Source organism: Rhinopithecus roxellana, chromosome 8 (assembly GCF_007565055.1).
Source record: "Rhinopithecus roxellana isolate Shanxi Qingling chromosome 8, ASM756505v1, whole genome shotgun sequence".
NCBI lineage: Eukaryota > Metazoa > Chordata > Mammalia > Primates > Cercopithecidae > Rhinopithecus > Rhinopithecus roxellana.
The window spans coordinates 37777763-37921941 of NC_044556.1; positions in this window are offsets into that span (position 1 = coordinate 37777763).

Here is a 144179-nt window from a genome sequence, read left to right on the forward strand (position 1 = left end):
ATCACATTGTGGTTTTGATTTGCATTTCGCTGCTCATTAGTGATGTTGAGGATTTTTTCATATACTTGTTAACCACTTGTATATCTTCTTTTGAGAACTGTCTATTCATATCCTTAGCCCGTTTTTGATGGGGTTGTTTGTTTCCTGATCATTTGTTTGAGTTCCTTGTAGATTCTGGATATTAGTCCTTTGTTTAAGACAATACTTTCTAGACTTTACTTTTTTAAGTATCAGTATGTCCATTGAAATAATATGTTATAAGCTTTAAAAAAATGAACTCTTGGGAAGAGTAGGGGAAAATTTAGTAACATTGCAGTGCCATGAGGAAGCATTCTAAGAGGGTATACAATGCTGTGGATGCAGAGGAGCACCCCACTTCAAGAGAGATCCCCACTTTGAGGGAAGAACTTCTCAGCCACATGATGTAGTCATCAGGCAGTCTCTAGGTGTCAGCAACTCAGGGCTGCCTCAGCAGCAGAGTTTCCCTGCTAAAGGTCATGCCCTTCCTAGGACAACCCTCAGCTGCTCATTAAGTGAGGTGGGAATATGAAAGCTCTGTTATTTCAGTCACTCTGGTCTGGTGTGCTTTGCTGAGCCATATTTGCTCCAGAGTTCTTCATTGGGTTGACCAAGATTTGTTGGGTCTACAGTGTGGCTTGAGTTCTCCCTCTGCCCAATTCTGCTTTCTCTCCCTTCCTTTCATAGGTGTTAGCTCCCCAAATACTGCCTCAGTAGCTGCTTTCAGAAAGTACAACCTATTACACATAGGAAGACCTGAATTGTCTTTTCCTGGTTAGCCAAGGGAGAATTAAGTCAGGGAGTCTCAATTTAGGCTTAAATGTTCTGACTATTTGTGTCTGGGGTCATACTCACACAAGCTTATATTCCAAAGGATCAGAATATTAGTAATGTATCATTGTGTAGCACAGTCAAATAGAAATAAGTGTTAGGGCAGCATTTCTTTTTTCTTAGTAGGAAAGCATTCAATATTTTTCTGTTTTCATTGTTAGGTGTATTATAGGCTGCAGGCTTTTCCTATATGCCTTTTATCAGATTGAGGACAATCCCTTTTATTCCTATGCTGCTAAAAACTTTTATCATGAAGGGGTGTGGAATTTTATCAAATGCTTTTTCTGCATCTATTGAGATAATGATAGAGTTTTTTCTATTTTGGTCTGTTAATATGATGAGAGTTACACTAATGATTTCTGAATGCTAAGTCAAGCTGACATTGCTGGGATAGAACTAACTTGGTCTTAATTTCTTATCTATTTTATACATTGCTGGATTAGATTTGCTAAAATTTTTGTTAAGAAATTTGACATCTATATTCAAGCAATCTATTGATCTATATAGTTTTATTCTTTTGTAATGTCTTTGTCTCCTTTTAGTATCAGAGTAATGCTAGCCTCAGAAAGTGAGTTAGAAATTCTTTCTCTTTTTTGTGGGATCATTTCTGTAGAAGTGGTTTTAATGCTTTTTTTTTTTTAGATGGAGTTTTACTCTTGTTGCCCAAGCTGGAGTGCAATGGTGTAATCTCGGCTCACTGCAACCTCTGCCTCCCAGGTTCAAGCAACTCTCTTGTCTCAGCCTCCCGAGTAGCTGGGATACAGGCACCCGCCACCACGCCCAGCTAATTTTTGTATTTTTAGTAGAGATGGGTTTTCACCGTGTTGGCCATGCTGGTCTCAAACTCCTGACCTGAGGTGATCAGTCCGCCTCGGCCTCCCGAAGTGCTGGGATGACAGTTGTGAGCCACTGCTCCTGGCCAGTTTTAATACTTTTAAAAATGTTTGGCAGACTTTATCAGTGAAATCATCTGGACCTAGAAACTTCTTTGTGAAAAAGCTTAGAACTATAAATTTATTTTTAAAATTTTTGTTACTATTTTTATATAATGAGCTATTCAAATTATCTGTCTTCTTGAGTAAGCTTTGGTATTGTGTTTTTTCTTTCAATAAATTTTTACAGTCCATCTAAGTTGTCAAATTTATTGGTATCAAGTTATTTGTAATATTCTTTTATAATCTTTTCAAAGTCTTTAGGATATATATTGATGTCTCTCTTTCAGATATATATTGATATCTCTCTTTCATTCTTGAAATTAGTAATTTGTGTTTTCTTTTTCTCTTTTCTGATAAATCTGGCTACAGTAAAGTGACCAATGCTCCCAGTTTACCCAGGACTGAAAGGCTTCCTGAAATGTGAAATGTTTGGTATTAACACTGAGAAAGTCTCAGGCAAGTCATAATGAATTTGTTAACTTAAACTACAGGCTTATCAATTTTACTGATGTGTTCAAATAACCAACTTTTGGTTTCATAGCTTTTTCTGTTATTACTTGTCCATTTTTTATTTTATTGGTTTCTGCATTTACATTATCAGTGTCCTTCAATTTACTTCAAATTTAATTTAATTTTATTTTTCTTGCTTTTTAAGGTAGAAGTTTAGATAATTGATTTAAGACCCTTTCCCCACTCATATAATCATGTAATGTTGTAAATTACCCTCTAAGCATTGATTTAGCTGAATCCCAGAAATTTTGATATGTTGAGTTTTCATTTTCACTCAGTTCAAAATATTTTCTAATTTCGCCTGTGATTTCTCATTTGGCCCATGGTTTATTTTTACTTCTATGGTTTAATTTCCCAATGTTTGGGGATTTCCCATCTAACTTTCTGTTATTAATTTCTGGTTTGATTCTGCTGCAGTAAAGAATGTACTTTGTATAATTCCAGTTCTCTTGAATTTATTAAGACCTATTTAAGTGTACAGCATATAATCTAGCTGAATATTCTATGCGTACTTGAATATAATGTCTATTCTGCTCTAGTTGGGTGATGTGTTCTATAAATGTTGATTAGGTTGGTTGACCAATAATATTGGTCAAGTCTTCTGTATCCTTAGTGATTCTTTTGTCTACTTGTTCTAGAAATAACTGAGAGAAGAATATTGAAATTTCCAATTAAGATTATGGATGTCTATTTCGACTTTCAGTTTTATCAGTTCTTACTTTAAAAAATTGTTATCAGGTGCATATATATTTAAGATTGCATGTTTGCTTGATCAGTTAATCGCTTTATCATTATGAAATGTTCCTCTTTATACCTGAAACAATTCCTTTTTCTGATATTCTTATATTCACTTCACACTCTTTATTTTTTATTGTTTGTATGGTATACTTTTTCTCATTCTTTTACTTTTAATTTATAAGTGTGTTTATACTACAGTAAGTATTTCATGGATGATGGATAGTTGAATTTTTCTTTTTTAAAGTCAAATCTGACAATCTCTCCATTTTAATTGGAGTGCTTAGATCAGTTACATTTAAAATAATTAGTGATATAGTAATAACCTAACATCTTGTAATTCATTTTCTATTTTCCCCACCAGCCCTTTATTTTAAAACTTGATTAAGTTTTTGTTTATGATTTATGTTTTTTCCACTATTGGAAAGGTAAAGGTTTTAGCTATACCTATTGGTTTCATTACTTTACTGGTTGCTCTAGGGTTTACCATACACATTTGTGGCTTATTTTCGTCAAACAGTATTATACCCTTCATGTACATTATTTAATAGTGTTATAACAGTCATGTATATTACCATCATTTACTTCCCTTTTACCTCTTTTCTTTATGCTATTGTTGTCCTACTTTTTATTTTTACATACTTTACAAACATTACAATACATTATTGACATTTTTATTATACTTTAAGTTTTAGGAAACATGTGTGCAATGTGCAGGCTCGTTACATAGGTATACATGTGCCATGTTGGTTTGTTGCACCCATCAACTCGTCATTTTCATTAGGTATTTCTCCTAATGCTATCCCTCCTCCAGCTTCCCACCCCTGACAGGCCCTGGTGTATGATGTTACCTGCCCTGTATCCAAGTGTTCTTACTGTTCAATTCCCACCTGTGAGTGAGAATATGAGGTGTTTGGTTTCCTGTCCTTGTGATAGTTTGCTGAGAATGATGGTTTCCAGTTTCATCTATGTCCCTGCAAAGGACATGAGCTCATCCTTTTTATGGCTGCATAGTATTCCATGGTGTATATGTGCCACATTTTCTTAATCCAGTCTATCATTGATGGACATTTGAGTTGGTTCCAATTGTTTGCTATTGTGAATAGTGCCACAATAGACATATGTGTGCATGTGTCTTTACAGTAGCATGATTTATAATCCTTTGGGTATATACACAGTAACAAGATCTCTGGGTCAAATGGTAGAAATACCATTGACCAAAAATGGTTCTAGATGCTTGAGGAATTGCCACACTGTCTTCCACAATGGTTGAACTAATTTACACTCCTACAAACAGTGTAAAAGCGTTCCTATTTCTCCACATCTGCTCCAGCGTCTGTTATTTCCTGACTCTTTAATGATTGCCATTCTAACTGGCGTGAGATGATAGCTCATTGTGGTTTCGATTTGCATTTCTCTGATGACCAGTGATGATGAGCATTTTTTCATGTGTCTGTTGGCTGTATAAATGTCTTCTTTTGAGAAATGTCTGTTCAGATCCTTTGCCCACTTTTTTATGGGATTGTTTGTTTTCTTCTTGTAAATTTGTTTAGGTTCTTTGTAGATTCTGCATATTAGCTCTTTGTCAGATGGGTAGATTGCAAACATTTTCTCCCATTCTATAGGTTGCCTGTTCACTCTGATGGTAGTTTCTTTTGCCATGCAGAAGCTCTTTAGTTTAATTAGATCCCATTTATCTATTTTGGCTTTTGTTGCCATTGCTTTTGGTGTTTTGGTCATTAAGTCCTTGCCTATGCCTATGTCCTGAATGGTATTGTCTAGATTTTCTTCTAGGGTTTTTATGGTTTTAGGACGAACAGTTAAGTCTTTAATCCATCTTGAATCAATTTTTGTATAAGGTGTAAGGAAGGGATCCAGGTTTAGCTTTCTACATATGGATAGCCAGTTTTCCCAGCACCATTTCTTAAATAGGGAATCCTTTCCCCATTTCATGTTTTTGTCAGAGTTGTCAAAGATTAGATGGTTGTAGATGTGTGGTATTATTTCTGAGGCCTCTGTTATGTTCTATTAGTCTATATATCTGTTTGGGTACCAGTACTGTCCTGTTTTGGTTACTGTGGCCTTGTAGAATAGTTTGAAGTCAGGTAATGGGATTTGTTCTTTTTGCTTAGGATTGTCTTGGCAATGCAGGCTCTTGTTTGGTTCCATATGAACTTTAAAGTAATTTTTCCAATTCTGTGAAGAAAGTCATTGGTAGCTTGATGGGGATGGCATTGAATCTATAAATTACCTGGGCAGTATGGCCATTTTCATGATATTAATTATTCCTATCCATGAGCATGGAAAATTCTTCCATTTGTTTGTGTCCTCTTTCATTTCATTGAGCAGTGGTTTGCAGTTCTTGTTGAAGAGGTCCTTCACATCCCTTGTAAGTTGGAGTCCTAGGTATGTTAATCTCCTTTGTAGCAATTGTGAATGGGAGTTCACTCATGATTTGGTTCTCTGTTTGTCTGTTATTGGTGTATAGGAATGCTTGTGAATTTTGCACATTGATTTTATATCCTCAGACTTTGCTGAAGTTGCTTATCAGCTTAAGGAGATTTTGGACTGAGACGATGGGGTTTTCTAAATAGACAATCATGTCATCTGCAAACAGGGACAATTTGACTTCCTCTTTTCCTAATTGAATACCCTTTATTTCTTTCTCTTGCCTGATTGCCCTGACCAGAACTTCCAACACTATGTTGAATAGGAATAGTGAGAGAAGTCATCCTTGTGTTGTGCCAGTTTTCAAAGGGAATGCTTCCAGTTTTTGCACATTCAGTATGATATTGGCTGTGGGTTTGTCATAAATCATTCTTATTATTTTGAGGTGTGTTCCATCAATACCTAGTTTATTGAGAGTTTTTAGCATGAAGGGTTGTTGAATTTGTCGAAGGCCTTTTCTGCATCTATTGAGATAATCATGTGGTTTTTGTCATTGGTTCTGTCTATGTGATGGATTACTTTTATTGATTTGCAAATGTTGAAACAGCCTTGCATCCCAGGGAAGAAGCTGACTTGAACATGGTGGATAACCTTTTTGATATGCTGCTGGATTTGGTTTGCCAGTATTTTTTGAGGATTTTCACATCAATGTTCTTTGGGGATATTGGTTTAAAATTCTCTTTTTTTGTTGTGTCTTTGCCAGACTTTGGTATCAGGATAATGTTGGCCTCATAAAATGAGTTAGGGAAGATTCCCTCTTTTTCTATTGATTGGAATAGTTTCAGAAGGAAGGGTACCAGCTCTCTTTGTACCTCTGGCAGAATTTGGCTGTGAATCAATCTGGTCCTGGACCTTTTTTGGTTGGTAGGTTATTAATTATTGCCTCGATTGCAGAGCCTGTTATTGGTCCCTTCACAGATTCAACTTCTTCCTGGTTTAGTCTTGGAAGTGTGTATGTGTCCAGGAATGTATCCATTTTGTTCTTATAGTATTCCCTGATGGTAGTTTGTATTTCTGTGGGATCAGTGGTGATATCCCCTTTATCATTTTTTATTGTGACTATTTGATTCTTCTGTTTTCTTCTTTATGAGTCTTGCTAGCAGTCTATCAGTTTTGTTCATTTTTTCAAAAGACCAGCTCCTGGATTCATTGATTTTTTGAAGGGTTTTTTGTGTCTCTATCTCCTTCAGTTCTGCTCTGATCTTAGTTATTTCTTGCCTTCTGCTAGCTTTTGAATTTCTTTGCTCTTGCATCTCTAGTTCTTTTAATTGTGATATTAGGGTTCAACTTTAGATCTTTACTGCTTCCTCTTGTGGGCATTTAGCGCTATAAATTTCCCTCTACCCACTGTTTTAAATGTGTTCCAGAGATTCTGGTACGTTATGTCTTTGTTTTCATTGGTTTCAAAGAACATCTTTATTTCTGCCTTAATTTCATTATTTACCCAGTAGTCAATCAGGAGCAGGTGTTCGGTTTCTGTGTAGTTGCGCAGTTTTGAGTGAGTTTCTTAATCCTGAGTTCTAATTTGATTGCTATGTGGTCTGAGAGACAGTTTGTCGTAATTTCTGTTCTTTTACATTTGCTGAGGAGTGGCTTTACTTCCAATTATGTGGTCAATTTTAGAATATGTGTTATATAGTGCTGAGAAGAATGTATATTCTGTTGATTTGGGATAGAGAGTTCTGTAGATGTCTATTAGGTCTGCTTGGTCCAGAGCTGAGTTCAAGTCCTGGATATCCTTGTTAACCTTCTGTCTCTTTGATCTAATATTGACAGTGGGGTGTTAAAACCTCCCATTATTATTGTGTGGGAGTCTAAGTCTTTTTGTAGGTCTCTCAGGACTTGCTTTATGAACATGGGTGCTCCTGTATTGAGTGGATATATATTTAGGATAGTTAACTCTTCTTGTTGAATTGATCCCTTTACCATTATGTAATGGCCCTCTTTGTCTCTTTTGATCTTTGTTGGTTTAAAAACCTGTTTTATCAGAAACTAAGATTACAATCCCTATTTTTTTTTTTTCCACTTGCTTGGTAGATCTTCCCTTTATTTTGAGCCTATGTGTGTCTCTGCATGTTGGATGGGTCTCCTGAATACAGCACACTGATGGGTCTTGACCCTTTACCCAATTTGCCAGTCCATGTCTTTTAATTGGGGCTTTTAGCCCATTTACATTTAAGGTTAATATTGTTATGTGTGAATTTGTTCCAGTCATTATGATGTTAGCTGGTTATTTTGTCCATTAATTGATACAGTTTCTTTATAGTGTTGATGGTCTTTACAATTTGGCATGTTTGTGCTGTGGCTGGTACCAGTTGTTCCTTTCCATGTTTAGTGCTTCCTTCCTGAGCTCTTGTAAGGCAGTTCTGGTGGTGACAAAATTTCTCAACACTTGCCTGTCTGCAAAGGATTTTATTTCTTCTTCACTTATGAAACTTAGTTTGGCTGTATATGAAATTCTTGGTTGAAAATTCTTTTCTTTAAGAATGTTGAATATTGGTCCCCACTCTCTTCTGGCTTGTAGGGTTTCTGCAGAGAGATCCACTGTTAGTCTGATTGGCTTCCCTTTGTGGGTAACCCAACCTTTCTCTCTGGCTGCCCTTAATATTTTTTCCTTCATTTCAACTTTGGTGAATCTGACAATAATGTGTCTTGCTTGAGGTTGCTCTTCTCGAGGAGTATCTTTATGGTGTTCTCTGTATTTCCTGAATTTGAATGTTGGACTGCATGGATAGGTTGGGGATGTTCTCCTGGATAACATCCTGAAAAGTGTTTTCCAACTTGGTTCCATTCTCCCTGTCACTTTCAGGTACACCAATCAAACATAGATTTGGTCTTTTCACATAGTCCTATATTCTTGGAGGCTTTGTTCATTTCTTTTTACTCTTTTTTCTCTAAACTTGTCTTCTTGCTTTATTTCATTAATTTGATCTTCAATCACCGATATCCTTTCTTCCACTTGATCGAGTCAGCTATTGAAGCTTGTGTATGCATCACGACGTTCTCATGCCATGGTTTTCAGCTTCATCAGATCTTTTAAGGTCTTCTCTACATTGTTTTTTCAGTTAGCCATTTGTCTACCCTTTTTTCAAGGTTTTTAGCTTCCTTGCAATGGGTTAGAACATGCTCCTTTAGCTCGGAGAATTTTGTTATTACCGGTCTTCTGAAGCCTACTTCTGTCAACTCTTCAAAGTCATTCTCCATCCAGCATTGTTCCTTTGCTGGTGAGGAGCTGTGATCCTTTGGAGGAGAAAAGGCGTGCTCTGGTTTTTAGAATTTTCAGCTTTTCTGCTCTGGTTTCTCCCCATCTTTGTGATTTTATCTACTTTGGTCTTTGATGTTGGTGACCTACAGATGGGGTTTTGGTGTGGATGTCCTTTTTGTTGATATCGATGGGATTCCTTTCTGTTTGTTAGTTTTCCTTCTAACAGTCAGGTCCCTCAGCTCCTTGTCTGTTGGCATTTGCTGGAGGTTCACTCTAGACCCTGTTTGCCTGGGTATCACCAGTGGAGGCGGCAGAACAGCAAATATTGCTGCCTGATCCTTCCTCTGGAAGCTTTGTCCCAGAGGGGCACCCACCTATATGAGGTGTCTGTTGGCCCCTACTGTGAGGTGTCTCCCAGTTAGGCTACATGGGGTTCAGGAACTCACTTGAGGAGGCAGTCTGTCCGTTTTCAGAGCTCAAATGTCATGCTGGGAGAACCACTGCTCTCTTCAGAGCTGTCAGACAGGGAAGTTTAAGTCTGCAGAAGTTTCTGCTGCCTTCTGTTCAGCTATGCTCCAACCACAGAGGTGGAGTCTGTAGAGGCAGTAGGTTTTGTTGAGCTGCAGTGGGCTCTGTCCAGTTCAAGCTTCTCAGTCGCTTTGTTTACCTACTTAAACCTCAGCAATGGCAGACGCCTGTCTCTCCTCCCAGTTGCAGCCTCACAGATCGATCTCAGACTGCTAGGCTAGCAGTGAGCAAGGCTCCATGGGCATGGGACCCACCCAGCCAGGCATGGGAGAGAATCTGCTGGTCTACCAGTTGCTAAGACCATAGGCAAAGCACAGTACTTGGGCGGAGTGTCCAGTTTTCCCAGGTACAGTCTGTCACGGTTTCCCTTGACTAGGAAAGGGAAATCCCCCTATCCCTTGCACTTCCCAGGTGAGGCGACATCCCACCCTGCTTTGGCTTGCCCTCTGTGGGATGCACTCACTGTCCCAGCAGCCCCAGTGAGATGGATCAGGTGCCTCAATTGGAAATGCAGAAGTCACCTGTCTTCTGCATCAGTCACGCTGGGAACTGCAGACTGGGGCTGTTCCCATTCTGCCATCTTGGAACAGAAGCTCCAGGACCAATACATTATTGATTTTGTTTTAAATCATCCATTGTCTCTTAAATGGATTTTAAAAATCAGAAAATTGTCTGCATATTAAACAGGTGAAATATTTATTCCTTCAGTCCATAGCAAAATGCATGTTTATAATGGTTGTTTTAGTGTCTTTCCTGTTAATTTCATCAACACTGTTTTTTCTAATTCTGTGTCTACTAGTTGATTTTTGACCTGGTCGTGGGTCATTTTATTTCATTTTTTTTGTATTTTAGCAACATTAGAGTAGATGCTAGATACAGTGAATTTTATATTTTTGAGTGCTGGATTTTGTCGTATTTTAAACAGTGTTGAATTTTTGTTGGCAGACAATTCAAAGATTGGTTGATTACTTTGGACTGTTTCTATCATGGAAGGGGTAGTGTTTTGTCTTTACTGCAATAGACACTTAAAATGAATATAGATTTGTCTTCCCCGATTGCAATGATTCTGCCAAAACTATCATCCATGGACTTACAGAATGCCTCATCCACCGTCATGTTATTCTACACAGCATTGCTTTTGATCAAGAAGCTCACTTCACAGCTAAAGAAGTGCAGCAGTGGGCACATGCTCATGGAATTTACTGGTGTTACTATGTTCCCAGAATCCTGAAGCAACTGGCTTGATATAATAAAGAAATGGCCTTTTGAAGACTCAGTTACAGTGCCAGTGAGGCGGCAATATTTTGCAGGGCTGGAGCAAGGTTCTCCAGAAGCTGTATATGATCTGAATCAACATCCAATATATGGTACTATTTCTCTGATAGCCGGAACTCACAGATTCATGATCAAGGGATGGAAGTGGGAGTGGCACCACTTACTATTACCACTAGTGAACCACTAGCAAAACTTTTACTTCCTGTTCCTACAACCTTATGCTCTTCTGTCCCAGAAGTCATAGCTTCAGAGCGAGGAATGCTTCCACCAGTAGACAGAACAATGATTCCATTAAACTGGAAGTTAAGACTGCCACCTGGCCACTTTGGGTTCTTCATTCCTCTGAGTAAACAACCCAAGAGGGAAGTTATGGTTTTGGCTGGGGTTATTACTCCGGACTACCCAGGGGAAACTGGACTACTATTCCACAATGGAGTTAAGGAGGAGTATTCTAGAATAGAGGAGAACCTTTAGGGTATCTCTTAGTATTACTATGCCCTGTGATTAAGGTCAATGGAAAACTATGACAGCCTAATCCAGGCAGAACTGTGAATAGCTCAGACTCTCAGTAATTGAAGGTTTATGTTACCCCACCAGGTGAAGAATCATACCCAACTGAGGTGCTTGCTGGAGGTAAAGAAAATACAAAATGGGTAGTAGAAGAAGGTAGTTACAAATACCAGCTACAACCACTTGACCAGTTACAGAAATGAGGATTACAATTGTCATGAATATTTCCACTTAATTTTGTTAGAAATACATTTTGTGTGTATATATACATATGTTAGGCAAATATCTTTCTTTTCTTTACTGTCTTATTTCCATATGATGTAACATAAGACATATTGACTTTGTATCAGTATTTAAGCATTGTTAATTTTATATTTTAGCATTTAAGCTACAGGATATCAGGAGAAGACTAAACACCACTCAAGGACGACTTCCTCTTCTAGGTAAGGAATTAGTGCATTTTTGGCTGTATGAAAAATAGTTGTAACATGTTAGGTGAAGTGATTAATGTTATGTTATTATCTTATCTGGAGATTGAATATGCTTTAAGTAGATGTGGGTGCCATGTTGACAAGGGGCTGCCTTGTGATGATTTATTTTGTGTCAACTTGACTGGGTTAAGGGATACCTAGATAGCTGGTAAAACATTGCTTCTGGGTATATCTGTGAGGTTATTAACAGAACAGATTAGCATTTCAATCAATGGACTGAATAAAGAAGATCTGAGCTCCCAATGTGGGCAGGCATTATTCAATATTTTGAGGTCATAGATAGAAAAAATTACAGAAGAGGGGAAAATTCACTCTCTCTTTTACAGCTGGAATAACCATCTTCTGCCCTGAGATGTGAGAGAGGTTTAGGTTCTTGGGCCTTCAGATTGTGGGGCTTACACCAGCATCCCCACTACTCTCTGGTCCTCAGGCCTTTGGCCTCGAATGGAGTTACATAATTATCTTACCTGGTTCTTAGGCCTTTGGATTCAGAATGAATTACACCACTGACTTTTCTGGTTCTACAGCTTGAAGATGCCATATCATAGGAATTCTTGGCCTCCACAATCACATGGGCCAATTCCCATAACGAATTTCCTCTTATATATTTATATCCTCTGAATCCTGTGTTCTGGAGATCCCTGACTCATACCTTTAAGTTTTGTTACAATAATACCCATTTTTAGTACCAATGCGTATATAAATTAATGTTTGATCAGAGAAATAATAGCACTTGATTGATATAGAATATGTCATTTATTACAGAGATTTGACCTAATGCAAATTGATCCAGCTAAAGAGGTTTGCTCCCTTCATTTTTGCAAGTTACCCACAACTACTGAATAATAAACCCAAGAACAACTTCAGTGTTTGGTGGCCTGTGGCTAGGCTAGGCAGCCATCTCTCTGCTTTGATATGAGCATTCTGCTTCTGGCTTATCTGTCTGAAACTGCATAGTGCTCTTTGAGAGCACCTTACTGCCAGAGGTGTCACTTGGAGACAGAGTTTGTTTTAAATATAGAAGAGTCATTTCTGACATTGATGTTAGCTACGTTTTAAGCCCTTGACTATTTAATATTACATTAGAGGTTGTAATCAATGTAAATAAGAGAAAGCAATTAGAGGCATAAGAATTGGAAAGAAATAAGTAAAAGTAGCTTTAATTTTAGGTAACATGATTATATATTTGGAAAATATAAAAGAATCAATGGAAAGCTATTAAAATAATAAAATAATTTAGTAAGAAGAAAGTTAAAAAACTAACATGAAATCAAAAGCAAATATATATATATATATATATATATATATATATATATATATACAAAAAACAAAGGCATAATGAAAGAGGAGAATGCATTTATGATAACAAATAAGAATATAAAATACTTTGGCATAAAAGCAACAAGAAATGCCCAAAACCTATAAGAGAAAAACTATAAACTTCTCCTGAATGATATAAAAGTAGACCTGAACAGTAAAGACATACCATGTTCTTGCTAGAGAGACTCAAATTTGTAAAGATATCAGTTCTAAGTTCATGTATACATACAATGCAATCCTAATAAAATGCAACCAGATTGTGTTCTGAACATAGACAATTTGATTATAAAGTTCAGTGGGAAAATAAGTAAGCATGGAAAAGAAGAGTATTGAGTTGGTCTTGCCATACTTGACATTAAAATGTAATGGAAAGCCTTTATAATTAAAATAGTTTGATGTTAGTGTGTGAATAGACAGGCAAACTAATAGAACAAATGAAAAAAATCTCAAAATAGATTCAATTGCATATGGATATTTATAATACAATCAGGGCAGCATCTCAAATAAGTAGGAGAAAAGGTCAACTTTTTAAAAAGTGGTGTTATAATAATTAGATAGCCACATGGAAAAAATAAAATTGAATGGAATCCCTCACATTGTACACCAAGATAAATTCCAAATGCATCATACAAATAAAAGGACCAAAAGAACACATAGCTGGATTCCTCTATAATCTAAAAGCAGTGAAAACTTAATCTAAATCTGATTAAGGAAAAAGATGGAAATTGTGATATTTTAAAAATTTAAATTTTATATGGAAAATACATCATAAGTAAAAAAAAGATAAGGTAAAATAGGAAAAATATTTGCAACTTATATTTATAATAATATAAAGAGTTTATACAAATGCAGAAGAAAAAAATCCAACAATCATATAGAACAATGAGCTAGAAATCTAGACCACTGACCAAAATAGTACAAATAGCTCTTAAATTATGAGGAGATGCTCAACCCTAAACATAATAAGAAAATTTAAATTTAACCATGCTATCAGATTGGCAAAAATTCAAGTTTAATAACAAATTCTGTTGGCAATTCTATGGGGAAGTGGGCACTCATAAATTTCTAGTGTATCTACAAAAGGTTGAACCCCTATGGAGGATAGCTTGACATCATCAAGTAAAATTATTTATGCATTTACCCTTTGTCTTTACAATCTGCTTGTAGCTATCTGTCCCAAAGATACCACTACAAAACTATGAAAAGATATATCCACAAAGCAATTCATTATAACACTATTAGTAATAGCAAAGACTGAAAACAACCCGAATATCCATTGCTAAAGAACTGGTTGAATAAACCATGCTATGACCATAAGTGGAACCCTAGGCACCTGTATAAAGGAATGAGGACTCTCCATATACTACCATACTACTTTGGAGTGATCGCCAGAATATATTGTTAAGTAAAGAAAGGCATAGTGAAGAAAAGTTTGTATAATATTTCACCTTTCACGAAGGTGAAATACATATACACACACATACATATATGTTTATATTTAATGCTTTGAAGTATAAACCATAACATTTTTTAAATTTTGGTTACTGGATGGAAATAAGGAATGGATAGAGAAGTTAGACTTTTTTGAAGTTATGTTCTGTGTAAACTTAAGTTTGAAACCTTGTAAATATTTAAAATATTATAAACATGAATTAAATTTTCAAAAGCAATGTCTAATGATGTGCCTCTATTTGGGCACATAAATACACAGAAAGAAACCATATTCCAGGTGACGTTAAAGCACAGTCATGTGCCTATACCCCAAAGCAAAAACGAAACTAATAAAAAACTTTAAAAATTAGATTATTTTCAGTAAGCTATGATGGTAATATTGTTATACTATGTTCATAATGAGGGATAAAGCAAATTAACAATCATGTGGTATCATTGAGAAAAAGATTTTTGCTGTGGGAGAAATGCAAGAGGAGAGAGCAATAAGAATGAGTAGAAACCTTGTAGTCTCGAAGTTGAACTGGAAGTATGTATTAGCCCGTTTTCATGCTGTTGATAAAGGCATATCTGAGACTGGGAAGAAAAAAAGGTTTTATTGGACTTACAGTTCCACAGGGCTGGGGAGGCCTCAGAATCATGGTGGAGGGGAAAGGTACTTCTTATATGGTGGTGGAAAGAGAAAATGAGAAATATGTAAAAGTGGAAACCCCTGATAAACCCATCAGATCTCATGAGACTTATTCACTATCATGAGAATAGCACAGGAAAGACCGGCCCCCATGATTCAATTACCTCCTACTGGGTCCCTTCCACAACATGTGGGAATTCTGGAAGATACAATTCAAGTTGAGATTTTGGTGGGGGCAAAACCAAACCATATCATTCTGCCCTGGCCCCTCACAAATCTCATGTCCTCACATTTCAAAACTAGTCATGCCTTCCCGACAGTCCCCACAAAGTCTTAACTCATTTCAGCATTAACTCAGAAGTTCACAGTCCAACGTCTCATCTGAGACAAAACAAGTCCCTTCTGCCTATGAGCCTGTAAAATCAATAGCAAGTTAGTTACTTCTTAGATACAATGGGGTACAGGCATTGGGTAAAAACAGCCATTCAAAATGGGAGAAATTAGCCAAAACAAAGGGGCTACAGGCCCCATGCAAGTCCGAAATCCAGCAGGGCAGTCAAATCTTAAAGTTCCAAAATGATCTGTTTGACTCCATGTCTTGCATCTGGGTCACGCTGAGCCAAGAGGTGGGTTCCCATGGTCTTGGGCAGCTCTGCCCCTGTGGGTTTGCAGGGTACAGCCTCCCTCCTGGCTGCCATCATGGGCTGGCATTGAGTGTATATGGGTTTTCCCGGTGCATGGTGCAAGCTGTCAGTGGACCTGCTATTCTGGGATCTGGAGGATGGTGGCCCTCTTTTCACAGCTCCACTAGGCAGTACCCCAGTAGGAACTCTGTGTGGGGGCTCTGACCTCACGTTTCCCTTCCACACTGCCCTAGCAGAGGTTCTTCATGAGCACCCTGCCCCTACAGCAAACTTCCGCCTGGTTATCCAGGTGTTTCCATATATCTTCTGAAATCTAGGTAGAGGTTCCCAAACCTCAATTCTTGATTTCTGTGCACCTGCAGGCTCAACACCACATGGAAGCTGCCAAGGCTTGGGGTTTGCACCCTCTAAAGCCACAGCCTGAGCTGTATCTTGGCCCCTATTAGTCACAGCTGGAGCAGCTGGGATGCAGGAACAAAGTCCCTAGGCTGCACACAGCATGGGAACCCTGGGCTCCACCCATAAAGCCATTTTTTCCTCCTATGCCTCCAGGCCTGTGATGAGAAGGGCTGCCACAAAGACCTCTGACATGCCCTGGAAACATTTTCCCCATTGTCTTGGGGATTAACATTCAGCTCCTTTTTACTTATGCAAATTTCTGCAGCAGGGTTAAATTTCTTCTCAGAAAATGGGGTTTTCTTTTCTATTACATTGTCAGGCTGCAAATTTTTCAAACTTTTATGCTCTACTTCCCTTATAAAATGAAATGCCTTTAACAGCACCCAAGTCACCTCTTGAATGCTTTGCTTTTTATAAATTTCTTCTGCCAGATACCTGAAATCCTCTCTCTCAAGTTCAAAGTTCCACAAATCTCTAGGGCAGGGAAAAATGCCACCAGTCTCTGCTGAAACATAACAAGAGTCACCGTTGCTCCAGTTCCCACAAGTTTCTCATCTCCATCTGAGACCACCTCAGCCTGGATCTTATTGTTCATATCACTATCAGCATTTTTGTCAAAGCCATTCAACAAGTCTCTAGGAAGTTCCAAACTTTCTCTCATTTTCCTGTCTTCTTCTGGGCCCTCCAGACTGTTCCAACCTCTGCCTGTTACCCAGTTCCAAAGTCGTTTCCACATTTTCAGGTATCTTTTTAGCAACACCCAACTCCCAGTACCCATTTACTGTATTAGTCTGTTTCCACACTGCTGAGAAAGGCATAACAAAGACTGGGAAGAAAAAGGGGTTTAATTGAACTCACAGTTCCATATTGCTGGGGAGGCCTCAGAATCATGGCAGGAGGCAAAAAGTGCTTCTTACATGGCAGTGGCAAGAGAAAATGGGAAAGAAGCAAAAGTGGAAACACCTGATAAACCCATCAGATCTCATGAGACTTATTCACTAGCACAATAACAGCACTGGAACGACCAGCCCCCTGATTCAATTACCTCCTACTGAGTCCCTCCCACAGCAGTTGGGAATTCTGGAAAATACAGTTCAAGTTGAAATTTTGGTGAAGGCACAGCCAAAGCACATCAAGGTGTCTGGGTAAATTCATTTTTGCTAGCTCACCAAAAAGACCTAGAGGCAATGAGCAGCTCAATAACAATGAGCTCCCCTAGGGCCAAAATGATTATCTCTAAATACTGTTTCCAACCAAAAGAAACCAGGGCTTCTTGGATAAATAAATGGCTGATTCAAGTGTGGGGTAAGAAATGTACAAAATGAGTCTGAAAAATCTTGTCATACCGAAACCCAAAAGTACCCATCAACAACTACTAGTAGAAATGGCTTGGAGCCAATTAAATAGTCTCCCTTTGGGTGAAGGGGAACAATCAAAGCCTCAATGCAGATCATAACCACAATAGAATAAAATACATCAAATGTGTCAAATCCATGCATATGTAATAATAGGTAAAATTATTTTTCATTGATTCCCTCTAAAGGATATTGGAGGACCTACTTAATATTTTTAAAACTGGGAAGTAAAAGAAAACAATAAAGTATTTATTCTGCCATTCCTAAACAAAACTGTAGCTTAAGGTAAATAAATAATAGATGAGGAAAAGTTTGCCTTTTACAAGTATTTCTGTTAATACTTGAAGAAGAAATGATGGAATTAGAATTTCATCAATTTGCAAAACCTAATGAAATAATGCATCTAGGCAACAATCATCAATGATCAAAAACAGGAGACAGCCAGACATCTTGAACCTCCTGGTGGAAACACAGCACCTTCTATACAGTACTTTTTTAAAAATATTAATCTAATCAAGCTTCCAGATCTAACTACCATTTGAAGAATACACAGAGAACAAAGTAACATGTTAACAAAAACCATGAAGATGCAATAGACTATGGGAAACTGTAAGTTAAACAATGTGCTTTTACAACAATAACAAAGTGCAATTAAAAAAAAAAAGGAATGGGAAAGGAGCATTTTTTAACATATATTAAAAGAAATTCAAGAGATATATTAATTGACAGTGCTGACTTTATTTAGATGCCATTTCAAACTTCCAACTTAGAAAAAGTTTAAAAAATAAAAAGAAACATGTATAGAACATTAAAGGACATTTGATAATATTAAGGAATTATGTTGGGTGTGTTTGTGATGATGGTATTGTGATTGTGTTTAATAAGGAATCCTTGTCTTTAGGAAGTATATACTAAATTATACAGAGGAAATTTTTAAAACATACAATAAAATCAGAGCATAAAGTAAAAATATTTTATAGATAAAAATTATCCTAGAAAAATCCTTTAAATTGTCCAAAAAGTACAGAAAAAGTCTATCATCTTTAAATAAATCCAATGGTTTTACCTGTACTCTTGGAACAAATGAGTGTTTCTATGTTCCAAACGAAATAGATGGCATATATTTAGGAGCCAAATTGCATAGAAATGTGTATTGTTAAATTCTGAAATCATAAGCAGTGAGGGCATATAGTTGAATTTATAAAAGTTAAATGTGCATCTGATAGGACCCTATCGTAGCAAATGCTAAACAAGGCATTCTACCTTGGCACCGTAGCACATAACTCACGACATACGACAAAGCACTTGTGGCAGGAGGGTGGTAAGTGGGAGGGAGAGGGAGTGGTTAAGGACACTTGACCTGCAAGCTCCAGGCCAGGCAATTAGAGGATCTACTTAATATTTTTAAAACTAGGAAGTAGAAGAAAACAATCAAGGGTGAGAGGCAACATTTGACATCCAGGGCAGAGAGCACGAACAAGTCTCAGCTCGGGCCATCCTGATGAGTAAAGACGTTCATTCATTCACTCATGCACTCATTTTTAAAACTTTTATGGAACACTGTGTGCTAGACACTATTGTACATGATAAGGATACAAAGATGAACACATGATCCCTTTTCTCTCCTTGCTCACAGTCAAGTGTGGAGAAGAGAGAAGTGGATTCGTGATTGCAGTGCAACTTAATGAGTACAGATATGCACACATTATACGATGGCGTACTATACATTATACACATCCACACCTGGGTAGGCTTCCAAGAGGAGGTGATGGTCAAGGTAAGCTTTGGAGCATGAATAGAAACCAATACAGAGGAGAGTTGGGGACAGAGGGAAAAATGAGCATGTATTTGAGAGACTGCACACAGAGAGGCCAAAGGTAATCTGGGAAAAGCAACATCTGAGAAATGCAAACAACTTGCCATCCAGGAAAAAGATAATAGATTTGGGTCCTAAGGGAAATTTCAGTCCTGGGTATTCAAGAGAAAGTAGGAATCCCAGTCCTGATAGTAGATTCTCAAATCAGAGCAATGTCAAAGTCCAGTTATCTAAACTAGGGTTTAGGGCAGGGGAACACTGGCAGAGGCCTGACCTGCACTGCATTATGGAACCAGAGCTGTTCTCCTCCTTCATTCAACAAGTATTTTCTGGGTAGCTACTCTGTGTCAGGCACTGTGCTAAGTGCTGGGAATATAAAAGCGAATGTCATCCCTGCCTTCGGCTTGAATACCTCTTGCTGCCTGCCATCGGTCATAAAAGCAGATGTCAGGATGAGCTTACTGAGTCTTACTATAGGTCTGATTCTGTTGCCCATGCTAAAAGTATTAAGCACTTGGTATTAAGAGCTTGTGGTTATGGATCAAGTGGATCAGCTTGGGGAAAAGTCAGGGTTAAGACTGGAAGCCCAAAGCTGGCAGGGCCCACCAGAAAGGGATGGGAAAAACTAGAACCTATTGAATTCCCATTTTCACACTGACTTTTGTGCCCAACTTGTGACTGACACAAGTAGGTTCTGGTTCATTTATTGTTAACCATGGATACAAGCAGTACTGGTGATCTGGGCTTTCTGTCAACCTGCTACATAGATGAACAAGTCACTGGTGGAAGAGGCTGGTGCCCAAAGGCATTGAGGTTGTGTTTAGAACCAAAAGCTTCCCTTCTCCTTTCTCTCACTTCTTTTTGGATTCTAGTCTGTCCAGTGGTGGGAGTCTCTACCACCAAGGTTAAAATTGTGGCATTGCTCAGGGCTAAGGGTTGGCCTTGGGTATGTGAATGCTTGCTATATCTTGGTGATTTCCCAGTTTCCCAGCCCTGCAGAATGTCCTGAGGAACATGAAGACAGGAACTTTTTCTGATCTGCCCTCTCTCTTCTCCTCTACAGTGGCCTGAAAGTTTGTGTTCCCCCAAAATTCCTGTGTTGAAATCCTAACCCCCAAGGTGATAGTGTTAGGGGGTAGGGCCTTTGGAGCGTGATTGATTAGATCATGAAGGTGGAGTCCTCATGATTGGGATTTGTGACCTTGTAAGAGACCCCAGAGAGCTAGCTAACCCCTTCCACTATGTAAGGACATAGCAAGAAGGTGCCATCTCTGAACCAGGAAATGGGCCCTCACCAGACATTGAATATGCTGCTGTCTTGATCTTGGACTTCTCAGCCTCCCAAACTGTGAGCAACAAATTTCTGTTGTTTATAAGCTACTCAGTCAGTGGTGGTTTGTTATAGAAGTCCAAATGAACTAGGACATCATCTATAATATCAAAAGTCTAATGAATTTTCAAAATCACCTCCTCCATGGAACATTTCATAAAAATCATCTGTTTATCATTTAATCATCCTTCCATCTATCCATCCATCCACTCACTTATTCAACAAATATTTATTAAGTATCCACTATGTGGTAAACCTTGATCCCTACTGCAAGGAGCTTAACCCCTCCAGCCTACAGGGGTCTCTTTTTCTGACCTGCTATAGTTCTTTTTGGATAGTTAGTCCCCCATTACCTCCTACTGTGACTCAACTTTTCATAGATTTATGACTTGTCTCCCAGTACAATTATAAGCACAGCCTACGACTGTGTCTGATATTGTTCTGATGTCTATCACAGGGCAAGGGCAGCATCCTGGACTTGATTGAATGCACAGACAGTGTTCAATCCATGCTTTTGAATGAAAGCATGCAGGCACAAATATCTGCCCAGGTAGGAGTGGAAGGTTCCGTTGGTGATTGTACTGGGACTTTGAGACACTGACTCACCCCCTTCCCTAGCAGGTCTGCACTGGCCTGTGGATGGGGACTGAGAAATGAGGTGCTTTGCACAACAATAAGAACTGAGAACAAGGAACACAGAGTTATAATAAAACTTTAAAAAAAGAAAAAAAAGTGAAACCTGGCACAGTAGCTCATGCCTGAAATCCCAGAACTTTGGGAGGCAGAGGTGAGAGGATTGTTTGCATCCAGGAATTTAAGACCAGCCTGGGCAACATAATGAGACTCCTGTCTCTACAAAAAATAAACATAAAATATTAGCTGGTCATGGTGGTGCATACCTGTAGTCCTAGGTATTCAGGAAGCTGAGCTGGGAGGATCACTTGAGCCTGAGAGGCTGAGGCTGCAGTGAGCTGTGATCATGCCACTGCACTCAGCCTGGGCAACAGAGAGAGACCCTCTCTAGAAAAAGGTGAAATCTGACTCTGAACATCTTTACTGAGGATCAGTGACTGTAGCTGTTTTGTCAGAGTGCCATAGGGGCAGGTGACATCCTGCCATGTCATCAGGCTCTTACTGCAATCTGATTGGTTCTAAACCAGAAACTCTCATATGACTACAAGCTGAGGCAGGGGAAAAAGGGTGGGGTGTCTTAGTCTTGGTTATCAAAACCATCAAACTTGTCTGTCTTGCAGTGCTATAGAATCTCACATCTTGGGCACCATTTCTCACTTGTGAATTTCTGTGCCTCTAAACTGTGATAAAGGCTGGTCTTTAGCAAATTCCAAGTAGAATAAGTTGGGATGCCTCAGCCTTTAATTCACTCTTCCGCCCCTCTTTTCACCTTAGCAGCAACCCCTTTTTTAGCCATGGTGCCAGCAGTCTGACAAAAGAATCTGATAAATTTATTTGTACTGCGGTATAAAAGACACCTGCAGGGATGGCTATATTTAGGATGAAACTTTATAATAGAGAAATGAGAATCTACCACTAGAAGCTCAGGTATCATCACTTGGTAGTAGACATGTAAGAAACATTTAGGGAAAACATAAAGTGCCTCTAAAATTACACTAATTGTCAATGAATGGGTATGTCTGATCTTCCATCCCTCCTTACCCTTGATATCAGGCAGCTCATCCTAACCTCAAATCTTTTTAAAAATCAACCCCTTAATTTTTACTATGGAGAAGAGGTGAGTAATATATAAAGGGCACAATTTCAGATACTTCTTTTTCCCAAATGCTTCTGTTTCTAGAGTGTGACCACATGGGTCTTTAACAGAATTGGCTAGAAATGCTGAGGTTGTCAAATTTCAAAACAGAGTTACTTTTGCTGACTTAAAAGATGAACACATGTCATAAAATCAGGAGCTGTTCAGTTATCTAGTGGATTTAGGGTCATTCTAACTGTCTACATTGATAATCAAGGCAGCAAAGTTGTCACAGTATGATTTATACTCATTGGCTGCCAGGATAATTCTGAGCTTACGAGGGGAGTGGTCAATTCTATGAGGACTGGAAATCAGAAAATACTTCTTGATTTGAACTTCTGACCCTGGAAAAGGGCCACTTTTCCCATGAAGTGTTTCCTGACTTCCAATTGACAACTCCCCTCATTGGGACTCTCAACAAGGCCCCTTCCGCTAGCCTGTGAATAATCCCTTAGGCAGCGATTGGGTCATGTATATTTGTGTCCCTCATGCTCACAAAATATTGGCACAAACGGAATACAGCAAAATGTTTGTGAATGAATAAATTCAGCCTCGTTCATTCTGGTAGGTGATCACATCCTTTGTGAATTGAATATAAGTCACAGAAACTTTGACTAAAATCACTGTTATATCTTCACTGGTCTCACCCACTTAAGGTGCTGGATTACAGGTATGTGTAGAGCAAGCTTAAGGGTAGGGACAAGAGTATGCTATCAATTTCAGTTTCCCAGATTACAGGTCAGACAAAGGATCCAGTGTATTTTGACATGCTTGGTTTGCCCAAGAGTTGATCAGAGCTCCAGGAACCTGTAGGGGAACACTCCAGATGCATTTATTTTAGTATTTATCAAGGTAGATAACTCAAATTTAAAGTTGAAGTATACTGTGCTGTGATTATGCAGAAACCTGGGGCTATACTTTATCTTATTCAAAATAATAGAATTCACTAGCATTGAGATAGTTCCAGTCAAGCAAGGATATTAAAACACCTTCTCCTGCCAAACACAACACACAGCATGAACTCAGAGCCAATATGCTAAGACACTGAAAACAAACATGGGCAGGCAGACAGACAGCAATGTACACTGTATATAGCATAGATCAGCTTGGATAACTTGAGTAATCCAAGCCCTCTACATCTCAGCCAAGTGGGAGAATGTTACAGGATGCTTTTGCCACTTAATCAAATAGGTGGGGCTGCCCATCCTCTCAAGCCATGGACCTGGCCTTTCTTTACTGAGCAGAGCTCAAATCCACTGAAAGCTGCTCCTGTCACACCAAGTGACCTTTGGCCTCAGAGTAGCCAGCTCCTCTGGAATAATCTGAAAGTTGCTCTGGCTCGCCCCCATCTATGGGAAATTCCTTTCCATCAGTCTCAAACTCAGTTTATAGTTGGACTGCCTGTGGTGATGCTGGGGGAGGCAGTGATGGCCACTCCTTTCTCTTCTTCAGTGAAGGAGGAAAGTTGCTGAGAGGGAAGAAGGAGACTCCACTCTGAATAAAAAGGATCTGAGGCTGCTTTGAGTTGCGACCGGAACCACCATTAATGGGTTCTTCTCTGTGCCAGGCGCTTTACATCCCTATTTCACTTTATGCTTTAAATAACTGTGTAAGCTAAGTATTATTATTTCCATTCTGCAGATGAGGAGACAGATTCAGAGGCACTAAACAGCCCACCCTACTTACTCAGCTGCTAAGAGGCTAACTTCTGACATCACCGCTTAGCCCACTGCATGGTGCTGTCCCATCTCACTGAGTGCTGTGTTCCAGAGGAAATCTCCCTCCAGACTCAGCTCCTCCATGCCCTCAGGACAACTGAGAATAGAAGAGATACTCCCTGGGCCACCGCTGGCATGGGAAAAAGCCCAGCTCCCGAGCTTGGAGTTCTAGAGGATGACTTCATTCTCCATCTTCATTCCTCTGTTGCACAGCGGGACTTGGCTTAAGATGATGGGAACAAATGATAAGGCTGACCTACCAGCCCTCAGAGCCTGCGATCCTGATAGGGGCTGCCTTCTACACACTCAGAACTCCACTGGAACCAATCTTGTTAAAACATAAAATTTGTTTACCTAACATAAATTGTTATAATAGGGTTTTTCTTTACAGCAACATATCCTTCACTGTGCTAGGGAAGAAAGGGCTCATAGTGGCCATCCTTGGCTCTTAGATATTTTCTGAGGAACTACTTAGTAACTGAAGGAACAAAAGCATCATAAAATTAGTCTGTTAACAGTAGCAGCAGTAGTAAATTAACCTTAATCTCATATTTATCCTGGTACAACATCATTTAAACAATATAGAAAGAACCATGCTAGCCACCAGGGCCAGACAAGGACTTAGATAATAAACTATTTCCAAATTCTTGTTTCTGCCTTTCGCTGGAACTTTTCTATCCTAATTATCTATGTACTTTAGCTGATATTTGATGGTATGAGTGGGTTTTTATTTCAATATCCTCAATGTATTCCCACTAGGAAACTATTTTTACTATTTTCTGTAATTGGACTGTTAAAATTTCCTATGCAAGAAAATTAGCATTTTTCCCATAGTTTTAAAAAAAGGCAAACCCTGTTTTTAATAGGAGACCTCGAAGGAGACACTTAACTTGTGCTTCTGATTTATTATGACTTTTTCTGGCTCATTTTAAAAATACCCATTACCGAAAGGCCTCTAGTGTATGTCCACGTTAAAAAAGTGGTTAAATTGGTTGTAGTTATTTTTATTCTTATATCTCATTCCAGTTAAATTACATATCTAAATAGAATTAAATTATGTAAGAAATTATTAAAATTGTTAATTCAAAAGCTAAATTTCAAAAGCTAAAATAAAATCATCATGAAAGAGAAAGCCAAATAAATAGTATCAGAGAATCCTTAAGCCCCAGAGCCTGCCCTGTAGGTCAAGAAGCAAGAGGGGAAATGAGCTGATGAGAATCCTCTAAAGACGTCCCTTTGCCTTCCTGAAAAAACCAGCGGGAGCAGGTGACCCGTGGACCTTTAGAGCTCTGGGATGCTTGTGCCCAAAGTAAGGATCAACTTGATATCATGGTCTGAGATGCTCAATAAATATTTGTTTATTTTATTTAGAGAGCTGAGTCCTACAACGCTCAGATTCTGAATAATAAACGTCTTGCCTTAGAGCAACAGTTTGAATTGCCCTTGTATTTAACAAAGGAAATACAGTCTTTAGAGGGCAAGCTAATGTGATGGAGACAGTTGGTAATTAGACCACTTTGAAATAGTTCTTGTTACACAGAGCTCTTGTTTTGACGCAAATCAATGCATCACTCTTACCCTTTAAACTCTCCCCATTTCCTATCAGACAAAATCACAGCATGACCTTTAACAGATTCTCAGTCTGAAATTCCCTCTTCCTTGCTTGGCTGTTCTCTGTTGTGTGGCCACTCTCAGTTACAATAATGTATTGATGTTGGCTCCCAGAATAGTGACTATTTCACAGACCATTGTAACCAAAGAATTACGGACATCCCTTGAAGATACTGCAAGTTCAGTTCCAGACCATCATAATAAAGTAAATATCACAATAAAGTGAGCCACACATTTTTTTTGTTTCTCAGTGCATTTAAAAGTTATGTTTACACTGTACTGTAGTCTATTAAGTGTACAATAGCATCATGTCTAAGAGGAGTCATAATTTTTTGCTGGTTGAGGGTCTTGCCTCTATGTTAATAGCTGTTGACTAATCAGGGTGGTGGGTGCTGAAGGTTAGAATGGCTGTGGCAATTTCTTAAAAGAAGACAACAATAAAGTTTGCACCATCTATTGACTCTTCCTTTCATGAAAGATGCCTCTGTACTATGCAATGTTATTTGATGACATTTTACCCACCGTAGAACTTCTTTCAAAATTGGACTTAGACCTCTTAAACCCTGCCACTGCCTCATCAACTAGGTTTATGTAAAATTATAAATCCTTTTGATGTCACTGAAGATGTTCACAGCATCTTCACCAGGAGTAGATTCCATCTCAAAAAACCACTTTCTTTGCTAATCCATAACAAGCAATTGCTCATCTGTTCAAGTTTGATCATGAGATTGCAGCAATTCAGTCTCATTTTCAGGTTCTACTTTCATTCTAATTCTCTTACTATTTGTACCACATCTGCAGTTACTTCCTCCACCGAAGTCTTGAATTCCTCAAAGTCAACCATGAAGGTTGGAATCAACTTCTTCCAAAATCCTGTTAACGTTGATACTTTCACCTCCTCTTATGAATCACAAATGTACGTTGTTATGTGCGTCCATGTGAAAAGACCACCAAACAGGCTTTGTGTGAGCAATAAAGCTTTTTTAATCACCTGGGTGCAGGCGGGCTGAGTCCGAAAACAGAGTCAGTGAAGGGAGATAAGAGTGGGGCCGTTTTATAGGATTTGGGTAGGTAAAGGAAAATTACGGTCAAAGGGGGTTTGTTCTCTAGTGGGCAGGAGTGGGAGTCACAAAGTGCTCAGTGGGGGAGCTTTTTGAGCCAGGATGAGCTAGGAAAAGGAATTTCACAAGATAATGTCATCCCTTAAGGCAAAGACCCGCCATTTTCACTTCTTTTGTGGTGGAATGTCATCAATTAAGGCGGGGCAGGGCATTTTCACTTCTTTTGTGGTTCTTCAGTTACTTCAGGCTATCTGCGCTTATAGGTGCAAGTCACAGGGGATGCGATGGCTTGACTTGGGCTCAGAGGTCTGATATACTTCATGGCATCTATAATGGTGAATCCTTTCCATAAGGTTTTGAATTGAGTTTGCTCATCTCCATCAGAGCAATTACTATCTATGGCAGCTATAGCCTTACAAAATGTATTTATTAAATAATAAGTCTTGAAGGCCATCTTTATTTTTTGATCCGTGGGCTACAGAATGAATTCTGTGTTAACAGGCGTGAAAACAACATGAATTGGCTTGTACATCTCCATCAGAGCTCTTGGGTAACCAGGTGCATTGACAATGAGCAGTAATATTTTGAAAAGATCCTTTTTTCTGAGCAGTAGGTCTCAACAGTGGGATGAAAATATTCAGTAAACCATGCTGTAAACAGATGTGCTGTCATCCAGGCTTTGTTCCTCCATTTCTAGAGCACAGGTAGAGCATATTTAGCATAATTCTTAAGGGACCCAGGACTTTTGGAATGGTAAATAAGCATTGGCTTCAACTTGAAGTCACCGTTGCTGCCCCTAACAAGACAGTGATCCTGTCCTTTGAAGCTAGGAGTTGACCTCCTCTCTAGCTATGAAAGCCCTAGATGGCATCTTCTTCCAGTATAAGGCTATTTCATCTACACTGAAAATCTGTAGTTTAGTGTAGGCAACTTCACTAATTGTCTTAGCTAGACCTTCTGGATCACTTGCTGTAGCCTTTAGATAAGCCCTTGCTCCTAAATCATTTTACACTTTCATGTTATAGCAGCAGCGTCTTTCCTTAAACCTCATGAATCAACCTCTTCTACTTCTGACTTTTCTTATACAACTTCCTCACCTCTCTCAGTCTTTACAGAATTGAAGAAAGTTACAGCTTGCTCTGGATTTGGCTTTGGCTTAAGGGAATGTTGTTGCTGGTTTAGTCTTCTATCCAGACCACTAACACTTTCTCCATATCAGAAATGAGGCTGTTTTGCTTTCTTAATCATGTGTTCACTGAAGTGGCACTTTTAATTTCCTTCAAGAACTTTCCCTTTGCATTCACAACTTGATTGTTTGGTGGAAGAGGTCTAGTTTTCCGCCTATTTTGACTTTCAACATATTTCCTCACTAAGCTTAATCACTTTTAGTTTTTGACTTAAAATGAGAGACATATGACTCTTTCACTTGAACACTTAGAAGCCATTGTAAGGTTATTAACTGGCCTAATTTTAATATTATTCCGTCTCAGAGAACAGGGGGGTCCACTGAGAAATGGGAGAATGACTGGTTGGTAGAACAGTCAGAACACACACATTTATCAATTAAGTTTTCTGGCTTATATGGGCACCTCAAAGCAATTACAAAAGTAACGTCAAAGGTCACTGATCACAGATCATTATAAAAGATATTATAATAATTAAAAAGCTTGAAATATTGCAAGAATTACCAAAGTGTGTCACAGATACATAATTGAGCATGTGCTGTTAGAAAAATGGCTCCAATAGACTTGTTTGATGCAGGGTTGCCACAAACCTTCAACTTGTAAAAATGCAGTATCTAAAGCAAAGCATAATAAAATGAGGTATGTTTCTATTTGAAACAACTCTTTCTTGAAAGGAGTTCAGTTGGAAAACCTTCATCCTGATTTGGAACAAGTAGTCCTGAAAGGAGACTATTATATTGAGTCCTGGGAATCATGTAGGCCATTAAGACTCATTGCTATGGCCCCAGATGACCTGTTTGAGGGAGTATTTTTCCCAGTCCACTCCACTACCATGCATGCCACACACAAGTGTGTGCATACACATTGCACACATATGTGCTTAGAATGCAGCCAAAGTTGTTCACCCTTTGCCAAAAATACTTGCCTCTTGCCTTCTTTTGCTGCCTTTCTGTCCAGTCAACCAACACCTATTCATCTTTCTACATTCAAACTCAAGAAATTTTTGCTCTATAAACTCTTCCATGGCCTCCACCATCCCCATGCTGGACCTGGCTAGTACTGGCTGTCAAAAGCTGCTTGTGTGCATCTCTTCCCATGTCCTTGTTAGTAATTTCACTTTGGCATCTTGAAATTGACCATGAAAGGAGCATTTATTCCAAGAAAATCAGCAAATGCTACAAATCAGTGCTTTATCTTTCCCCGAAGAGCTAGTTTTCACACATTTACCAGCATCCTACTGGATGCAACCCAGTGTTTGACTTTACAGAGAGAGAAAACCCTCTATGGTAGTGGAACAAGAATTCTAACATGAACTGGAATTCACTGCTAGGATCACTGTGTGCTTCCTTCAAGTCTCAAATAGCTCAGATAAGGACTTTCTCTCCTTTTCTCTCTTCTCTGGTCTTTTCTACTAATTCCAGTCCTCTATTTCTATATTCAGCTGTGGGGTCTTTAAGTTTGAGGGCAACAGCTTCTGTTTGGACAACACTGAGGAGAGGAAATGCATCCTAGAAAAGATGCATTTTGAGGGAGCAAATGGGACAAGCAGATGGTGAAGAAAGACAAAATGGTAGGCTGGGAGGAGTGGCTAAGAGAAAGGGTTGGAGTAGATTGTTGGAAGCCCTGCAGAGCCAAGGTAAGAAAATGCAAATATCTGATGCTTTTACCTCTCTGTAGCTAACAGTCCTAACCCACACAAAGACTATCTCATCTTTCAAGATGGAGGGTTCCTAGTCTGTATTCTGTTATTAGCTTTGCTTCCTTAGCTAAGGGAAGGATTGGGACCAGGACTGAGTCTTGTGTGTTGTGGGGAGCGGCAGGCAGCTGTCAAAGAGGTGCCAGCTAAGCTGTCTGGGAGCTAAGCCATAATTAAGTGATAGGACAAATGTCAAATTTCAACAAGTGAAGCTCAGGAGAATTATCCGGATATGTTTATATCCCACATGAAAACACAGTACTAATCCCTACACAGGGAGTTGATAACAGATACCAGGAACTTACTGAGATTCTCTAACTAAGAAGTTTAAAGCCAAGCTAACACCATTTGAAAGGTGTCGAAAGTTGGGACTTTTATGAAAATTACTTTATTTAAGATGCACAAATTATTGCCAAGTGAACTCTGAGATTTCTCTGAAACCACTAGGTAAAAAAAAAAAAAAAGGAAAGAGGGACAAAAAACAAGTGAAATTTTGAATATAGTTGAAGATTTATCATTTACAATGCTAGATCTCAAATGAACTCGACATTAGGGTGGGACAGTGATAGTCACTGGGGTTGGTATTTCTAATAAAAGTGAAATTATGTGAGCAATCCATGGCCCCTAGTAGTATTTATTTTTCAAAGCTCAGATAGTTGTTTATATATTTTCCTTTATTCCATGTTCCTAAAGCCAATTAGTCATGAAGTGGTGTCTCCCCACTGTCTTGTTTTGCAGCATGTTTGCCTTCAGTCTGATAGTTGGTGTTCTGGCCCTGGGGAGGAGGTCAGGGGGCAATCTACTTCCCAGAATTAGGTTTAAAAATGTTTTTCTTCCCCCTTGGTTTGTGGCTATCATTAGCAGGGCCAAAGACATGATTATATTTTTGAGAAATGCATTCCTTTCTACCCAAACCGGTGCTACCTATTAAATGTTATTCTCAGCCTGGAAGGAGAGGCCCAAGACATTAAGAGTTCTTGACTGGGGCTCTCAGGAAAAGAGATAAGTCCCAGTGGCTGGCCTTGAGAAGCAGAACTGGAGAATTTCAGCCAGTCCTTTGGGTGCCCGAGCCTCCCCATCTCCTCACCCGGTGAAAGCAGCCCTCCAAAAACAGCTCATGGAGTCAGCAGCCAGCTCCCTCTGCTTGCAATTAGATGATCCCAGGCTACTGGCCCTCAGTGTGTCTAAGGCCTTTATCTCTATGAGCTATTTCTAAAACGTTCTTTCTGCACTCAGCCTGCAACCACAAATGGGTATTATTAAAAACAGAGAAGAGAAGCAGATAAGAAACTTAATATGCCAATTAAAATACCAAGCAGAAACCAGAAGAACCCATTCTCAGACTCACAATTCCCCAGATACAGATAGGCCCAAAGGAACTCAGGCTAAGAGAGCAAAGGAACATCTTGTAGTAATCTCAAGGCCAGGCGCTTACTTGGAGCTGAGATATTTACTTCCTGGTTTGGGAGACGTTTTGCACTAGGTTATTTGGGATTCTCAACTCCCACTTATTGCTAGCTCTATAAATGCTTGTGAATATTCGTAAATAAAAATAGCTACCAGTTACTAAGTCCTTATTTGGACCACAAACTATTAGTGCTTTATATATATTATTTTATTTTATTTTCATAAGAATGTTATAAGACAATTATTAATATTCCCATTATACAGATGAAGAAATTAAAGGTTAAACCATTGAGAATAATGTATTAATTTATTTATGCCGGGTATTCTGGTAACAGCTTTACACAAATGGCTTCATTTTTCTTTATTGACAATGCTTACTGAGTGCCAAGTACTGTTCTAAGTGCTTTGCACATACTAACTTAATTAATCCTCCCAATAGACCTGTGAGGTAGGTGCCATAATTATCTCCATTTTTCAGATGGGGAAGCTGAGGCAGAAAAGTTAAGAACTGGCCCGTGGTAAGTAGCAGAGCCAGGAATTGAACTCAAGCATCTGGTGCCAGAATTCATGCATCTGAACCACTTGGCTATGCTGTCTTTCATCATTTTTGCCCTATCAGGTGCCCTATACCTATTTTCAGACAAGAATATTTACCCAAAAATCCACAGCCAGTAGAGCAGACTTTTGAAGCCAGGTCTCTGGGATCCCCAAGGCCTTGTTCAAGCACTCTGCTATCTATCCATATCATGTTTTCCATTAGGCTCAATGAGGTTCATATAATTCAGCCTCATCAATTGAGTTACAATGCTTTGGAGTTACTAAAAGTTTTATTTACTATCTTTTCACTAAAGGACTCTGCTCCTAGTATGTGGTAAGTAAATGTTCTTGGCTAATTGTGGACATTAATAAGATGCTCTTAGTGAGGGGACAGATGTGCACGCATGGTCAAGTGGCCATTGAGATACTTCTTTTGGGTCTTATCCAAATCATAACATTATAGAAATCTTTGCAAAATAAGACTTGTGTAAGTGCAAAGAACATTGTGCCAGATTCTACTTATCCATATTATTTTATTACTGTATGTTATACATTGCAGCTTATATGTTGTTTTTTAATATTGTATATATAGACTTATATATATATAATATATTGATAGACACACACACCAAAACAATATTTTATATATAATATGTATAACATTATATAATATGTAATATATAGTGTATAATGGGAAATATATGCACAACTACATCTTTCAAACTTACTTTGAACTGTCTGGTTCAAAGTGCATGTGAACTTCTCTGAAATTCTTTCCTGAAAATTTTAGTAAAGCAATGTTCATGTGAGGAGCTAAACACGAGTAGAATGCTTAGTTTTACCTAAGGGATGGTGTAAATATACACAGTTTTTGTAAGGCAGAGAATATGTTAGAACATAAAAATGAGTTCAGAAAGATAATTTCTACAAGGCGATTCCCACCTCCTAGTATTCATGCCTTTGTGTGCTCCCCTCCCCTTGAGTGTGGGCTAGACTTACTGACTCACTTCTAAGGAACAGAATATAACAGAAGTGACAGATGTCACTTTCAATTTCAGGTTATAAAAAGACTGTGGCTTCCATCTTAGGTGCCTTCTCCCCCTCTCTTAATTACTCACTCTGGGGGGAGCCAGCCGCCATGTTGTGAGGTGCTCTATGAAGAGGTTCACATGTCAAAAAATTTATGTCTTCAGCACACAGCCAATGAGAAGCTGAGGCCTGCCAACAGCACATGCATGAGCTTGGAAGAGGATCCTCCCTGAGTTGAGCCTTGAGATAGATGAGGCAGCATCAGCTAACACTTTGTTTGAAGACTTGTGGGAAACCCTGAGTTCAAAGCACCCAGCTAAGTCACACCCAATTCCTGACTCATAGAAATTGTGCAACAATAAATGTTTGTTGTTTTAAGCAGCTAAGTCTTGGTAGTAATTTGTTTAGCAGTCATAGATAATCAATAAAGCAAAGGAAAAGAAAGCACAGGCTTTGGAGTCAAGCAGACCTTGGCTAAAGCCTAACTTGACTAAATCAACTGTGCAACAATAGATAGTTTATTTAACCTCTCTAAGCCTCCATTTCCTCAGCTATAAAATCGGGATAACAGTAATCCTTGCAGAATTATTATTGTTATTAAATCAAATAGCATATAGTAAGTGACTAGTGAAAGGCTTGAAATATATTGGGTCTAATCTGTGATTTATCTTTCCTCTTCCTTCATATTCCCATTAACCCCTTCTTACATTTGTCACCCTTTCTTGGGGACAGGTATTTGAAATGATAGTGAGGGTGGAAGATTTCAAAAATCAGTGGTGCTCAAGGAGACAGGATATAACAGAAGTTTAAAAATAGAGGAGAAATTACTTGATCTAGAGGTGGGGAGAGAAGGAAGAGGTACAGTAAAGGAAGAGAAGTCAACCCTAAAGATCCACTTCTTGCCAATATGTTTGTTTTTCTAATTTCATTGCAGAGAGTGAATGTGTATGTGTGTGTGTGTGTGTGTGTGTGTTTGTGTTAGTTACTTTTCCCCCACAAAAATGGATATTCCCAGAATGATGAATGAAAGATGATCTTAATTTGATATGATTTTCCTCATAGTAATAAACACATTGTCTTCTACCAACAGTTTCTAAAGCTAACTAATTTTACTTCTTTTTCAAGGAGAAATAAAACCAAAGGAAAGGGCCCCAAGAAGGCTCAGCAATCTTGGGCAGTTTGTGCGAGATGTGCAGAAGCCCCAGGCTCCCAGCTGAGAGCAGGATCTAGCATTGGAAATAAAACAAAAGCACTTACGAAAGCCAAGAAACTTAGGGCTAGGTAGTGAGGTGCCCTTATTTTACAGATTAGAAAACTGAGAGCTGTTAAATCTCTCAAGGCTGAGAAGGCAGTTGAAGAATGGGTGAACCTCCCCTGAGGGAAGGGCACTTGGATTCTTTTCTTTCTGTGGATGTGAAGAATGTTTACCTAGCCCAGGAAGGATTTACTGGAAGAGACTGGTTTGAGTTGTGAATTGAAAAACTGATGTGAAGAGATAAGATGAGGAACACCCCAGGACAGCAGAGCCCAAATGGGACCATTCAAGGGCCATTTGTAGCCAATGAAAAATGGAAGGCAGATGAAGGAAGAAGAAGAGGAGGAGGGGGAGGTAGGAAAAGAAGAAAGAGGAGGAGAATGAGGAGAAAAAGGAGGAGGAGAAGGAGAAGGAAGACATGAGAGAATAAAGTTTAAACTCCAAGTGGACAATGGTAAGAAAGTCAGTGGAAATGTTTCATGTGAAAAATCAAAGAAAAGAAGGGTAAGACCAAGAAAAGAGCTAAGTTTGCCCGTAATGAGGAAGGTAAGGGGTTTACAGCAGAAGAAAAAGGAGGCTGCAGAGGATTATAAGGGCAGCTAACATTTGCTGGCACTTACCACAAGCCAGGCACTCTTATAAGGCATAGTGTTTACATTTGTATTTATTTGTTTGATTCTCATGACAGATCTATGAGGCTAACAGCAGTCAGATAGTTTCAGGTTCCAAGAATTGGTGAAAATCATGGTTATGAGAAATACAGAATCAATATGTCAATTAAAGAAGAAAAATGTTGTGTTCAAAGCCAGATAGAGTTAAGTTCAAATCCTGGCTCCAACACATCTGCCCAGATATGCCTAGTAGGGTTCATTCAGGAAAACAGCTTAAACTTCCTAAGACCCAATTTCCTTATGTGGAAATAGGGTTAATGATAATGTCTACTCCACAGAGTCACTGTGAAACCAAGGTGACACAGAACATGCATGATGCCTGGCATGGTGACCGACATGTGTGAGTATTAAACAGCAGCCACAAATATGGCTGTTTTTGTTTATGGTAACAAGGTCTTAATGTCTATTGTTGGTGAGTTGCTGGCGTCTTAAGAAAATGCAAATGCAGAGTCATATATTCATCTTAATTGCAAGTTAGTTTACAGTGTGGCATACTCTGAAGAGCATGGGAAAGGGAATGAGGAGAATCACGTTTTAGTCCCCCTCTGACGTCCACTTGCATGTGACCTTGAACTTAGGTATCAATATCTCTGAGATTACAGGAGAGGGAGAAAAGATCTCTGAAATTACTTCTAGTTTAAAAAATGTGGCCAGGCATGATGACTCATGCCTGTAATCCCAGTACTTTGGGAGGCCGAGGCGGGTGGTTTGCCTGAGGTCAGGAGTTAGAGACCAGTCTGGCCAACATGGTGAAACCCCGTCTCTACTAAAAATACAAAACAATTAGCCAGGCGTGGTGGCATGTGCCTGTAACCCCAGCCACTCGGGAGGCTGAGGCAGGGGATTTGTTTGAACCAGGGGGGCAGAGCTTGCAGTGAGCAGAGATGGCACCACTGCACTCCAGCCTGGGCAACAGAGTGAGACTCCATTTAAAAAAAAAAAAAAAAAAAAAAAAAAAAGCCTATTCTGTAAGTTGTCTGTCCACTCTGTCAGTAGTTCCCTTTGTTGTGCAGAAGCTGTTTAGTTTAATTAGATCCCATTTGTCAACTTTTGCTTTTGTTGCAATTGTTTTTGGTGTCTTTGTTATGAAATCTTTGCTGGTTCCTATGTCCAGAATGGTATTACCTAGACTGTCTTCCATGGGTTTTTACAGTTTCAGGTTTTACATTTAAGTGTTTAATCCATCTTGAGTTGATATTTCAACATGGTGTAAGAAAGTGGTCCAGTGCATATGGCTAACTAGTTTTTCTAGCACTATTTTTCATAATAAGACTATTAAAAATATCAACTCCTTGAACTACATGCCGTCACAACTTTGAAAAAAAATTGAAATCAAAATTAAATAAATACATCTCCTCAAAAAACCAAAAACATGAAAACCTAATGGGTGAAAAAGTTGAACCTTTAGTTGACTGTGCAGGCAGAACTTAGATGAGGCTGAAAGCGGATATAGAAGTAAGACCGTGTAAACTTCATAAACCATCATAAGAATTTTAATCTTTATTCTGAGACCTGTGGCAAATCTGTGACATAATTTAGGCAAAAATGTGACACAATTAGATTTGTATTTTGTTTATTTTTATTTTTATTTGAGACAGTCTCGCTCTGTCACCCAAGCTGGAGTGCAGTGGCAGTGATCTCGGCTTACTGCAAGCTGTGCTTCCTGGGTTCATGCCATTCTCCTGCCTCAGCCTCCTGAGTAGCTGGGGCTACAGGCACTAACCACCACGGACAGCTAATTTTTTTGTATTTTTAGTAGAGACAGGGTTTCACCGTATTAGCCAGGATGTTCTCAATCTCCTGACCTCGTGATCTGCCCGCCTCGGCCTCCCAAAGTGCTGGGATTAAAGGCGTGAGCCACCGCGCCCAGCCCAGATTTGTATTTTGAAAATAACAATGTGACTCCCTATGAGACCAGGAACTCCATGAGAAGAAGGAGCAGAACAGTTACTGTAACCCTAGCATCTAGAGGCTAGGCATAATAGAAAACAACTTTCATAAGTAACTGATGAGTGAAAGAATTGATGATGGATGGAAGACCATGTCCTTCCCCCATCTCAGTTTCCTCATCTGTATAATGGGGAGAATAAAACTGCTTATTTCCTTGTCTGTCCTCTTTTTGATCTACTGTCAGGAATGTTGAGTAGACAAATGATGTAATAAATATAAAATAACTTGGGCACTTCAGGAAGTACCACTCTTTAAAAGGGTGGCAGCAAACATATTCTAGTAAATTAAGAAGTAGCACATCTGTAAACTAAATTAAATATGACTATCTGCTATAGTTTCTGTTGATAGAAGTATCCTGAATGAAATAGGAAGGGATGGGAAGCCCACCTCAAAACACGAAAGTCTTTGAAGACTTGATTGCTGAAATTCTGTTTCCATTTGCGATTAGAGATGTTTAGAGTGAAATCAGTATCTTCTTTTGAGAAGCACATTATGAATGCAGCCTAGTCGATAAGTCAGGGTGTGTGTGTGTGTGTGTGTGTGCATGTGAGATATATATATATATATTGCATTTTTATAATGTTAGTTTAGTTTGTAAAAAAAATTATATGAGCAGCAGGAGTTTGTCATGAGCAATAAAATTTTTCATGTGGATTCTTTCCCATTCTTTTCAGGGGAATTTCTCAGAATTTTTCCACAACTGTTTCAGACTCTAGAGAATCCTGAGTGTTGGTTTTTTCCCAGCCATTGCTGTTTTCTTCCCCTTTGCCACAGCACTGGGAGAGATAGACAGGCCATTCCTGGATTACTGTTTGTTGATTAAATGAGAACTTTTGGCATCAGTGGTCTTTTGCAGCTTGGCAGGTCTGGAATAATTGGGAAAAACATTCCTATCCCATATTACTAGTGACTCTGAATTCAGATGATTACAGAACAGAAAAGTTCACAGAAATATTGGCATTCCTCTGGGAGATTACTGTGGAAAGGACCAGTCTCTTACCTGGGAGGCCAGGGATTTATCATGAGGTGCAGTTTGAGGTATGTCAGAGGCCTTCTTTGCCTTACTCCATCTCACTGTGGAAGATGGACCGTTTTCATCAAGTGAGTTAGCACTCTGTCTTTGTGGCCCCCAAATATTCTCACTTTGCTTTGACGCTGCAAGACACTCAAGAATTGAGCAGTTGATTGACTGCAATAGCTCTAGCCTCTCTCTCAGTCTGTCTCATTCTGCCTCACAAATATGAGAAAAATTTTCTCATGCATCAAGTAGAAACAAAATTTCATCAGTGTTTTTACCTAATTAGCAAAGAAACAGAAGAAGTGCAAGACTCATACACTGAAAACTATAAAACATAATTGAAAGAAATTAGAGAAGCCTTAAATAAATGGAAAGCCATCCCATGCTCATGGTCAGAAATTTTAATATTGTTGATATGACAATACTCCCCACACTGATGTACAGATTCAACATAATCCCTATTGAAATCCTAGCTGCCTTTTTTGGTTTGCAAGAATTACCAAGCTGATCCTAAAATTTATAGGGATATCAAGGAACCTAGAATAACCAAAACAATCTTGAAAAAGAACAAAGTTGGAGGACTCACACTTCCCAATCTCAAAACTTACTACAGTGCGGTAATAATTAAGACAGAGTGATCTGGTATAAGAATGGATAAATAGATTAGTGTAACAGAATTGATAGTCTAGAAATAAATCCTATGCTCATGGTCAACTGATTTTCAGCAAAGACACAATTCAATGTGGAAAGAATCATCTTCAACTAATGAAGCTCTGACAACTGGATATTCACATGCAAATGGATGAAGTTGGATCCCTACTTCAAACCATATGTAAAAACTGACTAGAAATGGATCACAGACCTAAATGTAAGAGTGAAAACTAAAACTCTTGGAAAAAAAAAAATAGGCATATCTTTGTGACTTTGGATTATACAATGGTCTTAGACATGACATCCAAAACACAAGCATACACACACAAAAAATTATATTGGGTTTCATCAAAAATTAAAAACTTTTGTGCTTCAAAGGACACCATCAAGAAAGTAAAAGACACCCAAGGAATAGAAAAATATATATATTTACAAATCATATATCTAGTAAGGGACCTGTTCTAGAATATGTGAAAAACATTTATGATTCAACAAATAATCTAATTAAGGAAATGAACTTGAATAGAAGTTTATCCAAAGAAGGTATGCAAATGGTCAATAAACTCATAAAAAGATACCCAACATTATCAGTCATTAAAATAATATAAATTAAAACCACAATGTCATACCACTTCACATCCACTACAATGGTACAACAAAAAAGACAGACAATCCAAATATTGACTAGCATGAAGAGAAAGTGGAACTCCCATACATTGCTTGTGGGTATCTAATCCAGCAATTCCACATCTAGGCAAATACCCATGAAAACGGAAAACATGTCAACACAAAAACTTGTACACAAATGTTTATATCAACATTATTCATTATACCCAAACAGTGGAAACAGCTCAAATGTCTATTATTTGATGAAGGGTTGAACAAAATTGTATATCCATTCAATGAATATATAATGCAGTAAATCCATACAATAGAATATTATTCAGCCATAAAAAGGAATGAAGCACTAATACATAGATAGACCTTAAAAACATTATACTAAATGAAAAAAAGTCAGAAACAAGAGGCCACACAATCCTGATTTTATTTACATTAAATGTCCTGAATGGCAAATCCATTGAAACAGAAAGTAGGTTAGTGGTTGCCAGGGCCTAGAGAGAGGAGGAAATGAAAAGTGACCACTAAAGGGTATGGAGTTTCTTTCGAGGAGAATAAATTGTTCTGGAATTAGGTAGTAGTGATGATTACAAAATTTTGTGAATATACTAAAAACCACTAAACTGTACACACTGATATTTTACGGTGTCTAATTATATCTTAAATTTGTAAAGAACACCGTTTCAAAGACAGCTTGCTAGTAACAGCTAACATTTATTAAGTCCTTACTATGTCTGAGGCTAAAACTGATGTTGGCTAAACTCTGTGGAGCAGAATTTGTTACTGGGAAAAACTAAGGGAAAAATTGCATCTGTCAGACAAATTTACATCTGCAAATTTGACATAAGGAAGAAATCATGAAAAAATAAAAATGACAGAAGCTATAATCAGAAAAAATAAACCAAAACTAATTAGCAAATCAAATGTTTATAAAGTATTTAAATAGAAATACTTAATTTTAATAAAAATACTTTCAAAATACAAAATGAATTATGAAATGTTTATAATAGCTTAAGAAACTGTCTTAATAGAGTTTTTAATGGAAAATACTTTTCTTATAAAAATTCATCAATGCTGCTATAATGCTTACTTTGTATTGAAATCACCCTTGGAGCTAAAACAGCAAAGTCAAACTTACTGTGCCCACTAACTGGACCTGGCATGAGGGTCTTAAATTCCCACTGTTTTCATGCTCCAGGTTAAAGAATAGCATGACACTTACTATTATGGGTTGTTAAAAAGAGACAGACTCACATATTGTCATTTATTAGATAATCGCATTTCAATTCAAACTGTTTCTGTCAAAGAATTGGGACCTGAAAAAGTGAAGGCCAGACAGTTCAACGTCTAATAATGGGGATAGGAAAGATGCAATTTGGGGCATTATTTGGCTGAAGCATCTTAGTAGGAAATTTTGTATAGCCATAGGAAAGCTCCAAAACTAGAAAACTTATTTGTGCATAGGAGCTGGGCATGAATGTGAAAATGCTTAAGAAGAAAAATGGAGCAAATTAAAAGGAATCAAAAGACCCCAGAGAGAATCTTTGCCTGCTTTACATTTTACCTTTGCAATCAGTTCAATTTGACATGTCTAAATTCTTCCTGCTCTGACGAGCATTTTCCAGGGCCTAAGGAGTGTAGTAGCAGTTACCGTCTCCATTGTATTCAATCTCCTCTTTGTTTGTTCTTAGATGTCTTCCAGAAGCCAGCACACAAGTCAGTCTCAGACAGAAATCTGCCACCTGGTGCTGCCATGTAGGCATTCATTAACTTGCCCATGCAACACAACATTTGTTGAGCACCTACTATGTGCCAGACCCAATGTCCACAAACAAATGAATACATACTAAGTATAAGATGATTGAGACACAGTCCATGCACTTAAAAAAGACAGGGCTCAGTGGAGGAAACAGACATGTAAACTGCTAATTGTAGGAAAATAAGATCAAAGCAGGGATACAGCTAAGCACAGGGTATCATGGGTGTATCAAGAAGAGGCACCAGACATGGCCTCATATAGAAAATCTAAAAGCCACTGCTGTCTTTCAGATACTTCCCAGATAGAGGTGTTTAAATTCTGAGATTGCAAGTTTATTTTAGCTAAACTTTTTATTTTGAGTTCATTTTCAACTAGTAGCAAATAATGTAGACAGTTATAGACTTATAATAATGTAAGATATAATATAGACAGAGCCCATGTACCCTTTACCCAGTTTTCCCCAATGGTGACATCCTGGAAATGACAGTACAATATCACAACCAAGATATTGACATTGATATACTCAAGATACAGAATATTTCCATCACCACAGGGTTCCCTCAGGTTGCCCTTTTATAGCCACATTCACTTCTTTCCCACCCTACCCACTCCTTCACCCCTGAAACAACCCCATCTTTTCTCCATTACTGTAATTTTGTCATTTCAAGAATGTTATATAAATGAAATCATGTGGTATGTAACCTGTTTGGGCACTTTTTACTCAGCAAAGTTCTCTGGAGAGTCATCCAGTTTGTTGCATGTCTTAATAATTCATTTCTTTTTTTATTATTGAGTGGTAGTCTGTGGTACGGACATACCACAATTTGTTTAACCATTAACCTGTTGAAAGGTATCTGGGCTGTTTCCAGATTTTTACTATTATGAATGAAGCTTCTATGAAGATTTGTATACATGCTTTTGTGTGACAGTAAGTTTTCTTCTCTCTGAAGTAAATGCCCAGATTGCAATTGCTGGGCTGTATGGTGGCTCATATTTAGTTTTCTAAGAAACTTCCAAACTGTTTTCCAGAGCAACTGTGCCATTTTACACATTCACCAGTAATGTTTAAGCCACCCAGTTTCTCTATATCCTCATCATCATTTGATGTTGTCATTATTTTTTATTTTAGCCATTTTCATAGGTGTATGGTGGTATCTCATTGTGGTTTTAATTTTCATTTCTCTAATAACTGATGATATTGAACAACTTTTCATGTACTTATTTGTCATCTGTATATCCTTTTCAGTGAAATATCTGTTCGTGTATCTTGCTTATTTTCTAATTGCATTTTTTGTTTTTTACTATTAAATTTTGAGAATTCTTTATATATTCTAAGTTTTGAGAATTCCTTATATATTCTAAGACACTAGTATTTTGTTGGATATGGGGTTTGCAAATATTTTTTCCCAGTCTGCAGCTCATCACTAATTCCCTCTACAGAGTAATTTGCAAAGAAAAGTTTTCTAATATTGATAAAACCCATTTAATCAATTTTCTTGTATGGTTGATGTTTTTAGTGTCAAGTTTAAGAACTTGGCCCAGTCCCAAATCCCAAAGATTTTCTCTTTTTAAAAATAAAAGTTTCATAGTTTTGTGTTTTACATTTAAGAACTTGATACATTTTGAACTTACGTTTGTATAAGTTGTGAGACTTAGGTCAGAGTTCATTATTTTGCCCGTGGATGACCAATTGCCCTGGCATTGTTTAAAAGGCTATCTTTTCTTTATTGGATTGCTTTTGCAACTTTGTCAAAAATCAGTTGGACATGTTAGTGTGGGTCTATTTCTGGGTTTTATTTTCTCATCTGTCGATCTATGTGTCTAATCTCCTACCGACACTTCACAGCCTTGATTAGGCTAGCTATATAATAAGTCATAAAATTGCATAGATGGATTCCTTATATTTTATCCTTTTTGAAAATGGTTTTAGCTATCCCAGTTCCTTTGAATTTCAATATAAATTTTAGAATAATACTCTACATATCTACAAAATTTCTGGCAGATAATTTGATATAAATTATATTAAATGTGTACATCAATTTTGGAAGAACCGACGTCTTTGCTAAGTTGAGTCATTCAGTATGAACACTGTATGTCTCTCCATTTATTTAAATCTTCTTTGCTTTCTTTCATCAGTGTTTTGTAGTTTTTAGCACACAAGTCCTGTACAGGTTTTGGTAGACTTACACCTAAGTATTCCATTTCCTTGAGTGGTTGTACACGATAATGTATTTTTAATTCCAGTATCTACATGTTCACTGTGAGTATACAGAAATGCAGTTAATTTTTTAATGTTTATCTTGTAACCCGTGACCTTGCTGATCACATTTACTGGCTCCAGGAGGTTTGCTTTGTTGATTCCCTAAGACTTTCCACATAGATAATCATGTTATCTGCAAGAGGGACAGTTTTCTTTCTTTTTTCTGATCTGCATGTCTTTTATTTCTTTTTCTTGCCTTTCATTGGCTAGAACTTCCAACAATACGTTGCATAAAAACGATGAGAGAGGACAACCATGACTTGCTCTGGATCATAGAGGGCAAACATTCATTCTTTCTTCATTAAGATTAATGTTAACTATCGATTTTTTTGGAAGTGCTCCTTATCAAAATACAGAAGTTCCTCTCTAGCCTAGTTTTCTTAGAGTTTTTATCATTAATAAGTGTTGAGTATTGTTGAATGCTTTTTCTCTGTCAATTAAGATGCTCATGTGATTCTTCTTCGTTAGCTTATTAAGGTGAATTATGTTGATAGAGTTTCAGATAATGAACCAGCCTTGAATCCCTTAGACAAACCTTACTTGGTCATGGAGGATAATTTTTTATATATATATTGCTGAATTCTATTTGCTAACGTTTTTTAAAGTTTTAGAGGTTAAAGATTTTTGCCTCTAAAATTCATGTGGTATATTGATCTGTTTTTTTTTTTTTTTTTTTTTTTTTTGCAGTGTCTGATTTTAGTATCATAGTAATACTATATAAAACACATTAAGAGGTATTTCCTCCTCTTCTATTTTCTGGAAGCCATTTTGTAAAAGTGATTTGATTCTTTTTTAAACAGTTGGTAGAACTCTCTGGTAAAACCATCCGGTTCTGCAGATTCTTTTTTTGTAAAATTTCAAATTATGAATTGGCTTCCTTAGTAGTTATATATTTAATGTTGAGTGAGTTTTGGTGGTTTGTGCTTTTTGAGGAATTGGTCCATTTCACCTCAGTTGTGAGTACATCTGTAGAGATAGAGTTGTTTGTGATATTCCTTTATCATCCTGTGTGCAAGGTTTATAGTGATGCCCCTTGTTTGACTCCTAATATTAGAAGTCTGTGTCTTCTCTTTTTCTTTGTCAGTCCTGCTAGAGGTTTGCCAATTTTATTCCTCTTTTCAAAGAACTAGGTCTTTATTTTGTTGACTACCTCTATTGATTTTCTGTTTTCAGTTTCATTAATATCTCTTCTCATCTTTATTATTTCCTGCCTTCACCTCACTTCCTTTGGGTTGTTTTGCTTTTATTTTTCTAGATTCTTGATGCAGGAACTTAAACTATTTAGTTGAGACTTTTCCTCTTTTTAAATGTAATAGGTGGAGATGAAAGTGCCAGCTCCCTATTTAGCCCTCTCAGGCACACCCCAACAGCAGGTGGGGGAAGCTGGGGTACCTCATTACATCCTAGAGAGGGTGGAAGCCTAGGCTCACCACTTCATCTTTGCTGGTGTTGGTGGGGTTGAGAACCAGTTTTTCCTCTGCTATTTGATTGGAACAGAGCAGTTTCTGACTATAAGCTTTATTGTACCTTTCTAGGTTGCTCTTTTCCTGGTACTTTGGCTACAGAGAGCAGGCTTTTGTTGGGGTTTTTTATGTCTGCACCATTGGTGTTTCTCTGTTGCTGGCTTCTCCAGCATGCAGTCTGGGGTATGTGAGGCGGAAAGAAAGCCCAGGCAACTCACCTCTGTGTCATTTTTCGGATCACAAGGTCCTTAGTCTGTCTGCCTCTTCTCTCACCCTTTTAGGGTCTTTTTTGTTGTTGTTTTACACATAATATCCAGGGTTTTTAGTTGGACCAAGCAAGAGGGATGGAGGAAAATACATTTATTCTCTTCCCAGAATCAGAAGTCTGATTCCAAAATTGTAATGTGTCCAGCTTACTGAAGAGGTTGAATCAGAAAGCAAACTTTACATTCCTTTCACTGCTACCCATCAAATAGACTGTCATATCCCCCTGCAGTGGATGACGTCATCAGCAGATCCTTGTGCTTTGCAGATCAGTTTCATGTGTGAACATTCTTCATTTTCAGGGATTAAATCCGAAGTAAACCAAAACTTCAACGTACCCACTTCAAACGATTATTTTTTCTTTCTGCCCCATCAGGCTTGACCTCAGTTTGGCAACCCGCATAGAGGAGGACTTCACTTTCCTTTCTGTTTTTCTCTGTCTGCCCTCTAGCTCTCTGTCTATCGCTTCTTTTCCCTCCATGGTTGGGATCAAAAGAGGGGAAAATTAAAGGAAATGGGCAAAGTGTTTTGTTATGGACTGGAGCTGCTGGAATTAGACGTGAGTGCACTCTGCCTGGAAGGTGCCCAGATGCTGGCTCTTGCTCTCAATTGTGGGTCCTTCTGAGACCGTGCTCTGGTGGGGACCACAGATGCTGCAATTGTTATTCTGACATGGGTCATGCAGTCTCTGGCTGGCAAACTCTGTCTCCTGGCAAGCCACTGCCAGCACCAAGTGGTTTGTGCTGGGGTTAATTTGCCCCAGCTGGGCAGACATATGGGCGGGATCCTCTCAAGACAATTCAAGACCAATCATCTTCTGCAGTATCTGTGCTAGCCCCAGGAGAAAGCAACCTTGCTCAGTCACTGTTGAAAGAGTAGCTTGCCTAACCTCAGTGCCTTGTCCACTTTTGACTCTAATAAACGGCACTAGTGGCCTTCTCTCCTTTAGAATTTTCTGGAGGCAATTCAGGCACTGGTGTATTTGCTCTACAAATTCTAAGGGACTCTTCCATCCTGCTCTGCTGTGGTCTTCCAGCAGCACCGGGGCAACAGAATCTCTGTACTGGTTTGAAAAAGGGGAAAGAAAGCACTTTCCCTGAACCCCCATGAAAAGCAAAACTCAGGACACTGATAAGTCACTTCAAGGAAATCTTTACTCCTTAGTATCATTGATCAAACTCCAGCCTTCTTCTATGTATAGGCTAGAGGTGGTTGGTGGGACAAGAACCATAGAACTATGGTTGAACCACCTCTTAGCAACATGGATGGCCTGGCAGTTTCTTTAGAAAGTGGAGTTGTCACCTCAGGAGCTCAGGTGTAACTCAGAAAACACAGGTAAAGTTCCATTTAAAACTCTGTCAGAGTAAGAATGAAACGTCACAGTCCAAAACATGCCCAAGTCTATGGCGTAGTGGTTTTGAGACACATGTCTATCTCCTAAATCACATTTATCTTCATGTGTAGTTTGAGTTTTAGGTTGACACACAGCCCACCCAGTGACTAAGTCATGGCCTTGTTATAACACAACTTCATACGCCCTGTGGAGAAGTGCATTTAGCACAGGCTAAATGCAACTGGATAGAGGAAGCAGGACATTAAAGGGCAAGCCATGTGACAGGACAACTGGAAAGTGACTGCAGCAGAAATGTGAATTGGCGAGAGCCTTCTTCAGCCACAGAAGTTTTGTAAGTCTGTGGGGCAAAAAGATAGAACCTCACATAGCACTGGGTTCTACAACCTAAAGCCTTTGTCCCATGCCTACAGCCGTCTTCCTAAGAGTGCCCACGACAGGCCCATGTTCCTGTATGTATTGCTTCAGCCCTGCTGGTGTTCTTGCTACACATTTCATGGCATCATCCTCAAAATAAAGAATGAGGTATTTGCTTAACATTCCATGTTCTATCGCAGCTGTTCACCATGCTGGTTACTAGAGTCTCCATAAGTGACGCACAGGGATCACCAGGTTTTAACAAGTGTGAATAAATAAAACGCATGCAGCCCTAAGATTATAGGGTGCTCACATGTGTCTTAGGGTCTTGTAGTATTGAAGGATCACTGTTGTGAACATCAATTGCTCTTGGATTGGTAGATGCAAGGAAGGTCAGCTAATAAATTGTCCAATTAAGAGAATAAACTTTTGAGGAAGCCGAGCACCCCGAGAAATCAGGTGGTTTGCCTAATGTCAAGCACCGGGTATGCAAACCTGCAGCTGCCGTGACAGCTTCTGGGTTCCCATTCATTTGCGCTTCCCTCTAGCTGAGGAAAAATAACCACTAACACTGAGGAGACAGCCTCTGAGGTTTAGCTCATGACTGACATGTGGGTCAAGTGTGGGAAACTGAATAGACTCCAACACCATAGCCTGACATTGCTATTCACCCCCTCTACTAAGAACAAACTTCCATCTAGTATGTGACATCTGAAAGGAGGTATCTCAGCCTGCCTGCATGGAGGGCAATTCATTTGGCAATCTCTCGGGGAAAGCGCAGAGCAGAGCTGATTGATGGCACCACCACAAGGTATCACCGCAAGCATCAGGACTAAGTGGAGGAAGCGCCATAGCCCAGCCCAGAGGCCAGCATTCCAGCCTGTGAACAAATCCTGTAGATTGGAATGCTGCTGCTAACCCAATGTGCAGGGACTGCTGGCCCATGCCTCTGACAACACTTTCCTGTGAGAGACCTGGGCTCTGGGGAGGCTGCTTCCTGCTGTGTCACGGTGATGTGACCACGAGGGTGGGAACTGAGCCCAGGAAAACTTCCTTCTGGACGAGGTCGACCCTGGCTTATGCTGAGTGCTTTTCCCTGAGATATCAGGGCCTCTGTCACCCTGTTCAAACCAGCCCCTCTGACCACTGCCCTGCCAGGATCTATCTTATGGCACTCTTGGGACTCTAGGGCTAAGGACCGACCAGATTTAGAAATTTTGATGACTCAGGTACATGGGAATTTGAAGGTCTCTCAAGCTATCAACAAAGCAAACAAATAAAAAAATGAACAAAATTTCTCTTAGAAGACAAAAATGTCAATGGGATTTTTTAGGCAGTAAAATTATGTTGATTTTCCTCTTTTTATTTTGCTGTATTTTCCAAGCTTTATATTACTTTTATGCTGGAAAAATAAACTTTATTAAGAAAAAAGATCACAATAACATCTAATTGATTTAATTTAATTATCCAAGGGACTCCTATAAATATTATTAGAAAAGCTTTATAACTTAGCAGGCCAGGAGGTCTACTGTTGGGTGGGCAGTTTCCTGGGCCAGGTTCCTCAGATATTGCCTGTTCACCAAACCTTTAGTTGTTACCATGTCACAAAACCCCTACGTTTTCTAACAAGGAAATCTTTGCATAGCTTTCTCATCATCACACAAAATGCAAGACAGACCACCCATGTGATCTTATAAGAAAATCACATGACTTGCATCTGTTCAGAAGGAACAATGATGTAAAGATAGTAGCTGTTTCTTGTGCTTGGCTTCAGTTGCTCTACATAGATCTTTAACCTTTACAACAAGGATTAAGGGGAGGTGATCTAAGGTAAAGGTAACCTACCTTGATCCTTATTGTAAGAATTAAGCTGCTGGGCTCGGATCTTGGCTTGATTATTTTTAAACTCTGTTATTCAGGTGGGTACTTAATTCCTTTAGTCTCAGTTTCATCATCTATAAAATGATGAAAATAGTACTACCTATCTAATAAAGTTTTATGAGGATTAAATGAGGAACTCTGGTAAAACATATAGCATGGTACCTGGTTTAAAGTAAGAATTCCATCTCTGGTGATTATTATGACTACTTTTAAATATATAGTATGGCAGAGTGAGAGAGTACAATTAAATGTATATAATATGGTCTCTGCCCTGGTGGAATTTATTTGAATTATAAATAGATAGGGCTCCAGCAAACTAGTGCCTACATCCCTAAGTTTTCAGACCAACCCACAGTTGAGTGTTCTCTTCCTCCTTAGCTCCTGTGATTGGGAGCTTTGAAGGGAGGGTGTTGGAGAACATCGTTGGCCAGTCAGGTGGAGGACATCTGACGTCTACCCATGACTGTATACACTACAAATCATGAGGCTCACAAGGTGTGTCAACTCAAATCGTGGGGTCATCTGTATTACCCCTTAGAATGGCTTAAGTTGTCAGGAAAAACCACAGTCTAATGGAGATGCCCTTTCAAGAAAATTCAAATCTCAAGGTAGATTCTGGTGGAAGAAAGTTCCAGCAAATGCCTTTATTGTTGCTTCTATTGTGGCTTTATATAGTTAAACCCAGAAAAGTCAGAGTTTCTGTTGCGGGAAGTCAGGGACCCCGAAAGGAGGGACTGGCTGAAGCCATGGCAGAAGAACATAAATTGTGAAAATTTCATGGACATGTACCCTTCCCCAATCAATACTCTTGTGATTTCCTATGCCTGTCTTTACTTTAATCTCTTAATCCCATCATCTTCGTAAGCTGAGGATGTATGTCACCTCAGGACCTTGTGATGATTGGGTTAAACGCCTCAGGACCCTGTGATGATTGTGTTAGGTGCATAAATTGTTTGTAGGGTATGTGTGTTTGGACAATATGAAATCTGGGCACCTTAAGAACAGGATAACAACGATTTTCAGGGAACAAGGGAGATAACCTTAAAGTCTGGCTGTCTGTGGGCTGGGCAGAACAGAGCCTTTTTTTCTTATTACCAAAAATGGGTAAGATAAATGTCACTGAATTATTTCCCCAGTAAAGAATATTAATAATTAACAGCTCTGGGAAAAGAATGCTTTCCCAGAGGAGGCCTCTGAAATGGTTGCTCTGGGAGTATCTGCCTTATGCAGATGTAAATAGGGGTGGAACACGTCCTAGTCTCCTGCAGTGCCCCCAGGCTTGCTAGGATTAGGAAATTCCAACCTGGCAAACTCTAATCAGACAGGTTCTCCGCTCTTGAACCTTGTTTATCAATGACAATGCGTGCACAGCTGGACATGGAAGTTCATTAGTGATTCTAGTTTTGCCCTGACCTTGTGATCTCGCCATGACCTCCTGCCTTGTGATCTTTTGTCACCCTTGAAACATGTGATCTCTGTGACCCACACCTATTCATGCACTCCCTCCCCTTTGAAAATTGCTAATAAAAACTTGCTGGTTTTACAGCTCGGGGGCATCACGGAACCTGCTGACATGTGATGTCTCCCCTGGACACCCAGCTTTAAAATTTCTCTCTTTCATACTCTTTCGCTTTATTTCTCAGACCAGCTGACACTTAGGGAAAACAGAAAAGGACCCACGTGAAATGTTGGGGGCCAAATTTCCCTGAATAAATTTCCAAATATGAAGCTATAGGAGAGAGGATAAGCAAGAGGAAAGAACAGAACAACCCCTGGAGCATTTGCCACATTATTTCAGGATCCGGGTTGCTAGGTGTCCACATATAATATCTTCACTAGGAAAGGAAGGAAGTTGAACGCACTACACGCTCAAGACTTCTTTCAGCTATTTGTCAAAGTTAGTATCTTAAAGAATGAAAACAGAGGCAAATATAGCACTGTTTGTATTTTATATTCAGAATCCACATAAAACAGAAATATTTGGGCAACCATGGTCTATAGAGTTACTCTTACATTTGAGTCATGAGACTACTCAACCCAAGGGAGGTCCCTGTAGGCCACTGAGATGTCTGAATTGTTCTTTTCACTAGCAATAAGGAGGAATGATTCTGCACTGGATGGGTCAGTGAACACTTCAAAGGGCTCTATCTCTGTATCTCTTCTCACTCTCTACATTCTTCCTAAGTGAAGTCATCCACTCCCTTGGCTTTACCTATCACATATGATATGTTTTGAAAAATGTAGATACCATAGTCAAAGAAAAATTCTGGATAACCCACCAAAATGCCTCTCCTATCTCCAGACCCATTAGATCAGTGAGAAATTCTTTCAGCTGCAAATAAGAAAAATAAAACTTAATTTACAGTTGTGTGACAGAGACTGCTAGTTGTTCACCAAAATACATCCTTTCGTAGAAGCTGGAACATGGTTTCCTGGTTACCATACATTCCCCAGCTTGCCTTGCAGTTAGATGTGGCCAGTTCTCTCCAATGGAATGTGAGTGGGAGTCATATGTTTGGCCCATAAAACCTCCCAAAAGAGTAGCTCTATCGTCATCTCCCCCTCTGACTAACTGTGACTCTAGGCCCAAGACAACTTTGGGAGCCATGTGTTATGAAGAGCAGGGCCTCCGTTGGCTGTGTCCCTGAGCTTTCCACCACCTGTGACCTGTAACATCCAGCCTCAGTCACTCGAGAACAAGAGATGTGTCTATTGTGTCTGAGCCATTACTTTTGGAGCTATTTATTACCCTCATATTTCCCATCCTTTAAAAAGCAAATGCCTAACCTAACAGACCATTTTTATCTTACTTAACAGGAAGTTCTGAGGCAGTAGATGGTAGCATTTATTCAGGTGCTCAAAGATGCCATCAGGGACCTCGTTCTCCCTTTGTGCTCCACCATCCTAGTGTACTGACTTCGTTCTCTCACTCTTGGCTCATGGTCACAAGTAGGCTGTTGCAAGGAGATATGTTGGATATGAAGGTTATGTCTCCCTTCCATGCAAGTAGAAGGGGAAATGGGCAAAAGTCCCTCTTTATGCTTCATTAGCTGAAACAGATGAGTCACTTGCCCACAATTTGACTAAGTGGCCAAAAGGAATGAGATTAGCACAGCTCATTTAGACCAGTCATAATTCATCCGTTGGAGTTGGGTATATACCCTTCTAATATAAAGTGATCTCTGCTTTTAATGGAATACTTTGGGGTTCAAGCAGAAGGAAAGTGTCATATGGGAGATGATTGTTGTCTTGGTCCATGCAGGTTGCTATAACAAAATACCGCCGACTGGGTAGCTTACAAGCAACAGAAATTCATTGCTCATAGTGCCTGCAGATTTGGTGTCTGGTGAGGGCCTACTTCCTTCATAGATGGACATCTTCTCACTGTGCCCTCACATGATGGAAGGGGCTAGCTGATTCTCTGCACTATCTTTGTAAGGGGACTCATTCCATTAGTGAAGCCTCTGCCCTCAGGATCACCCCCAAAGGCCCCACCTCTAATATCATTACCTTGGGGATAACACATCAACATATAATTTTGGGGGAGGGGCACAAACATTCAGAATATAACAGTTGTTGTGGAAGCAAAGATCAGAATCTGCCACACTCACACAGTCAGCTGCTTGCTGGGCCTCTCTATACACCAAGAATCATCCTGAACACTTTACTTTCTCTTACCTCCATATCCAACGATCACTGAGGCTGATTCATTTTTATCTTGTGAATATCCCTCTGTTCTGCTCTGTTTCTCCCCTCCCATTCTCTTTCTCCATTCTCTGCTATAGCTGTCTCGAGTCCACTCTCCATTTCTCACACAGTCCCTGGAAGGATCCTGCAAAAACTCAAATTTCACCCCACAACTCCCCTGGCTTAAATTTTTCAGTAGTCACTCACTGGCTACAGACTAAACTCCCGCGTGTGAAATCTAAACCCTTTTATGATGTGACTTCTGTCTTTCATCCACTAACCAGCAAAACCACATTATTGTAAGTTACATACACACACACATACACACACTCTCTCTCTCTTTCTCTCTCTCTCTGCTCTTTCTTTCTTTCTTTATGCCTCTATTCTCCCTTTCCAGACACACTTTCTTTTCCTTTTCATCTGTCCTACCTTAAAACTTAGTTCTGTCTTCAAAACCCCCTTCCCTGCCTATTCCCCAGTTCTGACTTAGACCCTCTCCTATGTCTGCCCCGTAAACTTGTCATGCTTCCACCCACACAAATGTTCTGTTATTCCAGTTCCTTGTCTATGTGTCTGTTTCCCCGTTACCCTGTGTTCTGCCTGAGAACAAGGACCATATCTTGCTCACCTTTGCAAGCCCAGTGTCTCACCCAGTGACTGCCACAAAGTAAATATTCTTGTAAATAAATATAAAATAAAATTCTATATCGGCTCAACATGAGCAATTTGAAATGAGTCTTTAAAAAATCTTTTACATCGGGGATGGCCATAAAATTTCATTAATGTGTTTCATCCAGATTAACCAATAAATGTCTCCCGTCATAGTATGCATTGTTGGCAGATTAACTCATTGTTAAGTTGGGTTTCCAGGGACGCATGATGAGTCACCAACAGAGGACTAAGGCAGCAGATGCTCCTGAGATGAAAGAGCAAGGTGGCAGCATCGAGGCCCTGCACCATCTTCATGACAGCAACAGCAGCTGTTGGATGCTTCCATCGTGACAGCACTTTGTGTACCTTTTTAACTGAATTCTCACTATAACCTCGTGAAGTAGGCATTCCCACTAGCTTCATTCCATGTGTGAGAAGACTAAGGCCGGAGAGTATAAGAGTTTCTTACCTTCATACAGCCAAGAGGGAACAGAGCCAAAACTAAACCCCAGGTTTTCTGATTCCAAAGCCTACACCTCTAGCTGCTCTATTCTCTTAACCTCTCTTTAACTTACCCAGGATTGGGAACTCCTGGAGTGAGAGAGTCTCCAACATCTCAAAAGAGATAGAGATAGAAGTAAAGAGAATAGTCCTGCTAGAGACCTACAAAAATTAAACATTAAATTAAATTCAAAAGAAGAAGTAAAGAGAGAAAGATCGAGATTAGAATTTCAGGGAACACTGAAGTTTAGCCTGAGCAGAATTAGATGTATTCTCCTTCATGAGAACCCCAAGCATGACTGAATGGTGGTTATCAAGCACATGGAGAGTCTCTCTGTGTATGGGAGTGACCATCTGGGGAGTTTTCTACCCGGGGTTTCAAAAAATGCTTTTGAAGAGTGGTAATACTTTAGCTCAGAGCTTCTCAGACTTCATTGTGCACAAGGATTACCTGAGATGGGGATCTTGTTAAAGTGCAGACTGAAGCCCGCTGCGGCAGAGCCCTTGGGAGGGCTCGTCACCACTGACCTGTACAGACCCTCGGCTATGTGTGCCATTCACCCTCCCACGGTGGTGCCTCGGGGGAATGTAGGCTGTCTCAAGTGTTCTGTGCCTGACGGGAGAAGGGACCTGGGCTGCACAAGTGATGCTTAGTTTTCTCCATATCTCCCTCCCTGTAGAAAACAGAAATCTGTGTATTTACCACAGTCATTCTGTGAAATAAGTAAACCCTCAAACCTGATTAGCCCACCGACCTCCAATGCTGGCTTTTACTTCACACTTTCGTCACCCAAGAAAGTCTCCTGAAATAGAGGGGCCTGACAGGTGTTCCCTGAGCTGAAAAGCAGCTGAGTGTGGCATCGGGGCCATGGGGGCAGCACCAGACACCAACGCTGGGCACCCCGGCTCCTGACCAGGGCTCTGCAGCCTCCTCACCCCTGTGCTCCTTCATGCTCCAGGACAGGGCTCTCCTGCCAGGTGCAGCTGGGCCACTGCTCCATTGGATGCACTGTACCCAAGTCCCCAATCTGCTCCTAAGTGTCCCATCCAGGACAAGAACCCTACAGGCTTGCAGTAATGTCAGCCAGCTAATGCCATGCCTTTCCCAGGTACTCCCTTCCACATGGAGTCCTCCATGACCTATGTGGACAGCACTGTTTCTTCTTCAGCTGAGGCTCTTCCTGCTATTGCCTTCTTGTGCAATATCCTCTCCTCCCACACACTGTGTTTCTATTTCCCTCCTTGAAATCTTTGTCCTGGTCTGTTTTGCTTTTCCCTCTTACTTTTCAGTCATCCTTTCTTTAATGATACCAAAGACTGAGCCATCTGGCCACAGGTGACCTATAGTTTGGGGCATAATTTGAGGCTATGGATTTCAAACATTCAGAGATCACAGGACGTTTTGAGGGGAGAAATACTGGATGACTTACATCAAGTAATGGAGGAGGGAAAGACACATTTATTGAGTTCCAACTGCCAACTAGTCTGGGTTGCTAGTTGCTTCCACGAGCTTACCTCTGAGAGGAAAATGGAAGCCCCAGGAGGCACACAGCCTCACTGTGGTGTGCAGGGACTGCCTACAGCCTTTGCTTCAATAACAGTAAATTCATTCTCTTCACTTTAGGCATATACATATGTTCTTGAGGGTTTCTTGGCTACCTGATGACACCAGCATCATGTACCTGCTCTAAGTCTTAGTTTCCTCCTGTGCAAAATGGGGGCAACAATAGTGTCTACTTCACATATTTAGCACAATATGTAGTTTATAGTAAACACTTAGTAGTTAGCACCAATTAGTACTATTGGTGCTGCCGCTGTGTCATCATCATTATAACTGGACCTCAAGACAAAATTCATTACTAATAGACTCCATTTGTTCATTCAACAAGTGTTTATCAAGCACCAGATATGCTTAGGCTCTATGTACTCACCCAAATCTCATCTTGAATTGTAATCCCATAGCTCCTATGTGTTGTGGGAGGGACCAAGTGGGAGATAATTTGAATCATAGGGGCAGTTTCCCCCATACTGTACTCATGGTAGTAAGTAAGTCTCACGAGATCTGATGGTTGTATCAGGGGTTTCCGCTTTTGCATCTTCCTCATTTTCTCTTGCCACCACCGTGTAAGAAGTGCCTTTGGCCTCCTGCCATGATTCTGAGGCCTCCCCAGCCATGTGGAACTGTAAGTCCAACTAAACTTCTTTTTCTTGCCAGTCGTGTGTATGTCTTTATCAGCAGTGAGAAAATGGACTAATACAGCACTGAACTCTGTGCCAGGCATTATCTGATGTAGAACACATACACCAGTCATGGAACTTACATTCTAGTCAGTGGGGGGAGAATAAATAAAGAAATGGGGCAATATCTGGAAGTGAAAATCTCTCCAAAGGAACTAAAATTTTCAAAAATGGGCTGAAGAGGCTGGGGCTTGCAGTGGAGAGGGCTGCTTTGGCTTGGGGTCAGGGAAAACATTTCCAAGAAGTATGAGTGAGCCAAGACGTGAATGATGACAAGGAGCCAGGCAAGACAAGACCTAGGGAAGCGCGCTCCAGCAAAGGGAATGGCCAGCGAAAGGTCTTGAGATGGGAATGCACTCAGCATGTCAAATATGTTTCCCTAATTCCAGAAACTTTCTTACATGAAGAAGGAAGAAGTAGTACTTACAGAGGCTACAGGCACAGACTCTGGAGCAAATGCTGCCTGGTTACATCTCCAGATTATGACCTTGAGAGCATTATCCAACCCTCTATGCCTGTTTCCTGGTCTGCAAATTAGGAAGATGATAGTGGATATGAAATTAATTACACATGAAAGTAGTTAGAACTGCTCTTGGCATGTAATAAGCAGAGAAAACTACTGCTGTTACAATTGTGATGAGTGTGTAATGAATAGATATAAATCACTTGAACAATTCCTGGAAATAATAAGCAGTCAACAAGAGTTAGCTGTCGTTATTGGAGCCTAGCACCTCGTGGGTTTTTGACAGGGTACACAGGGAATAAGGGGATTCCTTTGTGTTTTCTCATGATGCCCTTCCATTTTGATCAGTGTAGTGGAAGGATTCAGCATATAATTTTACCACTTAACTTAAAAATGCATCAGTATAATCTCTGTGGTCAGGATGACTTTTATTTATCATTCGGTCTGCCTTTCTGAATGCAAATGATCGTTTAAAAAATAAAAGAAAAAAACCAGAATTACAAAATATAGGGCATTATTTTTGAAACCAACCACTTTTTGCCCAATGATTAACTACTGTTTCCTTATTGTTAACTTGCAAAGAGTGGATGTAATTTCTTTATTTCCTTCATCATTTCCTGAAGCTACTCATTCCTTTAGGAGGTGAGGTGCTGGGGAGAGAAGGTCAGTTCAAATTCGGTCACCATGGAGTTTGGGCTGGTTTCAACTGCTTCCCATCAATGTTTTTCTGGCTTCCGTAAGTTATTACCTATGGGCTATTGGCCCTGGAGACACCATAGTTCATGGCTGACATGGTTTGTTCCCATGCCAGTCAGAAAGTGCAAATTCTCCCAAACAACCATCAAGAATTGGGTGTTATGGACTCAAGCCAAGAGGGTTTCAGCTGAGGCTACTCTGGTGCAGGTCTACATTAGCAGGAGACCCTGGTGGTGTTCTTCTGCTAAGGGGACCCTTCCCAAGGGTGGAGCCACCAGGCCTGGGCACCAGCACTCGTTGGGCAGCCTCCCATTCCAACTGCTTGGCCCTTCATAGGGAAACTGATTTTACAGTTTCTCTATTTGGGACATCAAGATAGGTTGCCATGGAAAAATGACATCTTCTAATTAAAAACACAGAGAGGTCACAAGTTTCCCAGAACAACTAGGGCACAGATCCTAAAAGGAAAGAAACGAAACATTTGAAAAGAAAAAAAAAAAAAAGTCAAACAAACCTCCAGGGCTGTGTCAGGCTGTAACTTTCCAAACCTGAATGAGATGCCTTGCATGGATGGGCGATGCTGAGAGGATAGTGTAAGTTCATCACTGATGGATGCTGTTTTCAGCTGGCAAGGGCTCAGTCAGGTGGCAGATCAGGGATGCTCAGGAATATTGACCTAGGATGATTATTCTGAGCTATTGTTTAAACTGTTCATTTCTGGATTTGCCTCCTGAGACATGGGAGGGTACAGGGAAGGACAGAAATGAGAAATCAGAAGGCCACTAGTTCCAAAGGAGCGAAATCCTGTTGCCCTCTGCCAATTTCCCTCCTTTGTGCTATACTTTGTACGTGTATTGACAATAGCACCTGTGACCTGTGTTGTGCTTAATTGCTGTCTCCCACACTGGACTGTAGACTTCCCCAGGACAGGCACGATATTGTATTATTTCTGTACGGCCAGTGCCTAATATATTGTTTGGCACACAGAACATGTACAGTAAATCCTTGTTGAATGAACATTAATAATAATAAGAAGAGCTGTCAAATACTGAGGGCACTGGGTTTTGGGATATTATTCATCTTCTTTTACAGTAAAGAAACTTTAGTTCAAGGGGGGCAGAGCAACTCTCATAAGTCCATGGAACTAGTAAATGACAGAGCTGGGACTTAGAATCAGCACTGCAGACTCCAAAGCTCAAGAATAAATGGATCCCTGTGGGGTTCATTTTCTCTCACTCAGAGGCTGATTAACCAACATGTGGTTTGAGGGGCCCTTTGCTGTGGCTCCTTCTCCCTCTCATTGACCACTTGTTGGCACCCTCAAGTCTCCCAGCAAGCCCTGAACTAGAGAAAGCAAGAGAAACAAAAAATCTGCACTTGGCTGCTTGGCCAAGGCTCGTGTGAAAAGGAAGCTCACAATGTCAGTGGATAAGGATGGAAAGCTCAGAGTGGCTTTCTTTCGCCTCTTCCTGCCCATCCCTGTGAGTGCCCCCCTCTCCCATGGAGGAAGGTGTAATCCCACTCCTAGGACAGTGAGGCAACCACAGAGGCTCTACCAGCTGTGCTGATCGACCCCTTCTCCCTGAGGATTGGATTCAGAGTGGAATCCCACACTAGAAATTCATAACAATGAGATGAGTGTTGTGGTTCTCATTTAGCCAATACCATCGTGCTGCACAGCTCTGGGCACCAGTGCATAGAATATGATGTGAGTAGCACCCCTGAGAGCTGTGTGAGAAAGTTTTTGATGTGATCTTTCAACTTTCAAGTGTATTTTGCATTTTGCGTCATAAGCAGTGGATAATAACGTTAGTGGCCTGTGGTCATTTAGAAAGTCCTTTATGCACATTATTTCATTATTACCCTGTGAGGCAGGTAGCTCTATTAACCCCCTTAGAGATGATGCTGCTGAGGCTTTGAGGGATACATCAGCTTCTCTCTGTCAGAACTACTCAAAGTGTATTTCCACAGGCTGGAAATAGCAATATAAACCAGAAGCGTGTTAGAAATGCAAACGCCCGGGCCTCACCCTGAGCTGACTGAATCTGGGTGACACGTCCCAGGATTTAGCTCTCCAGGTGGTTCCTGGCAGTGCTCAAGTTTCAGAAGCACTGCCCTAGGACACGGAATAATGGTTAGAGGCTGAATTCAAGTTCAACCCTCCCTCTCTCAATCCAAGTTACCCTATGCTGGAGGTACTGAAAAACGTGCAGAGGAAGGCCAAAACCTTGAGTACAAATCATAGGACAACTTTTATTTGTTGAGAGAATGTGAACTAGGCATTTACCTCCTTATTCTTCTAAAAAAGAATAGGCATACTATTTCAATTAACTTTACTGAGCAGTTGTGAAAACCAAATGAATTAATGTATATTAAAGTACCTTGTAAACTGCTAAATACTAAACTGTTAAACACCATAAACTTTTGTTGTTTATTATTATTATTACAGTAAATGTTCGATTATTATTATATTTCAAACAAAAAAAAAATAGAAACTGATGGGTAAAGTGAGTTTTAAAGTATCTAATTCCCAGGAAGTTTCCATTGCATAATCCTATTCTGGAAATACAAAATTATTGCCATGGAAAAGAAAATGAAGGTACACGGAGTGAGCCCAAGTTGGTGAACAATGACAACAATCATCACCATAATTGTTTGTGTATGAAGAAGAGGTGCCGTTCTGTCTACCCACAGAAGCGCAACTGACAGAACGGACGGAATATGAGGTCAGACTCAGAACACCTGCATTCTCTCCAGGCTTCTCCACTGACGGGTTATTCGATCTCAGACAAGGTCCTTCACCTCTCAGAGCCTAGTTCCTCTCTTATAAATTTGAAATCGTAATAACAACTACAGGAGAATAATAACGACTTATTTGATGTGACACTCAGTTAAGAGAATGTCTGTGAAAGTGCTCTACAAACTGCAATTCACTACACAAATGTTAATTCTTCTAGTTGCTGTTGTTATTTACAGTAGGAGAGACTAAAAGGCGCTGAGCAGAGAAAACAATGACTCCTAATGGAACTCCTGAGACCTGCTAGCAGTAAGGCTAGGAAAGGAAAAAGACAAGAGGGGAAAAAGCTCTTTAGCTCCCTAGACACTGAGCAGCGCAGGACAGTTCTCTTGGGTGTGAGGGTGGGTGAGGAAGTCCAGAACCCGAAAGGCTGCAGGTGTTGCTTCAGAGAAGGTCTCCTCCTGGGGGTCATGCAGCCACCCAATGTCAGAGGATCAGGCATCGGAACTGGGTGCAGCAGACCAGAGCATCCAGTTCAGTGCTATCACAGGCCTGGCCCAACAAGCCAGGACTCACTTTCACAACTTTTCACTTTCATCTCAAACGTAGACTTTGGATGTTATTTTCAAGTGAGCTTATACAGTCACAGAGAAACTGATGGAACAAGATGTTACTCATACAGCCTTAAAAGTATGTGTCTGATCATTAAGCTGTGCCACCTGGGCATCACTGGAATTTTTTTTTAAATAAATTCTTGGGCTATATTGTGCATTGTTCAATTATACTTTTAAAATAAAATATTAATTTGTTCATTATATGATGTTTAAAATATACCATAATTTTTATGAATCTGTTCTGACCCATTTTCATTTTTCACTACACCAGGAGCCTCTGAGAAGCCCCAGTCAGGGTCTGCAGCTCTAGTAATCACTCTCCTACGTGGGACGTAGTTGGGAAATTGTCATATATACATAGATATGCTTGGGTTTTACTCGAGTCCTCTTGTAACAACTATTTCTGTTTGTATAACACTTTAACATTTACAAAGCATTTTTATACACATTCTCTCATTGTTTCATAACAATCTTATTTTAAGTAAAGCAGATATTTTTGTCCTTATTGTTCCTACCATCTATTGCTAGGTAGCAAACCACCACCAATTTGTGAACAAAATAAATTTTGTTATTTTGTTACTTTTGTTATTTTAACATTCAAATAACAACAGACTTCCTTTTGTTCATGATATTGGAAGAGATAGCGCATCTCTGCTCCAACTCGGAATGGACTGCTGTGGTTCAAGGGCTGGGGACTAGAATCCCCTTGAGGTTTGCTCACTCACACATCTGGTGCCCAGGCCAAGAGGACAAACAGCTGAGGGCTCAGACAGTCAGGACTCCTCCACCTCTCTCTTCATGGTCAGTTACTGATTGCAGCATAAGATACCGGGCAGCTGAGATTAGGCTGCTCACACAATAGACTCACAGGAAGTGATAAGTACTTATTTTCTAATGCACTTCCTTAGAAAATTTTTGTAAGGTTATTGTTACTGATATGCCTTAATGGAAATTCAAGGACAGATGTGTGGTGTGGTCAGGGTGTGAAAGTCTGGTTGTAGAGGATGTTACCAAAGGAAACATACTCAGTTTCTGGTTTGAATATGGGCATTTCTCATGCTTTTATTTCAGAAGACAGAAATGAACAGCTACACTGAGCTGGTTACCTCCAATCCTATCAAGAACTACTCATTTCTGTCCAGGTGTGATGCCTCACACCTGTAATCCCATGTAATCCCAACACTTTGGGAGGCCAAGGCAGGCAGATCACCTGAGGTCAGGAGTTTGAGACCAGCCTGGCCAACATGGTGAAACCCTGTCTGACATGGTTTGGTTCTGTGTCTGTACCCAAATCTCATCTTGTAGCACCCATAATTCTCACTTGTTGTGGGAGGGGCCCGTTGGGAGATGATTGAATCATGAGGCGGGTCTTCCCTGTGCTATTCTCGTGATAGTCAGTGGGTCTTATGAGATCTTATGGTCTTTTTTTTTTTTTTTTTTTTTTTTTTGAGATGGAGTCTTGCTCTGTTGCTCAGAGCTGGAGTGCAGTGGTGTCTTTCTCGGCTCACTGTAACCTCCACCTCCCTGGTTCAAGCAATTCCCCCGCCTCAGCCTCCCCAGTAGCTGGGATTACAGGCGCCCGCCACCACACCCAGCTAATTTTTTTGTATTTTTTGTAGAGACAGGGTTTCACCATGTTGGCCAGACTGGTCTTGAACTCCTGACCTCAGGCAATCTGCGCGCCTCAGCCTCCCAAAGTGCTGGGATTACAGGCGTGAGCCACTACACCTGGCTGAGATCTTATGGTTTTAAAAACAGGAGTCTCTCTGCACAATCTCTCTTCGCCTGCTACTATCCAAATAAGATGTGACCTTGCTTCTCCTTGCCTCCCGCCATGATTGTGAAGTCTCCCCAGCCATGTGGAATTGTAAGTCCAATAAACCTCTTTCGTTTGTAAATGGCCCAGTCTCAGGTATGTCTTTATCAGCAGCATGAAAACAGACTAATACACCATCTCAACTAAAAATACAAAAATTAGCCGGGCATGGTGGCACATGCCTGTAGACCCAGTTACTCAGGAGGCTAAGGCAGGAGAATTGCTGGAACCCAGGAGATGGAGGTTGCAGTGAGCCGAGATCATACCACTGCACTCCAGATTGGGCAACAGAGTGAGACTCCAACTCAAAAAAAAAAAAAAAAAAAAAAAAAGAACTTCTCATTCCTGAAACACATCTTTGGAGAAATTGGTTCTGACTAGGTGCACGTGCCTATGTCTGTGTGGGTTGTTTCCAAATTAGCTTGCTTTCCAACTCAAGCTGGGGTTTTAAACTGCATTGTACATCAGCTACCACCTTGACCTATGACTTAACCTCCAGAAACAAGGTGGCAAAAAGTCAAGTGGTTTGGTAAAAAAGCATAAAATGACAAAGCTGCTCTCAGGGGCCTAATCTCCCCTTTGCTTTCTAAAAAGCCAAACACACTTTAATTGGATTTATATATTTCAAAGCTGATACAGTTGTACCAAACTTCAAGAGAAAGAGCTGCAATGTAAAAGTCCACAAAGGATGCTTGTCTTCCTCAGATTTTTAACTGCCGTGACTAATCAGGATGAGGGCTAGATGCGTGCGAGGTCTTTTAGAATGCTGATCTATACTTTTGCAAATGCAGAAAATGCCATTCATCTTTGCTTAATAAGAAGGGATCCTTTCTGAAGTATAAAACCCCCACTTTCTGACTAGGACACAGTTTATCTAACAATCTTAAACTGTTCAGCAGTGATAAATTCCTCGTGGATCTGCTGATAAAAGTGGCTCCAGTATGTTCTCTCTAAATAAGACATATTTAAGGGCTTATATAGTAGCATGAACTATGCTGCTTTTTTTTGTTTTGTTTTGAATTTTCTTTCAAACACATGGAGTTTAAGTTTTGGGCCAAGTTTTGCTGGTCTTGGAGGTATGGTAATAATAATAATGGTTAACATTTATGTAGCACTGTGTGTCAGACACTAAGTGTTCTATGCATGTTTCCTCAGGTAATCTCCACAATAACACTATGAGGTAGGTACTATTATTATCCTACTCTTGCAGATGAGAAAATTAAGACTCAGAGTAACTTCCCCAAGGTCACACAGCTAGGAAGTAATGGAGTTGAAACTTAAGGCAAAGCAGTTTGTCTACAGAATCCATGCTTACCAAGGACAGGGTCCTGGAAAGCTGGTACATTTAAGGCAGAGACAGAGGTCAAAATGTTTGCAAAGCTTCAAACAGACTGTTAATCACAGGGCACCACCATGAGGTGGACATGTGCCCAGAAGAGCCAATTAGAGTACCTAATTGCTGTAGTTAGGAGTAGGCATATAATCTGAAGTAAGATCAATCAGAGTTCAGAAAAACACAGATTCTAGGAAGCCAGGGCTCTGTCCTTGAGCTGTCAAGAGCCATTTTTATCATCTAGGTGCAAGATCCTTCCTGAGAATAAAATTAATACAGAGAAAACCTAAATGAAGAGTTGGGTTGGGAGAGTTAGAACTGAAGATATTATTTGATCCAACTGGACCTGAAACCCTTCCTGCCTCTGCTCCTTGACCTTCCAGTTAAATGAGCCAGTACATACCCACTTTTGCTGAATCCAGTTTCAAATGGGTCTCTGTTATTTTGCAATAAAGGAATCTGACTGATACAGGGATTTTTACCAAAAACTTTTTCAGAGGAGCAGTCAGGTCAGGGCAGAGCTAGGAGCACCAAGGGTAACTTATATGGAAGCAGATTTGGTTCAACCTAAGTCTATATTCAGCAACTGACATTGTAAGTGCTTAAAAACAAACAGAAAACAAACCTCAGTTGAATGAAATACTGAAGCCAAATATTTCTAGGCCAGTCTGTGGGTAACAGGGTATGAATAATGTCACAGTCATAGTAATAACTCAAGTTTCACTGGCCTATCACATCCACATACCTAGGTCAGATCCTCTCGTCCCCCAAACTCATTCCCAAGTGCCCTTCTGGGCCTGGCTGCTCCTGCACTGGGCACTCATGTCTAAAGTGGTGGACCCCTCAGGACCAACACTTCAGGCTGGGAAGTGGTTGGAGGTGAGGTGAAGATGGATGTCTTCTCCCTTTAGAGTGGCACTGTCTGTTATGCTGCTTCTGTCTCCAGATCTGACAGAGTTTTAAATGCAGCAGCTTGTTTGGGTTTTGTTTTCAGTTCCTCTGTTCTTTCTAAAACTCAGGATCTCATAGAGGACATCTGCCCCAGTGGCAATGATAAGGTGCCTCTCCAGGGACACTTGGACAATGGACATGTACAAGGGAGCTAGAGAGGAAGAATCCTTGCCCCTCAGAGGACACTTGGTGAACCCCCAAGTAACTGGGGAGGCTTTCACACAAGAACAAAGTAGTATGAAGGGAAATGAGTCAACCACAATTCAGGATTAAATCATGGCTGGTAATCTATAGTGACATTCTGGTTTCACATGTGCCCCTCAGGGAATTTCTATGTAATTACACAATATGCTCTCTGAAAACTGACAAGCAGATTTGACATTTTGTCAATACTCAAGGCTTAGAATGTGTTCATTAAACCTACTATGGTGTTAAAACTTTTTGATTATTTGGCATTCTGTATCAAGATCTTGAAAATGTTTTTTACCCTTTGACCAAGAAATTCCATTATGGGCCTCTATCCTAAGGAAACAATATGAAAAATAGGATTAAAGTAAAACGTTACAAACAATGATGTTTATAAGCATATTATTTATAATAGGGAACGTTTTTTCATCTATAAGGGGATAGTCAAACTCCTCATCAGTATAAATAGTGGAGAAATATGCACAAATTCCCATAACCTGAGGATGAGAAAAATCTATGTCTTTAATGAAAGGAAATATTGATAAATTCAACAACATCAAAAGGAAAAAAATGCATGGCAAAACAGCATTCCCAGATATTGAAAAAAGTACCCACAATCTAATAGAAGAATTAGCCAAAGACATGAACAAGCAGGACTCATAAAATGGTCTTTAAACATATTAAAATAGTCTTTAAATATATTAACATAGTCTTTAAACCATAAAATGGTCTTTAAACATGTTAACGTTGCTCAAGCACACTCATAATTAGAGAAACGCAGACCAATAGTACACGAAGATACCATTTCTCACCTATCAGATTGGCAAAAGCCCCAAAGTCTGATAACAGGTTTTGACGACAAGACTATGAGGAATCAGCATTTCCTTCATCGCTCCTAGGAATGCAGAAAATAGCAGAGTCCCCACAGAGAGAACTGACTACATCAAGCAAAATTACACACGCGTGGACCTTGGATATGGCAATCCTAGTTCTGATAATCTATCCCAAAGTGACTGTAGCCCTGATATAAAATAACATTTGTAATAAAAGGATTGGAATTAACCGACTCTCCATCATCAGGGAACTGATTAAACTATCGTAAACCTACACAATGGAGTATATGTAACCATAAAAAAGTTGAGAAAAAATTTTGTGGAGTGTTTTTCAGGATATATTCTTAGGTGAAAAAAGCAAGATGCAGGAAAACAAAAATATGCTATTTTTGTGTAAGGAGAGGTGAAAGTATGAGTATAAATCCACACGTTTATACAGGTACATAATAGTTTCTTATATTTGTGAAAAGAAACGGTGGAAGCCTAAATCAAGATCTAATAAAAATGGTTACCTAAAGGATGAGAAGAATGGAATAAAGGCATCATGAGAAAGCAAAATTTATCTGAGTATTCTTTGAACATGGTTCATCTACTATACAAGCTTAGTGTGATTTATCTGAAGGACAGAAAAAAAAAAAAACAAAACCAAGCGTAACAACAATAAAAAACTTCAAAGGAATATTAACTTATATTGTTTGACATTGTTAGAAGTAATGTTATTATTGTCATTTTGAAACTGTTTGTGTCATCTATGATAGCTTTATAGTGTAAGATTTATATTGTAATTAATGTAAGAAAAGACATAAAAGTATAAAATCAAATATATTAGGTAAAAATCCTATAATATTTAAATTTGAATTATAAATATTAGTATACATTTAAAATTATAAAGACACACACACATATACATATATATACATACATTTTTTGAGAAAGAACTTGTCTTTGCACTGTCCATTGAAAAGCTGTGGAAGCCAAGCCTCCCATGTACTAATGAACATCCTTAGTGTTCAGTTTTGGTTTCTAAATATCAATATTCTAAATATCAATAGAAAGGACTTCCTAGGTGCAATGGCTAATTCCAGGAATAGAGCAGGGGATATACATGAGCCTGACTCATCTTGTTATGCCAGAAAGCAATGAAGCTATCAAAGGTTAATGACATATTGTCAAAAAGACAAGGAAGCCAGCTTGCAAGGGCTCCCATGAGCCAAAGTTGGGATAATCTGTGTATTAAAAAGAATAAATTGAAGCATATTAAATATTTTTTAAAAATCAATGTGTTACTAATGTTAGTCAAAAGTGAGAAAGCCTCACACTCACCTCTCAGAGAAACACCCTAATCTGATACAATTCAGGGTTCTACTTCAGTGGTTTCTTACTCAGAATATTGACGGCTAAATGGAGAGAATCAGACATTTATTTTCCTGTTATGTAGGAACTGCCTTTCAGGATGTGGCAGACTGCATCTTCTAGAGACGGCCACAGTGCTCCCCATCCCACATGCTCTTTCACAGGGTGACTGTTCTGCCCTAACATCAAGAAGTGGGCTCTGTGTCACCTCCTCTTGAATCTGGGCAGGCTGGTGATGGTTTCAACTAACAACAGACTATCATGAGAGTAATTCTTTGTGATTTTTGAGGATCGGTCCTGAAAGGCAATTCAGCTTCTGTCATGTCTGCTGGGATATTCATTCTGGAGTTCTGAGCATCTACATAAAAAGGTCCACTTCCCCTGAGGCCACCATGCTGTGAGGAAGCCCAAGTCACATGGATAGTCCACATGTAGGACCTCTGGTTAGCAGTCTCAGCTGAGCTCAGTGTTCAAATCATTCTGGCCCAAGAGAGACTATGCATAAAGGAGTCTCCAGATCATTCAAATGTCCAGTTGTTGAGTCACTGTAGCCCTTGAGTCTTTCCAGCTGAGGCCCAGACATCACAGAACAGATCCCCATTGTGCCCTGTCTGAATTCCTCACCCACAGAATCCACAAACATAATAAAATTCTTATTTTACACCATTAAGTCTGAGGTGGTTTCCTACACAGCAATATTACCTGAAATTCAGGGTCACTAAATAGCCCTAGCTAATAAAAGAAAGTTCTTCTTTTGAAAATAATCTCATTAGTAAACATAGAAAGAAAAAGAATCTCAGTAAAATTTAATCAAATAAATATAGACGTGATAGAAATAGAAACTGACATTTTACAATCCCTTAAGAGATATTTGATTTAGGCGATATTCAACAATGACACTAAAATCAATAGGGGAAAGATTGAATGGTAGCTAGATATTTGCAGGATGCTAAAACATTACCTTGGTTGATTATTTGTTAACCTAAAGGGAAAATAAATACAACTTTAGGATGGACAGATCAGTCTGCCACTATTTAAAGTCCCTAGTGAAGTAATCTTATCATCACATTTGGTAGAACAACTTTATATTAGGTGCATTCTGATGCAGTATGAAATACAGTCCCCTATAAAGTACTTTTACCAAAAATGTGATTAAGATTCAAGTATCAATTTAAATGCAAGGATTAGGAGAACATGTTTAAAAATGTTCCAGGAAGCAATCCAGAAGGCAGAAAATTCTAACTGAAAACTGATCCAGTTTCCTCAAGTCAATGGAAGGGAAAAAGATTAGGGACAGTTAAAAGCGACTCAAGAGCCATGACAAATGCAATGGATGGACCTTGTTTGAGTTTAGGTTTGAGCAAAACTGGTAAGAAGACATTTGCAGAGACAACTAGGTACTTCTAATATTGGCCAGGTATTAGGTGATATTAAGGAATAAATATTAATTTTGTTAGAACTGATATTGATATTGGCATTAAATGCCCTTATTGTTTAGAGATGCAAACTGAAGTACTTAGTGGTGACATATTATGATATCTGTAATATATTTTTAAACACTTTAGCAAAAATAAGTACAAAAATTATAAATGTTAATTATTATTAAATATAGGTAATGAGTTTTCGGGGTTCATCATTACATTTTCTCTGTTTGAAATTTTTCATTGCATAAAGTCAAAAATTTGTATGATTAATTACAATTATAAAGATGTTTTCGAGAGTCTAAGTGTTCAACTATAAAGGAATATCTGATTCAGTTATAGTGCATCTTCTAGATGGAATATTTAGTCATGTAAGATGATCATTACAAAGATTATAAAAAAGTAGTGGTGCAAGTCTATAGTTCCAGCTACTCGGCAGGCTGAGGCATGAGGATGACTTGAACCTGGCAGACAGGGGCTGCAGTGAGCCAAGATTTCACCACTGAACTCCAGTCTGTGTGACAGAGCGATATTCTGTCTCAAAAAAAAAAAAAAAAAAAAAAAAAAAAAGAAGAAGAATTGTGATTTATAAGTTAAATATGAGTATACAAAATTAAAATTTCATAGTGACTTCAGTTTTACTTGAAGGAATGTGTGTGTGTGCATCCTCTTAAAACTCACATCAAGTCTATATCATTTCTCATTTTCTTGCTTATTGGTCTTACGGATGGCTTGTCTGAAGTAATCAAGGCTGATGCCTGCCTGTGCCAGGCACTCTGAGGGGATGGTAATCCCTAGCACAGCATTGAACATCACTTTGGAGAAGACTCTAACCGTTCATAAGGAATCCAGATTATCTCTTTTACACCTTATTATGGGAAAACACAGTATTCTTGTGGGGTTCCCATTTTAAATATTATATAACTAAGGGAGGGAGACTGCCAAAGTTAGGAAGAAAGCCATGGTGAGATTTTAGGTCATTTATTAATAAAAGTTGACAGTGGCCGACTCTTCTTTTCCTGCTCTAAAGACCTTAATAAAAGCAGTGCTGGGCATAGGCTCAGACCCTAGAAGGATGTGGGAAAGGAGGAAGGCTATCTGATGAGCTTACGTTTCTTCCTGTCACCTGGTTCTGGCTTCGTGAGTATCTCCAACTCCAACTCGCTTGCCTCTCCCCATCTCAACTTTTCTCCTCATTCCCATGCCTGTCCCCAGAGTGGGCTCCTATGTGTGGCTCCATGAGTACTCTGGCAAAGCTTCCTTGCCAATCATCATTCCCATGAAGGTGTATTCATACTAACAGTTTATGGCGTTGGATATTTAAGGCAGATTTGCATCCCAATAGCAGTCAAAACCTGAAATACAGAGTGGGTTATTCTGGCCAGGAAGCTTCTAGGTAACCAGTTGGTCAAATTTGATTTTAAAGTAATTATGTCTTTTAAGAGCTCCTGGATTCATACTACATTGATGGTTGTTTCCTCTTCTTTCAGGTAAGGTCATCCAGGCTAGAAAAATACAGAAAAACAAAATCAAAAAAGACACTTGTAGAGAATTATTGAAGTTACTGATGAGAAGGTGATATAGGAAACCACAAAAGTAGGAAGGAATTTTCTTATAGTTTACTCATTCCTTTGACATTCAATAACCTTTCACTGTGTGCCTATGATAAGCTAAGTGCTGTGCCAGGCCCCAGAGACACAAAGATGATTGTATTATCTACCATCTTGGAAGAGAGATATATAAATGGATCATTTATTATATAATGTGGTAAATAATAGAAATATGCACAAAGTGTTATGGCAACAAAAAGCAAAAAGCAGCTAACTCTGACAGGTGTGTCTAGAAATGTCTCACACAGAAAATGACATCTGAGCTGGGTGACCTGGGACAATTTATTTAACCTCCTTGTGCCTCAATTCCTCCTCTATGAAATGTAAATAATAGTACTCTAATCACATAGCTGTAAGAATCAAATGATTTATTACATGAGGTAAAGTGTTTAGTGCCTGAAATGTAGGAGTTATTCAAGAAATATTAACTAACAAGAAATATTAGCTAACAGGAAGAGGAAGAGCTGGTAAAAGGAGAAACAGGAGGAGGAGGAAGAAAACCTTGCCACTAAGGGAGTAAGAACATTCATATTAGAAGAAACAGCATGGGCAAAATGCAAGGTCATAAAAGAACTTGGCATGTTAGGAGAATACAAAGCAGCTCAGAGCAGCCAGAGCATATAGTGTTCAGAGGGGGAAGTAGGTTTAGGGCCAAAAAAGGAGTAGTCTTCCCTGCAGGGTTGGTTCAATTCAGCCACTCTGGCACAACCTTATCCTTTGGTTGGTTGGTTGGTGCTCCTGCCATATCATTTATTAAAACCATCACCCCTGCTTTCTTTATATTAATTATAAAGGGTAGAGAAAGCAGGTGGGAGTTGATTTTAAACAGAAAATGGTGAAATAATCATGCATTTTAATAGAAGGAATATAACTCTGGAGCAGTGAAGAGAATGCATTAGAATCAGGTAGATTGGTGCCCTGGAGAAGAAACAGTAGGCTTCAGTAGTCTGTGCATGACCCTCTGGTTAGGTGAGTGTTTTGTTTTGGTCTCATCTCCCCTGTTACATGTGAGCAGTTGAAGGACAAGCACCATCCTTCTATCTTTAGCACCTACGTTATCACTTGCTTTGGAGTGGGTGTTCAATAATTACTCATTGAAGAAATCAATAAATGGAGAATGAGATGAGATGTCGAAACCCTGTGCTAGACGATAGTGGTGCAGAGGGAGAGAAGCAGCCAGGTGTGGAAGATATTTCTGAAGTAGAAACAACAGGACTCAGAGGAGGATCTAGGTGTGGTAAACCAGGGTAACAAAGCACCAGTCATATCCCTTGGTCTGTAAATTAGGCTCTGAGTGCCTTCATGTCTTCCTGAGATTGCCCACGCAGGAGACAGACACGTTTGAAGGAAAGTTGAGGTGCATGCTTTGTAAAGATACAGCACTGGCCTTGGTCAGGGTGGGTCACTTGAGGGGTGTGAGTTGAAAGGCATCAAGAAGAGAGTTGTTACCCCCATCAGTCCTTCATATCCTCTGTCCTACAGAAGTGTTGTCTAGGCATATTCTACCTATTGAAAGACTTCATTTCATACAGATACAGGATCTACTTGTAACTTTTGACAAGGTTCTAGAAAATTGAATGTGAGAAAAGGCAATTTCCAGTTAGCGCCACAAAAAAGCACAGGCCAGCCCTTCCCTTCCTGTCTCCCCTTCCTTCTGGTTGCAGCATGGATGTGGTGGCTGGAGCTTAGGCAGCTTCTGGGACAACGAGGTGGAAGTTGCATTCTTAGGATGGCAAAGCAATAAGAAAGATCCTGAGTGCTGGACAGCGTGGACTATCATATTAGTCCTCATTGCCTATCTTTGAATTATATATGAGAAAGAAATAAATCTCCACCTCGATTAAGTCACTACCACTTTGACCTTTGTTAAAATAAGAAAACCAAATTTTTTGTTTTTTTGTTTTTTTTTTTGAGACAGAGTCTCGCTCTGTCACCCAGGCTGGAGTGCAACCTCACTGCAAACTCCGCCTCCCATGTTCAAGCAATTCTCCTGCCTCAGCCTCCCGAGTAGCTGGGACTACAGGCACGCGCCAGCAAGCCTGGCTAATTTTTGTATTTTTAGTAGAGACAGGGTTTCACCATGTTGGCCAGGCTGGTCTCAAACTCCTGACCTCAGGTGATCCACCCACCTTGGCCTCCCAAAGTGCTGGGATTACAGGCGTGGGCTACCACACCCAGCCCCAAACCAGTATTCTAACTAATGTACCTCCCCAGCCAAAATAATTAGAGATAAAAAGGTAAATATCCTGGAAATACTAATCAAATTATTTTTTAATCCTAACTTAGGTACCTATAATCTTTAGCATAGAATATTAGCTGCTCTGAGATACATTATCAAATAAGTGAGTTGATTGAGAGTTGGAAGGAGACTAAGAAGGAACATCAGGTGAAGGGGAGATAGAAGGGCCATAGAAAGAGAGACTGGCAATGCCCAAAGACACCCTTCTCCTCAGCTCCAGTCTTGTCTAGGGTCTTTCCTGGTACACAGAGAAGATTCAATGTTGATTAGATCAGTAGGGAAGGCTTTATAGAGGGGATGGGATGGCTGCAAAGAGAGAGAGGCAAGACTGCTTCAAACTGACATTCTTGGATAATGAAAGCAATAGATGTCACAGTGTAATTTTTAAACTGGAGAGGAAGCCAAAAGTTCCCTCTCTGCCTCTCTCTTTTTTTCTTTATCTATATTTGGGTGCCAATTATACCCAATAAAGACAAACTCAGTTTGTTTAATGTCAGACTGTAGATATTTGTGATCTGGCAAAGGGCAATCCCTTTGCAATTTTGGAGCCTGTCATCAGGATTAATGGACCTAGAGAAAAATGTCTGGAGCAATGTTTGGTCCTTCAAAGACCCTTAGGTCCAGATCCATCATGGCTGGGCAACCTCCCAGAGCTGCTCAAGCACATCCTATGATTCCCTATTGCTTGGTGGACTGCCAAGCCTGCTGCTCCCTTTACCCTCCCCAGCTCCACAGAAAAGTTCAGAAAGTGCAGGCTACTCCCACGGGTCACCTGGCAGATGCCCAATCCTTCTGTGGAAGAGGCTGATCCTGCAACCAGGGAGAGCAGCGTTCCCTGAAATGACTTAATGGGTCTTCTCTTTGCAATCTAAGAAGCTGCCAGTGGGGTGCTAACCCCTGATGCAGAGAGGGCTACCTCTTTTAAGTCACTGGTAGCATCCTCTTTTCTTGGACCACTCATTTGCTGTGTGCCTTGAAACACCCTTGGAGCAGTGGATGTCATGGAGAACAAAATAGTCATCTAGAGGAAAGGCCCAGGCTCCCTCAGAACCTCACACATATCCCTGCAGCTATGTGAGTATTGTTTACCTCCCTCACTAGGAGGAGAGAAGTTCCAGTCACTCTTAGCAAAATCCTGCTATACCGGCTATCACAATGGACGTCAAGTTTCTGACGAGATATGGAGATACATGTTATTCAGCTTTGTACCCATCTCCGCTCTTCGTCTTAAGAGCTAATCATACTCCTCAGCAATTTAATGCTTTTGCAATAATTCTCAACTTTTGGTGCATCTCTGATTTTTTGTGAAGCTTTAGAAAATTATACATGCCCATACCCCATGAATGGATGCCCGTTATGTAGGTGTGGGACAGGCGCTCTGCTGTGAACAACTGCTGTTTTTAATCTGCTCAGCATTTTCTACCAGTTAAGGTGAAATCACCTCATTCTTTCCCTGGGAAACAATACCCCAGCACCACACACTGCTTGGAAGGGGTGTTAGTGAAGATATCTCCATAGGACCTCGACAAGTATGGGCATGAGACCGAGCAAGGCCATTGTTTTAGTTCAGGCTGCTACAACAAAGTCCCACACCCAGGTGGTTTATAAGGAACAGAAATCGATTTCTTGCAGGTTCTGGAGGCTGGAAGTCTGAAATCAGGATTCCAGCATGGTCAGGTTCTGGTGAGGGCCCTCTATCAGGTGGTAGACTGCTAACTTCTCATCGTATACTCATATGCAGAAGAGAACAAGCCGCGTGACCTAATCACCTCCCGAAGGCCCCACGTCCAAATGCCATCACACTGGGGATTCAATTTCAGCATATGAATTTGTGGGGGACACAAACACTCAGTCCATAACCCAGTCTCTCCCAGAATGAGAACCCTGGATGAAGAAAAGCAAGAATGGACATTTATTGGAGTGGATTGCTCTGGCGAGGCCTCACCAAGTCCATTCTGCCCATGGTAATGCCCAGCTCCACCCTGCCTCGTCCGTTCCCAGGCCTGGTTCCTCAGCTTCCCCTTCCTTCTGTGAGCACTCTGTCTTCCTGGTAAATTTCTTGCTCGTTTAATGTTAGCCGAAGTAAGTTTCATGTTTACAACCAAGTAACCCTGACTGCCACTGGGACACAGGTGATTTTTAAAAGCTCTGCAGGTGCACTGGCCTACGGAGTTGAGCTGGGAAGCACTAGCCACCTATGCGTAGGGCTCTGTGCTAAGAGTTCCATGTACACTTTTCTCATTTAACACTCACAAAAATCCAACAAGTGAGGAAACTGAGGTATCCAGTTAGTAAATGATCATTCTGAGATTTGAAAACATTTACTCCCAAAACCTCTCAACCCCACTGATAACTGTTTTCCAGTGGCAATGATATCTCATTCTCTTGGTTTCCCATGGTTCTTGGACTCTTTTTAACTTTTCATTTGCTACCTTTTATTATACTTATCATGTGTATCTAGTAATCCGCATTACTGGACTATAAGCTCCTTGAGGACTGTTTAAAAGTAGGGCAGCTCTTAACCCTTAATATGGTACCTTTCGTGCTGCTATACTACATATAAAGATTCCCCTGTATTTGTTGAATAAGTGAATGATGGTAACTGGTTACCACACAGCGTGAATTAGTGAATAACCAGCCACTGATGAGTTCATCCTGAAGCAGAGAGAGCAGGAAGTGTTGGCATGGGCTGACATAAACATATGGTCACGAAGGCATTTCTTGGTCTAAAGAATCATCAATTAAGGACTTTCTCCAACCCTGGAAATTCTTTTTCCTGCTCCCTGGCACAATGCCCAACCTGAGCTACCCTTTCCCAAACATCTTACTTTCCTGCCTGTTCAAGTCTAACAAACAGTGGAGGAGAGCCAGATAGGATGACTTGTCCTCCTCAAGCACAGAGAACATTGTAATTTCTCTTGGTCATCCAAATATAGAATCTCCATGGGCTAGAGCAATAAGCTGGACACAAAGAAGTTAACACAGTCTTAGGATTTCCTGGGTTTTACAAGCTTGCCCACTTAAGGAAATGCTACTAACTCTTCCGGGATAGTGATTTGTAATTTGCTGCATAAATATTCTTAGTTTGCCTCCTACCTGCCACTTAAGTGAACTGAAAGAGAATCCAGATCATGATGTCTGGCCACAGGGCTTTGGTTCAGACTTGAAACCAGTCTATCTGTCCATCTATCCATTCACAAAGTATTATTGAGTACCAGCTTCCTCCCAGGCACTGGGCTCTGCTGTCTTAAAAAGACAGGGTTCCAATTATTAAGGATCTTATAGCAAGTAGTGGAGACCAACCTGTAAATAGGCTAGGCTATTTGAACATGGTGTGGCAAGGGCTAAATTGAGATAAGCATAGCTTGGGAGTGGATAAGAAAGACAGGAACCCAGCCTTGTCACATGGAGTGGAGCTGCCTGCAGAGTGCTTTTGACAAGATTTTTCCTTATGCAGAGTTTTACTTAAACCAACCCTCTCTAGACTTTTACCTAAACCAACTCCAGGAGAATCCTTTCGTCTCAATTATTCCCTACCCAAAACACTGCTTTATCATGATTGGTGCCAGGTTGTAAGTGACCACAGGATAGGTAGGCTAGTTAAGACGGGATAAGATTGAGATATCAGGAGGTCAGGCTTATTTGAGCCAACATTAATCGAGCACTTACTACATGCCCAACAGTATACTATGAAATTCATCAAAGTATCTCATTAAAGCCTCACCATAAACTGATTTCATAATATAGGTATTCTGACTACTATTTTCTAGATGAGTACACTGAGCCTCACATAGATTCAGGAACTTGCCTAATATCTCACTGGAGTGAAGCCAAACTTCAAAGATCTCTGGCTCTATAGCATATACAGTCACTATTGCACCTGCTTCCCGAGGGTAGGCCTGTGGCATATACTTTTTTGATAAAGATTTCACCCTAAAAAGGACTTTACAAATTCGTTATGGAAACAAATGCAATTTTGAGTTTTGTTGTAAAATAAAATATCTACCTGCCCCAACTAAATTCTTAAAGTTGCACAAACATGTTCAATATTTTATAAGTTCAATGGAGATTCTCGTAATTATAATTGACAGTAAGTTAAGGGCAATTTCCAATGTGCAAGGTGAAGCCCCTGGGCCTGAACTTCTCCATGGCCCTCTCCTTCTGAAAGACTTCCCAAATCCCCTCCATAAAGATAATTCTCTCCCACTCACTTGGCCTGACTTGTGCCTCTCTCTCCTGAGAATCTGCAAGCTGTGGAGACCAAGCCAAGTTTTTATTATTGTCTTTTGTATCTCCCTTGCAGCCAGATCAGTGCTAAACCCATAGTAAGTCCCCGAGATATGTTCCGTAAGAGTAACTTGTATTGAAAATTTTGGAAACAATGGCTCACTCTCAACATAAGCAATTGCATTCCTTGCTACTCTGTCCTTTAAATGGTTTCCTAAAATATGAACCGAAAGAGCCCACCACCCAGGACTCTCTGTGTTTCTCATAATACACTTTGCAACATGCTTCTATATACATTTTTCTGAGAATAAATGAGTAGCACTCAAAAAGACTTTTAGCTATGATTTGAGACATACATTATGATCAGGCACAAACTTTGTTACTCTGTTATTTTGAAATTAGAAAATTAAGTTGCAGTCACACACACACATTTAGTTCAAAGGCCTTGTTTATTTCCTGAGTCTTACAAAGATGTTAGTTTGTAAAATAACCTGAAAAATCACCTATGGCAAATTCTTGCCAGACTTGGATCTCAGAAATGCTGCCTTCCTCAAAAGTCTGTTAGAAAGTCTGTGGTGTGTAATTAAATCAAAGCTGTTTGTTATTACTCTCTTCAAAGCTTTGAGCCTGGGTATATCAGCCTCTACAGCCAAACCATTTCACCAGACACTCGGCACTTGTTTACTCCAGCTGCCTCCAGGAGTTCCCTCTGGACGGCCTCCCAAGCTGCCGCCAGGACTCTTCCCTCACCTTCATTCATCTAAATGTGTCCAGATGGCTCTGGCTTGGTCTGGGTTGCAGAGCCTCATAGAGAAAGCCTAGGACATTTGGGGGTGCAGTTGTGAATGCTCACTATGAAACCCAATTTGGGATCTTTAAAATTTTGCTATATCTTTTCATTGACAGCCACAGGCAGTTGGTGGAAACCCATCCTGGGAGAGAAATTTGAAGCCACTCTGGAAATGCTCCGTATTTCAGCTGAAAGACTAATACTCGACCAGACAGGACTATAAGCTCCACAGGGCTAAAAGCCACATCTATCTTGTCACTGTTGTATCCCCAGCGTCTAGACATGGTACCGAGACATAACAGGTACCCCACAAATGTTTGTAAAATGACTGAAGAGTTGAAAAGGAAATTTTATAATAAGCTAGCAATGTCATCACTGCTACAGACGATGTTTACGAACCTGTTTAATTTCTTTTCCCCCACCAAACTGACTAACCAGATGGACTGGCTGTCGAGGCATTTGTCACATAAACCTTGAGCTTTGCCGCTTGGGTTTGACTTTGTCCCATCTTTTCAGCACACACAGGAGAACCACTGTCAAATTCCTGAGTAACACATTTGTGAATAGAATTTATTTTCTCTTGAGCACTATTCAGTGGAACTTTCTGTGATGATGACAATGTTCTATTTAAATAGCCTCATGTAAACTAGTGGCTGCCATGTTAGACAGCAGAGATCTAGATATTCTAGATTAACTTGTCAAGTTTCCCAAGAAGGAGGCTGGGAATGACTGGTCCATACCTTGCTAACCACAAACTTTCAGATCATCAGGCTGGTGGAGAGGACTTCAGTTTCTTACTGTGACAAGCCCAGTGGGCTAAAGCAAGAGTCCCAGAGTCATGTCCTGAGCACTTGTGACCATGATATACATGTCCTTTGAGTTTTATTTGTGCAGTTTGGGGAGGACATGATGACGTTGAGTCCTGCTCTGTACAGCCAATGGCATGTCTCAGGTCCACAGCCCCAGTATGTCACTTAGTCCCTGGCCAAGCAGGGGTGAGGCTGGGAATAGGAGTAAGCCCATGGCAGAGGGTCTCAACATCTAGAATCTGCTTTTCTAACAAGCACTCCAGTGGAGTCTGGCATAATCGGGCCCCAGATCACACTGAGCAGCAGTGTCAGTGGACGGGTCACTACCTCGTGTCTCTGGCTGAACAGTAATCCTCAGTAGGTCACTATTTCCTGGAAAACTGCCTATACCTCACCAATCCTGACATGCCCCTTCCCTACAAGGTTCTCCTTTCCTGCTCCTCTGGGCAGAATCCACAACAACCTTCAGAATACTGCCCTATGCCATTTCCTTAGGGAAGCCTCTCCACCCACATCACCATTTGTCACTCAGTCACAGCATATGAGTTGGCCATGGACACACGCAGGGTAGAAAGTAGACTAACTCATCTCGGCATACCCAGTGCCAAACCCCAATGCTTGGCCCAGTACAGGCATTTATTACCCATACTTCTTGTTCAAATTTCTCCAAGTTCTCTTTTTAAAGAGGAGTGAGTGCCTGTGACGATGGCGACTCATCCCTCAGACATTAATGTCATACCAGGCACACAAAGCAAATGAGAGGATAAGATGGGAGAAATGCGAGTGGCTTAGACATGGGTGAAAGGCTTTAGGCTGCTCATGCTAGGGGTTTGTTTCAGTTGAAATCCAACTGCATATCTTAATCAAAAGCCCAAGGCAGGACAAGGGGGTGGGAAGGGCCACCGAGTGGACTGTCGTTAACTCTGGACTGTGCCCACATGCCTCTTTCCCACAGTGAGCCAGGACACTGAGGAGCAGGGCTCAGAGCCAACCCTCCCGCCCCTCAACACACACACATCCAAACCAGGCCGCATTTCACTCATCTCTTGCCATGACTGGCTGGGGTTATTGTCTACTCAGAGCTACTTGCCCTGTTATACTGTGGAAATTTTAAATAACTTATTGAGCCTTGCATGTAATGTATCTTCCAAATTAGCCTAACAAGGTTAACAACCCTAAGTAGGAAGGGAGGAAATTCCACCAGGAGTAGGGAAGGGGAGGTGGTGTAGGTGACCTAGATCATTTCTGCTCTTCACTGAGTCTCCGTATAGCTTACGAGGGGGTTCACAGCCATTGCTATCAGATAGTGGATTTGGATCATAGGTGGGTGAAGGCACATTGGACTTAGCTCCGCTTTCTGGATTTCTGTTACAACAAGCTATTATTCATTTGCTTTTATATATTTAACAAGCATTTTCTGAAGTCCTGCCATATGCAAAACACTGTTTCTTTTTTTTTTTTTTTTTTTTTTTTTTTTTTTTTTTTTTTTTTTGGTCACCCAGGCTGGAGTGCAGTGGTGCGATCTGCGCTCACGGCAAGCTCCGCTGCCTCCTGGGTTAACGCCATTCTCCTGCCTCAGCCTCCCTAGAAGCTGGGACTACAGGCGTCCGCCACCACACCCAGCTAATTTTTTTGTATTTTCAGTAGAGACGGGGTTTCACTGTGTTCGCCAGGATGGTCTCGATCTCCTGACCTCGTGATCCGCCAGCCTCGGCCTCCCAAAGTGCTGGGATTACAGGCATAAGCCACCGCGCCCTGCCTGCAAGACACTGTTTCAAGCACTCTGAGATACAGAGATGAGTGAACATGGCCTCCACCTTCCCCAAGGAACTTGCCGTCAGTGGGGAGCCTGATCCACAGGCTCAAGAGAGGAGCTGGGCAGAGAGCCAAGAAGGGGGCAGAGCTGGACAACTAACAAATTCTTTAGTGTTTGTAATTTCCAAGTGATACCCTGTTTGTCCTCTAAAAGAAAGCAATTTAATATAAAATGTATTTAAGATAACACCGGTAAACGTTGTAACTCAAAGCCATGTTGAAGGAGGGGCTAACAACCTAAGCTAAAATGGTCCTGCTGGCTACACAGCACTCAGCCCTGAGCATCACAGAAGTCAAGGAACAAGAAAGGGCTGGTGCAGTGGCTCACATTTGTAATTCCAGCATTTCGGGAGGCTGAGGTAGAAGGATTGCTTGAGCCCAGGAGTTCAAGACCAGTCTGACAACATAACAAGAACCTGAGATCCCATCTCTACAAAAAATTTAAAAATTAGCCAGGCATGGTTGCACATACCTGTAGTCCCAGCTACACAGAAGGCTGAGCCAGGAGGATCACTTGAACCCAAAAGGTCCAGCCTGGCAGTGAGCCATTGTTAAGCCACTGTACTCCAGCCTGGGCAACAGGGAAGCACAGGATGGGCTTGTGAATAGGTGTTCCAAAGTCACCTTTCTCAGCCCCCTGAGCTCATTGCTGCCTGCCCTAGCTGCATCCCTTCCTTGCTCTCTTGTCTCAGGCCAGAGATTGGATTCCTGGTCCTCATGGTCCTCCTGGCCTCCTATGAACAGAACCCTCCATCTGGGCTGAGGAAGTCCGCCTGTCCTGGCTGCTGGAAGTGCCAGAATGAGGAGTTATTGGGGAGATAGGGGATGGGTACACAGTGAGCCCCTCATCCAGCCCCCTGAGGCCCAGGTTGCATCCAGCACTACTGAACAATATAAAGGACCAAGTTTTACCTCCAATCTGTTCCTAATCAATAAAAATACAATAAAAATGAATCACTAGAAGGGGAACATCACACACCGGGGCCTATCATGGGGAGGGGGGAGGGGGGAGGGATTGCATTGGGAGTTATACCTGATATAAATGATGAATTGATGGGTGCTGACGAGTTGATGGGTGCAGCACACCAACATGGCACAAGTATACATATGTAACAAACCTGCACATTATGCACATGTACCCTAGAACTTAAAGTATAATTTAAAAAAAAAAAAAAGAATCACTAGAAAACTAAAATTTTATAAAAACAACTAAGGGTATGGCCATATTGGATGCCGCTTGGATGTTTCAGCAATGCCAAATTTCTAAAATATTTTCTGGACTTCCTTTTAATTCCTGTATTTATCTCATGGCTGTCCAGAAACAAGCATTTTACAGAGAGGCATGGCCACAGCCCATACTTTAAGTAGCACTGATCTGGACCAAAGGTGGGCAAACCAGTTAAATACCTTCTCTTTTCCCAGGAAACTTACCAGCCAGCTAGCTCACTCTGGAAGATGAGGCCAGCCACCCCCAGAAGCTATCCTGTCTGGAAAGGCTTAAATATTATCCTCCCTCACAGTCAGATCTCTGCTGGAGTAGTAAGACACTGACGCCCCACTTCACATGCAAGATAATCAACAGTGGACTCAGCCATCCACCCTCCTGCGTGGAAGCCCAGGATGAGTTCAACACTTTTCATATGTCATTTCACTTTATCCGCATAGCAGCGCAAGGAGTTGGGCATGTGTTCCCCCTCTAGACAGGTGAGAACCTGAGCTTCAGAAAGATAATAACTCATAGCACACAGCCAGTGAGTGGCAAGTCTAATACCGGCCCCTAGGGCTCCTGACACTAGGGCTTGTCTCCCTCGTTGCACGGTGATGCCTCTATGAGATGGCAGGATTTCCATGGGAGTCAGCCCTGGTGGAGATCAAGAAGACCTTTGTGGCCCAGGGGATGCTAATTAGACACCCTTGGGAGCCCCAGTAGCTGGAGAGTTGGAATTACTGTAGGAATTGCTGTAGGAGGAGCAGAACTTGGCAGTAGGGACACCCCAGGAAATCTGCCCTCCCCCAACACGCACACAAGAAAACATAGCCCTACTTGAGAGCTGCTTGGTCCGGGATGGAAATGTTCCTTTCCAGAGGGACTGTGGGGCCCACCACCATGTTGTGAAGCCCCGTAGTGTTACACCCATAACAGAAACCAGGATTCCATGGGATGGAGGCAGATCTGTGCTGCTCTGGCAAAAGACAGGCCACCATGGGAATGTGACAACTTGCCTAACCCTATCTCTACCTGTGAACGTCCCTCCAGGACCTCTCCACTTATCCTTACCATGGTGAGCTCATGTGAGAGCAGGGGATGACAGAGGTGATACTGTTGATATTTGGAGAGAGCATTTCATTCCCAAACAGCCAGGGTGTGTCTCTCTGCACCTCTGAGTGAGGAATCACAAACTCAACCGTTAATCTATAAAGAGAGTCATTCTCCTAGCCCCTGGAACATGCCTTTCTCTGATGATGGCTGTGGGTAGGAAGAGGCTGATGGTTCTAGGCCTGTCTGTGTATGAGCAAGTATATGGGGATAAGGATAAAAGTGTGAGAATCCACATGTGTGTTCATGGTCATGTGCCCCTGTGACCTTGCGGGTGCTATGGGCCCCTGTAACCACATTTCAGGCCTTGTCATCTTCCACTGCAACGCAGGGGCCCCCAAGATCTAGCACTGCAGAGGCCCCACTGCGGAAGACAGTCAGAACAGAGCAGGCCCTCCTGTCCCATGCTTCTTACCCCAAGACTACTGCCTGGGAGACTCTGGGCTTTGCAGTTCTTGGCCACATGCCTTGAGAAGGGATGGGAGTCTCTGCAGGGCAAAAGATGCCTTCTGCCTCACGTGGCCCCAGCCAGACTGTAAAGTAGGTAGGGAGAAGGCATGGAGCAAATTGGAGACTCTGACGGGGGATAGATATTACTTGCTTCAAGGGCTCTCATCTCCCTTTCTGGGTGGGCTCAGAAAGCTGGGTACCAAGGGGCACTTAAACCCACTTCCTTCTGGCATCTCTGAAAAGTACCCAAGATGTGAGAAACTAGGAGGGCCTGAGCATCATCTGATAGGAGAAGAGGAAGGGGGAGGGTCTTTTCACAGGTCCCACCCCTTTTGGTGTGTCCATGACAATAGTAGAGGGATGGCTTTCTATGACTATGGAAAGGAATAGGAGTGAGGGTGGGGGATGAGGGAGATTCAGGGGAACCTGGACTAGAGTCAGTCTGGATATTTTAACAGGTGACTTTCAAGTGTCTACAGTGTGTCAAGTGCAGAGTTGCCTCATTTCACCCTCACAGCAACTGTATGAGGGGAACACATTATCCCCATTTTACAGAAGAGAAACCTAGGCTTAGAGAGTTAAGCAGTGTGTCCAAGGCCACAGAGCTGAAGAGTTTGAGCCAAGAGTTGAACTCCCACATTCCAACTCTAAATGCTGTCATCTTCCGACACACTACAGTCTCTTATTCTTCGTCAACCCCACCCTTTTAAGCACCTCTGGTGGCAGAGCCAACGCTTTCCCTGAGCGATTTGTTTTGGGAAGCAGGCGTGGCAGTCAGCATAACTCTCCCTAGCTCCTCTCCAGACTCCTTCCGTAACAGCAGAGGCGGAGCCGCCATCCCCAGAGCAGGCCTTCCCGCCTCAAGCCTCTGGTGGCAGTCAGGCACCTAGCTCCTGCACCCCTACCCAAGTACACCCCTGCCTCCTTCTCCCTCTGTCAGCAGCTTCCTGAGGGCAAGGCTTGGTTGCAGGTGGTGAGGGACATTGAGTCTGAGGAGTGCTAGTGTGCCCTTCTTCACCTTTAGTGCCTCCTGCCATTTTAAAAGACATCAGAGTCCAACATGGCCCCATGCTTGGCTCAGAGAGGGGATCCTGCAGCAGGGCTTGCTTTTGGTTGTTGATGGAGCCAGGACATAATGAACAGCCCTGACTTTTGCCACCCTTTTAGATTTTGTTTTTCTATAGTTTCTCTAACGTCAACCCAATATGGTCTTAACAACTGTCCCTTCAACACATTATCTTCATAAAATGTTAAAAAAAAAAAGTCACTTTGACACATTTGTGCCTGTCTTCTCTCTAAGTCCCTTAAAAGACTTAGGGAATAAAAGAATAAGAAATATATTTCTTATTTAGCAAAGGAATAAGAAAAATATAAACTCTCATGGACAAAGAGAAGGAAGAGAAAACCATTGCTGAGCAGAGCTGGCAAAGCGTTATATGAAGGAGATATGATGATCTCACCCCTAGGACCAAGTCTTGGGACTTACATGTGTCTGGTAGAGCTGAAGCCTGCACTGAAAACAGGAGACTGGCTGGAAATGTGTACATGGAGGAGTTATACCTCCTGGGTCCCCTTTCCCAGCCAGCACAGCCAGGCTCTCACGCCACCCCGCAAGGAAGAGGCTGGAGGCTTCCTGTCTTGAGGATTGCAGTAGACATTCCAGTCATGGGGGCACCAAATACAGTCACCCCACTGGCCATGGCAAGTCACAGTCTTGTCAAGGCCTACTGGTGGAAAGGAGATACGTCACCCTCCCTGGATTCATAACCGACTGTCCACCAGCAGAGGGGTGAGGTGAGCCAAGATGAGATTCTGGGCCACACACCGACTACCTGGGCAGTTATACCCACATGTGACACAGGTTGTGAGGCAGGGAGATTCATGTGCTGCCTCTGCCACTTACCGGTTGGGAGTTAGAACACAAGATTTACCCTCTAACGTCTTGGTTTCTCTGTATTATGGAGATTCACGTCTTCCAGGGCTGACGTGGACAATGGGAGAAGACGCTCCTCCTGCAGGCGCGTACTTCTTTGCCTTGGGTCCTCTTCCCTGACAGACTGCTGTCATCACTGGACCTCCAGTTCCTACCATGTCATTGATCAAAGACGTTGGCTCTGGACTCACATATTTCCTCTACCCTCACCTCCCTACGATTACCCTGGATGACAGCACATGGACATTGACCTGCCAGCATGCTAGCTCCCCAGTTTCTTGAGTGCATTCCTTCCAGTGGCCTTCACCCCTACTCCACTTCCACCATTCACTCCCTTGTCCTCCTCCTCTGGAGGGTCATCACTCATAATTGTTCTGCTTCCAAAAAGATGATCTCGACATCCCACTCTTGCTCCACCAGCTCCTCACCTTCCTGCGAGATGGTTCAACTCTTCTTACCATCATTGTTCTTTCTTCTCTCCCCTCTGTAGTCCTCCCTGCTTGCTCTGAGCTCACCCATCCTGTTCTATCTTGACTTCTCTCTTGTATCCAGCTTATATTCCATAGTCCACCATTCAGTAACTTTTTTTTTTTTTTTGCCAAGGCTCTAAATTCCTTTGTCCCTCATAGTTAATCACCACTTTTGGCAAAACCTCAGCCCTGGATGAAGCCAGTCACACTTGTCTCCACATCTGTATCCAAGCAGCTGAGCACTTAGTGGCGGTAGAGGAAGTCAGAGAACAGGGCAGACTGGCTTCCTCTAAAGTCATGATCTCCAGCCATTATATATGCTCTTAATTCCTCCCAGAAACCCTCTTGGTTTCCCTTGTCATCTCCTTCCTGCTTTCTGTGATTATTTCAAACCTTCTCCATTTTTCTCATGCCTGCAAACTTCTTCTCATCTCCAGCTCTCAGCAGAGGTCTTTGTTTCCTACTTGTCAGATAAGATAAGAACCACTGGACAGGAAGTCCCTCAGCTTCTAATAGCAAGCATATAAACTACTGACACCTGCATACATCCTGACTTCCTTTACCTGCTCCAGTGGAGGGGCTGCCTGCCCCCCAGCTTATCCTACTCTTTGCGTTCCTACCCTCTTGGGAATCTCACTGTATTGATTATCCTTTCCTCTTGACTGTGTCCTTTCTAAGCCTTTAAATATATGCAACGCCCTCCCATTATTAAAAAGGAAGAGAGAAAACAGAAGGAAAAGAAGGAAGAAGGGAAGAGAAGGAAACAAGGAATGAAAGAAGGAAGGAAGGAAGGAAGGAAGGAAGGAAGGAAGGAAGGAAGGAAGGAAGGAAGGGAGGGAGGGAGGGAGGGAGGGAGGGAGGAAGGAAGGAAGGAAGGAAGGAAGGAAGGAAGGAAGGAAGGAAGGAAGGAAGGAAGGAAAGAAAGAAGGGGCAAAATAGGAGGAAGAGGAAGAAGAGAGAAAGAGGAAATCCTCACTTGGTCCTCATTTCTCCCTAGTTATCACCTTCTTTCCCCTCCTTTACAGCCCCAATTCTCAAAATACCTGTCTTCATCTCCTGGCCCCCAATAATGACTCAATCCATCCCGGTCTGGATTCCCACCCCTCTGCTCCACCAAAATACCCACTACCAACAGCATCAAGGGCTGCATGTCTATATTTAGTCCATGTCTTACTTGACCTTGCAGCCACAGCCACCATTGCCCCTCACTCTCCTGTGGCTTCAGGGACACCTGCTGGTTTTCTCTGGCCACTCCCTTTTGAGCTCCTCCACAGAATTTTTCTCCACTCATGGCCTATTAAAGCTTGGAGTCTTGGACCTTCTTGTACTATGCTTTCTCCCTGGCTAATTTTATTCATACCCACAGTATTAATTATCAATTGCAAATAATGCATGAATCTGCCATCAAGATCCCTATGTCCATCTACCATTTAACCTCATCCCTGGAATATCTCATAAGAACTTTATGTTCCACAGGTCCTCAAACTCATGATCTCCTCAAACTCTCTTCGTTTTCTGGAACCTGTTTCTCTTCCACCACTCCCTATGTATCACCAGCCATCCAAAAACTTCCCTCTCCTTCACTCCCTATGTTCCATTCATCATCAAGTCCTGTGAATTTTCTTTCCTATATTTCTCTCAATTCAATCTAATCTCTAGCTCTAGCATAACTACTTACCACAGTCCAAGCTTCCATTGTAACTTTCAAGTTCAAATGCTGTGGCACCCCAACTAGTTTATGCTAGACTGTTCTAGGCCTATTTGGATCCTTTGCTAGTCCATATTGCAGTCAGAGTTATCTTTGCCAAACACCTCTAATTACATCATCCCCTGCATAACCTATCAATAGCTTCCCATTGATTTTAGAGTAAACATAGAACTATTTAATATGAGGCTTAAGTGCCTTTATGACTTAACACTCAAGTCAACTATGTAGTGAGTTCTGGGTCACATGGCCTAAATTCACAGCCAGGCTCTACCACTATTGCCAGTGTGATACTGGCCAAGTTACTTTCTGAATCCCCTCATACCTCAGTTTTCTTATCTGTAAAATGATAATATTGGTTGCTAATAATGGTATCTATCTCATAAGGTTGTGGTAATCCCATTATTGGGTATATACCCAAAAGAATATAAATCACTCTATTATAAAGATACATGCACACATATGTTCATTGCAGCACTATTCACAATAGCAAAGACATGGAATCAATACAAACACCCATCAATGATAGACTGGATAAAGAAAATGTGGCACATGTACACCATGGAATACTATGCAGCCATAAAAAGGAATGAGGGCATGTCCTTTGCAAGGACATGGATGGAGCTGAAAGTCATTATCCTCAGCAAACTATTGCAGGAACAGAAAACAAAAAACAGCATGTTGTCAGTTACAAGTGGGAGCCGAATGATGAGAACACGTGAACACGTGATGGGGAACATCCACACTGGGGCCTGTGAGGGGGGTGAAGGAGGGAGGGAGAACATCATGAAGAATAGCTAATGGATGCCAGGCTTAATAACTAGATGATGGGTTGATCCGTGCAGCAAACCACCATGGCACATATTTACCTATGTAACAGCCCTGCACATCCTGCACATGTACCCAGGAACTTAAAATAAAAATTGATGAAAAAAATAAAGATAAATGTGTTAAGCACTTAGAGTGGTGCCTGGCACATAGTAAGCACTCATTAGGCCTCAGCCCTCATGACCCCTGCCTCCCCAGCCTCATCTCTCCCCTCACATCTGCTCATCAGTCTGTTTTAGCCGGGCTGGCTCCCTCTCGGGCCCTTGTTCTCATCACGCTCCCTCTTTCCACATGGCTTTTGCATACGCCATTCCCTTTGGGCTTCTATTTTCTTCCCTGGAAGAAGGCACCATCCTGGAGGCACAGAACTCAGGGCGCTAGAGTACTTGACCTGAAAGTCACCTTAGGAGCCATCTAGCCATCTCCTCAATATACAGATTGGGAAATAGAGGCCCAGAGTGGGGAAGGGACAGGTCCAGCGTCACACAGCAAGTTCACAGTAGAGCCAGGACTAGAACTTGGGTCCCTGACAATGAGCCCAGAACTCTTTGTGCTGCCCATCACAGCTCACTAGTTCAGTCGCTTAATACATATTAAGCTTCACTTTGTGCTGGGCCACAGGCAGATGCACACATACAGAAATAACTCTGATTCAAGGACAGTTGAGGCCAGAGTTTTTGAAAAAGAGTTTGTATCTGGACTGTGGGAGTCCACCGCAGAGAACAGTCAATGCCAGGCTGACTCAGGCCTGCCCATGGGGAAGGTGGGAGGTAATGATATCAGAAGTGGGCCCTGAAGAAGGAGCAGGGTGAAGCTGGGAGAGGGCATCCAAGGCTTAAAAAATATTACACATTCTGAGACTTATGGGATGGATGTGTGTTGGGGGAGCTTCCCTAGACTAGTTGAAAACCTGAAGGAAAAGGGAAAGTGCCAGAGAGAAGAGATCCAAAGGGGAATTGGGGTCAAGGAAAAAGAGAAGCTGGAAGACGAGCAGACCTGCCTCACTCTTCCGCAGAAGCCTCCCCAAGCCCCCGAGGGCTGCCTTTCCTCCCTCTCTTACTAGGTCAACTGATGATAGATATAGCACCCTCTATCTCACTCCCAGCTCCCCACTTTCAGAATGTTACCTGGTGCCTCTTCCCCAGCCAGGCTGTGGTAGACTTTCCCATAAATAGCCACTACTAACAGAAGCTTGGAGGGAGGCAGCATTGAGAGCCCTGGGTCTGACTCTGTCAGGAAACAAGCCTGGAGGGTTCACCCATGCTCTAGATGTAATCAGGATGTAATGTGGAGGAAGCCAGTCAGGAGCAAAGCCAAGGTTAATACCAAGGATGGAGTTTCAAGGAGTTAGAAGGCAGGGTCGGGGCTGGGGGAGCTGGAAACCTAGGTTAAATGTCTGTCCCAGCCCTGACTATCCCTAGGCAGTGCTGTTCCTCATCAGCCTCTGCCCCTCTGGCAGCCCAGAGCCAGGCTGAGACAGGGCTGGGGACAGTGTTCCTCTCCCACAGCCCTCCTTCCTCCAGCTCCCTGGTCCTGATCTGAAAACCCAGTCACCCTTCACTCACCTAGCTAGGTATCAAGGATAGGACTTATTACCCACTGCCCTGCCATCTGCCCCAGGGTAGTAAATGAAGGCAGAGGAAAACTGCAACCTCCCCACGTTAAATGTATAAAAGGAAAAAGACTCTGGGGCCACAAGGCTTGAGTGGATCACAGGGAGCAAGCCCCAGACTGAGGGGAGGCAGGGGGCGGTGGAGGAAACTCCTTGCTGGGGACTCCTGCTGGAGCTCTGCGGCCCCTGCACTTTCTGTCCCAATGCAGACACTGGTGCTTTCAGATAATGACTTAGGCAGAGAGGGGGTGGCAGGGGTTCAAGGGTTCCCACCTTCCTAACATCCCCAGTTTTTGGATATGTGATGTCATCCAATCCTCATGACCAAACAGACAAGGAGGATCCCATTCCAAAAGGTCAAGTGCCAAAGCCACACAGCAAATAGATCAGTGGCAGGGAGGCCTAACAGCTGTGTCTTGATTTCTATCTTGAGGCCCTGCTAGGCACCCCTTGTTAGGCATTATGGGAAAACTCAGAGATGTTTGAGACATGCCCCTTGCCCTCAAGGAGTCTGCAGCTTCACTAGTAAAAAGGGCACACTCAGGATGGTAGCATCCACTCCTGCCTGTGAGAGCCTCCAGCCTGCCAGCCTGCCCTATGGATTTTGGATTTGTCAGTGCCCACATCTCACAAGCCCATTTCTTGAAACAAAGAAAGGAAAGGGAGGCAGGGCATGGGCACAGTTAGCTCTACCAGGGAAGCAGCACAATACAGTGGTTAAAAGTAAGGCTTGTAGAGTTCCGTGTTCTTGGTTTAAACGTCATTCCACTAGCAGAACTAATGAGGTCTGGAACCATGGGTAAGTTCCTTAACTGCTCAAGTCTCAGTTCATTTATTTCCAAAACAAGGATATTGGCAGCACCTGCTCCACGGGTTGCTTTGAAGATGTAATGAGATAATGTATGTAAAGCCCTTAGCGTGCTGCCGCGAACATTGTAAGAACTCTGCTGTCATTAGTACTAAGGGCAGATTATCATAAATGTTAAGATGTAAAAGGCAGCAAAAAGGCAAAAGAAAGGATTAAGGCAGGCTAAAGGAAGAAGAAAAATTATCTATCCTGTGCCAAGTCCTATGGGAACAAGCAATTCATTAAGACTGGAGGAAGGAAGGAGGCAGGGTTGGGAGAAGATCTCAGAGAGAAAGGGGATTTCAGTACGGGGAGTGCAAACAGGATAAGAAGACCTGAAGGTAAGTAAACAGGCAGGTTTTATAGTAGTCATGGTTGCTAAGCCTGTAAAATGCTCTGGATTTCACGGATCTTTTCTCATGTCTGATCTCCAATCATCCTCCCAACAATCCAACATTCCTGTTTTCCAGATGAGGATACTGAGGCTCAGGGAAGTTGAACAGCAAACCTTGGGTCATAAGTAAGAGTCTGAGCCTGAAAGCACACCTGACCTATTGTTTCCAAAGCCTCTTTTCCCTGCCTCAGGTCCCCGGGGAAAAACTGTTAGGCTGGGGGTAGGGTGAGGGGGTGGGTGAGCACAGGCCCAGGGCAGTCCCACCTCCTTGTAAAGGTATAGGGAGATGGAAAATGTCCTTCCTTGTTCTATTCCAAAAGAAAAGAGTCAGAAGAATATTGGGCCGGGGTGGAAGGGGAGTCAGGCTTTTGAAACACAGTTATAGAAATCTATCAGCTGTCACATGCAGAGCATGATGTAGGGCGCTTTTTGAGATCTGCTTCCATGAACGCATTCTCAGGGTGCACTCGTTGCCTTATGCACACTCAATTTACATTGACTGAGCAGCAGGCAGCTCATTTAATCTGCACAGGGACCCTCTGAGGTAGGTGCAAATATTAAGCCCATTTTCATAGAGTTGCTTAGAAGAGGTCTAGACAGGTTAAGTTGGTCAGAATCCCACAGGTAGTAAGAGGAGGTACCTGGATTCACATGTGCCCTCCTGCCCACTACTACGTTCTCCACACCATATGGCACCACCTCCACAAGCCTCAGGCTTTGTAGTGCCAGCTGTGGGGCCCCAGGAAAAAACAGAGCAGGAGCAAAGGGAAAGGGGAGGCCAGTGTGGACAGGAATTCTTGAGGCAAGCTTCCTAGACGAGGTGCACATGCAGGGCTTTGAAGGGTTAAAGACCTGGGAGGAAAACAGGAATTGGAGAAGGAAGTGATTTTCTGAAAGAGGAATTGGCAAAAGTAAAGTTTCTGGGCAAAAGGCTGTTTGGAGTAAATAGTGGGGAATGCATCATCTTTGGGGTAAAGCCTTCTCTGACCTTCCATAAGAGGAGAATAATGAAATTACCTGCCTCATGGGAAGGGTGAGAATCAAATAAGATCTTAATTGTGAAAATACTTTCTGTTTTGGTTTTTTTGTTCTGAGACAGGGCCTCGCTCTGGCACCTAGACTGGAATGCAGCGGCACAATAACGACTCACTACAGCCTTGATCTCCTGGGATCAAGTGATCCTCCTGCCTCAGCCTCCCAAGTAGCTGGGACTGTAAGCACATGCCACCACGCCCAGCTAATTTTTTATTTTTTGTAGAGATAGAGTCTTGCTATGTTGTCCAGGCTGGTCTTGAACTCCTGCCCTCAAGCAATCCTCCCACCTCAGACTCCCAAAGTGCTGGGATTACAGGCATGAGCCACCATACTCGGCTGAAAATACTTTCTGAATATTAAACTGCTGTATAATTATGCCAAGTCATTTTGATTATAACCTTATGCTGACAGGCAAGAAAGTCGTGTTCATATTGTGGGGCATAATGGTGAGACAGTAAATAGAATGTGCAGGGTATGAGAAAGAAAAAGTAGTAGAACTGAAGGAGGACCCACAGCCAAGAAGGAAGGGAAAGTCCCCATAGGCATGGGGAAAGCCTACTTGGCAAAGCTAAGTTTGCCTGGGATCCTGGGGCCTCTTGAACAACAGCTGAAGACAACTTCCTCCGGGCTTCTTTAAATAATCTTCATGTCGGTGAAGCCCAGGAGGTCTTTATGGAAATATGTCAGGCCCTTCATCAATTCTGAGCCACCTTCATTCCATTGAGCCTCAGTTTCCACATCTATAAAATGGGGATAACTCAGCTAGTTTGCTGAGTTGCTGTAGGGGATGCATGGGGGGTGTGCAGTGTTTGACATGCACTGAGAACAGCTCAGTATGCTGGGAGTTTTCCGGGTCTCTTTTTCAACTCTGCTTCCCAAAGGTGAGAGGATGGTATCTGGACAAAAAGCTGAGGAACTGGGACTGGGCCCAACCTCATCTTTCTAAGGACAAGGTGCACAGGTGCTCTGGCGATGCTGACTTCTCTCCTTGCCCAATCCAGTTTAATCCGACCACCTTACCCGCTATCCCCTGACTGAGTACCTGCCCCCAGGTGTCCCAGGGCCCCAGCAGGCTGTGGTGGGCTTCTGCTGCCACCTATAGGCCCCATGTGGCACTGCCTCCCCCTGTCCAGCATTGAGCCCAGCATTCCCAGCCTTCACCTCGTTAAAGGGGATGCCATTGCATGTTTCCTCATCTGTCTGTCTGCCTGCCTGCTGCTGTGCCTTAAAGGCAGTGTTTATCTGCTTTACTTATATCTCCACTATACAGCACAGTGCAAGCGCAGAGTAGGTGTTGAACACGTGCAGAATGAATGAATGAGCAAATGGTCTTGCAGGGATGGAGATCACAGAAAAAACAAGAGAAACTTAATTGGGGGTTATTTAATGCCAGCACAGGTGACTCAGAGAGGCTTGTAAATTTCCCTTCAGAGGTTTTAGGAAACAAAGTGATTCTGAAGTGCTTGCGTTAAGGTTAGGGCAATTGTGCTAGAAGCAGGGGGTGATTCAGGGATTCTGCCATGTGGGAAAGTACAGGTCTCTTCTATTTTTGTTTCTCTTCTTTGGGCCAGGACCTCCCCTAAAAAATGTCCGCAGTCCAGGAAAACCTGAAGGAGGGAGTCACAAATGTGGCCTGGCTCAGTATCGAGTGGAGACAGTTCAATGAGGCTCTCCTTTGGCAACCACACCGTGGCCCTTACCAACGACCCGGATGTGAGTGCCTGACTCGGCCCCTCCTTCCTCCCTATCTCTTTTACTTCTTGGACCCAAGGCTTTCTTTGCCTGTAAGGCCCGCTCTTTCTCAATTGTCTTTATGAAAACAGATTTAGGGGGTAAAAGTGCAGTTTTGTTACATGGATATATTGTGTAGTTGCAAAGTGTGGGCTTTTAGCTTAGCTATCACCTGAATAGATGGTGTACATTGTACCCAGTAAGCAATTTCTCATCCCTCACCCACCTCCCACCCTTCCAAGTCTCCAGTGTTGACTACTCTATTCTCTACGTCCAGGTGTACCATTTATTCAGCGCCCACTTACAAGTGAGAACCCGTGATATTTGACTTTCTGCTTCTGAGTTGTTCCACTTAAAATAATAGCCTCCAGTACCATCTATGCTGCTGTGAAAGACATGATTTCTTTCTCTTTATGGCTGAGTAGTAGTCTACGGTGTACACACACACACACACACATACACGTCATGTTTTCTTTATCCAGTCATTCATTGATGGACATGTAGGTTGCTTCCGTATCTTTGCTATTGTGAATAGTGCTGCGATTTTTTTATGTTCTCCACTGTCTTTGACTGAGGAGCTGAGAAGCATATGAACACCCTAGAAAATTCCCATTTTACAGCTAGAAAGCCTGAGACACATAAGGCAAGAAGGATCTCAGAAACCAGAGTCAGGATCAGGTTTATAATCAGGCATCCAGGATCTGGGCCTCAAGCCCAAGTGTCACTGATGGATGGGGAGGGGAACGAGATCTCAGGCAGGGTTTTCTGTGACTGGCTGAGCACACCTTGGCCTCTTACACACTAGTGGCTACTTAAGGGTCTGGACACCTTTCAGTTTCCTTTTCAATGTCTTTATTTTGCCCCCTTGTCTCACCAAGGCTCCCACTTTCTAGGAAGTCATAAGACAGGGCTAAGCCTCCACCCCAGTCCTTGCTGGAAAATGGAAACCCAGAGCACCTATATGATCTGCTGAATCCCACCCTGAGAGCCAAGGGTGAAGCCAGGTGAGACCCCAAAGCCGGAGGCTTCTGCACTCCCTTGAGCAGCCCTCTTCCTTTTACCCCGACAAACCCGGCCCTATGGCAGGAGAGGCACTGGCATCTGCTATGGTCTGAATGTTAATGTCTCCCAAAATTCATGTGTTGGGACCTAATAAACAGTGTGATGGCATTACAAAGTCAGGCCTTCAGGAAATGATTAGGTCATGAGAGCCCCACCATCAAGAATGGGATTAGTGCCCTTATCAAAGAGGCTCAAGCAAGCTCCCTGGCCTCTTCAGTCATGTGGGCACACCACAGCAAGATGAAAATAGAGCACCCTCACCAGATACTGAATCTACCAGCACCTTGATCTTGGACTTCCCAGCCTTCAGAACTATGAGCAGTAAGTTTCTGTTGTTCACCCAGTCTAATGTATTTTGTTACAGCAGCCCAAACAGACTAAGACAGCATCCCACTCCAGACCTTCAAAGCTGCCTTTGTCATGGGTTCAGCCAACCTCTGGGTGTCCTCCACCCAGTGCAGCCCTTACACTGTTTGTGCTGAGCCACAGGACCTTTGGTGCCTCTCCCTAAGTGTCCTGCCCTGCCATGGTTGGGCAGTGCTGCCTCATACCCAGCTGAATTCCTCCTGCTACCATTGCAATTTCTTCCTCCCTGCCTCTGCTCCCATTGGCCCTGAGAGGAAAGAGAAAGGTGTCTCCTAATTTCTAAATATGGCCACCAAAGTCAAAACCATTCCAGGAGCCCCTGGTTCCACCCAGGAGCCCATATCTCAGTCTTTCTGAGATTGAGACAGGATTGAATTTTCAAACCCACTGCAAGCTGGTACCTCCATTCCTGTCCTTAGTCAACAATCTCATGAGTGTTCAGTCTGTGTGCGGAATCCTCTTCCCATTCTGGTGGTAGCAATTATTTTAAAAATATGATTTGAGACAAAATTGTCAGAGGTGTAGTCACATAAATAGGAGCTGAAAAACACAGTCTTTGATTGGTGAAATAGTTTGTCCAAGTGCCTGACCCCAGGACCAACCTATCCTTATACCTAAGCTAAGTCTGCAACCATATTGGCCAGACCTACACACAGCCTGCCTCAGAGCCCCACTGCCAGGGCCTCACCTGAATAGACCTGAGCCTATGCCTCTCTGCCAGAGACTCAGAACAACTAGGACTCCTTGGGATCCACCAGCTACATGGGGAATGGGACAGAATTTGCTATCCACTACAGTTAAGGGGAAAGTCAAAGGCTTCCTGAGCCAGGACATGGTGACTGTGAATGGGGCCACCCCAGGCCATCTGACCTCTGCTCTTCTTGTCCCAGGGCTCCTCTTCCCTTTCAGGCTCATGCCTGGGGGAAGGTGCACTCTGGCCCACCCTAGAGCCTTCAGCATTGAGGAACACCCTGCTCTGCTGGAGCTGCAAAGAAGCAGAGTCTGTGATGGAGCAAACAAGAGCTATTAGCTAAAAGCTGGGGGGCTAAAAAGGGGTTTGCCTCTCACTTGCGAGTAGGGAAAGTGACACGGAGACCACCCCCGTGAAGAGCAATAACTCCTCACACAGAGATGGCCAACTTCATTCATTCATTCATTCATTCATTCATTCATTCATTTCTTCATTTGTTTGCTTGTTCATTCATGGAGTCAATAAATATTGGGTGCTTATGTGCCAAGCATTGTAGTGCTAGGCTCTTGGGGGTACAGCAATGAACTCAGCAAACAAGACAGAGTTGCTACCCTCATAGAATTACTGTCTAATAAGGAAGACATGAACCATTACGATGAGATAAGTGTTACAGGCATACTAGGAGCACAGGGATTAAAACCATAGATGCTTTCCAATTTTAGGCAGAGCTTGTATGCTGGGTGACTTGAGGGCACTGTTGTCAGCTTTTAAGAAGGTTTGTGACCTGCTCCAGGCTGCTGGGTTTAGAAAGATGGTATGAGTTGGAGACAAGGTACATAAGGGTAAGAAGGTGAAGCCAGCAGCAGAGAGGATAAAGACAGATAGGGTCAGAGTTGGGGAAATCTCATAGGTAAAACGGAGAGAAGTCTCTCGTTGGTGAGAGGAAGGGAGGCAGTGAGAAAAAGCCACCACCAGCAGCTGGCAGCTCTGCAGTCCAGTATGGTCTTGGGAAAAACCATTTTAAAGGATGGGGATGTGGAGTAAGGGCAGATGGCAAGCAGCTAAGAGATAGATGTTGGTGTCGGGAAGTAGAGGTTTCAAATACAGGCTGCCCTGAGAAAGCCAACGGGAAAGCGAATGTGGTGGGTAGGAGGTTGGGAGTGAGATCCAGAGAGAAGCAGGGTAAGGAAGGGTGAGTGTTTTTAAATGCTAGGAGAGCCTGAGTATGCTTATAGGTGGGAGAAGAAGCCAGTGGAAAAAGAAAGACTGAAAATAAGGAAAAAAGAGGAGATAATTAAGAGGAGAGGAACCTGGAGGCTCTGGGAGGGATGCAGAGCCAACAAGCAGGAGGAACACAGGCTTCCTTGAGGAGGGGACTTGCCTCTTTATCCCAAGGAAAAGGAATGAATGTGAGATCCTGAGTTATGAAGAGGGAATGGGAGAAACTTGTGCTAACACATGCACATATGTATTGAAGTTGCACACTTGCAATCATACTTGCACAAAATAACATGGGTCACCTACACACACATGCACATATGGGTGCATGTATGCATGCCGCCTATCACAAATGCTGGGAAATCACATCACACACACATGCACACCCTGGAAACCAGGCCTGAGGTAGCCCCTGAGCTGTGGGAGGCATCTTGCAGTGTGGAGGGGAGGAAAGCCAGGAGAATCCGTTTCAGACCCGGCACCAGGAGCCACGGCTCCAGGCTTTCACTTTTCCACACACAGCCTGGCTGACTTCAGGGAAACGACTTCACTTCTGGTGACTTTGTTGTCTGAAGGCTGAAAGAGGGTGAATCATACCCACCTTGCCAAAAACAGGGCTAGTGAGACTCACCTGAAAGAAAAGCTTCCTTCCTTCTGTCTCTTCCTCTGCGAAATTCCCAGTAAGGAGATGAGCACCCAGGAGGCCCTAGACACTCCAATACCCCCTGACCACATGACCCACAGCATTCACCCAAAACTTATTGCAATAGGTCCAGGTTCTGCTGATGCCAAAGTTCTCAGTCTCTTCCTGCTGTCTTCATGCCCCCACCCACCCCTCACCCAAAAGCCTTCCCAGAGTCCCCTCCCAAGCACCTACTCAACCAGCAGCAACCCAAACCCAGGTGGCAGTGGGGCCAGTTTGTGCCTTGTTTGCATTTCACCACTGGCGTTGTTTCTCTTCTGTGACCTCTCTGAGGATGCTTTGTTGGGTACACCTAGACTACCCTGGAAAAATCTCTAGTCAGGCTTGGCAAAGGCAAAGAAAGGTGGAGCACATGCTATGGACAGCTTCTGAGCCTTACCACCTGTCCCACCTTCCTCCAACCCCAGAGCCCTCTGCCCTGCCCCACACCCTTGTCCACATTCCCTGGTTGTTTGGATCACTGGGTCTCTGAGGTTACAGGTCTCCAAGAGTTTCTGATCTTTCCTTTAGAAATTTCCACTTGCTGGGGGAGAGATTGGGCTGGGAGGCAGCAACCCTCAGTGTTACCAAGGGAATGTCCGCTACCCGAGCATCAGCAAGACCGGCTCCTGGTAGAACACAGGGAGGGGTGCGGAATCCTAAACTCTCCCCACACTGCAAAAGGTTGCTGTCACTGGGGTTTGGGTAGGTCAATATCCTGCCCTGTCCCCAAATGCAGCCACTTCTCAAGGCACAGCCAGTGTTTGCTCTCTGCCTGTTTTGTCCAGGGATGGGAAACATGGAGATATGAGGAATGTGAAGGGTGGTGGTGGGAACTAATGAGAGGCAGGAAAGTGTCACCAAGCCACGTACTAAGGGTAGGGGATGGCATCACTTCTCCTCCTTACTCCTTTGCCAATGCATCCATGACAACCACCAGTATGGCCTCCAACCCCTCAGACTCACTCAAAAAATACTTGCAGCCCGGTTGTGCTCCATTGGCCTCTGTCTGCCTGTCTGCCTGTGCCCTTTCCCAGCATGTCTGTGGGGTCTGTCCCCTTGCTCTGTGAGGAGGGCTGCACAACAGTGACGGGAATGGCTTGTCTTGTATCTTAGGTCCTTCCGCCTCCCCAAGGCTGCTCATGGAGAACTTGGGCACCGAGGAGCTTAGCACAGATGAGGTAAGATACCCACATCGAAGCTGAAGGCATGGTGCTCAGGCTAGCAGGGAGCCACCTGGTCCAGGCCACAGAATCACCCTGCATAGCATCAGGTCCCAAATGAGACCACTTCAGGTCCTTGCCTCCTTATCTCCTACACACCCTTCACATGTGTGGCTTGGTCCCCGAGGGAGATAGAGCACTGCACTCAGCCCTCTCCAGGGGAGGGGTCAGGCCACAAGCTCAGGTTCTGTGTCTGCCCAGAGGGCCTGCAGGCTCAACTGGGCTCCCTTGCCCACCTCCTCCTGTGTGTCATAGACTGGAAGCAGGAGCCCACACTGCACAACGTCTCCTTCCACCTCGAAGGCAGGGACCGCCCTCTCACCAGTGCAGATGACCTACAACAGGCAAGGCTCAAGTGTGTGGCAGGGAGGAAGGCTGGGCAGGGCCCTCTAAGAGGAATGAGTCATTATGCACAGGTTACATGCCAAGCTAGTGGTTCTCAAACCCGGTTGCACATTAGAGTCATCTGGGGAGCTTTTAAAATTCCCAATACCTAGGCCTCATCCCATACCTATAAGATACACAGCATCATCACAGAAGTTCTGTTGGACAGATCTGGATTCTGGACAGCAATAACAAAAGGACTCTTGAGTATGAGTGGTTCCCAAATACACCAAAGGGACAACTTGGGGAAACAGAAAAGGGCCTCTTCTCTGAAGGTACTTTTCTGGTTGGAGCAGTGAGAGATCTGGTCTCTTAAGAAGGCTTCCCTCTAAGGAAGTGGTGACCAATGAGGTCCTTGAGGCAGACGAGAGCGTGGACAACTGAGGCTGGCTGTGGCCAAGAAGGCTGACAGCCTACAGAGCCCTGCTTAGGAGGTGACAGAGTGATCAGAGAGTCCAGCTAGCAAAGAAAGTCCCCCTAACTTGGCCTGACCTCTCTTCATGTCTCCTTTCCCCACAGAAACTCTTCCTCAGGACACCTATTCTCCCAACCTCTAACATGCATGCATGTGCATGCACACACACACACATCCCACCACCACCACCACCACCATCACCAGCTCATTGTACTTTGGCCCTATAGTTATGCCAGGCCTTTATCTCCCCTCCACAAGGGCAAGCACAGGGGCTGCCCTACCTCCTTGCCTCTAATGCCCAGCAAAGTGTGAGGCTCAGGGAAACCTGCTTGCCTAGGACCTGCCTTCAGTCAGGCTCTCAGGATGGGTTAGGGGAGGGGGAGGCTTTAAGAATTATTTAGTGACTCAAACTCTGTCCTGCTCAAAATCCTGGCCTAAAGGGTGTTTAAATACTCCCATGCCTGGAAATACTCAGTGACCTGTCAGGCACAATACCCCCCATCCACCCACCTACGCACACGGGCACGCACACTTTTCACACACTCACACACATCATCATCAAATGTCATCTCTCCATCAAGTGCGTGTTGGAGTTGGAGAGGGGTGCTTGTCAGGCTCCCAGGAGGGAGGGCCTTTGAGATGCAGCAGGGCCCTCTCCTACAGAGCCTTTCCCAGGGGTCCGGGGACTGGAAGCAGGGAGCAAGAATACGCAGGAAGAGCCCGCCACTGCCTGCGTCCCAGGCTGCCGGGGTGGAGGGGGGAGCGACCCAGCCTGGGTGCGAAGGGACTGGATGAGAAGGGAGAAGCCACCTCCCTGCTCCAGGAGCGGCCCGGCAGGGACCTGGACGGGTGCGGGTGCGGGTGCGGCATCCCGGGTTTCCGCGCGCCGTCACTCTCTCCGGGCGTTCCAGGTAGCTGGCGGCAGTGGCAGGCCGCACTCCCAAGCGGCCTGTGGGCCAGGGGAGGGCTGGTAGGAGGCGTTCCCGCGGCTGCCGGCCAGGCTTGGCAATCCATGGATCTGAATGACGTTATCCAGGAGCTGCAGCCACATTGGAAGCCGGAACAAATTGGCAGCAAGGTAGCAAAGCAGGCACCAGGAAGGATGGAACCCTGCAGGGCTGGAACCAGGACGCGGTGTACATCTGTTCATGCATTTTTCCAGTTGTGAGTCCCACAGGTGCGTACGTGCCAGTGCCCCTCGCTGTGCAGAAGCCAGCCTTGAACCTTCAGGAGACAGGAACCTTTGAGGGACCTCCATATTCACATATACACCGCTGTCCCTTCTCTACCCATGGTGGCAGCAAAGCCTCCAGGCTCAGAGCTACCCCAGCCTGGCCCGTGAGCCACCCTTTGGAATTCCCTGCGCTGGATGGAAGCTCTCACCATCACTGCAGACCCACACAGGGAGCCTTCCCCACCCCTAGCTGAATGCATTCTCCTGGACTCAGATGTGGGCAGAGCCTCTAGGCTGATGCCCCAGCTGAATGCTGTATTATAGTCCGTTTTCACACTTCTATAAAGAACTATCTCAAACTGGGTAATTTATAAAGGGAAAAGGCTTAATTGACTTACAGTTCTGTGTGGCTGGGGAGGCCTCAGAAACTTACAATCATGGTGGAAGGTAAAAGAAAAACAAGCACCTTCTTTACAGGATGCGGGGGAAGGGAGGGAAGAACCGCCATATGCTTTTAAACCATGAAAGAACTCACTCACTATCACAAGAACAGCATGGGGGAAACCGCCCCCATGATCCAATCACCTTCACCAGGCCCCTCCCTTGACACATGGGGATTACAATTCGAGATGAGATTTGGATGGGGACACAGAGTCAAACCCTGTCACCTGCCTGGCAGGAAGAGAGGATGCTAGTTGGGATGTACTTGTCCTCGGCCACTCCTGCTCCTCCCTGGAGGAGGCCAAGGTGGGCGGATCACCTGAGGTTGTGAGTTTGAGACCAACCTGACCAACATGGAGAAACCCTGTCTCTATTAAAAATACAAAATTAGCTGGACGTGGTGGCGCATGCCTGTAATCCCAGCTACTCAAGAGGCTGAGGCAGGAGAATCACTTGAACCCAGGAGGTGGAGGTTGTGGTGAGCTGAGATCACGCCATTGCACTCCAGCCTGGGCAACAAGAGTGAAATTCTGTCTCAAAAAAAAAAAAAAAAAAAAAAAAAGAAATGCAGAATGTTTTTGTTGGGCTCATTAGTAGACTAGACATGGCCAAGTAAAGAATCAATGAACCTGAAGAAATGTCAATAGAAATTTCCAACATGGAAATGCAAAAAGAAAAGTTAATGAAAAATACAATATTCAAGAAATATGTGGCAATTACAAAAGATGCACATCATGGGAATGCAAGAAGGAGAAAAAAGAGAGAAAAGAACAGAGGAAATATTTAAAGCAATAATGACAGAATTTCTCAAGGTTAATGTCAGACACCAAATCACAGATACAGAAAGCTCAGAGAAAACCTAAAAGTATAAATGCCCCAAAAAATCTATACCTAGGGATGTCATATTAAACAGAAGAAAAACCAAAGGCAAAGAAAAAGTTTTTAAAGAAGCCAGAGGGAGAAAAGTTTCATTGCCTATAGAGGTGCATGGATGAGAATACACTGAACTTCTCCTCAGAAACTGTGCAACAAGAAGAGAGTGGAGTGAAAAACTTTAAGTGTTGAAAGAAATCCTCCCCAAAACAAGAATTCTGTGTCCAGATAAATTATCTCTCAACAGTCAGGAAGAGGTCAGGCACAGTGGCTCATGCTTATAATCTCAGCACTTTGGGAGGCCAAGGTGGGCAGATCACTTGAGGCCAGGAGTTTGAGATCAGCCTGGCCAACATTGCAAAACCCCATCTCTACTAAAAATGCAAAAAAGTAGCCAAATGTGGTGATACACACCTGTAATCCCAGCTACTAGGGAAGCTTAGGCATGAGAATTGCTTGAACCCAAGAGGCAGAGGTTGCAGTGAGCTGAGGTCCTGCCACTGCACTCTGTTTTGAAAAAAAAGGCAGGGAGAAATAAAGACTTTCTCAGACAAACAAAAAGTGAAAAAATTTGTCACCATACACCTGCCTTGCAAAAAATGCTAAATAAAGTTCTTCAGAGAGAAGGAAAATAATAAGTCATAAACTCAAATCTATATTTAAAAAGGAAAAAGTATTAGAGAGGGAATAAATTAAAGTAAAATAAAAGCTTTCACTTTTCATTCTTAATTGATTTAACAGATAATCCTTTGTTCAAAAGAACAATAGTAACAATGCTTTCAGTGATTATACCTGGTATATAAGTGAAATAAATGACAGTAATATTATATGAGACTGGAAAGATACTCTACGATGTTAGGTTGACGCAAAAGTGATTGCAGTTTTTGCCATTAAAAGTAATGCAAAAACTGCAATCACTTTTGCACCAACCTAATACTTGCACTACCCATGAGGTGTTATAGTGTTATTTGGACATAGACATGGATTATACTGTACACTCTGGAGCAACCACTGAAAAAAGCTTAAAAATATATACTTGATACTAAGAGAGGAGAAAATATGGAATCATATAAAGTCCTCAGTTAAAAAAAGAGAAGGCAGAAAAAGAGTGAGGACAAAAAATGAAATGAAGAACAAGAGCAATAATAAAAAACAGTAACAAATGTGGTAAATAGTAATTCAACCATATCAATAATCATTTTAAATATTAATGGTATAGATACACCAATTAAAAGACAGAGACTGTCAGAATAAACAAGAAAACAAGATACAGTAATATCTCTACAAGAAACCCATTTTGCATATAAAGACACAGATAAAATAAAAATAAAGGAATGGAGAATTGTATAACAGGCTAGCAATAATCAAAAAGAAAAATGGAATAGTTATATTGATTTTACACACAGCATACTTTAGAGAAAAGATAATTATCAAGAATAAAGAGGGGCATTATATAGGTATAAAGGGATATTAATCTGCTTGGGCTGCCATAACAATATAAGATAAAATAAATAACACAAATTTTTTCTCACAGTTCTTTTTCCTGTAACATCCAAGATTATGTTTCTAGGTAATTTGGTTCCCAGTGAAGACTCTTCCTGGCTTGTAGACAGCCACCTTCTTGCTGTACTCACACATGGACTTTTTCTATGTGCTTATGTGGGGTTGTTGGGGGAAGTGTGGGGGGAGGAGAGATCAATCCCTAGTGTCTCTTCTTCGAAGGATACTAATCCTAGTGAGACAGGGACCCTGCTCTTACGACCTGATTTAACCCGATTATAGAGTCTAAAGACTCTATTTCCACATATAGTCACATTAGGGGTTCAACATATGAATTGGGAGGGGGCAGGTAGTGGGGTCAGTTCTCCAAGAAGTCATAACAATATTTAATATGTAAGCAAGCAATTAATAAAAAGCACCAAAATATGTGTGGCAAAAATTAATAGAACTGCAAGGAGAAATAAATGAATCTGTTATTATAGTTGGGGACTTCCAATACTCCTCTATCAGTAATTGACAGAACCAGCAGGCAGAAAATCAATAAGAACATAGCTGAACTAAACAGCACCATCAACCAACTGGGTCTAATCAACACTTATAGATTACTGTATCCCACAACACTAAAATACACATTCTTCTCGAGTTCACATGGAACATTCACAAGGAAGATCAAATTATTATGTGCCATAAAATTCACCATAACAAGTTTAGAAGCCTAGAAATCATATAGAAGATTATCTCAGATTACAATGGGATTAAACTAGAAATAAACAACAGAAAGATAGCTAGAACATCCCCTAAAAATATTTGAAGATTAAATAACACAACTCTAAATAACATATGGGTCAAAGAATAAATCTCAAGAGAAATTTTGAAAATATTTTGAACTAAATGAAAATAAAAATCTAATTTATTAAAATTTGTAGCATACAGTGAAAACAGTGCTTAAAGGGAAACTTATAGCATTGAATGCACGTAGTAGAAAAGAAGGAAGACCTAAAATCAATAGTCTAAGCTAAGCATTCACCTTAGGAAACCAGAAAAAGAAGAGCAAATTAAATCTAAAGTAAGCAGAATTAAAAAAAAAAAAAAACAGTAAAAATTAGAGCAGAAAATAATTAAGACAGCAAATTAATAGAAATGATCAACAAAACCAAAAGCCGTTCTTTGAAAAGATAAGTAAAACTGATGTACTAATACTGGAAATGAAAGAGAGGCCATCACTATGGAGCCCATGGAGATTTTAAGGATAATAAAGAAATATTATGAACACCTTTATGCCCACAAATTTGACAACCTACATGAAATGGATCAATTCCTTGAAAGACACAATCTATCAAAACTCACACAAGAAGAAACAGATTATCCAACAGGTCTGTATTTATTTTAATAATTAAAACAAGTCTATACTTATTTTAAAAATTGAATGGATAACTGATAATAGTAACTGATAATGTTTCAAAACAGAAAGCCCCAGGTCCAGATGAATTCATTGGTGAATGCAACCACAATCATTCAAGGAAAAAAAATACGAATTCTCTACAATTTCTTCTGGCAAATAGAAGTAGAGGGAATACTTTCTAACTAATTGTATGAGGACAACATTACCCTAATACCAAAAACAAACAAAGATATAAAAGAAAGAAAAAACTACAGACCAATATCTCTCATGAACACACAGACGCAAAAATCAACAAAATATTAGGAAGTTGAATCCAACAATGCATTAAAAAGTTATACACCATAACCAAGTAAGATTTAGTCCAAGTGTGCAAGGCTAGTTCACAATTCAAAAACTGACATAAGGATGGATTAATGTAATCTGTCACATCTAAAAGGTAAACAAGAAAAATTGCATGATCATATCAACAGATACAGACAAGCTTATGACAAAATCCAACACCCATTCTAATAAAACCTCTCAGCAAATTAGGAATGGGGGAAACTTCCTCAACTAGATGGAGAAAATCTATAAAAATCCTACAGCTAACATCATATTTAATGATAAGAAACTATATGCCTGAGTGAGACTCAGTCTCAAAAAACAAACAAAAAATATATGCTTTCCTGCTAAGATCAGGAACAAGGCAAGGATATCCTCTATCACCACTCCTATTCAACATTGTATTGAAATTCTAGCTAATGTAATAAGACAAAAAAAAAAAAAAAAAGGAAATAAATGGCATACAGATAATAAGGAGAAAAAAGAAACAAAACTGTCTTTAGTTGCAGATGACAAATTTTAAAAACCTGTGGAACTAATAGGTGATTATAGCAAGGTTGCAGGATACAAGATAAATGTTCAAAAGTTCACTGCTTTCTTATATACCAATAGTGAACAATCACAATTTGAAATTAAAAACATAATACCATTGATATTAACACCAAAAAAGAGAAATATTTAGGTGCAAATCTAACAACATATGTTAGATCTGTATGAAGAAAACCACAAAAGTCAGATGAAATAAACTGAACATCTAAGTAAGTGCAGAGACATTACAGGTTCATGAATAGAAAGACTCAATATTAGGCCAGGCGTGGTGGCTCATGTCTATAATCCCAGCACTTTGGGATGCTGAGGTGGGGGGATCACGAAGTCAGGAGATCGAGAGCATCCTGGCTAACACGGTGAAACCCTTTCTCTACTAAAAATACAAAAAATTAGCCAGGCGTGGTGGTGGGCGCCTGTAGTCACAGCTACTCGGGAGACTGAGGCAGAAGAATGGCGTGAACCCAGGAGGCGGAGCTTGCAGTGAGCCGAGATGGTGCCACTGCACTCCAGCCTGGGCGACAGAGCGAGACTCCATCTCAAAACACACACACACACACACACACACACACACACACACACACACACAGAAAGACTCAATATTGTTAAAATGTCAGTTCTTCCCAGCTAGAGCTATAGATTCAACACAATCCAAATAAAAATCCCAGTATGTTATTTATGAATATTAACAAACATTCGAAAGTTTATCTGAGAGGGAAAAGACCCAGAATAGCCAGCACAATATTGAAGGAGAAGAATGAAGTCAGAGGATGACCCTACCCAACTTCAATACTTCCTGTAAAGCTACGGTAATTGAGTATGGCAATGGTGAAATAATAGACAAACAGGTCAACAGAACAGAATAGAGCACCCAGAAGCAGACCCATACAATGTAGTCAACTGATCTCTGACAAAGGAGGAAAGGCAATTAAATGGAAAAAAGTCAACAAATAATGCTGGAACAACTGGGCATCCACATGCCAAAAAAAAAAAAAAAAAAAAAAAAAAGAATCTAGGCATAGACTCTATGTCTTTCACAAAAAGCATCTCAAAATGGACTATAGACCTACATGTAAAACGTAAAAGTATAAACCTCCCAGAAATGAACATAGAAAAAAGTTTAGGTGACCTTGGGTTTGACATCACAAAAAGCAGTATCCATGAAAGAAAAAGTTGATAAATTTGACTTTATTAGCATTTCTCTGTGAAAGACATTGTTAAGATAATAAAAAGACAAACTACAGACTGGGAGAAAATCTTTGCAAAACACATATGTGATAAAGCACTGTTGTCCAAAATATACAAAGAACTCTTAAAACAACTAAGATGTCCTTCAGTAGGCAAATGGATAAGCAAACTGTGGTACATCCATACAATGGAATATTATTCAGCACTAAAAAGGAATGAGCTATCAAGCCATGAAATGGAGGAACCGTAAGTGTATATTGCTAAATGAAAGAAGCCAGTCTGAAAAGGTCACATATGCTTCTGATTATACAACATTTTGGAAAAGGCAAAACTATGAAGAAAGTAAAAAGATCCACGGTTGCTAGGTGTTTAGAAGGGAGCACAGGAAATTTTTGGGGCCATGAAACTATTCTATGTGAAACTGTAAATGTGTATATATGTCATTACACATTTGCCAAAACTCACAGAATGTACAACACAAAGAACTAACCCTAATGCAAACTATGGACTTTGGGGTAATAATTATGTCCATATAAGGCCATCAATTGTAACAAATGTACAACTCTGATGTGGGATGTTGTTAATGGTAGGGGGGAGGCTGTGTATGAGGGAGGATGAAGGGATGTGTGGTAACTCTGTACTTTCCCCTCAATTTTGTTATGAATCTATAATTATTTTAAAGGTCTATCCTTTTAAAAAATTAGAAAAGCTTATTCTGTTTTTTATTTTTAATAGAAAAGTCTAGAGAAGCCTGGGCTCAACATTTGGCATTCCCAGAGTGTGGCAATTTTGTGACTATTGAGCTGATGGGTCCATCTAAGGAAACCAGATGTTGTTAGTTGGCTGTTTCTGAGCCCAATGGAGCCAAAGATTATATACAGTCAATTCTCATTATTTGCAGTAGTTTTGTTCTATAAAGCTGCAGTGAACACTGAATTAGTGAATATTGAACCAGTGTTCCTAGGGGAAATAAGTGTGTGTGTGTATCTATATCTTACATAGATTATAGTCTTAAATCCTAAAACAGTTCACTCTGGTAGGTTCCATTTTCTTTATTTTACATTCCCTAATACTCTCTCAAATGGAGATGGAGTATTGACTGCCCTATACAATATGCTTTTATGTTTTGTTTTTTTAACAGTAGAGCTAAAAGAGAAATATTTTATATATCCACATATCTGTCAAAATATGAAAAACAAATAATGGGCTGAAAGGATGAGTGATTTTAAGGGGAAGATTTCCTCATACTAGTTAGAGCCTCTCGTCTCGTCTGGCCCCTGTGAGCCTCTGAATGTGTGCTCCCTGGCTGAGCAGCTGATACACCCGGCTGGCTCTGCCTGGGCTGCGCCCCATGGCTGCCTCCCGTCCTACCATTGCACTGGCTGGGACGTGTAGAGAAGTTGAGCCAGAACAGGATCCTGGGGAATAGTTTCCTATGGTCATGCCAGACTCAGAGCTGGAGCAGCAGATGCTCATAGCTCACCTGTCTGCCTGGGCAAGCATGCAAAGATGTGATCCAGGGAGGCCTGGATTCCAATGCGGACACATAGCAACTTACGGGTACACATGAGTCCTGGCTCTGCTGCTCAACCAGCTGAGTGGCCTTGGACAAGTTACTTAGTCTCTCTGCCACCTCAATTTCCTCATCTATAAAACAGGGATGATATGGATCCCTACCTCATAGGACTCTCATAAGGATTGGAAGTTGTTATTCTCAGTGTTTAGAACAGATCATGGCTCTTGTAAGGGCAGTGGTGTTTGTTGAAGCACTGCTGTCCACTGTATGATGAAAGGACCTGCTGCCTTGGCATGGCCCAGGGCCTCAGAGAGCCAAAGTCATGGGTCCCACCTACAAATCAGAATCTCTGAGGTGGGCCCAGCAATCTGTTGTAGCAAGCCTTGCAGGTGCTTCTGATACACGTTAGCTTCAGAAGCACTGTTAAAAACATTTTTACATGGGAAATACTTGTTTGGAAGAGATGTAAGGCAAAAATCAGGTGTAGTTACAGAGCCATATATGAGAGCACAGTATTTGTAAGTAAATAACTGAAGATAATTATAGTTTAGTAAAGTGTGTGTGTGTGTGATATGATTCCACCCTACAGGTCAGGCCAGACCAGACTCTCCAGCCCATCACTTTCAAACGGCAGGGTGCCCTGGGGGTTGGCATGGAACCCAGGACAGGCTATTGCAGGACAAGGAGAGAGGCGCACACGTGACTCTAAGAACGTCAGTCCCTTCCCACCTAGATAAGGAGAAAAGAAGGGACTCCAGCCCAGCTGGCCCTGGGGCTTTGGAGTCTATCTCCCAGGTCTTCTTTCCACTTCCCAGGAGCCTGGACAGCTTCAGAAAAAGCAGGAGGCTCAGCCCATTCATTCCTGGACAAGGACAGGGAGGAGCACACCAGAGCTCCCAAAGGTAGGGTTCGGGGAGAGGTACGGAGAAGGTATTACCCCGAAGTTAGGCCAGCAGTTTCCTAACAAACAAACTCGGGGCTCAAGCTGTGAATTAATCAAAACTTTGAAAAGAAAACCTTCCTTTCAGGAGCTTCAGACACAAGGAATGAAAACAACCAGGCTGGCTGCAAAATGAAAGCAACACTGAAAGTGGGGGCGAAAGGAAGCCAGACACTCAGGGGTTGGACAAAACCAATAAGACCAAAGAAATTGTGCTGAGGGGCACTATGGGCCTGTGGGCCTCTGATCCCAAGTGTCTTGACCTCCTCTGTCCTACACCCCTGTTCCACACCCACTCTCCCACTGGCCGTGGGCATGATCACGTCACCAGTGGCCTCCTTGCTCCAGACTTGGGACTCAATCTGGCTTCTTTTCCATCCTGTCCCTACTTTATGGCCTTCCAGCTCCCACCTCAACCACCTTTTTCCCCCATGCAGTCCAGAGATCCCTGCAGCAGCCACAGGGAGCATGGGCAGATCAGCAAGGACTGGGCTGCTACCCTCCCAGGCCAAAACAGCAAATGTCCACCTGGGAGCTGACTGCGGAGGCAGGGGAGGTGATTATCTGTTCTGACTCACTCCGGGCCTGCACTGCCCAGCACTGTAGCCACTGCCACATGTGGCTACTCAGCACCTGAAACACAGTCAATCCAAGCAGAAATATGCTGCAAGTCCAGTAGGAACCAGACCTGGCATGGTGACTCATGCCTGTAATCCCAGCACTTTGGGAGACTGAGGGGGGCGGATTGGTTGAGGCCAGGAGTTCGAGACCAGCCTGACCAATAGGGTGAAACCCCATCTCTAGCAAAAAATACAAAACTTAGCTGGATATGGTGGTGTGTGCACCTGTAGACTCAGCTACTCGGGAGGCTGAGGCAGGAGAATTGCTTGAACCCTGGAGGCGGAGGTTGCAATGAGTTGAGATCGTGCCACTGCACTCCAGCCTGGGTGACAGAGTGAGACCTTATCTCTAAATAAATAAATGTTTAAAAAGTAGAATTAATCTTACTGTTTTTTTTTAACTTTTTAATATGACTATATTTTTTAAAATGAAAGATTTAAAACCACACATGTGGTTTGCATTATATGTCTATGGGACGATGTGGCACTGGAACATCTCCCTTTGAGCTTTGCCGGCCATTTCTACCCACACTCATCCCCTAGCAGTACCTCCTGCTGGGCACTGGGACTTAACTATCTTGGGGAGCATGCCTCCTGAGGCCCCCAAAGGCTCATCCTAGGCTCCAGGTCTGTGCCAATTAGCAAAGAAAATGACTCCTGGTGACCAGTCAAGCTGGATGGGAGGTGTCACTTGGTTCACCAGGGCCTAATGCCCACCAGATAACCCTGCTAGGGCCTGCTGGCCAGACAGGGCCCGTCCAGTCTCACAGGCATTTGACTCAACTACGGGCATCTTCTCTAGGCCTACTTGTTGCTGGAGAGGTAACAGTTCAGGTATGAGGGTCCCTTCCAGAGCAGGGGCAAGGGTCCTGGGGTACCTCTGTGCCTCCCTCTTCCGCTCCCTAAGCATAGGCCTGTTTGAGAGAGCAGCTCCTGCCCCTGTCCCTGCCCTTCACAGCCTTGAGGGAGCCAAGGTTCCACCTTGCCATAGCTCACTTGGATGGAGGTCTCTCTGCCAAGCATGTCAACACCAGGCTTAGAACCCTGGCATCCCAGTTGTCCGTCCCAGAGCAGGAAGCAGAAGCCACATGTGATGAATGAAATAAAAGGAAAAGGGGAAGCAGGGGGAGAGTAGGGGGCTGTTTTGCAGCCCCTGCTGTGTCACTGGGCAGTCAGGTGCCCCTGCACACGTTCCTTCACCTCTGCAGCTTTGGCTGTAAAATGAGGAGTATTGGCATGTCGACGGAGCAGAATTTGGAAAATTCACAGGCTTTTAGGACCAACAAATTTGGGTTCAAATTCCTGCCTTGTCACTGACTGATGTGTGTGACCTTGGGCAAGTTAATTAACCTGTCTGAGCCTCTGTCCCCTCATCTGTACAGCAGGCACAATAACCTATAACTCACAGGTGTCCCTAGGATTAAATAACAAAGGGTCAGCATCCAGTAAGTAGTTGCCCTAAGAGTCCTGGGAATAAAGAACAGCAGCTCAGGGCTGGCCTATGTCCTGGGCTCTAACTTGGCCTGGGAAGGGCACCCTCCAGGGTTCTCCAACATCACAATGATGATGGCTCACACTCCCAGGGTGGCTCTCCATTTCACAGCCAACCCTCCAAGCACACCCCAAAGCACAGCCTGAGGCCCCACATAAGAGAGGTAGGGTCTTCTCTCCCCCTCAGGATCCATTTGCCCTCTTCATGTTGCTTTCCATGGGCTCCCAAGTCTCCTGCCTGTACCCCCTCATCACAGACCCACAGACTGAGGGCTCAGTCTCCTGCTCACAAATACATGCTCATGCCGCAAATGTGGATGACCACAAAATGCTTGAATATATGTGCACCTTTACATGTATGCACATCAGCAGTCACAGGTTTTCTCATGACACAGCACTTTAGGTGGGCTATACACACATGTGTGCAAACACACACACAAAGCCATGCTGTGCCCTTAGCAGACCTGGCACCAGCAAGGTTGCAGGCTACACTGGGCCCTTGGAGAGTTGCCCGGGTATGCTGGTCCCAGTTTTATCTGAAGAGCTGCCCCCAGGTGTGCTGGTCCTCGCAGGGCCTGGGAAAGGGGCTGTGTGCTCTGGCAGGGTGTTGTAGGTGTGGAAGGGACAGGCTGGGAGAGAGCTGACGGTCTGAGGAAACACAGAGAGAGGGCTTACAGGTCTTTGCTCCAAGACAGGGCAGGAAAAGTAAAGTGTCAAGACTGGAAGGCTTGCAAATCACACCAAGATAAAACAGACTGTCTTATTCTTTCCATAGCCTCTGAACTGGGTCTCTAGAGTCAGGTGGCTGGAAGAAAAGTCTCTGGGATCAGACAGACCTATGAATGCTCCCTCTGCCCATTAACACAATCTTGGGCAAATGACTTAACTTCTCTGAGCCCCAATTTCCTCCTCAGTGAAATAGGAATAAGAAAACCTAGTATGTAGCAAATGAGTCTTCCTAACATCCCAGAGCCTATCAGATGCGCCTGTTTCACATTCTCATGGCGTTTGTACATTCTCGCACACATTTACATGCATAATTTATTCTGACTCACCCATTAGCCTGAGCTCCCACCCCACTCCACCCACGGCACTGTGGAAGTAGATCTGTTTTGCTCATCATTATAACCCCAGAGTCTAGCACAGTTCCTGGAGCATAGTAGGTGCTCATGGACCAAGAGAGTAGCATATAATTCAGCAGCATAGCACAAGACAGACCTGGGTGCAGTCAGTGATGGCTGCTATTATTGCCATTATTACAAAGGTGCTGCTCTCTGAGAATTATTTCCACACCCTTACCTCCCACAATCAGTTCTCCTCGACTGCCTCTTCCTTGCATCTAAGCTCTTCCTATGGGTGACCCAAATCCCCCCAGTAGCAAAGCTAGCCCACTTCCTTTCATTTTTGCCCTGGGACAGATGAGGAGCAGTTTCTACACTTTGGGGGCTTAAAGACCCCATTGAGGTCCTCCCTAAGTCTCTTTCTTTCCAGAGATTAAAAACTTCTCAAACTATTTTATTCCTTCCTTACAAAACATGTCCCATGCTTCTTCAGTTACCCTGTGGTTTCTCCAGAGGTTTTAAGATCAGTAGCCATAAGCTCCCCTCTCCCCAGGTGTCCAGAAACCAAACGGCCTTCAGCCCACAGGAGATGTGTTATTGGGCTCCCCTAGTTCCCAACCTAGTCTGATGCTCCTGGTTCTGTCCAGAGGCCACAAGCCCACAGGACACCCCAGCCCACCTGCAGCTTATTGGAAGTGCTCCTATGCCCCCACCTGCTCAGTCTGGTCCCCACTCTTAAGGCAGAGTGGCTAGAGTTGTATGAGACCAAATCAGACAATCTTAGAGCCAAAACAGACCAACCTCACTCCTTTTATAAACTGAGAAACTGAGACCCACAGATATCAAGTTCATGGGACTAGTTTTGGCAGTGCTGCTTCAGGAGTGGAGAGATGGAGGCCTCAACCAGCTGGGACACAGAACAGCCTGGAGGCCCTGCCGCCAGCTCTGCCGTCCCTTCCTGCTTGAACCCATCTCACAGACCCTCTATCTCTCTGCTTTCTTCTTGGCCTTATCTCACCTGGACCTCAGTAAGAGGTGAAGGCCCCTAAGGGGAAGGGCTCTGACCATCTTCATCCTTGATTTGATGTCTGGTTGTGTCCACAGGGTCCTGAGTCTTTGAGGCCCTGGGATGCCCTAAATCCAGTGCCTAAGACAATGTAGAGAGAGGAGGCTGCCCTCCATAGAGGGCCAGTGATGCTGACTCTTACATGACAAAGACTGTGGTGCTGGCCCTCTCTCTTTCCACCTCCCCCAACCAACCCTCTCCCAGGCCCTCTGACCCCATGCACCCACCCATCCACAGGAGCACATCCACTGTGCCTGTTTCTACCCAAAACAAATCATCAGCTCCTTCCTTTCCTAACCAGTCATTAGGCCTGTTGGTTGGAAATAGAGTTTCACCTTCAGCACTGCCCCCCCTCAAAAAAACATCTAGATCCAGATAAAGATAAATTTCAGTCACTGAAGCATAACAAGTGACTCAGACTCAAGGGGATGGGCAGACACTCCAATCACCCAGGAAATTCCAAGGGTTTAGTTACCTCCCAGGAACTGGACAGAGGCCAGTAAAGTTAATTCTGCTCTATACGGGGCACTCCCAGCCTTTGGACATGGTTCTTATATATGCCTAAGATTTGGAGGAGCCAGTGTGGGGGAGGGACAGGAGACTTAACTTGATTTCCCAATACGTTTGACCATTAATATCAGCCAATAGAATCTTCATAACAACGCTGGTGTTCTACCGTATTGCAGTATGGTGGGTGTCACCTAAAAAATAAGAGTCTAGATATGAACACATTACTAGAGTTTCATTCAGTCATTAATAACTAGTCCAGTCTATCATCATATCATATGACCCAAATGTCTCCCATAACAAGGCCACTCAGGTTTGCAGGCTTCCATTCAGCCTCATCAGACTCCAAAAAAAGGAGTGGTCTCCACAAGTACATGGCTTCACCTTTTCAGGCACCTGGAATAACTGACCTAAGAGACAGTACCGCCTCTTGCTCTAGCATTCTCAATATATTAATGTAATATTAGATTTCCCTCATTATATAACCTATTTTTTTATTTACCCCCATCTACTTCTTCTCTCCACTTACAGCCAAAGGTTTCCACCTTGGTGAGGGACATTGGGTTTGGCCACTGTGCTGGTCTAGATTACTGGCAGCAATACTGGTCCAGGAAGTGGTCTTCCTCAGTCCACCAGTCACAGGCTCTGGGGTCCCAAGACCACCCTCTCTTCTGACCAGCTGGTTTCAATCTAAGGGGTTCCCACTACCCTCTCAGGTCTGATAATTTGCTAGAACAACTCACTGAACTCAGGAGTTCTACTTACAGTTACAGTTTTATTGTAGGAAAAGAATACAAATGAGAGCCGACCAAAGGCAGAGACATATAGGGCAAGCTCTGTAAGGGCTCTAAACCCAAAGCAGCTGTGTCCCTGGTGGGGAAGAGGTACTACTTTTAACCCAGGTTTTCATAGGCAGTGATGTCCACTGCTCCTTCTGGACTAGTGTATCAGCACCTGGGGCATGGCAGGCCTCTGTACTGCTTAGCTTGACCATCCATGGTCTCCCATGTCATTGTTGGTATGTCTCTGACCACCACTGCTGGGCTATACTTGTGAACAGATCTCTGCCCAGCCTGGTTATCCTCCATTACTAGGCCATAAAGCACAACCTCCTCATGGTCACTCCTCCAGGCTCTGGTAAAGTCCCTGGGGCATGGGCAGAGACAGGAGTGCATGGCCAGTTGGAGGTCAGTGTGAGAGCACACACCCTTGCTGTTCTCAGGAGCAGCCTCACTCTGTTGAAGCCTCCTTGTCCTTGGGCTCCAGGACCTCAGCATCTTCTTTCCATGTGTTCCATCCTCTAAGATTCTGCCTCAGCCCCTGAAAAGTAGAGATCCCTTTTTCCTCCCTCACCCCTCAATGCTCACTGTCTGGACATGCCTGGACAGTCTGAACCCCAAGACTGCACAGTGTGGTCTTTCCTTCCTCTGGGTCACTCAGCCAGGACTGTGTTCTGGAGACTTAGCCTTGCACACGCACAGATTCCTCCTATGTTGGCTCACAATTTGCTGAGATGCCTGATGAATGCTCTCTTAACCCTTGAAGTTATATTTTCCATAAGATGCCCCAAAATATCCTTGCTCAATACAAACGGAAAAATGTGAAGCCAACATCATATTATTCTTGGTTATTTTCAGTTGTGCTTTGATGGAAAAATAAGTTATTTCTTACATTAGACCTTAACCTACAGCTATTCTGATTACATTTCTGAGAAATGGAGTTTTTAGGGACTCATCTCATGTTTCCTTTTCTTTATCCTTGGATTAATATAATTACTATATACATTTTATGCTTGCAAGCTATTTATAAGAACTGAAACTTTCTCTAGGAAAAAAAACACAAAGGTCTTTATGATTTGGCCTGTGCATACTCTTACAGCCCCATCTTTATGCACACCCCCGCCTATCCATCCCTCTACTTTCCCCAAGTTCCTTAATGGGCAGCCTCAGTAGTGCTTCAGAACACAGCGCTGGATAGGATGGACTCTGGTTTAAATCCTGATTCTGCCTTTAGTTGGCCATAGAATTTTTGGCAAGTTTCCAAACTGTTGTTTCCTCATCTGAAAAAAGTGCAGATAACAGTACCTATCTCACCATAATGAGATACCTCTTCACACACATTAGGATGGCTGTTATTTAAAAAAAGTAAAGAAAAGAAAAGAAAAGAAAAGAACAGATGTTTGCGAGGATGTGGAGAAATAGAAACTTTTGTGTGTTGCTGGTATGAATGTACATGGCCAGCTACTGTAAAAAACAATATGGCGGTTCCTCAAAGAATTAAAACGTTGTGCTCAGATTTTCCTAAGTAATCTCAGAATTATTATATGATCCAATAATGTCACTTCTGGATATAAACAAAAAAAGAACTGAAAGTAGAGACTTGAAAGGATATTTGTACATTCATGTTTAGAGAAGCATTACTCCTGATAGCCAAAAGGTAGAAGCAACCAAATGATCATCAATGGATGGATTAGTGCAGTGGTCCCCAACCTTTTAGGCACCAGGGACAGGTCTAATGGAAGACAATTTTTTCATGGGCCAGGGACAGGTAGGGGTGGGTGGTTTCAGGATGATTCAAGCACAAGTTGCCTTAAAAAAATAAATGAAATTATAACATATGCTAGAACATAGATGAACCTTGAAGATATTATGCAAAGTTAAATAAGCCAGTCACAAAAGGGCAACTATTATGTGATTCCAAGTAAATAAAGCACCTAGAGCAGTAAAATTCACAAAGACCAAAAGTAGAAAAGTTGTTGTCAGGGCTGGGGGAAGCGAGAAATGCAGAGTTATTGTTTAATGGGAACATTGTTTCAGTTGGGGAGATGAAAAAGTTCTGGAGGTAGATGGTAGAACTATTTGTACAACAATGGCAATATACTTAATGCCACTGAACCATACACTTAAAAGTGATTAAAATTGTAAATGTTATGCTATGCATATTTTAGCACACTAAAAATTGTAAATAACTTGTCTGAGAAGGTAAAGTACCTGTCTTAGAAGGTCACAGTGAAGGCACAAATGTACAGAATACATTTGGCATGATTCCAGAATATAGCAGGTGTTCACAAAATGTGAACTCTTCTTTCTGGAAAGCCCTTGCTCTACTACCAGACTAGCTCCCATTCACAACTCAAACATACATGACTCTAAGAGCTTGTTCCAACTCTTTTTACTCACATCACCATTTTGTGCTAAGCATCCACCTCTGTTCTCTCACCCACATGCTTCTACTATGGTACTGGCTTCTCTGTAGTTCATCCTTGCTTTTCTTCTCTGCCTTCCCCACTAGACTGAGAACTACTGAGAACACAGGGTGTGTCTGTTCCTTTCTTGTCCTAGGACCCAGTAGAGTACACCCTATACATGTTTAGAATGTTAATCCCACAAATATGGGAGGATCAATAATTTTAAAGGGGAAAATTTATTAAAATACAGGCTTCACTTACATATAAGGACCTCCTTTTTAAATGTCAAACAGCTACATAAACCAATATGTAAACTATTACTTGAATTTGTAATATTTGAGGATAAAAATCATGATCTGATGGTAGTAGAAATACAGGACTTTTAAAAAATGCACTAAGTCAAACAAAGTTTGATGTGCATACAGTTCTGTAGGTCAGTGGCTATAATTCCCAGCCCACTGGGGACCCAGGACCCTCATGTTGGCAACCATGCCTCTGTACAATAGGGCATTTGCAGAGTAGGCTAATAACTAAAGATTAGTTTGTAGAAAGATGATAAAGCATTTATGGTTTGTTTGTTCTGCTTGATAGCATAGAAAAGGAAACTTGTGACTGTTCTGGGGTTTGGTGGAAGGAAGAACTGTTGGAAACAGGCAATCCCAGAGCTGAAGACCAGGCACTAGAAGGCTTGCCAGTCAAGTTGAGGTTTTCTGAGAGGAAGAAGGCAAAGCTCTGTAGACATCTGTGAGCTCGTGATGTCTGGGCTGAAGAACACGTCAAGGATGTAAGTGTCCACATGGGAAAGAAGGTGGTCCATTGTGAGATGGTCAGTGCCAGCAAAGAAACTCTACCTGGGACTGTGTGTCTGTGTTTGTTAGTTTCCTGGGGCTGCTGTAACAAAGTATCAGAAATGGAGTGGATTAAACAACAGAGATGTATTGCCTCAAAGTCTGAAGGCCAGAAGTATGAGTCCAAGGTGGTGTCAGGGTTGGTTCCTTCTGAGGGCTCTGAGGCAAAGAACCTGTTCCATGCCTTTCCCTTAGCTTCTGATGGTTACTGTTGGAACACTGTTAACCTTCAGTGTTCCTTGCGTTCTAAAAGCATCACCAGTCTCCACATGGCATTCTCCCTGTGCGTGTGCAGCTCCTGTCATTTATGGCTAATATGGTTTCGCCATGTCCCCACCCAAATCTCATCTTGAATTGTAGTTCCCATAATCTCCATGTATCGTGGGAGGGACCAGCTGAAGTTAATTGAATCATGGGGGCAGTTTCCCCCACCCTGTTTTTATGATAGTCACTTAGTTCTCACAAGATCTGATGGTTTTATAAGGGGCTTCCCCCTTTGCCAGACACTCATTCTCTCCCCTGCTACACTGTGAAGAGGTGCCTTCTGCCATCATTGTAAGTTTCCTGAGGCCTCCTCAGTCATGCAGAACTGTAAGCCAATTAAGCCTCCTTCCTTTACAATTACCCAGTCTCAGGTATTTCTTCATAGCAGCATGAGAACAGACTAATACAGTAAATTGCTACTGGGTAGTGGGGTACTGCTGTAAAGATACCTGAAAATATGGAAGCAACTTTAGAACTGGGTGACAGGCAGAAGTTGGAACAGTTTGGAGGGCTCAGAAGAAGACAGAAAGATGTGGGAAAGTTTGGAACTTCCTAGAGACTTGTTGAATGCCTTTGACCAAAATGTTGACAGTGATATGGACAATGAAGTCCAGGCTAAGGCAGTCTCAGATGGAGATAAGGAACTTGTTGGGAACTGGATTAAAGGTCACTCTTGCTATGCAAAGAGACTGGTGGCATTTTGCCCCTTCCCCAGAGATCTGCAGGACTTTGAACTTGAGATAGATGATTTAGGGCATCTGGTGAAAGAAATTTCTAAGCAGCAAAGCATTCGAGAGGAAGCAAGGCATAAAAATTTGGAAAATTTGCAGCCTGACAATGTGATAGAAGAGAAAAACACATTTTCTGGGGAGAAATGCAAGCTGGCTGCAGAAATTTGCGTAAGTGATGAGGAACCAGATGTTAATCACTAAGACAATGGGGAAAATGTCTCCAAGGCATTTCAGAGACTTTCATGACAGCCTCCCCCATTACAGGCCCCAAGGCCTAGGAAGGAAAAATGGTTTCCTGGGCTGAGTCCAGGACCCCCTGCTGTGTGCAGTGTTGGGACTTGGTGCCCTGCATCCCAGCCACTCCAGCCATGGCTAAAAAAGGGCCAACGTACAGCTCAAGCCATTGCTTCAGAGGGTGCAAGCCCCAAGCCTTGGCAGCTTCAATGTGGTGTTGGGCTTGCAGGTGCGCAGAAATCAAGAATTGAGGTTTGGGAACCTCCACCTAGATTTCAGAGGATGTATGGAGAGGCCTAGATGTCCAGGCAGAAGTTTGCTGCATGGGTGGAGTCCTCATGGAGAACTTCTGCTAGGGCAGTGTGGAAGGGAAATGTGGAGTTGGAGCCCCCATACAAAGTCCCCACTGGGGCACTGCCTAGTGGAGCTGTGAGAAGAGGGCCACCATCCTCCAGACCCCAGAATTGTAGATCCACTGACAGCTTGTATCATGTGCCTAGAAAAGCCGCAGACATTCAATGCCAGCCTGTGAAAGCAGCCAGGCAGGGGACTGTACCCTGCAAAGCCACAGTGGCAGAGCTGCCTAAGGTTGTGGGAGCCCACCTCTTGCATCAGTGTGCCCTGGATGTGAGACATGGAATCAGAAGAGATCATTTTGGAACTTTAAGATTTAATGACTGCCCTATTGGATTTCAGACTTGCATGGGGCCTGTAGTCCCTTTGTTTTGACCAATTTCTCCCCTTTGGAATGGGCATATTTACCCAATGCCTGTACCCCCATTGTATCTAGGAAGTAACTAACTTTTTTATTTTACAGGCTCGTAGGTTGAAGGGACTTGCCTTGTCTCAGATGAGACTTTGAAGTTGGACTTTTCAGTTAATGCTGGAATGAGTTAAGACTATGGGGGACTGTTAGAAGGGCATGATTATGTTTTGAGTTGTGATGACATGAGATTTAGGAGGGGCCAGGGGCGAAATGATATGGTTTGGATGTTTCCCCACCCAAATCATCTTGTAGTTTCCATAATCATCACGTGTTGTGGGAGGCATCAGGTGGAGATAATTGAATCATGGAGGCAGTTTCCCTCATCCTACTCGTGGTAGTTAGTTTTCATGAGATCTGATTGTTTTATAAGGTGTTTCCCCCTTCGCTGGACACACATTCTCTTCCCTGCCACCCTGTGGAAAGGTACCTTCCACCATGATTGTAAGTTTTCTGAGGCCTCCTCAGCCATATGGAACTGTGAGTCAATTAAACCTCTTTCCTAATAAGTTACCCAGTCTCAGGTATTTCTTCATAGCAACATGAGAATGTACTAAAATAATAGCATACCTTGTAACTTCATTTTCCCAAGAGTAACCTGGTGAAGCTTTAAAGCCTATACAAAATAAATACAAATAAATGCCATGTAGAGTAGAATCAGGCTTTGCCATTAATACAAATAAACCTGAGCAGTAGCATTTGAGTGGCAGAGAGGAGTGTACATTCCATAATCAAGACCAGGGCTCAGCAAAGTTTTCTCATAAAGGGCCAGCTAGTAAATATTTTAGGCTTTGTGAGATATGGTCTCTGTTATAATTAGCACAACTCTGCCACTGCTGCATGAAAACAATTATAAGCAATTACTAAACAAATGAGCATCACTGTTCCAATAAAACTTTATTAGCAAAATCAGGCTGTGGACCAGGTTTGGCCCACTTACCTTATTGGCGAAGAGTATTCTTCACTCTACTAAATCCTTTCCCTTTTCTTTTGCTCTTCTTATTTCCATGGTGTCATTCCTCACATCAATTCTATCTCCTCTTGTATCTTTACCTCTAATCTAACCCTTGTGGCTTTTCTTCCCCTTCATACAACTTACCATGAAGGATCTTCTGCCCCCACAGCAACCTCTCCTCATTGCAGTCTTCCACTTTTTTCCATTCCTCCCCAACTATGCAGCTTCTTCCTCAAGGCACCCTTTCTTCTCCATCCCAATTCTAACTCTGACACTGATTCAAGCTCCCCCCCATCCCATATCCACAAAGAAGACAGCATCAGCATTTGTGCGAGGCAATTCAATCCTGAGCTTGAGCCACACAGTGTATATATAACCATATGTAGGCAATGGAAAATACTTGCAGATCATTCATCTCAATTTATGAACCTCTTTGGCAGCCTTTGTTCTACTCTCACATGTGGCTCTGCCAAGTTTATAAATACTTCCTCTGAATGACAATAAATTTGGTCTCCCCTAATCATTCACTCCACAGATAAAATCTCATTGAGATTGCAATAGCACTGACATGTAAAGTTAACTGTTTTCTTGCTTGGTCTTAGCATTCTAACCAAATGGATTTTGAGGGCCTCCTCTTCATGGGTCACAGCTGCTTGACTCAAGGATTTTTGCCTATGCATGTCCTGACAGTCAGATACTAACTCACTTGGATGCCTGCCTCTCACACTGCTCTACTTTATGAAGTGAAGACCATTAATAAAATCCAGTTTACAGAAAGGCCTAGAGAAGGTTATTTCTCTGAACACTTCGCTGTACCTACTCCCATAACAGATGAACTTACCAGATGTAAGAGAAGCGGTTCTTCTTGTTCTCGTGGAAGATGAGGTTGTCCTTTGTTTTGATGGGTCCTGAAGGACTTAAAGGTAAGAAAACATATTCATAATATATTATCCTTTTCTGCTTTTTCCCTTAATTCTTGCCAGTTGCCAAACGCAGTGCCAGGTACATTAAGACTTTTTTTTTAAAAAGGCATCTTCTTGTTATCGCTACTATCAGCTTCACAACACTCTCTCCTCTTTTCTGTATCTACTCAACTACAGAAAGCTCACTTGACAGCTTTGTAATTTTTTTAAAGTGGTTAATCCAGACTACAATTATCTCAATTTTATTTTGTTGCCTGAATTGATAATTGATGGATTAATCCTTTTTTTTTCAATGCAGTGAAAATTACTACATCATTAAATTGCTGGAAATATGCTGTGGGAGGGGAAGGGAATCATCTTTGAATTCTATTTTATTTCTATATTTATTTTCAAATATATGTATAGAGAGAAGAGTCAGGGAGGGACAAGGGAAAATAAGCAGGAATAAAGGCCACAGGGTCATGAGGAAAGACACAGGTGCCCAGGTGGTGCAGGGAACCTGTTTTTGTTCCTTTTTGTTTTCCTTCTCCTCTGTCATTCCTCTGCTTCTGTGTCCTCCTTATCTCTCCCACTCTTCTTTTCAGTTTCTCTCCATTTAAAATAAATTATAACATAGAATCAAAATGTCATGTTTTATTTTTCAAAGAGTATTATTACCAGCTAAATAACATTGACTGGTAATTTTTATTTTGAGTATTGTACAATTTAGTTACTGATAACTAATTATTTGAGAACAGGATTTATTTTTTGGATTCTTAGCCTGTTGCTTCCACATGCTCTGAGAGGTGTAACTTTACATGGAAAATAAAATATCTTCATGGTCAGAACAGAAGACAGTCATGATGATTTTAGTTATTTTGGTTCTTCCTTTTTTCCCTTCTCCCTTCCCTCCCTGTCTCTGGTTACTCACACCCAGCTGTGTCACTACGATGACCAGTGAGCCAAACACTCACCTTGGGTTCCTCCTTGGGGAGTAATAACCCACAGCAGCCTGTCTCCCTTCGGGAAAGCCACCTGTGACTTTCACTGCCACAGGGCTCAAGCAAGGCTCTGTACACAACGTGGTCTTCACACAATGAATCAAGACTGTTGATTGACTGAGGGGTCAGAAGGTCAACAGGCTGGTCGTTGGCTAGAGCCCAGTAAAGATGACGGCAACCGGGCTCCAAGACACACAGGGATGGCCATGGAGAGTTAGGCACCAGATTTCCCACTCTCAGGCTCATGGACTTTGCAAGTCCCACTTATCGAGATTCAAACCTTGGCTCCAGCTGTTGAATTTAAGATTCAGAGAGCTGGGGCTTCTCACGCTATATATCTGGGTCTCATTATTTTCATCTTTGAAGTAGATAAGGCTGCCTATCCCACAGGTTTCTCGTGAGCACGCAGGAGGTAAGATACAAGGAGCACCTAGCATAGCACGCAGCAGATGAAAAAGAGCATGGAGAACGGAGGGGAAGAAAAAGGACACAGGACAGCAGCCAGGAGTATGCACAAGTTAATTTGGGGCTGTGTGAGGAACTGATGCAAACAAGCCCTGATACATAAAGGCACCACAGGGAAAGTTTGGATTCTGTGCTAAGTGAGGTTATTTCCTGAACTTGCTAACTACACAGCACCATCTAGGGGCAGAGCATGCTTCGAACAAATGGTGGTCTTGGCAAGGTCCTCTGACCCAGCGGAATTCCCAGTCCCTTTTTCCCCCTTCCCCTCAGCCCTCTTCTTGCCTCTGCTCCCTTCTCTTCCATGGCATGTCCTTTCTCACTCAACACTTATTCCCTTTTCTTCCTCTATCTACTCTTCCTGGTGCAGTATTTTTTTTTTTTTTGCAATGGGGTCCTTAGAGTTTTGGACAAAATAATCTGTGAGAAGTCAAATAATTACTATACTCAAACATCACTAGCCCTTCCTCCTGTGCTCCATGTCACTGATGTCCTTTGGATGGCATGAGAAATTTGACTTGCTGAGACTGTGCTGTCTCTGGTCTTGGATGAGGGTCATCATGGTGCTATGGATGCAGGGCTGGGTGTTACCACTGCAGGTGGTGAGAAGATGGCAGTGAAGGAGGACACTCTGGTGTCAGCTCACATCCTAGGGGGCCACCTTCTGTGATGTGAATTCTACTGTGAATCTTTTCTTGTTCTTCAACTGGAGTAAGGACTGTACCCAAAGAACTCACAAGCTAAAGCCAGCAGCAGAGTTTTCACTTAAAATGTTTCTTTAAAAAAAAACCAAACCCTCAAAGAGGGAAAGACTATTTTGGCCAAGTCTGCATCTTATGAGACTGAGACTTGCCAATTCTTATTCCCCATTTTAGAAACAGTGATTTTAAAACAATGCGGAATTATTTCTTTCAAAATACATTTACAAAGAGATTTTGGATTCAGTTCAACATTCTTTCCACACCTCCTTAAATCTCTCTCATTCTTCTCAAGAACGAAGATTTGCTTTCAAATCCCAACAAGTTGTGCTTGAAATAGCATCAACTCTGTTTGCTATAAAGTGTTTTTGAAAATTCAGTAGGAACATTGTAATACAGTAATGAATTTCCTGAAACATTATTAGAATGCATCACTTCCATACAGTTTGCATGTTCCCTGCAAATTATTAAATGCCAGTTTAAGTGCCACTTTATTGTGTTTCTGTTTGTCTTTTCCCCAATCGAATGTTACTAAGTACATACTTTTGCTCTGAAGGTGGCCATTAGTAAACTAAAATTTGTTTGGATTTTACAAATTGCCTAGTTTACATCAGGGAGTAAGACTTAGCAAATATTTTAAAACTTCAACCATTCTGATCAAGGCAAAAATGTATGTGGAAATAATTACCTGTGTCAACTGAAAACTAAATAGAAACACAATGTATACATTTTCTTATTTTTCCTTTGCTAATGATCATCTGTTGTATGTGTAATGAAACTACTCACCAGGACAATTTCTCTGTCTAGAGCACCCTCTCTCTCCAATGTCTGCCTGGAAAGGGCCTCATCATTCTTTACATTTAAGCCAAATGCCATCTACCCAATAAAGCTAACTACCTAGAGTACTTAGGCGCTGCTTCTCAGTGTGTCCAGAGAGCTTTGTATATGCCTTGATTAAAACAATGACTTTGCTATATTATAATTTTTGGTAGTAATGCTAATCTCATTTCCATTTTAAATTCCTTTGTTCCTGGTATAGTAATAGCTACCACTCTGCACAAAATACTTTTTTTTTTTTTTTGAGACAGGATCTTGCTCTGTCACCCAAGCTGGAGTGCAGTTGCATGATCATAGCTCACTGCAACCTCAACTCTTGGGTTGAAGTGATCTTTCCACCTCAGACTCCCAAGTAGCTGGGATTACGGGTGTGTGCCATCACCATACCTAGCAATTTTTTTTTTTTTTTTTGTAAAGATGGGTTCTTGCTATTGTCATGCACGTCCATGTGAAGAGACCACCAAACAGGCTTTGTGTGAGCAATAAAGTTTTTTAATCACCTGGGTGCAGGTGGGCTGAGTCCAAAAAGAGAGTCAGCAAGGGAGACAGGGGTGGGGCAGTTTTATAGGAATTGGATGGGTAGTGGAAAATTACAGTCAAAGGGGGTTTTTCTCTTGCAGGCAGGGGTGGGGGTCACAAGGTACTGGGTGGGGGAGCTTCTGAGACTTATTGTCCAGGAGAAGGAATTTCACAAATTAAATCGATCAGTTAAGGTGGGGCAGGAATGAATCACAGTGGAGAAATGTCAGCAGTTAAGGCAGGGACTGATCATTTTCACTTCTTTTGTGATTCTCCAGTTGCTTCACGCATCTGGATGTATATGTGCAGACTTGGGCTCAGAGGCCTGACATTTCTGTCTTTTTTTTATTAATAAGAAAAAACAAGATAGTGGTGAAGTGTTGGGGCAGCAAAAGTTTTGGGAGTTGGTATGGAGAGATAATGGGTGATGTTTCTCAGGGCTGCTTTGAGCAGGATTAGGGGTGGCTTGGGAACCTAGAGTGGAAGAGATTAAGCTGAAGGAAGATTTTGTGATAAGGGGTGATATTGTGGGGTTGTTAGAAGGAGCATTTGTCATATAGAATGATTGGTGATGGCCTGGATGCAGTTTTGTATGAATTGAGAAACTAAATGGAAGACACAAGGTTCAAATAAGAGAAGGAGAAAAACAGGTATTAAAGGACTAAGAATTGGGAGGACCCAGGACATCTAATTAGAGAGTGCCCAAGGGGGTTCAGTATGATTATTTGCTTGGTTGGTGAGTTTTTGGGCTCTGTCCTTGAGTTTTTTTATGTTGTCATATACCAGGCCAGATTGATTTAGGTAAAAACAACACTGTTAATTTAAAAATATACAGGATCCCCATTTTTCATCAGTGAGTAAGTCGAGGCCTCAGCAATTTTGGAGGAAAGAAATGCAAAGCCAGCAATTGTTTGTTAAAGAAGGATTAGAAATGGCTAGGAGAGAGTGAATGAGATTGATAGTGTGGTGGAGATAGCTGGGGAGAGGTAGAGGGTATCATAAGAGCAGAAACGAGAACAAGAGTGAGTATGAAAGTAAAGAATAGGAGTCTATCAGGGTGAAAGTATTGGAGTGTACCTTGCCACTGAAGATCTTCTATCCACTTTAAGAAAGACTTAAGGGTGGTGGTTTGAGGTAAAACCAGGAGATACCAGTTATGATGATTTTGAGGAAAAGGGTAAACTGGCAGTGTAAACAAGGGCAGGGCATTTACAAGTAGTTGAGAATGGTGAATAGGAGTATGACTAGACAGAAGATAGTAGGGATGACAAGTTTTTGCAGTGCAGTCCAAGTAGTAGGGTGACTACGTAAAGCCCTGTTGCAAAAAGTAGGGCAAGGACGTATAGAACTAATAGAATGAAGGGATGTATTAGGTTCATAAGGATTATTACTGCTCTTCAGAAATGCAAGTGAGTTTAAGGGAAGTAGGGGAGAGTACTTGCGAATTCCAGGAAGAAGAGGAGAGATCAGGCTGCCTGTCTGACGGACACAGATTTATTCTGGAACAGTGAACCCAATGGGGAGGGTCCTGCAGGCAGACAGCAGTTGGGGTACTATAGACGACTAACTAGGGTCTGGTCCATTGAGGTTGTAGAGTTTGAGGGGTCAGGTTCTTAATAAGAACTGATCGTCTAGCTAGGGTGTCTTTATATGGCTGGGAATCTGGAGAAGGCAAGAGAAGATTAGCAGCCTGGAAAATTTCCTGTCTAGCCTGCTGGAGGACTAGAAGATAGTTGCCTAGATGGCTGGTGTCTGGAATGAGGTTAGGGCTGAGGAAGAAAGTGAATTATGTCTGACAGAAGGGAAGAAATGACCACAGAGGCCTTCTCAGATCCTGTGGGAAAGGCCTCTACATATCCAGTGAAAGTGTCTTCCCAAACCAAGAGGTATTTTAGTTTCCTGACTCGGGGCATGTAAGTAAAGTCAATTTGCCAGTCCTGGGCAGAGGCGAATTCCCAAGCTTGATGTGTAGGGAAGGGAGGGGGCCTGAATAATTCCTGAGGAGTAGTAGAATAGCAGATGGAACACTGAGAAGTGATTTCCTTAAGGATAGATTTCCACAATGGAAAGGAAATGAGAGGTTCTAAGAGGCAGGCTAGCAGCTTGTAATCTACATGGAAGAGGTTATGAAATGATGACAGAATAGAACAGGCCTGTGAGGCTGGAAGGAGATATTTTCCTTGGTCCAAGAACCATTTGCTTTGTGTGGGAAGAGATTGATAGGTGGAAGTTTCAGTGGGAGAGTAGGAGGGAGTGACCCATGAGAAGGAGAAAAACTGGCCATGAGGGGCAGAAGTTGGAACGCTGGCTGCTTTTGTAGCTACATTATCAGCATAAGCACTGCCCCGAGCGATGGGATCCGATGCCTTTTGATGGCCCTTGCAGTGAATGACTCCAGCTTCTTTTGGAAGTAAAGAAGCCTTGAGAAGAGTTTTTATTAAAGAAGCATTAATGGTGGAGGACCCTTGCATAGTGAGGAAACCTCTTTCAGCCCATATAACAGCATGGTGGTGCAGGATATGAAAAGCATATTTACAGTCGGTATAAATATTGATGCGTAGTCCCTTTGCAAGAGTGAGGGCCCAAGTTAAGGCAATGAGTTCGGCTTGCTGAGAGGTAGTGGAGGGGGACAGAGTGGTAGCCTCAATGATAGATGTGGAAGATACTATAGCATAGCCTGCCTTTACTGGTGAGTGGCGATTAGGCCTGGTGGAACTGCCATCAATAAACCAAGTGTGATCAAGGTGAGGAACAGGAAAGAAAGAAATGTGGGGAAATGGAATGAATGTCAGGTGGATCAGAGAGATACAGTCATGGGGGTCAGGTGTGGCATCAAGAATAATGTGGGAGGCTGGATTGAAGTCCAGGCCAGGGATAATGGTAATTGTGGGAGACTCAACAAAGAGTGATTATAGCTGAAGGAGCCAGGGAGCAGAAAGTACATGTGTCAGGTGTGAGGAAGAAAATAGATTTTGGAAGTTATGAGAACTGTAGAGAGTGAGTTGAGCATAGTTTGTGATTTTGAGGGCCTCTAAAAGTATTAGGGTGGCAGCAGCTGCTGCACAGAGGCATGATGGCCAGCCTAAAACAGTAAGGTCAAGTTGTTTGGACAAAAAGGCTATAGGGCATAGTCCCAGTCCTTGTGTAAGAATTCTAACTGCACAGCCCTATACTTCAGCTGTATGTAATGAAAAGGGTTGAGATGAGTTAGGGAGAGCTAGTCTAGGAGCAGTCTCTAGAGCTATCTTCAAGGAACGGAAAAAGGAGTGGGAAAAGGATTTAGGATCTATGGGGTCAGATAGGTTTCCTTTTGTGAATTTATATAATAGTTTATTTAGGATGACAAAACCAGGTATCCAAAGGTGGAAGTATCCAACCATGCACAGGAAGGAAAGGAGTTGTTTTGTAGAAGGGACTGGGGTTTGGGAGATTAGCCAGACACGATCAGCAGGGAGAGCATGTGTGTTTTTATGAAGAATTATGTCAAGATAGGTAACAGATGAGGAAGAAATTTGGGCTTTGGAGGGGGATGTATGATGTCCTTTTGAGAACAGATGTTGGAGGAGGAGGAGCATGTCCTATTGGGAAGATTTGTAGGAGGGGCTATAAACTAGAAGGTTATCAAAATATTGAATAAGGTGAGAAGCAGATGGATGGAAAGGAAGTAAATCATGAGACAGGGCTTGACTGAAGTAATTGGGGCTGTCCCTGAAGCCTTGTGGCAGTACAGCCCAGGTAAGCTGCTGGGACTGATGGGTATCAGGGTCAGTCCAAGTGAAAGCGAAGAGAGGCTGGGATGAAGGGTGCGAAAAGGAATAGCAAAGAATGAATGTTTGAGATCCAGAACAGAATAATGGGTTGTGGAGGGGTTGTGGAGGGAGGTATAAGTAGCTCAGGGTTGCCGCCAAATGAGCCATGAACTGGACTGGGTTTTCGTCTTTACCTTGGGTAGTTTCTTTAAGTTTGTCATATTAACAGCTTTGTAAGCTGCCTTTTTAAGCCCTTCAACTAGGTAGGAAATCATGTAATCTCACCTAGCCATACTTGGGGAAACTGCCTGATAGTTCCATTGGGGATCCTCTTGGGGAACTGCTCTAATGCCTTCCTGGAGGTCTGGCTCATGAAGCCAGCAGCTGTAAGAGTGAGATTGGGCTAGAGAAAAAACTCTTTCCCGTTCATCTGGGGAGAGGGTAGAAGTTAGGATGGCATTTAAGTCACTCCAGGTAAAATTGTAGGACAGAGTTAGATATTGGAATTCCTGTATATATTTAGTGGGGTCTGATGAGAAAGATCCTAAACACTGACTGATCTGGGAGAGGTCCGATAGAGAAAAAGGCACATGCACCCTGATTATGCCTTCAGCTCCAGCCACCTCTCTAAGAGGAAATTGTTGGGCAGGTGGAGGAGAGCTAGTCACAGAATGATACTGTAAGCCAGACCGGGTGTGAGGAGGGGAGGTCATGGAAGCGTTATAGGGTTGGGGAACAGAGGCTGCGGAAGAATTGGGACCCGGTGAGGGGCGGCCAGGGGAGGAGGGAGAGGTCAGAGGGGTCAGTGGAAAAGGAGGATTCAGAGGACTCTGAGCTTGGAGTGGAGACCAAAGGAGGGGACGAGAGAGAAAGAAGGAAAATCTGGGACAAGGCACATTGGGAGCAGAGACTAGGGAGGGAGCGAAGTGTAAAAAAGGCCTGGATGTCAGGCACCTCAGACCATTTGCCCAATTTTCAACAAAAATTATCTAGGTCTTCTAGGACAGAGATATTGAAAGTGCCATTTTCTGGCCATTTAGAACCATTGTCAAGTTTGTATTGGGGCCAAGCAGTATTGCAGAAGAAAATAAGGCATTTACATTTTTTGGTCAGGCATGAGTTGAAGAGGTTTTAAGTTCTTGAGAACACAGGCTAAGGGAGAAGTGGGAATGGAAGGCAGAAGGTTGCCCATAGAAAGGTGGAGACATGGAGAAGTGGGGGCAGGGGATGAGTAGCCCTGGGCTGCAATGTGGGTGAGCAGCCAAAGCAGGCATCCCCGCAATTGACTTGCCACCAAGGGAATGTGGGTGAATGACCAAGGTAGGTGTCCCTGCAGTGATCAGACACCAATGAAAGGTGGGTGAATAATCAGGCAGGCATCCCCGCAGTGATTAAACACCAAGGGAAGACTGTTTTCCCGAGACCGTGAACGGCGCCAGAGTTTTGGGTACATGGATAAAATGTGTCTCCTTTCTCTCTACTAGAGAGGAGAAAGAACTGGAATTGGAAGGACAGAGAGATTGAAGGGTGGTGAAAGAGGCTGGAGAAGAGAGTGAAAAGACCGCTTACCTGATTTGAAATTGGTGAGATGTTCCTTGGCTGGTCTGAGGACCCAAGGTTATAGGTGGATCTCCTCACAGAGTGATGGTGAGGACTCCTGAAGGAGTCCCCCTTTCCTGGGTCTTCACCACCAAATGTCACGTGTCTATGTGAAGAGACCACCAAACAGGCTTTGCGTGAGCTTTTAATCACCTGGGTAATAAAGCTTTTTAATCACCTGGGTGCAGGTGGGCTGAGTCCAAAAAGAGAGTCAGCAAGGGAGATAGGGGTGGGGCAGTTTTATAGGATTTGGTGGGGAGTGGAAAATTACAGAGAAAGGGGGTTTTTCTCTTGCAGGCAGGGGCAGGGGTCACAGGGTACTGGGTCAGGGAGCGTCTGAGACTTATTGTCCAGGAGAAGGAATTTCACAAAGTCAATAGATCAGTTAAGATGGGGCAGGAATGAATCACAGTGGAGAAATGTTATCTGTTAAGGGAGGAACCGATCATTTTAATTTCTTTCGTGATTCTTCAGTTGCTTCACTCCATCTGGATGTATACGTGCAGACTTGGGCTCAGAGGCCTGACAGCTATATTGTCCAGGTAGATCTCAATCTCCTGGGCTCAAGCTATCCTTCTGCCTCAGCCTCCTGAAGTGCTGGAATTACAGGCATGAGCTGCTAGACCCAGCCCAAATAATCTTCTGAGAGCTTTGAATATATCATTAACCCATTTAACCCTCATAGTAACTCTTAGAGCAGGGTTTCTCAAGTGGGGTTCCATGGACTCCTAGTGCTGTTGTTGCAGGTTTTATATCTTGATTAAACAAAAAGAAGCATCACTTTTAAAATCTGATCATGTAAGCCAATGCTAGCACTCACAGTGATGGATCGTGACAGAGCAGCCCAGTTTGCAGTTTCATTAAAGGTCTTTCAGCCCCATGTGGTAGCGTGCAGTAGGATCAAGTCCATTTGAATGAATCCATTCTCAGGGTTTGGCACTGTTGATAATTGGTGAGTGCTGTATTGCACTGAGAAAATGAGAGTCTGCTGGCCTCAGCCTCTCCCTCCTGAATGACATTCTGCAGACTTACCCTTCCCCCAACCACTGTACCTGAGCAAATGAGCCCTCCTGGGGTGAAAGCAATTCCCTGGAAAATTTTCATTTTAAGAAGGAATTTTTACGTGCTCATTTACCTGCCTGTTGCTATGCTGTTGTTGTAAACATTATAAACCCATGAATCTTGTAGGACCCAAGTGAATTGCATTGTGATGTTTTTGCACTCTTTGTATTTTTCTCATTTTAAGTATTTCTTCTTAGTGTTTCACACGTCTGACCATCCAATATGACCATATATGAAGATGAGTTATAAGATGAGAGAGGAAAATACTAAGTCTAGAATGCAACATACGTGTATAAGAATCTTGTAAGTATGGGGCCTATTTTGAGTCTGATCATGTCTCAGTAAGAAAATCTTTTTTCAAAATCTCAAATAAAATTGTCTTTTGGGCTATGCTTTTATTAATGTGGCTTTGGCTTATGATTTGGGTAGCTTTACTATTCAATATAGTCAATGATACTTCACTATGTCAACATGATGATTAAGTTTAATATACAGTATTTAATTAAATTAAATCTACATAGTCTATTTTTTTTCAAATTATGCCAAGCCAGTTATTTAAAGGAAATTTATTTGGGTTTCCGTGAGAGACTTTTTTTTTAATTTATAAAAGAGAAATAATAGTTTCACAAACGGTAAGCTGATCTTAACTACTTTTTTTTTTTTTAAAGATAAGTTGTCCCCAAAGTTACTTTATGGCCAGGCTCATGCCTGTGATCCCAATACTTTAGGAAGCAGAAGCAGGGGGATCACATAAGCCCAGGAGTTTGAGACTAGCCTGAGTGAAGAATGGCAAGACTCTGTCTCTACAAAAAAAAAAAAAATAAATAAATAAATAAATAAATAAATAAATAAATAAATAAATATTTTAAAGCTATTTTCAGATTTAGATAGGGAGAAAAAAGTACTCTTGCACATTCTTTATACTATACCTCATTAGCATATTATATTATAGACATTTATGATAAGGTTTCTAAAGCCTATTTAAATAAGATTTTTCTTTTAAGTAGAACATTTTTAAGTAGGAAAAACTGATATTTTCTCTAGCTACACTACTGACCTACAGAGTTAATATCCTTTGTGGAGAGGCAGAAATCACACAGAGAAAGTAAACTCGTATGTCACGCAAAATAAACAGAGCCATAGAAAAAATATATTCTCTACTCCAAAGAAAAATCATTAATAATCATTGGATTGTTTTATCTACAACTCATTGATTATGCTATTACACTGTAAGGTGCAGATGAAGTATGATTTTTCACTGCCTCAGCCTCATAGAGGGGGGAAGGACAAGAATGGCTGGCTGGCTGGGTGGATGGATGAATGGATGGTAGAGATGAGGCAAATCTAACATCTCCCTATCATAATTTTATATGGGTAGTGATGGTCCATAATTTTAACCCTTTTGTTTCTGAATTAATGTGTTAATTAATGGTATAATCCCTGAAAGCATCTATGCTTGTAAAATATCATTGGACAATTAGTCAGAAATTTTGCATCTCCTACACTTTCCCATATCTTGCCTCACTTTCCCCCCTTCTAAACTATGCTCTTTCGAATTTTTTTTTTTTTAGTTTTTAATTTCTGTGGGTACATAGTAGGTATATGTATTTATTAAGCATATGGGATATTTTGATACAGGCATACAATGTGTAACAATTACATCAGGGTAAATGGGGTATCCATCACCTCAAGCATTTATCCTTTGTGTTACAAACAACCCAGTTACACTCTTTTTGTTATTTTACAGTGTACAATTAAATTGTCAACTATAGTCATCCTGTGGTGCTCTTGAATACTAGATCTAATTCATTCTTTCTAATTATTTTTTGTACCCATTAACCATCTCCACTTCCACCCCTATGCTTCTTTACACTTCTACCCACCACTACCCTTCCTAGCCTTTGGTAACCATAGTTCTATACTCGATCTCCAAGAACTCGATTGTTTTAATTTTTGGCTGCAACAAATAAGTGAGAATATGTGAAGTTTGTCTTTCTGTGTCTATATTATTTCACTTAACATAATGACCTCTAGGTCCATCCATGTTGTTGCAAATGACAGGATCTCATTCTTTTTTGTGGCTAAATAGTACTCCATTGTGTATATGTACCACATTTTCTTTATCCATTTATCTGTTGATGGACACTTAGACATTGCTTCCAAATCTTGGCTATTGTGAATACTGCTACAATAAACATGGGAGTGCAAATATCTCTTCAATATACTGATTTCCTTTCTTTTGGGTATATACCCAGCAGTGGGATTGCTGGGTCATCTGGTATCTCTATTTTTTGTTTTTTGAGGAACATCTAAGCTGTTCTCCGTAGTGATTGTACTAATTTAGATTACCACAAACAGTGTACAAGGGTTCACTTTTCTCCACATCCTCACCAGCATTTGTTATTGCCTGTCTTTTGGATAAAAGCCATTTTAAATGGGGTGATAGGGTGTCTCATAGTAGTTATGATTTGCATTTCTCTGATGATCAGTGATGTTGAGTACTTTTTCATATACCTGTTTCCCATTTGCATGTCTTCTTTTGAGAAAAGTCTATTCAGATATTTTCAACATTTTTAATTGGAATATTAGATTTTTTTCCTATAGAGTTGTTTGAGCTCCTTATAAATTCTGGTTATTAAGACCTTGTCCGATGAGTAGTTTGCAAACATTGTCTCTCATTCTGTGGGTGGCCTCTTCACTTTGTTAGCTGTTTTTAAAAGCTTTTTTTTAAAAAAAGCTTTTTAACTTGATGTGATCCCATTTATTCGTTTTTGCTTTGGTTGCCTGTGATTCTGGGGTATTACTCAAGAAATCATTACCCAGTCTAATGTCCTGTAGAGCTTCCTCAATATTTTCTTTTAATAATTTCATACTTTGAGGTCTTAGATTCAAATCTATAATCTGTTTTGATTTGATTTTTGTACTTGGTGTGAGATAGGTGTCTAGTTTCACTCTTCTACCTATGAATACCCAGTGTTCCCAGCACCGTTTATTGAAGAGACTGTCCTTTCCCCAATGTGTGTTTTTGGCACCTTTGTCGAAAATGAGTTCATTGTAGATGTATGGGTTTATTTCTGGGTTCTCTGTTCTGTTCCATTGGTCTATGTGTCCGTTTTTATGCCAGTATCATGCTGTTTTGGTTACTATAGCTCTGTAGTCTAATTTGAAGTTAGATAATGTGATTCCTCCAGTGTTGTTCTTTTCATCCAGCATAGTTTTGGCTATTTGAGGTCTTTTGGGGTTTCATATAAATTTGGGGATTTTAAAAAAAATTTCTGTGAAGATTGTCCTTGGTATTTTGATAGGGATTGCCTTGAGTAGTATGGGCATTTTAACAATATTGATTATCGAATCTGTAGATTGCTTTGGGTAGCATGGACATTTTAACAATATTGATCCTTCAAATCTATGAACATGGAATATCTTTTCATTTTTTGTGTCCTCTTCAATTTCTTATATCAATATTTCATAGTTTTATGGTAGAGATTTTCACATCTTCGGTTAAGTTAATTTCTAGATATTTAATTTCATTTGTAGCTGTTGTAAATGTGATTACTTTCCTGACTTCTTTTTCAGATTGTTTGCTGTTGGCACATAGAAATGCTACTGATTTTTGTATGTTGATTTTGTAATCACAATTTTACTGAATGTATAAATTCTAATAGTTTTTTGGTGGAGTCTTTGGGTTTTTCAAAGTAAGATCAGTGTCTACAAATAAGGATAATTTTACTTCTTCCTTTCCAATTTGGATGCCCTTTATTTTTTTATTTTGCCTGATTGTTCTAAGTAGGACTTCTAGTACTATGTTGAATGACAGTGGTGAAAGTGGGCATCCTTGTCATGTTCCAGGTCCTAGAGGAAAGGCTTTCAGTTTTCTCCCATTGAGTATGATACTAGCTGTGGGTCTGTTTTACATGGCTTTTATCATGTTAAGGTTCAATGTTCCTTCTATACTCAGTTTTTTGAGGGTTTTTTAAAATCATAAATGGATGTTAAATTTCATCAAATGCTTTTTCAGCATTAATCAAAATGATCATATGGTTTTTATCCTTCGTTCTGTTGATATGATGTATCACATTGATTGATTTTTGTATATTGAAACATCCTTGCATCTGTGGGATAAATCACACTTGGTCATGATGAACGATCTTTTTAATGTGCTGTTGAATTCAGTTTACTAGTATTTTGTTGAGGATTTTCATGTCAATGTTCATCAGTGGTACTGGCCTGCAGTGTTCTTTTTTTTTATGTGTCTTTGTCTGGTTTTGGTATCATGGTAATACTGGCCTCATAGAATGAGTTTGGAAGTATTCCCTCATCCTTTATTTTCTGGAATAGTTTGAGTAGGATTGGTATTAGTTCTATAAATGTTTGACAGAATTCAAAAGTGAAGATATCAGATCCCAGGCTTTTCTTTGCTGGGAGACTTTTTTTTATTGTGGCTTCTATCTTGTTATTAGTTATTGGTCTGCTCAGGTTTTGGATTTCTTCATGATTCAATCTTAGTAGTTTGCATGTGTCTAGGAATTTATCCATTTCTTTGAAGTTTTCCAATTTACTAGCATATAGTTGCCCATAGTAGCCTCTAGTGATCTTTTGAGTTTCTGTGGTATTGATTGTAATGTCTCTTTTTTCATCTCTGATTTTATTTAGATCTTCTCTCTTTTTTTCTTAGTCTAGGTAAAGGTTTGTCAAATTTTTAAAATCTTTTCAGAAAATCAACTTTTCATTTTGTTAATCTTTTGTGTGATTTTTCTTTGTTTCAATTTCATTTATTTCTGCTCCAATCTTTATTATTTCTTTTTTTCTACTAACTTTGAATTTGGTTTGCTCTTGCTTTTCTAGTTCTGATAACAATGCATTATTAGGTTGCTTATTTGAAGTTTTTTAAATGTATGTACTTACAGCTATAAAATTCCTTCTGAGTACTGCTTTCACTATATTCCATAGCTTTTGGTATGCTGTGTTTCTATTCTCATTTGTTTCAATAATTCTTTTGTATTCTTGATTCCTCTGCTCTTTCATACTCTGGGCACTGTTCCCACCCAGAGACCTCAATGACACACATGCTCTATGGGCTGCTCTCTCAACAATTTGAACTCATGGTTCTGGTTCTTCTGTCCTCACTCATTTTCCTTATCCTACTTTTTGTTTCTCTAAATTCTTTTAATTCTTTAGTTATCTTTTAAGACCCTGATTTCTTTGTTATCCTACCTCTGCTGTCCTGCTTCTTGCTCCTGGTTGCTTATTGTCTGGGCTGTCTATCTTCACCATTTCTCAGACCAGGGCCACCCCCAAAACCCAGTAGCACATGCTCTGCTATCAAGTTCCCAGACAGGGCTGTTGGTCAGCATGGTGGAATCTGAAGTTTGGAAAGGACCAGAAAAGTCAGCTGGTCTATGTAATGCTAGTCTCTGGCACAACATCCATGCTATGAATAATTTCTCATCAAGTGTAGAATTTAAGAGAACCAAGGGTGTGGTCGTAATACTTTGGGTTTATAAACTTGTGTATATTTGGTTTAGGTGTTTTAGGAGACTTGGCCTTTAAAAGTTAAGAGGTCAGTCTGTGATTCCAAATTGAAATGTATAACTAATCGATTTAGACTTGTAATTTTGGGTTGAAATTGTATTGTTTATATAGTTTTTCAACATTTGAGAGACCCTAAGAAGCCATCTTTTAGCCATGTTTTAGTTTATTAGATTTATGAAAAGATTTTTCAGACAATTCCTTTAATGGAAAAGAAATCAAGTATATTAAATTCATAACTGCAGTTAAAATATTTGAAGTGAGGTCTCCCTGCCACCTTACTTTAAAATGTATCCCATTCCATCTTCCTTATTTTAATTGACTTTATAGAAATTACCACCTTCTAGGACAGATGCAGTGGCTCACGCCTGTAATCCCAGTACTTTGAGAGGCCAAGGCGTGTGATCACCTGAGGTTGGGAGTTCCAGACCAGCCTGACCAACATGGAGAAACCCCGTCTCTACTAGAAATTCTAAAAAATTAGCCGGGCATGGTGGTGCATGCCTGTAATCCCAGCTACTTGGGAGACTGAGGCAGGAGAATCACTTGAACCTGGGAGGCGGAGGTTGCAGTGAGCTGAGATTGAGCCATGGCACTCTAGCCTGGGCAACAAGAACAAAACTCTGTCTTGAAAAAAAAAAAAAAGAAAGAAAGAAAGAAAAGAAATTTCCACCTTCTAATATAGCATATACTTTGTTTGTTTACTTTGCTTATTTTCTGTCTTCTGTCCATTGCCATGGAAGCATCATACTATGAATATGTGTATGGGTTAACCACAGATGTTTTATCTGTTTTGTTCCTGATATTCCCAGTGCCTAGACCAAAGGCTGTCAACTGATATTTTTCAATGCATAAATAAATGAATAAGGTTTATAAGTTCAGCCTAAAGACATAAGCAGGAGCAGGGATGTTTAAATGTGTCATTTTAATAAAGTATTATTTGTTAAAATTAATAAATTTCTGGGAAGTCTTTTTAGACCACAGAAATAACCCTCAAGTACATTTCAAAGTTTACATTTGACATTTTGCAATTTTTCTCAGTTTCCTGGGCCAGCAGGCCAGCTCTAATGTAAAACACATGAGTGCTCACTAACAATTTTGACATTCCTCAAAGACTCCCATTATCCTTTCTTGATAGTTAATTTTCAGCGTGGACGTCATTCTCTTGGACGAGAAAAGCAAGAACAAAGCAAGATCCAAGGAGCTCCACTGTTTCTCTGTTACTCAGTGTTGCACTGTCAGGCCCAAATGAGGGACATACTGGATTTTTCTTTTCCTGCTTTAATAAGAACTTGTATTTTTAAAAATGCTTTTGTTATGGTTTTTCTTTATAATTCAGTACATTTGAGGTTTTAACTTTCCTGACACAGGTTCATGTTAACATGTCCTGTTTAGCTCAGCTGCACATTGTACTATTCTTTTGAAGTCTAAACTCAAAGAGAGTATTTGATACAGCTATACTGGCTTCTATAGGTCCTCCCTCTCTTTTTCCACATCTGATTCAGTTCAGTTGCAATCACAGCATAGACATCAGAAAAGCACCAACAGCTGAAAGACCATTGGCACTGTAGCAGTCTTGATGGACATTGGTAGCACATATTGTTATCAATTGCCACAATAACATTACCTAACAAATAACCCTAAAACTCAGTGGCTTAAAACAATAACCAATTATTACTACTTATACATTTATGAATTGACTGGACAGTTCCAGTCTTGACTGAGTTCAGCAGGGCTCAGGTCTCTGTTCGGTATGGGTCAATTGTAGCTTTCTTGATTTTAGCTATGCTCTCTCACATGTCTGCAGCTCAGCTGGGCCAACTAGACTGACTCAGCTCTACTCCACATGGTCTCTCATCCTCTAGCAGCTCAGTACTGGCTTGTTCTCATGACGGAAGCAGGGATCTTAAAGAGAGAGAGAGAGGTATGTGATGGCTCTTGAGGCTTAGCCTCAGGCCTAACTTCTGTGGCATTCTGTTAGCCAGAGAAGACCACAAAGCCAGCCCAGATTCAAAGGGTGGGGAAGTAGATTTCTACAACTGCAAAGGGACTATTTCTACAATAAATCTACAAATAGCATAATTGCTTATTTGAGTGTTGACAGCCACAGAAGACACCACCAAAGTCACCCAGAGAAGTAAAAGAGGCTCTAAAGATGATTCCACAGTGTACACAAAAGGATTAATCTCCTGAGCATATGCAGGCAACACCTGAGGAAGTCAGAACTGCTTGAAAGGATTATGAAGAGAGTTCATTTTCCTGAATAGCAAGAGGCAACAGAGCCTGATTGTCAATGCTATTTGTTCACCCTAGCTGGCGAACTTAAAAATATGGGTAATATGGGAAGGTTTGTAGCGCTCATATAATCCAGGGCTCAGGTATCGCATCAAAGTTGTGGAACATGCATAGCTCATTTTGTTCACATTACTGAATATTAGACCACATCCTGGGATATGATATGTAAGTGTTATATAAGTGTGGGTTGCTTTTATACAGCTTCTATGTGATGTGTACCAAGATGTTTCACCAAATTAAGTCTATTGTGTCTGTAGTACTACATGTGATGATTTGAAGCAACCCATGCAGGCTGCTCTCCTGTCTGAGGAGCTTCCTGGTCACCACATTGCAAGTGCAAACTTCCTTCCTTGAGCCTTGAACTTTGTCAGTCCTTAGCCCTGAGCCTGTCTGTCCACTCCTGTTCTGATTCATTTTCATCCCCTTGCCTCTGCTCTTTTGTTTGAGGAAGGAAATAAACCCAAAAAGCAATGCTTTTAAGAGGCAAAATTCTAAAAACAATCAAACAAACAAAATTCCAGCTGCTACAGTTTAAAGCTCATTAATGCTTGAGGAGAGTGTAAATCACATATCAGTAACATTTTTAGAGGCTGATTTGGCAATATCTATCAGCATTTAAAATGTGTACACCCTTTGTGTAGCAATTCCACTTTGGGGAATTTATAAATAAACTTGCACAAATGTGCAGGTGTATGAGTGTGTGTGTGTGTATGTGTCCATAGACATATCATCATGCCAACTTATAAAGGGTGTTGATAGCAACATTCTAAGAGCAGGAAGCTGGAAATACATAAATGCCTATCAATAGGGCCTGTTTAAATACATGAAGACACATTCATACACTAAATTACCACATAGCCATTAAAAAGAGTGAGATAGATCTAAGTGTACTGATTCAGAAAGATGTCTAAGACATTGTTAAATTTTAAAAATCAAATTACAGAAGAGTGTAGTATGTTCCTTTTGTGTTTTTCAAAAATTAGGGGTATGTATGTACATATACACTAAATTTTTTTCTTTTTTTAACTTTTATTGTAACTTCAGGGGTACATGTGCAGGTTTGTTACATAGGTCAACTTGTGTCATGAGGGTGAACTATTAAGAGTTGTGACCTCGGCCGGGCGCGGTGGCTCACGCCTGTAATCCCAGCACTTTGGGAGGCCGAGACGGGCGGATCACGAGGTCAGGAGATCGAGACCATCCTGGCTAACACGGTGAAACCCCGTCTCTACTAAAAAATACAAAAAACTAGCTGGGCGTGATGGCGGGTGCCTGTAGTCCCAGCTACTCAGGAGGCTGAGGCAAGAGAATGGCCTGAACCCGGGAGGCAGAGCTTGCAGTGAGCCGAGATTGCGCCACTGCACTCCAGCCTGGGCAACAGAGCGAGACTCTGTCTCAAAAAAAAAAAAAAAAGAGTTGTGACCTCTGGGGAAGCAGACTGGAAAGTTGTTGGGGGAGGCATTTTTTACTTAATACTCATTTATACTCATGGAAAATTTTTACCAACTTGCATAATTTACACTTACAATTTTAAAATACATTTAAATATAAAATATATAATCAATCCAACAGAGTTGTGTAAAGCATCTTCTATGTCCTAAGTCATTTGTATCAGTCAAGGTGCTTAGGTACTGTTGGTAGAAACCACTTTGTCAGTTTAAACAGCAAGGGATTTACCGTAAGATACTGGATAACTCACGGAACTGTTAGGAGAACTGGAGTATGGAGTTCTAGATCAGACTTCCAGGAACATCTCCTAGAGCCACAAAATTGTGATGAGGAAGTTGTCACCACCACCATCCCAAACCCCCAACTTCCTCTGCCTCTACCCAGGCCCAGCCTTTTAGCACTCATTCTAAACCAAGCCACGCTCAGGTAAATCTGACCTGCAGGATCTAAGTCACATGTCTGTCCTCTAGCAGCAAAGGAGGCTAAGAAATATAAGAATTTTTTAAAAAAATTCTTACTTGAGAAAGTAAAATTCACAATGTGGAAAATACCAAAGTGTGGGGTGTGTTGTTTAAAGATGGGGGCAGTTGTAAATGACAGCTATCTACTGCACAGTGCTATAGGTTCCCCCACTGGGATCCTACTTAATGAAGCATATTTTATCAAGGAATAAACTTATTCTAAAGTTGAACTTGTGTCAGACTGAAGATGATTGCTAGCAGTGATCTGAATTATCCCTCAGTTAATCATTCTCTAATTAAGTGTGGGCAGCTTATCTGGCATAAATAATAAGAATTTCAAAGACCACTAAAATATAAGTAAAATTCGTTTTAGATGGTTTTCTCTCTGAGTACTAGGATAGTAATTACAGCTACCATTTATATTATGCTCATTGTATTATTAGGCACCGTGCCAAGATCTTTAAACATAAAAAGCGTGATGGTTAATTTTATGTGTCAACTTGACTGGGCTAAGAAGTGCCAAGATGGCTGGTAAAACATTATTTCTGAAAGTGTCTATGAGGATATTTCCAGAAGAGATTAACATGTGAATCAGTAGACTGAGTCAAGGACATTACTGTCACCAATATGGGAAGGCATCATCCAATCTGATCATGGCAAAAGCAGAACAAAAAGGCAGAGGAAGAGTGAACTCTCTCTTCTTGATCCGGGACATCTATCTCCTCCTGCCCTCAGACGTCAGAGCTCTTAGTTCTCCAGCTAAGACTTACAGCTCCCCTAGTTCTCAGGCCTTTGAATTCAGACTGAATTACACTACCAGCTTTTCTTATTCACCAGCTTGCAGACAGCGTATCCTCATCTCTATCCGTGTATTATCTATGTATCTATGTATCTATGTATGTATGGATGTATGGATGTATGTATGTATCTATGTATCTATCTATCTATCTATCTATCTATCTATCTATCTATCTATCTATCTATTATCTAGATATCCTGTTGGTTCTGTTTCTCTGCAGAATGCTGATTAACACAAAAGGAAAAAGAATCATTTAAAAAAATATTACTGCAGCCACCAACCCAACACTTACTATATCAATCAGGGCTCAATAAAAGAAATGGGATAAGCAGAAGATACATAGTAACAGACTCATGGCAAGGAATTGGCTTATGCGATTGTGGGGTTGGCTAGACAAATCTGAAATCCACAGGGCAGGCTATCAGGAGAGCACCCTGGAACTCTTGGGCATGGGCTGAAGGGGCCATTCCACACGTGGAATTTCTTCTTTAGGGAAGCTTCAGCTCTGCTCTTTCAGTCTTTAAAGTAATTGAGTCAGGCCCACCCAAATTATCTATAGGATAATCTCTCCTACAAAGTCAACTGATTATGGACTTTAGTCACATCTATGAAATATATTCACAGCAATACCTGTCTTAGTGTTTGGATAACTGGGGATTGTAGCCAAGCTAAACTGACACATAAAACTGACCATTACACCTACATACTACCAATCATCCAGAAAAAGGTAGGGGACATTTTATTTTAGACAGACTGTTAATAGACTTCTTCAGCTATGTAAATAGGCCATTTGGCACTAAACTAGAATGACAGTAATTGAGAGAAGAAAGCTTTGCATTCATTTAATTCATTCAATTCATTCAACAAGTACAGTAGTTTTTTCCTATAGGAGGAGACGTTCCAAGAACCCCAGTGGGTGCCCAAAACCACAGGTAGTACCAAACCTGATTGTCATCAATTGAAACACATTTCTGTTCATGTCTTGCACTCACAAATGTAATGCCTTTTCCATCTTAACTAAGCACTTGTCACACACAGTGGCTGTAATTTTTGCAGTTTGAAGTGCAACAACAAAACTAGTACAAATATTTTTTTCCTTCTTCACAATTTCACAGACAGAAGATTGATTCTTACCATAGATCTTGGCAACCTCAGTATAGGATTTTTTTTTCTTTCCTTATTAAATGAAGAACTTTCTCCTTTTTACTTAAAGGAAACACTTTATGGTTTCTCTTTGGCATATCCAAATTGTTACCATCATCATTCTTGTATTTTGGGGCCATTACTAAGTAAAATAAGAGTTCATTGAACACAACCACTGTGCTACCACAACAAGCCATCTGATAATGAAGACAGCTACTAAGTGACTATGGACAGGCAGCATAGGCAGTGTGGAGAAGCTGGACAAAGGGAAGACTCACATCCAGAGCAGGACGGGACAAGATGGGGCAAGGATAGAGCAGGATGGGGCAAGATTTTGTAACACCTAAGGTTCTTGCCTAGCCGCACCAAAAAATTGGTGTGGTGGTTGACCGTGGCAAGTGATAGAGACACGGACCGAGAGGGAGAAAAAGCTGTAGGCTTTATTGAGCAGAGTGAAAGTACAAAGCTTCCAGAGGGTGGAAGAGGTCCCGAACGGGTAGCCAGAGTTAGATTATACAATTGCCTTTTAAACTCTTTAAGGCGGAAAATACGTGCAGTGGGAAGACATTACCAGAGCAAGAAACAAAGGCAGTAAAGTATTTTGTGACATGTCCTAGATTTTGGGGAAAACCGGAATTGCAACTTAGGTTTTATCTACTTTATGACCTTGCAGTGGCATGGCAAAGGAGACAGGATCTTACAGGACTTTACAAAATGTGTTTACAAGGGATTGGAATTGGAAGTATAGACAAGGTCCGCTGGTCACAGAAAAACTGTCAGTTGACATTCCTTTTACTTTAGTTTCGGGGGAGGGGGAAGGCAGAGAGGGCACAGGGAAACTTAGAGCAAAATTTTCGCTGTTTACAGCTTTCTTGGGGAAGAAAACACATGCACACATCCTGGTGTTAGGAATATTTTGAGCATATATCTTCAATATTATTCATCCAGGACTGAAGTAAGTCCTGATGCAGGAAATGAGTGAGTTTCACAACTTTCTGAGCCCCTACCAGACCCAGAAAGCCCAGCTGGCCCCTCCTCTCAATTTGATCACACTACTAAGAATAGTGTGCAACTTAAAACTCATACATTGTTTATTTCTGGAATTTTTTATTTAATATTTTCAGACCTCAACTCACCATGGGTAAACTGCAACTGTGGAATGCAGTGCCTTACTGTGTGCCATTGTTCTTGGTGCTCGGGATATGTCAGGAAATAAAATAGACAAAGATTCCTGCCCCCGTGAAATTTATATTCTTTGTATAATAAACTGGTGGCAATTTTGAGTTTGTTTTCATTTTAATTATTTTTCTTTTGAGACAGGGTGATTTTCTCAGGCTGGAGTGCAGTGGCCCAATCTCAGCTCACTGCAGCCCTCACCTCCCTGGCTCAAATGATCTTCCCACCTTAGCCTCCCGAGTAGCTGGGATTATAGGCACACTCCACCACACCCAGCTGGTTTTTTGTATTTTTTGTAGAGATGGGGTTTTGCCATGTTCCCCAGGATGGTCTTGAAGTCCTGAGCTGAAGTGATCCACCCAACTCAGCTTCTCAAAGTGCTGGGATTACAGGCGTAAGCCACCATAAACCCCCAGGGGCAATTTTGAGTTTTCCATTGGCGGTTGGAGGAGATTGAAGTTCAGAGGCCCAGGATCCAAGAAAAAAGTTAAGAAAGACAGATATAGGGAAAGGATGGATTCCAACATAGTGACAATTTGGAATTAAGAAAATGATGACCAGTGAGAAATCCCTTTGTGCTAATCACAGATGGCTATTA